The sequence below is a fragment of the Eucalyptus grandis genome, chromosome 8 (genome assembly GCF_016545825.1).
Source record: "Eucalyptus grandis isolate ANBG69807.140 chromosome 8, ASM1654582v1, whole genome shotgun sequence".
Taxonomy (NCBI): domain Eukaryota; kingdom Viridiplantae; phylum Streptophyta; class Magnoliopsida; order Myrtales; family Myrtaceae; genus Eucalyptus; species Eucalyptus grandis.
In genome coordinates, this window is record NC_052619.1 from 12,249,563 (window position 1) to 12,393,741 (window position 144,179).

Sequence of the window (144,179 nt, forward strand, 5' to 3'; positions counted from 1 at the left end):
GGTCTTTGTTTATGTCTCTTGTCTGCCATCTCCTGGATCAGAGTGTCTACATGATTGCTTGTCACTGGATTTAGGATTTGGTTGAATGATATTGACTACTCACGGATTTGCTAATTCTCATTTTAATCTTCGTTTCTTCTTTCGACGAAATGTGTTGATCCAATAATTGGATAGATCGATAGGCTCATTTATGGCAGTAGGAAAATTTTGTTGTTCTCTATTTGGAAAGAGTTATCTCAAGTTGCAATTGCAGCAAGGATTTCTGGTCAAACTGAATGATATCTGCATTGCAGGAGGTTGCGTGTAATCATATTCAGAGTCTTGGATTTTCGACTGATGGATTTGGGATGAGCTCTACGATGCGGAAAATGAATCTCGTATGGGTAACTGCCCGCATGCATATTGAAATATACAAATACCCAGCCTGGTGAGTTTGGCTACTTTTCTATTTCACATCCGACATTGAATGACTTGCACATTGGGTTTAGGATTGTTATTCATGCCCTGATAGTAGTATGTCATTTGTGTCAGGAATGATGTGGTGGAAATAGAAACGTGGTTTCATAAAGAAGACAGGATCGGAACTAGACAAGACTGGATACTCAAGGACTATGCAAATGGTCAAGTTATTGGAAGAGCTACTAGGTAAACTTGTTCATTTCTTGGAAGCGTGAGCTAGTATTAGGGATGCTGCTCTCTCATGTCTGTTGCCCTAAGTTACCTTCCACGTCCAGGAAGAGTTGAACTGGTTTTTCATATTTCGTTTCTTTTTACGAATGGAGTGAATGCCATCAGATGGTGGAGATAATATTATTTCTCCTGCTTGGCAAAGGCATTTTGTAGTGATCAATTAGCTTGTTGTCAATTACCTTGGGGCTGCAGAAGCAACATTGCATCAGTTCTGCATTTTTCTATATCTATGTGTTTAAGACATTCATATTCAGGAAACTTTTGAGATTAGCATGAGAGGAACTGTATCTTTGACAGAAGTAGTGGCGTTCCTCTCTGTCTGATGCTATCTTGGGGTTTTCGTGGGTGAGCCATAGGTCTATAAATTCTTCTCTAAAACTTCAAGCAGAAGAGATAATTTACAGACATGTATATGGGATATGTAAGTGCGAGAATATTTGTTTATAGGCATTATTTTCCCTTTATTAGATGTTGAAGCTCTACCTTATATAAGCTCCTTATGAAATAAATTTCCCCAACAACGAAAGTGAAAAATGCATATTGTTGGTACTTTTTTGGTTTTCATTATATTAACTGTACAGTGCTGACCGGTTCAACCATCTGATTTCTCAGCAAGCGGGTCATGATGAATCAGGAAACTAGAAGACTTCAGAAGGTCAACGATGATATTCTTGATGAGTATCTGATTTTCTGTCAGCGAGAATCAAGGTACATTTGTGTTTCATATCATAGGCATAAACATCATCTTTGTTGAGTATAATCTATCATGCATCTCTTGAATTTGAGTATGATCACACTAGAAACTGCAGCATGCAATTCAATATCAGTATATTTGACGAAAGAGCTTATATCAGAAAGGGGCATTTTGCTTTGCTAAAGTGATGCCCAGATTAGGTGATAATGTAGGTGCAGGAGTGATAAAAACAATGTAAGTATGTGCATGGATGTGTGAAAACTTTGCTAGTTGGTTGGTGTTTTGACTCACCTCATTAGTCAGAAGTTTCTCCGAATTCAATGAACACACCAGAAGTCCTCTACTGTGCTGGTTCTGTGGACGGTGGACCAATCTTGAAAAGTGGCGTTATTAAAAATTTGCAGAACTACGCATTGTGTCTTATGGATGCCTGAGACTATAATAGTGGCATTGCGATACCTAGCCAAGGATCTTCAGAATTTTTCTTAATTCTAAAAGTAATAATTCATTGGGGTTGTGTAAAATATAATTATATGCTCGAGATTCTCGCATGTCTGGAGACATACCTCAGACAGAATGACCAATGATTGACCAGATTCCAAAACCACTTGGCCTTTCTTTCCTCCCAAAATCTGGGAATAAATACAATATGAAAACGAAATGACTCTGCGTAATAAAATGTAAGCCACATGTTTGGCCTATGTAATTATGCCCCTGAGTCACTGCAACTTCGTTTGATGGAGATTTTGTTATTCTATCTAATATACAGCAATAGTGGATGCTTTCCTTCAATTTTTGGGTGGATCGCTAATGAAGAGAGGGAGACACAAACACAGAGCGCTATATTTTCACTCACTCAGCTTACATAGCTTAAATAGCATAGAGAGCTAACTTACTTGACATCATAACCCTGGTTACCTTGTTTAAAGTGCCTAATGCACATTTACTAACTGTAAATATCTCATTTTTACTGTATATTCTTTGACGTGCACATTAAGGCTCCTGTTTATTTGATTTGCAGACTGGTGTTCCCAGAGGAGAACAATGGCAGCTTAAAAAAAATAGATAAGTCGGAAGACCCTGGTCAATATTCGAGGCTGGGGCTTTTAGTAAGTTGATTAACCCATATGAGTTGCTCGGATTTATAAATGTCTTTTCATTAATTATTGTGCTCCCCACAACCGCAGCCTAGACGAGCTGATCTGGACATGAACCATGTCAAGAACACAAGACTGCAGCTTATTCAACAAACGAAAACAAAAGCCAGGAGTATAGATGATGCTGAGAAATGTGCAGAGCAAAGAAGATCTACGGTTAAAAATAAAGAAAGGAAAGAAGAAGGATGATCTACAGATCAAGAGATTGCATGAAGAAAGGCTGCGAAGTCGGCCAAAATCGCTACTCTATTCATTTACTCTGTTTCTTCTTTTACTTTGTATCTTAGCTGTTATGACCGGTATTCGGTTAGTCCGTGCAGTTAAATAGTTGACTTTTTCTTTCAACTGCCCTTGTGTAAAACAGATTCATTGAGAGAAATAGAATAGATATAAGAAGGAGTTCTCTCATACTGTAATCTTTTAAGGAAGTTGAAAATACAGAAGAGATACATTCTCTATCTTTCTCTCTCTCTCTCGATTTCTTCCATCTCTGTTTCTGTTCGTAAAGTTCTTCATGGTATCAGAGCCATCATCCTGAAGAAATCATCTCAAGTCTGTATAAAAGTGGCTGAATCTACAGCAGATTGGATTCAGGAATCGAAGCCTCATTGATCTGTGAGTCGATATTCTTCATCTTTCTTCAAATCTATATCATCATAAACCGATTTACTGCATCATACTGCAAAAACCAGTAAAGGTTGTATTCGAAACAAGCTGTGTTCAAAGATCTGGAAAGTAGAATGGCAGCAAAAAGCTCGAGATATCCATTTCCTATTCATGTCAACATCTCGAACTTTGTTACAATCGATTAACCGAGAATAACTTCCTCCTATGGCAAGCTCGCCATAGATTTTTAAGAAGTCAAGATCTATTTGGATTTGTGAATGGAGAAACTCCACCGCCTGCTAAAACATTACAGGTAGAAGAAGGAGATCAAACACTCGATATCCCTAATCCTGACTATATTGACTGGATTAAAACGGATCAACTCATTTCCTCTTGGATTAGTGGTGCTGTTTCCGAAGACATACTTAGCCTAATAATCGGCTTAAACACAGCCTATGAACTTTGGCGGACTACGCTTAATCGGTTCACCCAAAAATCTGTGGCAAAGGAGTTTGAACTAAGAGGAAAATTGCAGACTTGTCAGAAACGAGATAGAACTCTATCAACATATCTCAGAGAGTACAAGACAATATGTGATCAATTAAATGCCATAGGTAAACCAGTAGATGACATAACAAAACTGTTTGGCATTTTGGAAGGCTTGGGGTCCAGTATGAGAGCTTTAAAACAACAATTTATTGTTTAAAGCCTCAACCGAATATGATGAAGTCATCTCTCATCTAGAGAGGTTTGAATCAAGGCTGCAAAACTATTCCTCAAGTCAGTTCAGTCCAAATCTAGCCTATTTTGGTCAAAGGAAGACTGAAGCTATACACAAAGATGAGTTTAATAGAAACTTTTTACAGCAAAATAACAATCTTGGAAATTCAAGGGGTTATAGTCGTGGAGGAAGAAGTATTGGAAGAGGAAGACCATTCAAAGAGCGAGATACAGAAATTTTGGAAGTCTTGGAAGAAATATGAATTACAGAACTAATAATTCGAGCTATGAACAGGGAAGTCAACATCTTAACCAGGCTAATATTCCCTCTACCTTGAGTTCTGGTCAGGGGTTCAGACCATATAATGGTTCAGCTCAGAGGTATACAGAAGCCAAGATTTATCCACCATCAAATTTAACTTTTCATAAAGATGTGCAGATGGAAAAAGCAACAACAAACACTCGACTGGAATGCCAGATCTGCAGAAAACCAGGTCACGATGCATTGCACTGTTGGTATAGATTTGATAATTCTTACCAAGCTGAAGAAATACCAACAACTCTATCAGCACTCCACATTGAGGAAGCTAATGGAAATGAATGGTATCCTGATACTAGAGCAACTGCTCACATTTCGGCAAATGCTGGTATTCTCCAAAACTTCTCTAAGAATGCTGGTACTGATACAGTAATGATTGGCAACGGTTCATGTTTACCTATGAAATATATTGGGAATACAGCGTTAACTACTGCTACTTCTACCTTGCCTCTAAAGGATGTGTTAATTGTTCCAGCATTTAAGAAAAATCTTCTTTCAATCTCTAGACTAACCGATGATTATCCCTGTTCCTTTGTCTTTGATAAAATTGGGGTGTACATAAAGGACAGCACCACCAACATAACCAAAATGCTAGGGAAGAAGGAGAAAGGACTATACAGAATTGATCCTTGTCTTTGCAGAGGTGTTCTTTACTCAAAGACAAAAGATCACAGGAGAAAACATATGGCATCAAAGGCTAGCTCATACAAATCGAATGTCTCAAAGCATCTGAAGAATCAAAAGTTAATCCAGTGTCATACAGAATCACAATCTATATGTAGAAGTTGTCAGCTCGCTAAGAACACAGCTCTACCCTTTCCTATGTCAAGATCTGTAGCGAATAAACCTCTAGAACAAGTCCATTGTGACATCTGGGGACCTTCTCCAGTCAACTCTTATCAGAATTTCAAGTATTATGTGATCTTTGTTGATAACTTTTCTCGGTTCAGCTGGATATATCCATTGAAACTAAAATCAGACTTCTATGATATCTTTCTTATGTTTCAGAAGTTAGTAGAAAACCAGCACAATTGTAAAATCAAGAGGTTTCAATGCGATGGTGGGGAGAGTTTGTCACTCACAAGTTTAAAACTCACCTACAGAGTTGTGGCATCCAACAGCTTATCTCCTGTCCATATACACCCGAACAGAATGGAATACCTGAGAGAAAACATCGACATATAGTTGAGCTTGGTCTGGCTATGCTATATCATGCAAAAATCCCATTAAAATTTTGGGTTGATGCATTTATGACAGCAAACTATACTGTCAATATACTTCCTACTCCACAGTTAAGGATGCAATCTCCCTTTCTCAAGCTATATAAGTATAAGCCAAGATATGATCATCTCAGAGTATTCGGGTGTGCCTGCTATCCCTGCCTTCGACCTTATGCACAACACAAGCTGGATCCACGATCACTTACCTGTGTGTTTCTCGGATACAAGTACTCATCATAAAGGATACCGATGTTTGGTACCTATTACTGGTCATGTGTACATCAGTCGACATGTAATTTTTGATGAGAAGTTCTTCCCTTTCTCTAAAAAGCTGGCAACACAGTCCTTAACATATACACAACTGTATAAACTATGGACAAAAGAAGAGAAATTCTTACAAGCTCCAAGTATAGAGCCTATCAATACTTCATCATCTCATCAAACAAAGTATGTTCCAGCTGAGCAAGTTTTTGCAGAACATGGAGATCCTATCTCTACAACTGTATCATCAGATGATCAAGCTCCATCTCCTATTCAAAGTATTTCTCCACAAGAGAACATATCTGGAACCACCACAGTGATAGTAACAAAACCAACTATCGAACAAACACAGTCTATCCATCCTGTGCAAGGTACACAACCTACTCATCACATGCAAACCAGAGCTAAATCTGGTATAATTAAAGCCAACCCTCGATATGCATGTCTTGCTCAATACCAAGTTCCTTCAGAACCAAAATCATTAAAATCTGCTCTAGCAGATCCAGGATGGTATAAGGCAATGCAAGAAGAAATGAATGCCTTACACCAGAATCAAACTTGGTTATTGGTTCCTCGTACTAATAACATGAATGTTATTGGTTGCAAATGGGTGTTCAAGACTAAACTTACTTCTACTGGTAGTCTCGATCGATTGAAGGCTCGTCTAGTAGCCAAAGGATTTCATCAGGAAGAAGGAATCGACTTCACAGAAACCTTTAGTCCTGTGATAAAACATGCAACTGTTAGACTTGTTCTCTCTGTAGCAATGGTACAACACTGGTCTATACACCAACTTGATGTCAAGAATGCCTTCTTACATGGCATCTTGAATGAAACTGTGTACATGGAACAACCTTCTGGTTTTGTTCATCCACAGTATTCTCAATATGTTTGTCTGCTTCAAAAGTCACTCTATGGACTGCGTCAAGCACCACGTGCCTGGTATGATAAATTCAGCAATTTATTACTTGAGATTGGATTTTTCTGCAGTTCAACTGACCCATCTCTGTTCATACTTCATCAAGAACAAGAGACAATATTGCTACTTCTATATGTAGACGATATAATCCTCACCGGGTAGCTCATTCACTCAAGATCATTGCTACGAAAGACTCTTATTCATTCACTCAGTGTTCAATTCCATATGAAAGATCTTGGTCAGCTTCATTACTTTCTTGGAATTGAAGCCACACGAACGTCTACCGAGCTGTTCTTATGTCAAACCAAGTATGCCCTTGACTTATTTAGTCTTTTACATAAAATATTTTTTAAAATTTTTAACTAAAAATTTTAAAATTAAATTTTTATTAAATTTTAGTTAAAATATTAAAAAATAATAAATTTTAAATTAAAAATTTTAAATTTTTTTTTAAAATAATAATTTTAAAATTAGATTTAGTTAAAATATTAAAAAAATAATTTTAAAATTAGTCGTGCAAATTAGATATTAAAATATTAAAATAATAATTTTAAAATGATTGACTTTAGTAAACCTATTGCTACACCTCTCTCTCTTAAACCAGTTATACTTGAAAGAGATGATGTTCTTCTTCCAAATCCCATGAACTATCGAAGTCTCGTAGGAGGACTACAATATCTCACTATTACCAGGCCTGATCTTGCCTTTGCAACAAATATCCTATGTCAGAAACTACAACATCCTACTATTGGAGATCTTCTTCAACTAAAACGAGTTCTTCGATATGTAAAAGGCACAATTCACCTCGGTATGTCCTTACATTCTCACAGCTCTCTCCAATTATATGGCTTCTCGATGCGAGATTGGGCTGGCTGTCTTCAAACTAGACGTTCTACCACAGGCTTCTGTACTTACCTCGGTTCTAATCTCATCTCATGGACCGCTAAGAAACAATCAACTGTTTCCCGTTCCTCCACTGAAGCTGAATATAGAGCTCTTGCCTCAGCAACAGCTGATCTTACCTAGATTTCTTTTGTTCTCAGAGATATTAGAGTTCTTCTTCACTCACCAACCATACTATTCTGTGACAATCAATCTGCCATATCTCTCACAGCGAATCCTATACTTCATGCTCGAACAAAACATATTGAGATTGATTTCCACTTTGTCTGAGAAAAAGTTGCATCTGGATCTTTGTGTGTTAAATATGTTCCCAGCTAGAACCAAGTTGCTGATATCTTTACAAAGCCACTATCTAAACTAACACACTCCTCTCTTCGTCTCAAATTGGGCATTGGTTCTTCACCCTTGCCCAATTTGCGGGGATGTCAAGAACACAAGACTGCAGCTTATTCAACAAACGAAAACAAAAGCCAGGAGTATAGATGATGCTGAGAAATGTGCAGAACAAAGAAGATCTACGGTTAAAAATAAAGAAAGGAAAGAAGAAGGATGATCTACAGATCAAGAGATTGCATGAAGAAAGGCTGCGAAGTCGGCCAAAATCGCTACTCTGTTCATTTACTCTGTTTCTTCTTTTACTTTGTATCTTAGCTGTTATGACCGGTATTCGGTTAGTCCGTGCAGTTAAATAGTTGACTTTTTCTTTCAACTGCCCTTGTGTAAAACAGATTCATTGAGAGAAATAGAATAGATATAAGAAGGAGTTCTCTCATACTGTAATCTTTTAAGGAAGTTGAAAATACAGAAGAGATACATTCTCTATCTTTCTCTCTCTCTCTCGATTTCTTCCATCTCTGTTTCTGTTCGTAAAGTTCTTCAAACCAACATGTCAACAACGTCACCTACATTGGATGGGTTCTAGAGGTAAGGCTTGCAGGCCTTCCTCCGTATCCATTACGCTGGACATGGCTTATACTTCTAATATGTCTGAGTCAAGTTTCTTCTTCTAATTGCATTTGTTTTGCTGTACCGATCTGGCTTTCAAGAGGAGTTGTGTTGAGAATTAATTCGTCTTGATCTGCATCTTGGTCGGGTTCCTCATCGTCATATCTGTCGCTTTGGGAAGTTGAAGTGATAGGCTCACAGTTTTACTAAGGCTTGCCTTTCCTGTGAGAATAGCTTTTTCTTTGTTCCTGGTGTCACCATGTGGGCCACAAAATTTTTGTCAGAAACATTCTGTTTTTGTGCTGCTTTCCTTTAATTTGCCAAAAGGTGTCATGGAAGAAGAACAAGGATAGAGGCTTTGGCTTATCTAGGTCCGAGCGTGTATTTGGGTCGTACTTCGTGTTCGGCCTCCCATAGCAAAAACCATTACTGACTCTGTCTTCAGAAGTTTTTCTTGTCCCACTAACTTGTAGAGATGAAGAAATCAGCAGTTTTTGTTGAAATCTTCCTCAATCCGTCTCTCATGTTCTGTAAATCCTGCAATCAGCCTTCCTTTGAAATGCTTTCTATGTTGTCATTATGACAGAGCATGCCTCGAGAAATTATTGACTCCTACGAACTGCAAACGATCACGCTGGATTACAGGCGTGAGTGTCAGCATGACAATGTTGTCGATTCGCTCAGCAGTCATGAGCCAGATGAGAACTTGGAGGCCATCTCGCAGCTCAATGGAACCAACGGATCGGCTAAGTCTCCAGCCACAGTAGATTATCGCCAGTTTCTCCACTTACTCAGGTTCTCTGGTGACGGCCTAGAAATAAACCGTGGCCGCACCCAGTGGAGAAAGAAGCCTGTGAGGTAACTCGTTTTTGATTGCACGTAAAAAAGACCATTTGTATTTTGTATTTGTCATTCCTCATGAGGATTTACTGCGCCGCCAAATCTCGCTATTGCTTGCTTGTAGTTTTCCTTCTGCATAGAGACTGTGATTGTTGTGCCAAGAAAAAAACGAGAGAAAGATATGTGTACTCTGCTAGTGTACTCTGCTATGCTTATCCGAGTTTGTAACCTATCTTGCTGTGAGCATAAGGTTTGTTCTTTTTTATTTAAGAGGAGAATTATTAGAGGTAGCTCTTGGTGTTCTGTTTTCACACGGTAAAGAAACGCATGCTGAAGTATTGAGTTTTTTTATTTGAAATGTCACTGCTTGTGGAAAGCGTTCGACTGAATTGAGGACATGGTCGTCTTAAAGATAAAAATAATGTATCTTAATCATGTTCATGTTCATATCATGTGTGGTCTTGTTTTGGATGACTTACGGAGTTACAATGGAGGTGTTGGGTGTAGTACCAGTCGAACAGTGCCTAAGGAGATAATACTTCTCGGTTTTAACTAGAGAAAATAAAATGCTGAATTCTAGACGAAACTATGTTGTTGGTTGGACGACATTTTGAGGATAGAAAGCGTCCTATTTTCGACTTCACATATGAGGAATGTGTTATTACGCAAAAAGAGGAGAAACATAACTATACTTGGGTAAAGAATGATTCAAATTGCGAAATAGTTGCTATGTTTTTCTTCTAATTGTAAGATGAATGTATATAATAATACATCACGCCTCTAGACAAACTTGATCAAGTTGGTGCATGTCGTAGCATATTTTTTATATTTTATTATGAGAAGGCATGTCCATATAAAAAATAAAAATTCCCATCTCTCAATATAGAAAAACCTTGCACATAACCCTGTGCACAAGAATGACATACCTGGTCGATATTATGTGGCGAGATAAAGATACCTTCATATGCATCATTATTCGAGAACACCGCTGCTTGCACTGGGGCGGCATGGTTTGGTGGGGGAGCTCCGGCGTTGCAATGTTCACAGAAGCGAGTGCGGTGGTTGTTAGAATGTCCAAACAAAATGAGAAGCTTATAGGCAGAGGGAGAGGACATGTACACAAAGGTTGCATATGAGAGTCTAGATTTGAGACCCGATAGGATAACAAAATATCATGTCCAGTGTTTGACGGTATCTTTTGGACTGGATAAATCCGGATATATAAGGATAAAATGTTAGATAAATCCAGACTAGGGAGTAGGATGGATTCGGTTTGCATAAAAAAAGTTTTAAAAATAACAATAATTTACTTTCAACGATTCGTCTTTGCTAGCCACCATGCAAGGACCACCACCACAATAGCCTATTACTCCTGACCACCATGTAGGGCCACCACTGCGACAGCCTATCACTCCCGACTATCGTGCAGTGGTCATTGTCTCCAACCAACGCCGATCGCCATCGCTGTCTTGCCAATTATCCTACGATGATTGTCGAATTGAATCAACTATCACTGATGAATGACCGAAATCAATGGATTGACCCAAAGAGTCGTCTTTGAATTTTTGGGCATTTCGTATGTTGGTCCCGAACGGTGTAAAAATTGTAAAGGAAGCTTTGAATTTTTTATTTTCCTTGATGCTTCTATTGATGTACATAATGAGTTCAATAGATACACAGTTATATGATGAGATCAAAATTGATTTCTTATATCAAGGAAATAATCCTCAAATTAAGGAAAAAAATTTAAATTCAAAATTTGAACTTGAATTCAAAATTTTGAGAGAAGTAGAAGATATCAAGTTGCTTGATTTTATGACGATATGTTATCATCCCCCAACAAGCTAAGCATGGTCGGCTGAATTTGAACCTTGATCTACAAAAATCCGATGCGATTATAACTCAGACTTTTGTGAATATATCTGCAATTTGATCTTCGCTTGAGATGAACTGAATAGAGAGAATCTTATGCCCAACTAGTTCCTAAACAGAATGAAAATCAACAGCGACATGCTTCGTTCTTGAATGGAAAACAGGATTGTAGGCGAGAGAGATTGCGGAAATGTTATCACACCAAATGGTGGGTGATGCAAAGAGTGGGCAATGCAATTCACGTAACAAGCAGCATAGCCAAATTCATTCAATTGCAGTGTGAGCTAGACATCTTTAGATGAAGAATGAAGAATGTGCCACGGTGGCTTGTTTCTTAGCACTCCAAGAAATGGGGTTAAAATCGAAGAAAACACAGAACTCACCAGTAGAGCGTCGATCAATGGGGCAGCCTGCCCAGTCAACATCGTAGTAAGTAGTGAGTTGGTGTTGGCCTAGATGAAAATAAAGATTATGAGTGATTGTGCTTTTCAAATAACACAAAATGCGTTTGACTACCACAAGATGATCTTCAGTGGGAGACTTTAGAAATTGACAAACTTAATTGCCAGCAAAAGAAATGTCAAGACACATCAAAATAATGTATTGCAACGCTCCAACAAAACTCCTATACAAAGTGGGATCCAACAATGGAGGGCCATCACCTTGGCCAAGATTTTGAGATATAGCAGTCGTTGGGACTTGTTTACATCCGTCCATATTTGCACACTTCAAAATATCCATAATTGTATTCGGAATTACATGTTATTTGAATGCCAAGAAAATAAGAAAGAGTTCCAAGGTCCTTCAAGCAAAAATGATGCTCAAGATATGAGATTAAATGCTGTGATGCTGAAGTATCATTGCGAGTGAATATAATATTATCAACGTACAAGAGGAGATATATTGGTATATGCCCTTGGTGGAAGATGAATAGTGATGGATCGGAGTTGAAGATAGTGAATCCAAAATCATGGAATTTTGAATTAAAATTTTTGCACCAAGCTCAAGGGGCTTGACGAATACCATAAATGGATTTCTTCATGTGACAGACATGTGACACAGCCCACGAATGAGCATGATCCAAGACCATCCAAAGTAAGGCCGTGTCCCGTACAAGGGCCAGCCCCCGAGCTGCCCATGAATGACCCGCGATCAATGCACGAGTTGACCCATGAGTAATACGAGTAAGGCCCATACACAACACAAAACAAGCCCGCGACAATCCAGCTCCCTCGTGTCAAGGGGCCCTGCTATTTCTTCTGACACATGCCCCTTGGGCCTTCCCCAGTTCTAAAGCCAATGAGTAGCCTAGACTTGTAATAATGGTATAAATTCAAATACCATCATTGGATGGGAGAGGGGATCAACGGCTGAGGACTCATCCATGTATAAATAAGGGATCCTCACTCTTCAATTATACACACACTAGTTCACAAACAATACATCCGTGCTTCACTCCATACTTCATTCTTGTGAGCTGAGTGCGTGCAAGGCTGACTTGGAATTGCAATTCTAAGGCCGCATGAGTGTGTTATCGTTCGGAATCGATCAACCAGTGACACATGGCTAGTTTTGCCCGGATCAACATAGCCTGGTGGTTAGGAAATGAACACGTTTCCTGCAAATCACCATGTAAAAATGCAAATTCGACATCCAATTGTTGAAGTGGCCAATGGTGAGAGACCGCAAAAGATAAAATAATTAGAATGGTGGTAGTTTTCACCATATGATTAAAGGTCTCAATAAAATCCACACCCGGCTACTGATGGAAACCCTTAGCAACAAGACGAGCCTTGTTACTAGGACTAATTAGTTCCTGATCCAGTCCGATTCCGAGGTGGAACCGAGAACCGGATTGGGAGGACCGATTCCCAAAATTTTAGGACTGGGAATCGAACCAACCGATCCTAGAACAGGGAACCGGACCAATCGACCGGTCTGGTCCGATGGAACCGGTAATATGTTGTTTGAGGACCCAAAAAAGGGTTCCTCACTCTTCAATTGGATCGGAGAGGGGATCAACGGCTGAGATTAGACTCATCCATGTATAAATAAGGGACCCTCACTCTTCAATTGTACAACACTAGTTCACAAACAATACATCCGTGCTTCACTCCATACTTCACTCTTGTGAGCTGAATGTGTACAAGGCTGACTTGGGATCGTAATCCTAAGACCACACGGGTGTGTGATCGTTCGGAATCGATCGACCAGTGACACATGGCTAGTTTTGCTCGGATCAACATAGCCTGGTGGTTGGGAAATGAACACCGTTTCCTGCAAATCACCATGTAAAAATGCAAATTCGACATCTGATTGTTGAAGTGGCCAATGGTGAGAGATCGCAAAAGATCAAATAATTCGAATGGTGGTAGTTTTCACCATAGGATTGAAGGTCTCAATAAAATCCGCACTCGGCTGCTGATGGAAACCCTTAGCAACAAGACGAGCCTTATTGCTAAGACTGATCGGTTCCTAATCCAGTCCGATTCCAAGGTGGAACCGGGAACCAGATTGGGAGGCCGGTTCCCAAATTCTAAGACCAGGAACTGGACCAACTGATCCTAGAACAGGGAACCGGACTGACCGACCGACCGGTCCAATCCGGTGGAACCGGTAATATGTTGTTTGAGGACCCAAAAAAGGGTTCTTCACTTCTTCTCAACTTGTGTTCATCGGAAAAGGAAGGTAAATCATAAAGAGAAAACTAAAAAGGGAAGGTAAAGCAAAAGGAGGGGAAAGCAAAACCTAAAAAGTAAAAAGGGCAAAGGGTTTTGTCTCAATCTTTATATATATATATATATATATATATATATATATATATATATATATATATATTAGTCGTTCGGTCCCGTTTTTCCGATAGGTCTGATTCCTACCTTGGAACCGAGAACCGGACCGACTAGCCAGGAATCAAACTGTCCTCTTCGGGAATCACCCAAAATCGACCGGTCCGGTCCAATCCGAATGGTTCTCGATTCGGGCGATTCCCATTGCACACCCCTACTTGTAGCGATTAATAGAGCCATCCAAATTTTATTTAACTCAAAATACCCATTTACAACCCACTATGTTCATGGTAGGATCATAAGAGACCAAACACCATATTTGTTGTTGTTGAAGAGAGGTAAACTCCTTATCCATAGCATGACACCATCAAGGGTCCTTAACAGCTTAGGAGTAACATGTTGGTTCAGAGATATAATTGGCGATAAGTGCAAATGAAAATGGGTGAAGGGTATGGGAAAAGGCCTTTCATTTAGTAATACTAGATTTCGACCTTGTTTGCATTAGGTGAGTGGAGGAATGAGAGACAAGTTGATTATCAATAGGTGGAGGAAGTGTTTGGCCAGAGGTTTGGAAGGTAGGTTCGGTAATTGATGAAGAATGCACCGGGGAGGTGTTGTTGGATGTGAGAACAACCTATGAATTAGTGGAAGGACCACATGAACATACTCGGTTTAAATTACTCCAAAGAAATCAAGACTATGAGGCAGAATGTGAAGAATGAGTGGGAGTGATGTAGGAGTGAGGAAACTTAGTTTCATCAAAGACGATATGATGAGAAATAGATACTCGATCGAATGAGGATCCATACAACCATACCCTTTATGACAAGAGCTATAGCCTATAAAACAATAGGGAGCAGATCGAAGTTACAATTTATTAGCATTGTAAGGTCAGAGCCATGGGAAGTAAAGAGAAACAAAGGTTCGCAAATGTGAATAATCAGGAAAAATGTGAAATAAAGATTGATATGGAGAACAAGTATGATGTTGAGGTATGGGCATACGGTTAATCAAGTAACGGCTATGATGAAAGCTTCTAGCCAAAATTTAGAAGGTATATTAGCATGGGTCATCATAGCTAAACCAATTTCGATAAAGTGATAGTGCTTGCGCTTCACCATACCATATTGTTCTAGTGTGTGGGGGCAAGAATATTCATATGTAATACCATGTGATTAAAGAAAATTGTTGAAGGCATTATTTGTAAATTGGGAAAAGTGCCAAAAAAGACCTAAACCTTTTTGTCTTTGTACCAATTTAGACCTAAACCTTTTTTAGTGTTGATTTAGTTCTAAACTTTTTTAGGTTGTGCCAATTAAGTCCTTTTCGGCCAATTTTTGCAAAATTTTGCTAACTGGAAGTCGGTCGGCTGATGTGGCCTGATCGGCGCTGACATGGACAACTTTTAATAATATTTTAATATTCTTGATTTTTTTCTTTGTTTTTTCTTTTTCTTTTTTTCTTCTCCTCTTCTTCCTTTAGTCGGTCGCCGGACCTCGGTGACCGGCCAAAGGCGACGGCCGGCAAGGTCGAGGTCGACCTTGCTGGCCACCTCGCCGGGGTCACGAGGCGGCCTCGCCCGCCCGACGCTTGCGAGACAAGCCCCGCTAGCTCGCTGGATATGGCGGCGAGGTGGCGAAGCGGCGGCGCGCGGTGGACGGCATCGAGCGACAGCATTACGGTGGTGGTCTCGCGTGGCCGGGGTTTCCTCGACTTGGCCAAGAGAGGATTCTCTCTCTCTCTCTCTCTCTCTCTCGGGTCCTGCCTAGATCAAACGCCCTCAGATCTCGAACGGAATCCTTGAAGAACAATCCAAGACATGCACAACAAACAAAGGAAGGTTGGGGACGGAGCTTGTGCAACGAATGACTGCGAGCTTCGGCTTGGTCCGACCAACACAATGCACAAAAAAGGACCGGGGCCTACCGGAGCTTCGACGCTTGAAACTAGGTGTGGCCGTAGGCCGACGGCCTCGACTCAAGTGCAGTGGCCGGCGGTTTACCCCTCCGACTCTCTCCCCCTACTCGAACTTGATATTGCTAGTATGAGTACCTAGAGAGGGGTGAATAGGTATATAAAGAATTTTTTCTCAAGCAATTGCACAATACTAGACAGTTGGATGAAACGATAATCAAAGTAAGACTAAGAGAAGAGAAAATTGAACACGCGGTTTATAGTGGTTCGGCTTATATCAAGCCTACGTCCACTCTTCTTCACTAATAGCCTATTGGCTGGATTCCACTATGAACAAGAGAGAGGTTACAGCACAGCTTTGCCTTGATTTCACAGTGTAGATGTTCTACCACACCTCCTCAAGATTTCTCACAAATATAGACTCTCTTTTTCGTATACAAGTATTCGCTCAAAGGGTTTGTCTAAACAAAAAGGAGCTTCGAGACTTTGGAATTCTTCTATCGCGCACACCTCGAACAACTAAGATAGTCTTCCTTATATACTCATTTATGCCATCATACCCGTTGGCACTTACCAAAGGAATTCCTCCAATCTACCCGTTGGACGGAATCAATTAGGAAGATTGTCCAAGCTATAAATGGAACGTGTTGATTTCCCATCAATCCTGTTCGCCCATACAATCGGGATCTCGGTTTCCATAAGCGAGAACCTTCCAATAATATTTAGGCAATCACCGGATCTTCAATTATCGAATCAATCTTCAATCAATCAAAGGACTCCGTTTATGTCTTCTCCAGCCATGAGATCTTCTCCGATTGATAAGGTTAAATCCTCAACGAAACATCCAGTTCTGGATAACCTTTCTTCAACGGATTAGAGATTGTCAATGAAGATAGACTTTGAGTCTTGAGTCTTTGTCCCAAGGTCTTCGGACTTTAAATAGCGAGTACGCAAGCCTTCGAGACTAGGGCGATAGAAACGATTTGTCAACTTCAAAACACTTCAAGAAGATTTCTCCAACAATCTCCCCCTTTTTGATGGTGACAAAACTTTCCCCGTAGATTTGGATATCTTTGACCCGCAAAACATTTCTTAAACACATATGCATATCTTATAGAGGTAAATGTCTTAACAGAATAACACTAGAATCTGCAACCACAGAAAATAGGTTAGTCCGATATATGATGAAGCCATCCATAAGATATCAATATTAGTTAATAGAAGCAGTCAAGTCCAAGTCTAGTTCGGTTCTCATCCGGACACAAACCAAAGTCAAACAGATTCAAACCACAAAACAATCCAACAAAAACAATTAAAAGTTGAATGAAAGGTTTTTTTGATCAAATCTTGCATCTCTCCCCCTTTTTGTCATCATTAAAAGGATGAGATGAAGTTAAGATTGCTTGGGAACGCGGACAAGCTGGAAATCTTCCATAGACTCGAACGATGCATTCCACCTTTTAAAGTCTTCCTTTAGCTGTGCAATCTCCTCACTCTTGGCATTGGCCTGATTACGAACAGAGAGGGCTTGCATTTTATCATTCAATGAACAGGAAGAAGCTTGACCTTCATTCTTCAAGCTTTGAACTTCACATCCCAAGGCATAAATCTGACCTCGCATCTCCAAAAGAATATCCATGATTCTGCGAAAATCTGCTCCATTATCAGTTTGAGTACTTGCTTCGGCTCGATCTGATGGAGTAAATGCAGATGATGGTAGATCAGCATAATCTTGCAGGTTTGGTGATGAAACTTCATGACCTTCTTCTGGAAATTGAGATGCATAAACATCCTCTAGGTCTGCTGGTGAGCGACTGATTCCTTCACTTGCATCAGGACATGAAGACTTCACTCCTTTCTCCCGATCTCCCCTTGTTTCCATGCCTACGGTGAAGAAGAGTGTTCTTCGGGTTCTCCTTCTTCTCTTCTTTCTTCTTCAGTCTTTCCTCCTCTGTTTCTTTTTCAGCTTCTATTTCTTCTTCTTCCTTCTCCTCTGCTTCTTTCGTCATTTGCTCCGATTCTTTCGTGGAACAGGGACGACTTAAATTCTTCAAAGCCAATGCGAGAGATGGTGATGTCTTCCTCATCATCTTCATCCTCAACAAGGAGAGCTCTTCTTCTCTTGGATGGAGCAACCATGGGCTCCTTCCCTTTTCTTTTTTAGCTGCGAAGATATTTGATGAGATTTTGCAGAGTCTTCTCCTTGAATTTCTCCAACTCCTTGCTCGGTTCCTTCGGACGCATTTTGGTCACCATTTTCAGACCTACCACCATATGATCGCATGGTCGAACACAAAAGATTTGTGGAGGCTGAATATTCGATGTCCGAATAACTTCGTAACAAGGCTTGGGTAAGGGAGTTGACCTCTGTCCTTCATCATTGCTCTATACATGTGAAACATCACAAAGTGAGGGAGAGAAAACCTTTTTCCAAAGAGAATGGCATACATCAACTTGGCTTCGAACTTGAAACATCAGTCTTGGAAATCGATTTCGGTCGGAGACAATTAATCACAATCTTGTGAAGCAAGATGTTAAATGCACCCATCCTTAAGTAGGTGATCTTTTCATCTGTTCTCCTGTCCTTCACCAGTTCAAGAGTGGCCCGAGCAATGGAAACTTTGATTGGCTGATATCTTCCTCTTTAGACTTCTAACACATCTGCCAAAGCATATTCATATCCACAACATAATATTGGTCTTTAACGCTGAACGAGAATCTATTCGCATCCAAAAAGCTTAGATTTGAATAGAAATATGCAGTTAATTCAGCATAGGCCTCTGTAGAGTCAGAGCAGAATTTTTCAAGTTGAAGATAACTGAACTTTTCCCTCAAGTTCATATTCACAGCATCCAAAAAATCAAAATCTACACTCCTAGGGTTTATCACCCCACGCTTCAGCAATTTCGAGTACAGATCGTTTTGCTCCTTTGATCCGAACAAATCTCCCTTTTCCTTGGTTATCAACCGCAACACCCATTTTCGGTTGGAATTGACTGTACAATTTATCATCATCATTCCCATCTACGAGGATTCGGCCCCCATCACGAGGATCACTTGGGATATTTGCAAGGGTTTCCTCGGCCACTCCTTTTCGAGCAATTCCCAAACTTTCCATTTTTTCAGAAAGATATATTCGTTCCCATGTCCTTTGTCTTTAAGAAAATCATCAATGTAGTTCAAAGGAGTATGAATTCCTTTTAGGGCACGATATAACCGATAAATATAAGCGGGCTTTTGAACTCTTACGAGTGCATCCTCGATGATTTCTTCCTGTTGTTGATGATCAACGCCTTGAGGACTAGATGGAGGAGAATGACGCTGTTGAGAATGTTGTGGGCTCGCTTGCTGATCTGAGTCACTTCATCTTCGCAAAGATCGAAGTGCGTAGGCCCCTCACTCATCCGCCGTGGTCCCCGCTTGCAATTCTCGAAGACTTTCTTGAAGATGACATCTTTCTCGGTTTTGGAAGATTCCTTGCTTGACTTTCCCGGAAAGATGACAACTTTTGAGGATTAAACGAAGAAGACAAACGGGAATGGAGGATCGATGTTTTCTAGGGTTTTTGAGAGAAAAGTGAAGAGGAATCAACAGTTCAAGATCGGTTAATTGAGGGATAAACGAACCGTCATAAAGGAAATAAAAATATGCATTTTCAAAATAACTGTCTTTTTCCGCAAAAATAGCCATTTCAAAAATAACTTCCCTTTTGAAAATGAAACGATGCAATATTTTCGTCAATTAAATATAGCAACAATTTAAACACATCGACAATCGTACCTTTTCAAGATGAGATTCAAGAGAAAAGACTTACGGTCGACGGACGTACCAAGACCGTCTTTCGGATAAAGTCTTGTAAGTCGAGTGCGAAAGTCTTTAGACTTTGATATCCTCATACCTCAAAATGTTGAGTCCGGAGCGTATAGACTCAAATTGATTTTTCTCCAAAGGCTTTGTGAATATATTCGCCGTTGATTCTTTGAGTCAACAAATTGAATTGAAACATCTCCATTTTGAACATGGTCTCTTATAAAATGATGTCGAATCTCTATATGCTTTGCTCTTGAGTGGAGAATTGGATTTTTGGTGAGGTTGATAGCGCTGGTGTTGTCGCAATTAATCTCTCGTGCATGAGTCTTCAATTTCAAAGTCTCTTAGTTGTTGTTTTATCCATAGAATTTGCGAACAGCAGCTTCCCGGCTACATACTCGCTTCGTTGTTGAAAGAGACATAGTGCTTTGTTTCCTTGAAAACCAAGACACTCTCCCGCTTCCAAGCATCTGGCAAGTTCCCGAAGTGCTCTTTCTATCAACTCTGCAACCGGCCAGATCTGCGTCTGAATATCCCAGAAGTTTAAAGTCTCCCTTCTTAGGATACCAAAGACCGATGCTTGATGATGAAGCAACGTATTTAATGATGCGTTTAGCAAGACTTGAGATGGGATTCTCTAGGATCGATTGAAACCTAGCACGAGATGCAAACACTCAACAAGATGTCGGGTCTAGAAGCGGTAAGATAAAGGAGTGAACCAATGATGCTCCTTTACAGCTTTTGATCAACTTTCTTCCCTTCTTCATCTTTGTCTATCTTCAAAGAACTTGACATCGGTATGTCGGTTTTTTTGCAATTTTCCAGTCCAAATCTTTTGACAAGATCATTAACATATTTTCTTGATAAATAAAAGTTCCTTCCTTCAATTGTTTTACTTGAAGACCAAGAAAGAATGTTAACTCTCCCATCATACTCATTTCAAATTCATCCCGCATAGACTTAGAAAATTTCTTGCACATATTTTCATTAGAAGATCCGAAAATAATGTCGTCCACATATATTTGAACAAGTAAGAAACTTTTGTTCTCCTTTTTGATAAATAAAGTAGTATCCACTTTACCTTTGACAAAACCATTTTGTATTAAAAACTTACTTAATCTGTCACACCAAGCTCGAGGTGCTTGCTTTAAACCATACAGAACCTTCTTCAGTCTGAAGACTGAGTCTGGCTTCTTTGGGTCTTCAAACCCTGTGGTTGTTCCACATAAACTTCCTCTTGGATGACTCCATTTAGGAAGGCGCTTTTGACGTCCATTTGGAATAACCTGAAATTCTTATAACAAGCAAACGCAAGTAATAGTCGAATAGCTTCTAACATTGCTCTTTGGAGCATAAGTCTCATCATAGTCTATTCCTTCTTCTTGCGTATATCCCTTGGCCACGAGTCTTGCTTTGTTTCGTATGACTTTTCCTTTCTCATTCATCTTGTTTCTGAACACCCATTTAGCTCCAATAACAGTTTTACCTTTTGGTTTGGATGTCAATTTCCAGACATCATTAATGCTAAACTATCTGAGCTCTTCTTGCATAGCTTCAATCCAGCTTTCATCAGATAAAGCTTCTTCTATGCTTTTTGGTTCAATTTCAGAAACGAGAGCCACAGCACTAGACTCTTCTCGCCTTTTGGATCTGGTGCGAATTCCTTCATTCATTTCGCCGGTTATAAGATCTTTGGGATGACTGGACTTATGCTTCCAGTTACTCGTTGATCTGTCTGGTTGATGATCTCTTTCTTTGTTTGGATCTTCACGAACATCTTGAAGCCGGTTTTCCAGAGTCTGAGATGCTTCTTGAGATGTAAGCTTTGGAAGATCTGGAGCAGGTTCAGACTCTTCTTGATGAGTCTGACTTGATTCATCTTGCGTTGAGTCTTGGAATTTGACATTCATTGACTCCTCCATAGACTGGCTCTTCTTGTTATAGACTCTGAAGGCTTTGCTTGATGTAGAATATCCAAGGAAGATACCTTCATCTGCTTTCCCAGAATACATGGAGTGCATGGATCAGTCTTTTGATAAGGTAATTTGGGTAGTCCTCGAACAAGCTGCTTTGATGAGATTTTGGCTAATTGCTTCATGTTGACATGACCAAGCTTTCTGTGCCATAAGCTTGCTTCGTCTTGAATTGAGATAAAACATTGCGATTCATTTAGTTTCACATCCAGGAAGATAAATGTTTCCATGTCTACGACCCATGAAAGACTGAGTAGAGTCTTTGCGATTCCTTAACATATTTCTTCTTGAAAAAAGATCTTGAAACCAGTATCACACAATTGACTAATGCTGAGAAGATTGTAATTGAGTCGTTCCACTAAGGAAACATTACTTATTGTGAGATTTCCAATTTTCACAGTTCCAAATCCCACAATACTCCTTTGTTGTTTCCTCCAAATGAAACTTTTCCACCATTTACTTGAGCAATCTTTATAAAACAATTTGAGTCTCCCCTGTCATATGTCTTGAGCATCCACCGTCAAGATACCACTTTACCTTTTTCTTGACGGTGACCTGCATTTAAAAAGAGTCTCAAGCTTTCTTTGGTACCCAAACTTTCTTGGGTCCTTTTGTGTTAATAACATAAGCAGTATTAGCCCATATTCTCTTAACAGGTTTCCAAACCATAGGACACTCTTTCTCAAAGTGATCCGGACTATTGCATTTTGAACATTTTAGAGCATTTCTTCCTCGAGATTTTACAAAAACTTGCTTGAAGTGATTTTTGTAAACCTCTCTCGAGAGTCTTTTCTTAATTCTTTCTTTTACTTTAGGAAAATCAATAAGGGGAATTGTTTCTTCTGACATTCCTAGACCGGACTTATTGAAGTAAAGTCTTTGTGCTGAAAGAATTTTCTCAAGTTTTTCAGACCCTATTGAAAATTTCTTTGATATATTTGATAAGTCTGTTTTTAAAAAGACATTTTCTTTTGAAAGATTATCTCCATTTTCTTTAAGATTGGAAACAGTCAAGTCTAGACTTTTAACTCTTTCTACTAAAACATTTTCCTTTTATTTTAGAGCTGAGTTTTCCTTTTTCAGTTCGGAAATTCTTTTGAGAGAAGTCTTAAGACTAAAACATAATTCATCAATATATTTAGAAACTTTGACAGAATTTTAATATCACTTGCCTCAAATTCACCGTCCGAGTCCGATCCAGTCGAGTCGATGTGCCATCGGACATAGATTGGCATATTCATTATCACTTTCTTCACACTCTGTGTCACTCCAAGTTTCGGCTTTGAGAGCTTTTCGAAATCTTTCAGCTTTTCCTTTCTTCTTCTTCAGAAGAGGACAGTTGGGTATGATGTGTCCCTTTTTTCTTACATTCAAAGCGAGACTATGTCTTTGTTTGGTTCCTCATCATCAACGACTTGGTCTGCTGTCTTTGAAAGCTTTGTTTCTTTGAGTTGAACCTTCTTCCTTTTCTATTCAGTTTTTCGAATCTTCTTATCATGAGAGCAAGCTCCTCATCGTCCATATCTTCTTCGAGAATCTGTATCATCATAATCATCATTTGATTTTAATGCAATAGATTTCTTACCTTTTGGATCTTCATCTTCATTGATCCGTTCCACTTCATAAGACTGAAGAGTTCCAATTAGCTCGTCGACGATAGTGGCATAATTCTTTGCGTCTCTCTTATCGAAGTCTTTATGTGATTTCAATCCCTGGAGAGTCCACGCAAAGCTTGTTTACCTTCATGGGATCGGAAGTTGGTTGACCTTGATTTTCAAGACCATTCACAATATCTCGTAAAACGACTAAACATGTCGATATAGATTCTCCTGGTTTCATTACTCAAGGCTTCGTATTGACCGAGAAGAATGTTGATTCTAGTTTCCTTCACTCGATCGTTCCTTCATAGGTGATATGCAATCTGTCCCAAACTTCTTTTCTTTGTACCACAAGAAGATATTCTATTATATTCAGTTGGTGATAAAACACAATATAAGGAGTAAATTGCTTTTGCATCGAGTGTTTGTCTCTTGATTATTTCTTCATGAGACATTCCGCTGGTTTCATCGGTTTCTTTTCCTCTTTCGGACTGCGATGCGGTGGTAGGAGTAATTCCTTTTCTACAACGTCCCATTCCGGATGATCCTTTGATCGAAGGAAAGCTTTCATCTTGTTCTTCCAGGATGTTGTAATCCTTTCCATCAAAGTAGGGTGGTCTGGTATTGCTTTGCCCTTCCATCAGCCCTGGTGCTAGCATACTAGCCATGGATCTTTTACTACGAAGTAAAACACTTCAAATAAAGTAAGTACACGAGGCTCGATACCAATTGATATTGCTAGTATGAGTACCTAGAGGGGGTGAATAGGTATATAAAGAATTTTCTCAAGCAATTGCACAATACTAGACAGTTGGATGAAACGATAATCAAAGTAAGACTGAAAGAAGAGAAAATTGAACACGCGGTTTATAGTGGTTCGGCTTATATCAAGCCTACGTCCACTCTTCTTCACTGACAGCCTATTGGCTAGATTCCACTATGAACAAGAGAGAGGTTACAGCATAGCTTTGCCTTGATTTCACAGTGTAGATGTTCTATCACACCTCCTCAAGATTTCTCACAAATATAGACTCTCTCTTTCGTATACAAGTATTCGCTCAAAGAATTTGTCTAAACAAAAAGGAGCTTCAGACTTTGGAATTCTTCTATCGCGCACACCTCGAACAACTAAGATAGTCTTCCTTATATACTCATTTATGCCATCATACCCGTTGGCACTTACCAAAGGAATTCCTCCAATCTACCCGTTGGACGGAATCAATTAGGAAGATTGTCCAAGCTATAAATGGAACGTGTTGATTTCCCATCAATCCTGTTCGCCCATACAATCAGGATCTCGGTTTCCATAAGCAGAACCTTCCAATAATATTTAGGCAATCACCGGATCTTCAATTATCGAATCAATCTTCAATCAATCAAAGGACTCCGTTTATGTCTTCTCCAGCCATGAGATCTTCTCCAGTTGATAAGGTTAAATCCTTAACGAAACATCCAGATTCTGGATAACCTTTCTTCAACGGATTAGAGGCTGTCAATGAAGATAGACTTTGAGTCTTGAGTCCAGCTGTCCCAAGGTCTTCGAGACTTTAAATAGCGAGTCAAGCCTTCGACTAGGCGAAAGAAACGATTTGTCAACTTCAAAACACTTCAAGAAGATTTCTCCAACAGAACCCCCTCACTCACCAGATCCGGCGAGCTGGCGAGGTCGAGCCTCGCCGGTCGTTGCCTCCGGTCGATCGCTCGAGGTCCGACAACCGACTGGAGGAAGAATAGGAGAAGCAAAAAAAAAAATCAAAATCAAAATCAAAATCAAAATCAAAATATTAAAATATTATTAAAAGTTGTCAACGTCAGTGCCGATTAGGCCACGTCAGCTGGCCGGTGTCCAATTAGCAAAATCCGGCCAAAATTGGCCAAAAATGATTGAATTGGCACAACCTAAAAAGGTTTAGGACTAAATCAGCACCAAAAAAATGTTTATGACTAAATAGGCACAAAGACAAAAGGTTTAGAACTTTTTTGGCACTTTTCCCTTTGTAAATTTGCCACCACCATCCAAGTGAAATGTAGTGATGGTGTGCTGCAAAATTTTGTTAACCTGCTTTTTAAAACTAACAAAGATGTCATTAAAGTCATATTTTAATCTCATAGGGAATAACCATGAATATTTGGAAAAATCATCAACAAAGAGAACATAATAGGAATAATGAGAATAAGATAATGTGAGAGTAAGTCCCCATACATCACAATGTAATAATTCTAGAGAACGTCTAAAGGTAGAATTAGGCTTCGAAAAAGGTAGCTTGTGACTTTTCACGTGCTAACATGAAGAGCAAATGCGAGAGCACGATTGATTGGAAACGGAAACGACTGAGGAAATGGCTCGTTGAATGTCATGAGAGGAGTGACCAAAACGAGCATGCCATTGGTCTCGTGGTGATAGAGCGACTGTAATAAGCCTTTGGAGCGGTGGATGATTGTGGAGTACGAAGTGGGTACAAGCCATTCTCAACTGACCCTTGATATTGTTAGAGAAATCCTCTTGAAGTGTTTTGAAGTTGACAAAATGTTTCCATCAGTCTAGTCGAAGGCTTGCGGGCTATTTTTAAAGTCTCGAAGACTTCCGGACAGCCGAGACTCAAGACTCAAAGTCTATCATCATTGACAGTTTCTAATCCGTTGAAGAAAGGCTATCCGAACTTGATGTTTCATTAAGGATGTGACCTTATCGATTGGAGAAGATCTCTTGGCTGGATATGACATGATGGAATCCTTTATTTGATCATAATTAATTTGAAGATTAAGGATCCGATGATTGGCAAAGTATACTTGGAAGGTTCTACTTATGGAAACCGAGATCCTGATTGTATGGGCGAACATGATTGATGGGCTATCGACATGTTCCTTTAATAGCTCGAATGATCTTCCTAATTGATTCTGTCAACGGGTAGATTGGAGGAATTCCTTTGGTAAGTGCCAACGGGTATGATGGCATGAAGGAGTATATAAGGAAGATGTTCCGATTGTTCGAGTGTGTGCACGATAGAAGAATTCCAAAGTCGAAGCTCCTTGTTCTTAGTCAATTCATTTGTTGAGCGAAATCTTGTAAACAAAAAGAGAGTCTATATTTGGGAGAAACCTTGAGGAAGTGTGGTAGAACATCTACACTGTGGAATCAAGGAAAAGCTGTGCTGTAACTTTTCTTTTGTTCATAATGAAATCCAGCCGGTAGGCTGTCAGTGCGGAAGAGTGGACGTAGGCTTGGAATAAGCCGAACCACTATAAACCTTGTGTTCAATTTTCTCTTCCCTATTCTTTACTTTACTTTGATCGTATCAAAAGAGAACTTCCTTTCTATCGTTTGCCTAGAATTGCTTCCGTATCTCGAGAAATTATTTGTCCACCTATTCCCCCCCCCTTTTAAGTGCTTATACTAGCTATCTCAATTGGTATCAGAGCCTGTGTACTCACTTTGTTTGAAATGTTTTACTTTAGAGTTAAAGATCCATGGCTAGTATGTTGGCTCCAGGGCTGGTAGAAGGGCAAAGCAATACCAAACCGCCTTACTTTGATGGAAAGGATTACAACATATGGAAAAACAAGATGAAGGCGTTCCTAAGATCAAAGGATCATCTGGAATGAGACGTTGTAGAAAAAAGAATCATTCCTAAAGCCGCACCTGTCTCAGAAAGAGGAAAAGATACTTGTTGAGTCTAGCGAAATGACTCGGGAAGAGATAATCAAGAGACAAGCTCTTGATGCAAAAGCAATTTATTATTTATATTGTGCTTTATCTCCTACTGAATATAACATAATATATTCTTGTGTTACAGCTAAAGAAGTCTATGATAGATTACATATTACCTATGAAGGAATCGATCGAGTGAAAGAGACTAGAATCAACATTCTCCTCGGTCAATATGAAACCTTCAAAATGAAATCGGAGAATCTATAATCGATATGTTTAGTCGTTTTTACGAAATCGTGAATGGTCTTGAAAATCAAGGTCAACCAATTTTGATCCCATGAAGGTAAACAAGCTACTGCGTGGACTCTCCAAGGATTGGAATCACATAAAGACCTCAATCAGAGAGGCTTAAAGAATCATGCCACTATCTGTTGATGAGTTGGTTGGGACTCTTCAGTCTTATGAAGTGGAACGAATCAATGAAGACGAAGACCCTAAAGGTAAGAAATCCATTGCATTAAAATCTAATGATAATTCTGATGTTACGATTCGAAGACGATATGGATGATGAGGAACTTGCTCTCATGATAAGAAGATTCAAAAAGCTGAACAGAAAAGGAAGAAGATTCAATCCAAAGAAACAAAGTTTTCAAAAGCAACAGACTAAGTTTGTTGAGGATGATGAATCAAACAAAGATTTAGTCTGCTTTGAATGTAGGAAAAATAGACACATCAGACCCAACTGTCCTCTTCTGAGGAAGAAGAAAGGAAAAACTGAAAAGTATCGAAAGGCTCTTAAAGCGAAACACAGTGATACGAGTGTGAAGAAAGTGATGATGATTATGCCAATATATGTCTAATGGCACAATCGGATTCAGATTCAAACTCTGAGACAAATTCAGATTCAGAAAGCGAATTTGAGGTCACTATCAAGAAAAATGTAAAATGGTATTTGGATAGTGGATGCTCAAGACACATGACAGGAGACTCAAATTACTTCATAAAGCTTGTTCTAGTAAATGGTGGAAAAGTTTCTTTTGGAGGAAACAACAAAGGAAAAATTGTGGGATTTAGAACTGTAAAGATTGGAAATCTCACAATCAGCAATGTTTCCTTAGTGGAAGGACTTAATTATAATTTGCTCAGTATTAGTCAACTATGTGATATTGGTTTCAAAATCAACTTTCAAGAGAGAATATGTTTAGGAATTAGTAAAGATTCTACTCAATCATTCATGGGTCGAAGACATGGAAATATCTACCTCTTGGATGTGAAACTAGATGAATCGCAATGTCTAATCTCAATCCAAGACGAAGCAAACTTATGGCACAGAAAGCTTGGGCATATCAATATGAAACGAGATAGCCAAAATTTCAGCAAAGAAGCTTGTTCGTGGTCTACCCAATTTATCATACCAAAAGTTTGATCTATGTACACCATGTATATTGGGAAAACATGTAAGAAATTCCTTTAAACCAATAAATCAAGTTTCCACTAACCGTGTACTGCAGCTTCTGCATATGGATCTTTTTGGACCAACCAGAACACAAAGCATTGGAGGAAACAGCTCAGACTTTGAAGGACCAGCAACAAGTGACTGTTGAAGATTCAAGTGAAGGAAGTGATCATCAATCTGACAAATTAACCAGCAACTGGAAACATAAGTCCAGTCATCCCAAATATCTTATTATTGGCGACATCAATGAAGGAATTCGCACAAGATCCAAAAGGCGCGAAGAGTCTAGTCTTTGTGGCTCTTATTTCTGAAATAGAACCCAAAAGCATAGAAGAAGCTTTATCTGATGAAAGCTAGATTGAAGCTATGCAAGAAGAGCTCAGGCAATTCAGTATTAATGATGTCTGGGAATTGACTCCTAAATCGAAAGGTAAGTCTGTTATTGGAGCTAAATGGGTTTTCAAGAACAAGATGGACGAGAAAAGAAAAGTCATAAGAAACAAGGCAAGACTCGTGGCCAAGGGATACACACAAGAAGAAGGGATAGACTATGACGAGACTTACGCACCAGTAGCAAAGGTTAGAAGCAATTCGATTATTACTTACTTTTGCTTGTTATAAAAATTTCAGGTTATTCCAAATGGATGTCAAAAGTGTCTTCCTAAATGGATTCATCCATGAGGAAGTCTATGTGGAACAACCACCTGGTTTGAAGACCCAAGGAAACCGATCTCGTATTCGAGACTCAAAAAGGCCTTATATGGCTTAAAACAAGCACCTCGAGCTTCGTACGACAAACTGAGTAAGTTTTTAATTGAAAATGGTTTTGTTAAAGGTAAAGCAGACACTACTCTTTTTATTAAAAGAGAAAGCAAGAGTTTTCTACTTGTTCAAATATATGTCGATGATATTATTTTTGGATCCTCTAATGAAAGTCTGTGCAAAAAATTCTTTAAGACTATGCAGGATGAATTTGAAATGAGCATGGCGGGTGAGTTAACCTTCTTTCTTGGACTTCAAGTGAAACAACTGAAGGAAGAAACTTTTATTCATCAAGAAAAATATGCTAATGATATTGTTAAAAAGTTTGGACTGGACAATTGCAAAAAGGCTGATATACCAATGTCAAGTTCCTTGAAGATAGACAAAGATGAAGGAGGAAAGAAAGTCGACCAAAAGTTATACAGGAGTATCATCGGTTCACTTCTTTATCTTACGCTTCTAGACCTCGACATTTTGTTTAGTCTTTGCATTTGTGCCAGATTTCAAAGCGGACCCTAAAGAATCAGATTTAAATGCTGCAAAGCGTATTATCCAATATATTGCATCAACTTCAAGCTTTGGTCTCTGGTATCCTAAAAGGGGAGACTTTACTCTTCTTGGATACTCAGACGCAGACTTAGCCGGATGCAAAGTTGATAGAAAGAGCACCTCGGTACATGTCAACTACTTGGAGCGGGGACGGTGTCTTGGTTTTCAAGGAAGCAAAGTACGTAGCTCTCTCTGACGAAGCCGAATATGTAGCTCTCGGAAGTTGTTGTTCACAAATTATGTGGATAAAACAACAGCTAAGAGACTTTGGAATTGAAGATTCACGCACGGAGATTAAATGTGACAACACCAGCGCAATCAATCTAACCAAAAATCCAATTCTTCACTCAAGAGCAAAGCATATAGAGATTCGACATCACTTCATTAGAGATCATGTTCAAAATGGAGAAATTTCGATTCAGTTTGTTGACTCAAAGAACCAACTGGCGGATATATTTACAAAGCCTTTGGAGAAAAATCAATTTGAAATTATCCGTTCCAAACTCAACATTTTGAGGTTTGAAGAAGTTAAAGTCTAGAGACTCTCAGACTCAGACAAATAAAACTTTGACTGCAAGACTTTGACTGTAAGTTATTCTCTCTCTAAATCTCATCTTGAAAAGGTACGTTCATCAATCGTGTTTGATTATTGTTATCTCAACCGCTATCTTTAATTGACGAGATTATTGCAACGTTTCCTTTTGAAAAAGGAGTTATTTTGAAATGACCATTTTTCGAAAAAGGCAGTTATTTTTTTTAAAATGCATCTTTTCACTCTCCATTACGACGTTTGTTATTCCCTCCTTTTGACTGTTTTATATACAGTCGGTTTCTCTTCGCTTAACTCCAAAACCCTAAAAAGCACCAATCTTCCATTCATGTTTTCCTCTCTTATTTAATCTTCGAAAAAGTTGTCATCTTTCTTAGGAAAGTCAAGCAAGGAATCTTTCAAAGACTAAGAAAGATGTCGTCTTCAAGAAAGTCTTCGAGAATCGCAAGCAGGGGACCACGGCGAATGAGTGAGGGGCCTACACACTTCGATCTCACTGAAGAAGAAGTGTCTCCAAATCAGCAGTAGAGTCCACACCATTCTCAGCAGCGTTATTCTCCTCTATCTAGTCCTCAAGGTGTTGATCATCAACAAAAGGAAGAAATCATTGAAGATGCAGATCCTGTAAGAGTTCAAAGGCCCTCTTTTATTTATAAGTTGTATCGTGCTTTAAAAGGGACTGGTACTCCATTGAACTATGTTGACGATTTTCTTAAGGACAAAGGATATGGAAATGAATATATCTTTTTGCGAAAAATGGAAAGTTTGGGAATTGCTCGTAAAGGGGTGGCAGAAGAAACCCTTGCGAATATTCCAAGTGATCCTCGTGATTGGGGATTTAATCCGATAGATGGGAATGATGATGACAAATTGTACAGCCAATTTCAACCGAGAATGGGTGTTGCGGTGGAAAATCGGGGGAAAAGGGGAGAGTTGTTTAGATCGAAGGAACAAAAGGATCTATACTCAAAATTGCTGAAGCGTGGGGTAATAAACCCTAGGAGTGTGGATTTTGATTTTCTGGATGCTGTGAATATGAACTTGAGGGAAAAGTTCGGTTATCTTCAACTTGAAAAATTCTGCTCTGACACCACAGAGGCCTATCCTCAATTAACTGCATATTTTTATTCAAATCTTAGTTTCTTGGATGCAAATAGATTCTCTTTCAGTGCCAAAGATCAAGACTTTGTAGTGGATATGGATATGCTAGCAGATGTGTTAGGAGTTGAGAGAGGAAGATATCAACGGATCAAAGTTTCTATTGCTCGTGCTACATTGGAACTTGTTAAGGACATGAGAACAGAGGAAAAGATTTCCTTCTCAAGGATGAGTGCGTTCAACATCTTGCTTCACAAGATTGTGATCAATTGCCTCAGACCGAAATCAACTTCCAAGACTGATGTTTCAAGTTCAGAGGCAAAGCGAATGTATGCCATCATCGCTGGGAAAAGGTTTTCTCTTCCTCACACTGTTATGTTCCACATGTATAAAGCAGTGATGAAGGACGAGGTCAACTTCCTTATCCAAGTCTTGTGACGAAGTTATTCGGACATCGAACATTCAGCCTTCACAAATTCTTTGTGCTCGATCGTGCGATCATATGGTGGTAGGACTGAAAATGGTGACTAAAATGCGTTTGAAGGAACTAAGCAAGGCGTTGGAGAAATTCAAGGAGAAGACTCCAGTCAAAACTCATCAAATCTCTTCTGCAGCAAAAAGAAAAGGGAAGGAGCCCATGGATGCTCCATCCAAGAGAAGAAGAGCTCTCATCGTTGAGGATGAAGATGATGAGGAAAACATCACTATTTCTGCAATGGCATTGAAGAATCTGAGTCGTTCTATTCTAGAGAAAGACTCAGAACAGCGGACCAAAGAAAGAGAAGAGAAAGAAGCCGAGGAAAAAGAAGAAGAAGAAGAAAGAGATCTTTGAGAAAGAGAGAGTTGAAAAAGAAGATGAGGAGAAAAGAGATCAAGAAGAAGGAGAACATGAGGAGCACTCTTCTCCACCTGAAGGCATGGAAACAGGGGGAGATCAAGAGAAAAGAGGAATGTCCTCATATCCTGCTACCAGTGAGGGAGTCAGTCGCTCTCCAGCAGATCCAGAGGACATCTATGCCTCTCAATTTCCTGAGGAAGGTCATGATGTTTCATCACCAAATCTGCATGATTATGCTGATCTGCTATTGTCTGCATTTACTCCATCGAGATCGTGCCGACGCCGCATGCAGACCGATAATTCAGCAGATTTTCGCAGAGTTATGGATATTCTCTTGGAGATGCGAGGTCAGATATATGCATTGGGATGCGAAGTTCAGAACTTGCAGAATGCCGGTCAAGCTTCTTCGGGTTCATTGAATGATCATATCCAAGCCCTTTCTCTTCAGATTCAGGCTAATGCTAAGGGTGAGGATGTTGCTCAACTAAAAGAAGACTTGAAAAGGCTGGAAGGCATCGTTCAGTCAATGAGAGATTTCCAACTTGTTCGTGTTCCCAAGCATTCTTGACTCTACTCCATTTTCATCTCAACCTTTTTTTTATGCTAACAAAAGGGGAGAGATGCGAGATGAGAGATTTGAAAACTTTGAACTTAAATTTGTCGAGCTTTTGGCTTGTTTGGTTTGTGGTTTGTTTTGACTTGACTTGTGTGTCTGGATGTGGACTGAATTTGGGATTTGGATTTGACTGCTTATTATTAACTACTATTGATATCTTATGGATGGCTTTATTGCATACTAGACTAACCTATTTTCTGTGGTTGCAAATTCTAGTGTTATTCATTTAGCCATTTATCTCTATAAGATATGTATATGTGTTTGAGAAATGTTTTGCAGGTCAAAGTTTTCCAAATCTGCAGAAAAGTTTTGTCACCATAAAAAATTGGGAGATTGTTGGAGAAATCCTCTTGAAGTGTTTTGAAGTTGACAAAACATTTCCATCGATCTAGTCTGAAGGCTTGCGAGACTCGCTATTTAAAGTCGAAGACTTCCGGACAGCCAGACTCAAGACTCAAAGTCTATCCTCATTGACAGTTTCTAATCCGTTGAAGAAAGGCTATCCAGAACTGGATGTTTCATTAAGGATGTGACCTTATCGACTGGAGAAGATCTCTTGGCTGGATATGACATGATGGAATCCTTTATTTGATCATAATTGATTCGAAGATTAAGGATCCGATGATTGGCAAAATATACTTTGAAGGTTCTACTTATGGAAACCGAGATCCTGATTGTATGGGCAAACAGGATTGATGGGCTATCGACATGTTCCTTTAATAGCTCGAATGATCTTCCTAATTGATTCCGTCCAACGGGTAGATTGGAGGAATTCCTTTGGTAAGTGCCAACGGGTATGATGGCATGAAGGAGTATATAAGGAAGATGTTCCAGTTGTTCGAGTGTGTGCACGATAGAAGAATTCCAAAGTCTGAAGCTCCTTGTTCTTAGTCAATTCATTTGTTGAGCGAAATCTTGTAAACAAAAGAGAGTCTATATTTTTTAGAAACCTTGAGGAAGTGTGGTAGAACATCTACACTGTGGAATCAAGGAAAAGCTGTGCTGTAACTTTTCTTTTGTTCATAGTGAAATCCAGCCGGTGGGCTGTCAGTGCGGAAGAGTAGACGTAGGCTTGGAATAAGCCGAACCACTATAAACCTTGTGTTCAATTTTCTCTTCCCTACTCTTTACTTTACTTTGATCGTATCAAAAGAGAACTTCATTTCTATCGTTTGCCTAGAATCGCTTCCGTATCTCGAGAAATTATTTGTGCACCTATTCCTCCCCCCTCCCCCTTTTAGGTGCTTATACTAGCTATCTCAGATATAAAATCCTCCCCACGACCTTGTCCTTAATTCAAAAATCAGAGGCATTGAAGTTCAAGAGATAATTGTTGTCTTTAGAAAACTGGTAAATAGAGAGTAAATTGTATGAGGCTATGGGACAATAAAATATAGATTTGAGGTGAAGTTGTGAAGAAGAGAATGAGATGGTGGTGGAACTAACATGTGCAATGGGCATACCATGGCCATTACCTATTTCAACAGTGTCATTACCATCATAGACGTTTGAAATTTGGAGATTTTCGAGCTCTGAGGTGAGATGATGAGTGGCTCTGGTGTCGATGTACCAAGTGTTGGGTGGGATAGAGCGACTGGCATCACTGCAAGTTTTTTTAGTGGATGGCGACCTTGATAGGTGTAGTTCATTCGATGGTAACAATCAAAGGCAATATGACCCATACGATTGCAAATCTGACACTATGAACCAACACTCAAATTTTGAGATTTATGTTGACCTTGGGGTGATGGTTGTTGTTTCACCGATCCAGAAGAGGTGGAGGACTGCTGGCTTGGAGGAAATGTACCACAAGATTGAGCATGGCCGCAACCTTGAGATAATTGACGTGGGTTGTCGGGCTTGAAAGGTTTAGAGGCTACCAATGCAATAGATTGAGTTGATCGTGGGCAGTGTACCTTCAGTCAAAGAGAGATCCTCATAGATTAACAATAAATGGAGTTCTTCAATAGATACGGTTGATGTCCTCGTGCATATACGAACCAAGGAACAGAATTGTCGATAAATGGTAGCCCATCGAGTACGTGAATGAGTAGATCATCCTCACTTAGGGGAGAGCCACAGGCTGTCAGCTGGTCAGAAATAACCTTAAATTGCTGGAGATAATCGGCCATAGATTGAGTGCCCTTCTTGAGTCAAGTAAGTAGCCATTTACGGGAGATCACATGGGCAAGTGCTATAAAGGCATATCTACTATTGAACAGATCCCATGCTTGCTTAGCAAAAGTAAGTTTGATGATATACGGAAGAGCGGAATAGCTTAATGTGGCATTGATCCAGGATGACAACAACTCGTCTTTTTTAAACCAAGTTGCATATGTGGGATCATCATATGATGGTGGAGGAATAGAGCCATTAACGTTTTACATTAGGTGATGACATCGCAAAATAGGCGTAAACAATGATTTTTAAAAGAGATAGTTTGAGGCATTCAGTTTGATTGGGATGAGGTTGGAGATGTTTGGAATCACAATGGGTGGGGATTGAACTAGGGTATTGACAGCGCTACTAGCTTCAAAATCGGTGAAGGTAGTCATGAGGAAGAAGAAGTAAGATCACAGATAATGTTACTATGCAAAGCGCTCTCATACCATAAAGATTATAAAAGAAGCTTTTAATTTTTTATTTTCCTCGATGCTTTTATTGACGTACATAATGAGTTCTAATAGATACCTAGAGATCAAAATCGATTCCTTAAATCATGGAAAGAATTCTCAAATTAAGGAAAGAATTTGAAATTCAAAATTTGAATTTGATTTAAAATTTTGAGAGAGGCGCAAGATATCAAGTTGCTTCATTTTAGAAGGACATGTTATCACGGTGATGACCTGATTTTTCTGTGATGCTCCGACGTCCGATCCTGTCCTCTACTCAAATTTGAAATTTCGTGTTGATAATCGAAAGATTTTTCCAAGGGAAGAGGAGGCAGAGGAGCTCCAATGAAACTCGCAATCGCTCAAAATGTTGCTAGTCTCGGACTTGTGAGATTACGTCAACAAGATGCTGCCCTAAATTTGGAATGTATCACCTCTATGAGCAAGCAAGATTTTCAAAAATATTGAAGGATTCTTTTTTTTTAATTCAGATGATATTTGAAGGATTTCTAATCCCACCTTTATTCTTTCCTATTTGAATCCAAATCCAGGCGACTAATCATAGTCAAAAAGCATATTCATACGGCTGTATGGTGATCTGCATTTATAAGTATCTCAATCTAAATCCGGGCCTCATTCCTTGTTAAAGAACTCAGGAAATTATAAGAGACAATGATCTACTTTTTCATGCATGAGTATCGAATACAATGTCATGATAGAGTTATTCGTCTATATGTTGCCCCTTGAATTTGGCACCGCTTTTAGTCTCACGAAAATAAAATGTCGTGAACAAATTGACTATTTAATAAGAAAAAATTAAATAATTTTTCCAGCCATGATAAATCCACTGATTTTAGCAATGATGCTTAGGTGGGACCGTGAGAGTAATTTGTGCATATGAAGTAATTTCAATAATTCGACCAAAAAAAAAAAAAAATTGGATCGGGCCAAGGGATTGTCGATTACGGCTCATGGATGATGGATGCAACGCCACACCAAACCCGACGTTTTCTATTCCGACCCGAAATGAAAGAAAGATTCTCCGGGCGCGCCACTCCGCGAAGAGCTCACTCCAACGGCCGCGGTCGCGCCGTCACCTCGCAGGTTGCCGCCGCAACCGGTGAACAATGTCTGAAGTCGGTATTCCACGTTGATTGGGTCTTCATTTGTGGGTTCGGATCGGAACGGTCTGGGGGATCTTGTGTATGTTCAGGCATTTGACCATCTCTCTCAAAGTTTCAATTTTTTTTTTTTCTTGCGGGATGGACTCGTTTGGTTGACTACGTGCCTGTTTGATTGCTAACTCCTAGCGAAGTGTCAATCAAATGTAGGTGGTCTCTTTCCCATTCCTGCGATGGGTTCTCTCGTTCTGCTTCTTGTGATCTCGCTAGTTGAAGTTCACGAGCCTTGTGTGATCTTTCGATGCTGATGGTGGTGAATTCTTGTGATCTCGCTAGTTGAGGGGGAAACGCACGTATCGAAGGCTTCCCAGGCGATTTGATTGAAGCCTGAGGAGCTCATTGTTGGAGAAATCCTCGTGAAGAGTTTTGAAGTTGACAAAATGTTTCCGTCGCCTAGTCCCAAGGTCAGCAGACTCGTTGGTTAAAGTCCCAAGACTTCCGGACAGCCAGACTCAAGACTCAAAGTCTATCCTCATTGACATCACGATCCGTTGAAGAAAGGTTATCCCGAACTGGATGTTTTGTTCAGGATTTAACCTTATCATCTGGAGAAGATCTCGTGGCTGGAGAAGACGTATTAGAATCCTTTGATTGATCAAGATTGATTCAATGACTGAAGATTCGATGATTGTCTAAATATTATTGGAAGGTTGTACTTATGGAAACCGAGATCCTGATTGTATGGGCGAACAGGATTGATGGGCTATCAACACGTTCCTTTAATAGCTCGAACGATCTTCCTAATTGATTCCGTCCAACGGGTAGATTGGAGGAATTCCTTTGGAAAGTGCCAACGGGTATGATAGCATAAAGGAGTATATAAGGAAGACGTTCTTAGTTGTTTAAAGTGTGTGCGCGATAGAAGAATTCCAAAGTCTGAAGCTCCTATTTGTTTAGATAAATCTCTTGAGCGAATACTTGTATGCAAAAGAGAGTCTATATTTGTGAGAGACCTTGAGGAGGTGTGATAGAACATCTACACTGTGGAATCAAGGCAAAGCTGTGCTGTAACCTCTCTTTTGATCATAGTGAAATCCAGCCGGTGGGCTGTCAGTGCGGAAGAGTGAACGTAGGCTTGGAATAAGCCGAACCACTATAAATCCTGTGTTTGATTTTCTCTTCCTTACTCTCTCTACATCGATCGTATTTCAATCTGTTGCTTCCGTATTTGAGAAAAATTGTTTGTGCGCCTATTCACCCCCCCTCTAGGTGTTTATACTAGCTATATCACTCATATCCGTGCAACACGAAATCATCCATCTTTGTATTCAGTCAATTCTTTCGATGTCTTATTCTTTGCATTCAGAGGATTTCAAAGAGGTTGATGGACATTTTCTTGAATATATTGATCCGTCTTCTGTATTTCTGTCTTCTTTCTGCTGTGAACGGTTTCACGGGGATGATGTCTTGTTCCATTTGTTGACTTAATATACCCTGGAAAATTCGTGAATGACAGTACTGAAGTAGGAAATACTTGCAGTTCCGCGTAGGGGCTTGTACTTGGTCTGTAGAGATGGAATGTTTGGTGTGCTCATTCAAATTTTTGCGGCATTGAACTCATTTCTAGTTCATTCTCTTACTTGCCTCTAGCTATATTGATTCAATGCTGCTAATGCTGCTCGAGAATGTATTGTCAAGTGAAATAGAATCGCAAGGACAACCCAAGTTTTTTGGGTGAAACATATTCGAAGTTGGACACTTGTTGCTCAAATTTTATGGATCGTGTCCTTCATTTTGTTGTTGCTTGGGGTTTGTTTTGCTATTCAGTGATGATTTTGAGTCAGTACAGTGTACTTAACTAGATAATTCAGAAGAAACAACAAAAGCGGTTCTCTCTTTCAGCACACCGCCAGATGATGAGTGGGATATATTGCGCATGGGCTTTGAGTCCCATAAGGATGGATTAATGAAATATCCTCATAATTTGTCCCTGCTGATGGCAAAAATCCGTCAATCTTCTCCAAGTATCTCCCCGGTAGCAACTTTGGAAATATCTCATTGTTTGTGATGGATGATTTTTTTGCACGGAAAATTTGTTTTGTCAAAGTTACATGTATGAGTTTCTCCTTTCGTGAATAAATTCATCTATTTTTAGTTAGTCCATACTTCATTATTTTGTTTCTGGGTCTCTCTTCCCATAATACTGTTTTTTGGTCTTGTACAGAATGGCTGCCTGATCGGATTGGTCAGAGAATATCAAAAACATATTTACCTGCCCTCCCAATATATGTCCTCGACACGTAGTGACCGGCTTGCATTTTCCTTAATCATCAGACGGAGGGGAAATGTGCTTGTCCGTCAATTGGTACATGCCATCGTTTTTCATTTACATGAAGTGCGCTAATTTATCTCTGCATTAGCAACAGCCCGGTGTATATGAATTAGGATTTTAGGAGTTCCTTGATTTTTTTTATTAAGTTAAGATGCCTTCTGATATAGCCTTATCTCATCCTATGGATAACACCTACTAAAGCTTTTTCGCAACCAGTGGTTGCTATTTTTCCTCCTTCAGAGTCAGTTTTGCGATATCCACGGTCAACAATTAAGGTTGGTGATCGAAAACTAGTTTTACTGTTAACTTCATTGGTGTCAAGAATAGACTGTGAGCACTGAGGAGGATGAGATCTATGAGGGCGTCGTGTGGCTCAAATCATGACAACTTTTATGTCCCTTGCTTAAGTTTCAGATCATGTGAGTTTTAATTTGGCATTTAGGATTTCTAAGCGCCACATAGTTGCAATCTTTTTCCCCTCGGAGCTTAGGTTATGAACTATGCCTAGCAGATTGTGTACAAGTAAGAAGCGCCTGATTCCTCTTTGAGCGAGCTGCTAGATGATGATTGGGATATTGCGCATGGGCTTTGAATTCCACTTTGATGGGATATTAAAATAATCTCGCTACCTTATCCCATCCCGTCTGATAGCAAAATTCTATCTTTATACATTTCTTGGCACTGAAATCCTTGCAACAATTTCACAATGATCGCATTGATTCTTGTGGATCGATTGTTTTTCGAGATGACGCGACCGTGAACTTACAACATCGTTTCTGGCTAGAGGTGTCCTCTCACCGCTGATGTTTTCTTAGCTCTCTTGTAATTTGTTGGATTGGAAGAAAAACGGAAAGCCTCGCTTTTTCAGCCTTTCGGCATATTGAGCTTGCCTATGCAGCATGCCTCTCACAATAGCATGTCACTCCGAGTTCAAGAGACATTGAGCTTTCTCCACCACGACCATGAGCATGTCTTCTTTCTCTTCCTAAAGATGGCGACGCTAGTAACTCTCCTGGTTGCTCAGGGATTCGGCGTGATGACACAGCAAACCCTTGACAGTGCTTTCTTTCTAGAAGCGCGACAACGGAAGCTGAGAGTGAGAGAACGAGTTACAACATTGTCTGGCTTGTCTTCCTATGCTTGTTCACTCTCTTTGTACTGTTTGTTGAAATCTACCCTTGTCTCTCAATTTTATACTCTATTTTTTCGCTTTACTGCGTTTCGATGTCTCATAACGTGGAGATCAATAAAATATTCATTTATTGATAATTCAAGCCTAATTTCCTTCTAAATAAAAATGATTTTGTCACATGACTAAGATTTGATAGTCGCGATAGTGGAAAGTAACCTTAAAATGTAACATTATCCCTGGCCATCCTCAAAGATATAGTTGAAACAACAAAAACCGCAAAAGATACGAACTTTATTATCAATGGAATCACTGTGTGGGAAAATTTTTATGAATGCCCACAATATAAAGAAAAAAGAAGATATCCCTAGAATTCTTAATTGTACATATAGTCTCAGAAGTTGTTTCTAAGTCAATCACGTGTCAAGAATAATAAGGAATGTATCAAGTCCAATTAAGAAACACACACGAGTTAGATGCAAATCTAACAATACAATTGTGATTTTATCTCAACTCAAGGTAATAAACTATGAAGCACGGACACGTTGCACGTGCTTCCGTGTCGTGTCCGACACGTGTTGGAGCGTGTCGGACATGTCAACATGCTCAGACACACGGCCAACGCGTGTTGGATTTTCCGACTCGTGGTCAACTTTTCTCAACACGTTGCAACATTTGGAAGATGATGGAGGGTGGAGGCGAGGGCAAGGGAGCAAAGACGAGGCCGTGAGTGATGGCGAGCCCGTGACGGCGAGAGACGGCAAGCCCGCGACGTCGAGAGACAACAAGAGAAAGAACAAAGACTAAGGCGAGGGCCACTATTGTGATGTTGTGATGGATCACCAACGAGGTTGCAGCTACGAGGGAGGAAGGGTCGGAGGCAAGGCCATGAACGATTGTGACAAGAACTGAGAGCAAGTAGAGATTGAAAGGAAGAGGAGAGGAAGGGGGGCGTTCGGCGGGGAGGAGGAGAAGGAGGGCGCTAGTTAGGGTTTTTGAGAAGGAAACTCAAAAGAATATAAAAAAAAAAAAAAAAATGGGGATTCTAGGGTGTGTTTGATTCAGCATTTTGAAAACCCATTGGGAAAATGCAAAGCAATTTAGTCTAAAGGATTTTAGGCAAATGCAAATGCCGTTTGGTAAATTATGCTTTGAAAAGCAATTTTGAGATAAATGCCATTTGGTAAATTATGTTTTGAAAAGCAACTTTGAGAGAAATGTTGTTTGGTAGTAAACATGTTTGAAAAGCCCTTTGCATGATTAATATTAGTTTTTTTTTTTTTTTTCATTTCATTTGTTTAAAATTGAAAAAAATAATTTATGCAACTTTTTAAATATAAATTTTGACAATAATGCTAAATATATATATATATATATATAATTTTTGAAAAAAGACCAAATCCTTCGTCGAAATTTTTAAATTTTTATTTGTTTAAAATTGAAAAAATAATTTATGCAAATTTTTAAATATAAATTTGAAAATAATGCTAAAAAAATCAAATACATATATATAATTAAAAAAAAGGCTGAACTCTTCGTCGAATTTTTTAATTTTTATTTGTTAATATTGAAAAAAATAATGTATGTAACTTTCTAAATATAAATTTTGACAATAATGATAAAAAAATCGAATATATAAATATTTTTTAAAAAAGACCAAAATATATATTTATTTTTTAGTATTTATATAATTTTATTTTTTAAGAATTATTTTGTCATTTAAAAAAATAATAACGATGGAAAATTAGAAATTTGAAGAATAAGTGGTGATAATTTTGGAAAAAAAGTTTCAGCATTTGGCCAAATACTGAAAACTCAAAACTAGTCCTCATTAGCATTGAGCTTTTAGCATTCATAATACTAACTTTCACTTAAAAGCTATTTCAAAATGATTGTCAAATGGTCCAAAGATTTCCCTAAAGGGCTTTGAAGGCTGAAAGCCCTTATAAATACTAAATCAAACGCACTTGGACTTGACGTGATTTTTCATTTTGGAGAGAGGGGGAAGTGACAGCTTGTGTGGTGGGAGAGGGAAAGAAAAGAGAAATAAATTTGGGCATGGCCGTTGGGGGAGGGGGGAGGGTTGCGGGTGATATTTAATTTTGGAGAGAGGGGAAAGTGAAAGTCTGTCAGGTGGTGGGTGGTCGGGGAGGGAAAGAAAAGATAAATAAATTTTAGGTGAGTGAGTGAGTGAGTGAGTGGGTGGGTGGGTGGGTGGGTGAAGAAGGGAGTTGGGGTGGATCCCAGGATGGGACTTTTTTAATTGAAAAAATAAATAAATAAGATTAAAAAGTAATTTCAAAAAAAAAAAATACTAAATGTTGAATGGTGATAAATTTTGGTTATTATAGAAGATCATGAATTTATTAAATAAGTTTATTCTAATTTCTTAGTTTTATCAATAACTTTTGTTAATTTATTAAAATTATTAGTGTAAATTCATTGTAGGCCCTTTTTAATTAATTAATTATTTATAAATTTGAATTAAATTAATTAAGAATAAAAATATTCATTTAATATATAACGTGTCTCAACGTATCATAATTTTTATTTTTGAGAAATGACGTGTCGACATGTACATGTCATCGCGTGACATGTCGCATTAAGGAGAAGAGACGAGGGAAAGAAGGGAGGTTGGGGGTTGAAGGTGGACCCCACGATAGGACTTTTTATAATCTGAAAAATAAATAAATGAGATTAAAAAGTAATTTCAAAAAATAAAAATACTGAATATTGAATAGTGATAAATTTTTGTCATTATAGAAAATCGTGGATTTATTTAAATAAGTTGATTCTAATTTCTTAGTTTCATCAATAACTTTTGTCAATTTATTAATATTATTAGTCTAAATTCATTGTATGCTCTTTTTTAATTAATTAATTATTTATAAATTTGAATTAAATTATTAAAAAATATTCATGAAATATATATGTGCCAATGTGTCGAAATTTTCATTTTTGAGAAATGAAGTATCGACGTGTCTTGTCGTGTTGTTTCGTTTGTCGGTTCTACTTAGGTAATAAATATTGGTAAATTTGAAGAATCATACCGTGTGATTTAACAAACCAATATGACACCAATGACTTAAGACTCTATACGAGATAAGTCTTTACTAAATTATCAGCAATTGCAGCTCATTTATTGGCCTGTCATTAGCCTTTCAAGCATATGAGGTTTCCATCTTCGGTGCCACAATTCTAGGGATGCATAAACAAATCCTGAACCACATAAATTGAACATTGTGAATGGGAGAAGGGGCAAAAATAAAAAATTGCTTCGCTCATTAATTTAAATAAAAAAAATTAGTTACCAGAGATGGACGTACACGTTAGAAAAAAAAAATAATGTTAACGAGTAATCAAGAATTTTGATGAAGTAATAGGTTAGAAAATTTTATAGTCATAATATATCGATTATCTTGAAGTAATGTACAGTGGATCCCTTGAAAATTGAATTGTTTCAAGTAAAAATAGATTGACCAAGCATTGAATTGTTTCAAGTAAAATAGATTGACCAAGCACATTGATGGCATTTGGTAATGGGACGCGAAATGATAAAAAGTCAAGTGTCCAAATCTAGCGACAGGAAATCTGTCTAGAAAGTGTTATTTCTACTCCGCATACTCGGTCCCATCGAAGCATCTCGTGTCGCTGGCCCGTAGGACTCCGATGGAGTCCATGGCCACTCCTCGTCCTCGGTCACATCGACACATCGACACATCGACGTCCTGGCCCGCAAGGCTCCGCCGATCCCACCGTCGCCTCGCATCCACCATCTACATCTCCATGAAACTTGCCGCTTCGGAAACCAACAGAAGCCTCTCCGCATCACCCGCGCACGCTCACGACATGTTGTAGTTCTCCTGGAACGCCACGGACCATGTCAAAGCCCTGACCCCATGCAGATTCCTCCACGCGCCGAAGCCCAGGCTCCTCCCTTCCGGGCGGAGGGCCGCTGCCGCTGCCGTCATCTCTTGCTATCCGGCGAGAAAAGCCTCGACCCTGGCGGTCGTCTCTGACGGGTCGGCCCGGGTCAACCCCAGGTCGGGCAGGTTGGCCGACGGGCTCAGGTTGGGCAGCTTGACGGAAGACGGGCTGTCGTACAAGGAGAGGTTTATGGTGAGGTGCTATGAGGTGGGGATCAACAAGACGGCCACCGTCGAGACCATGGCCAATCTGTTGCAGGTTTTTGTGATCGGGTCTCGAATTGATTTTCTTTCAATGGGTTTTGGGCAAAGATGAGATGTTGAGTGCAATTGGTCTATGTAAGGGTTGTGGATATTCACTTGGATAATCATTCTATTTTTGGAAAATATCTAAACTAGCTTGTGAACTTTCACAACCGCATAAAATTCTATTTTTGAAATAAAAATCTATTTAATATGAGCCTCAACTCTCAAATTCTTTCGTAACTTAGTCCTTTTTAATTTTTAAAGAATAAAAAGTTTTTTTTTGGTCAGATTATTCTTCTTCTTTTACGCAGCCACCGATGTCGGCGATAGCCTGGGCGAACAAGAGCACTTGGCTTCTTTGGAGTCTTGTCAGCTAACGAGACTCGCCCAATCATCAACGAGGCTTGATCAACGAGCTGGCAAAATCGTAGGCTCTCATCTAGTTGGTCACCAACCATCGCCGGCCATTGACCGACTAAAAGAAGAAAACAAAAATGAAAAGAAAAGAAAATATTTTTAAAAAAAAAAAAAGAAAAAGAAATGCTTGATTTTAGAGCTATTCTCAACAATAAAAAAATAATTTCATTTATACTTCTTTATTCTCGAGAATAAAAAAGTTATGACATGGATTTCTGATTCTTTTTTTTTATAATTTCGGAAAAATTAAATAATAGAATTGAGTACTATTTAGCTAATTACCAAATAGGACCTAAACATTTGTATAATTTGAAACTAAAATTTTCGAAACCTGTGAATCCAACAGTCTTTTGTGTGGGAGTGGGGGAGCAAGAGAGTAATATTAAGAGTACCAAAATTTTCATAAGTCGTTCACTTGAATGCCAAAAAAATTTTTTTTACTAACTTTAGTGTCATGAATTTGAAAAACCGCTCATTTGAGTACCAATTCCGATTTACCTCATTGAAAAATCCAACGTGAATGTTGGTCAATCCACCTGGCTTTACCGTTGTAACGTTGACAATTTTTTAATACTATTTTAATATTATATATTTTATTACTATATTTTTGAATTTTTTATTTTTATTTCTTTGGCTTTTTTTCTTTAAGGCCAATGAGGGTCATAGATGACCTTTGTTGGATGTGAAACCCTCACCCAGATTGGGCAAGGGCCGCCTCGACCTCAGCCACAAAGGCCCTAAGCAAGGCCGTCAGGGTCTCATCAATCGCGGATGACACGGCCTAGAGCTGGCAACGGCATCATGACATTGCCGACTACAAGCAAGGCCTCAATGGTCTCACTCAGGGCCTTCGCAGCCGAGGGCAAGGTGGCCCTCACCCAATCTAGGCGAGGGTTTCACGACCGGCGAAGGTTGCCAGTGACCTTCGTCATCCCTAAAGAAAAAAAGCCAAAATAAAAAGGCAAATAAATAAAAATAAAAATTTTCCACATAGGACTTTTGGCCAGAAGTGGCATTTAAATGAGCAATTTTATTTCAATATGGCAAGTGAGTGAAAAAAAAAAAAAATTGCGCTAAAGTAACCATAGTACAAAAGTTTTGACGTTCCTAATATTCTTCTCCCCACACAAACAAGCATGTATCTTGGTTTAACTGCATCAAATCTTTACTTACTGCTGCGAATTGCTTACAAATTTTGGATTTTGAGAAATACAGTGATAGAGCAGTTGGTCTTTGTTTATGTCTCTTGTCTGCCATCTCCTGGATCAGAGTGTCTACATGATTGCTTGTCACTGGATTTAGGATTTGGTTGAATGATTTTGACTACTCCTCATGGATTTGCTAATTCTCATTTTAATCTTCGTTTCTTCTTTCAACGAAATGTGTTGATCCCATATTTGGATAGATCGATAGGCTCATTTATGGCAGTAGGAAAATTTTGTTTGGAAAGAGTTATCTCAAGTTGCAATTGCAGCAAGGATTTCTGGTCAAACTGAATGACATCTGCATTGCAGGAGGTTGCGTGTAATCATATTCAGAGTCTTGGATTTTCGACTGATGGATTTGGGACGAGCTCTACGATGCGGAAAATGAATCTCGTATGGGTAACTGCCCGCATGCATATTGAAATATACAAATACCCAGCCTGGTGAGTTTGGCTACTTTTCTATTTCACATCCGACATTGAATGACTTGCACATTGGGTTTAGGATTGTTATTCATGCCCTGATAGTAGTATGTCATTTGTGTCAGGAATGATGTGGTGGAAATAGAAACGTGGTTTCATAAAGAAGACAGGATCGGAACTAGACAAGACTGGATACTCAAGGACTATGCAAATGGTCAAGTTATTGGAAGAGCTACTAGGTAAACTTGTTCATTTCTTGGAAGCGTGAGCTAGTATTAGGGATGCTGCTCTCTCATGTCTGTTGCCCTAAGTTACCTTCCACGTCCAGGAAGAGTTGAACTGGTTTTTCATATTTCGTTTCTTTTTACAAATGGAGTGAATGCCATCAGATGGTGGAGATAATATTATTTCTCCTGCTTGGCAAAGGCATTTTGTAGTGATCAATTAGCTTGTTGTCAATTACCTTGGGGCTGCAGAAGCAACATTGCATCAGTTCTGCATTGTTCTATATCTATGTGTTTAAGACATTCATATTCAGGAAACTTTTGAGATTAGCATGAGAGGAACTGTATCTTTGACAGAAGTAGTGGCGTTCCTCTCTGTCTGATGCTATCTTGGGGTTTTCATGGGTGAGCCATAGGTCTATAAATTCTTCTCTAAAACTTCAAGCAGAAGAGATAAATTACAGACATGTATATGGGATATGTAAGTGAGAGAATATTTGTTTATAGGCATATTTTCCCTTTATTAGATGTTGAAGCTCTACCTTATATAAGCTCCTTATGAAATAAATTTCCCCAACAACAAAAGTTAAAAATGCATACTGTTGGTACTTTTTTGGTTTTGATTATATGAACTGTACAGTGCTGACCGGTTCAACCATCTGATTTCTCAGCAAGCGGGTCATGATGAATCAGGAAACTAGAAGACTTCAGAAGGTCAACGATGATATTCTTGATGAGTATCTGATTTTCTGTCAGCGAGAATCAAGGTACATTTGTGTCCATATCATGGGCATAAACATCATCTTTGTTGAGTATAATCTATCATGCATTTCTTGAATTTGAGTATGATCACACTAGAAACTGCAGCATGCAATTCAATCAGTATATTTGACGAAGGAGCTTGTATCAGAAAGCGCCATTTTGCTTTGCTAAAGTGATACCCAGATTAGGTAATAATGTAGGTGCAGGAGTGATAAAAACAATGTAAGTATGTGCATGGATGTGTGAAAACTTTGCTAGTTGGTTGGTGTTTTGACTCACCTCATTAGTCAGAAGTTTCTCCGAATTCAATGAACACACCAGAAGTCCTCTACTGTGCTGGTTCTGTGGACGGTGGACCAATCTCGAAAAGTGGCGTTATTAAAAATTTGCAGAACCACGCATTGTCTTATGGATGCCTGAGACTATAATAGTGGCATTGCGATACCTAGCCAAGGATCTTTAGAATTTTCTTAATTCTAAAAGTAATAATTCATTGGGGTTGTGTAAAATATAATTATATGCTCGAGATTCTCGCATGTCTGGAGACATACCTCAGACAGAATGACCAATGATTGACCAGATTCCATAACCACTTGGCCTTTCTTTCCTCCCAAAATCTGGGAATAAATACAATATGAAAACGAAATGACTCTGCATAATAAAATGTAAGCCACATGTTTGGCCCATGTATTTATGCCCCTGAGTCACTGCAACTTCGTTTGATGGAGATTTTGTTATTCTATCTAATATACAGCAATAGTGGATGCTTTCCTTCAATTTTTGGGGGATCGCTAATGAAGAGAGGGAGACACAAACACAGAGCGCTATATTTTCACTCACTCAGATTACATAGCTTAAATAGCATAGAGAGCTAACTTACTTGACATCCTAACCCTGGTTACCTTGTTTAAAGTGCCTAATGCACATTTACTAACTGTACATATCTCAGCTTTACTGTATATTCTTTGACGTGCACATTAAGGCTCCTGTTTATTTGATTTGCAGAGTAGCGTTCCCAGAGAAGAACAATGGCAGCTTAAAAAAAATAGATAAGTTGGAAGACCCTGGTCAATATTCGAGGCTGGGGCTTTTAGTAAGTTGATTAACCCATCTGAGTTGCCCGGATTTATAAATGTCTTTTCATTAATTATTGTGCTCCCCACAACCGCAGCCTAGACGAGCTGATCTGGACATGAACCAACATGTCAACAACGTCACCTACATTGGATGGGTTCTAGAGGTAAGGCTTGCAGGCCTTCCTCCGTATCCATTACGCTGGACATGGCTTATACTTCTAATATGTCTGAGTCAAGTTTCTTCTTCTAATTGCATTTGTTTTGCTGTACCGATCTGGCTTTCAAGAGGAGTTGTGTTGAGAATTAAATCATTTTGATCTGCATCTTGGTCGGGTTCCTCATCGTCATATCTGTCGCTTTGGGAAGTTGAAGTGATAGGCCCACAGTTTTACTAAGGCTTGCCTTTCCTGTGAGAATAGCTTTTTCTTTGTTCCTGGTGTCACCATGTGGGCCACAAAATTTTTGTCAGAAACATTCTGTTTTTGTGCTGCTTTCCTTTAATTTGCCAAAAGGTGTCAGGGAAGAAGAACAAGGATAGAGGCTTTGGCTTATCTAGGTCCGAGTGTGTATTTGGGTCGTACTTCGTGTTCGACCTCACATCGCAAAAACCGTTACTGACTCTGTCTTCAGAAGTTTTTCTTGTCCCACTAACTTGTAGGGATGAAGAAATCAGCAGTTTTTATTGAAATCTTCCTCAATCCGTCTCTCATGTTCTGTAAATCCTGCAATCAGCCTTTTTCTGAAATGCTTTCTATGTTGTCATTACGACAGAGCATGCCTCGAGAAATTATTGACTCCTACGAACTGCAAACGATCACGCTGGATTACTGGCGTGAGTGTCAGCATGACAATGTTGTCGATTCTCTCAGCAGTCATGAGCCAGATGAGAACTTGGAGGCCATCGCGCAGCTCAATGGAACCAACGGATCGGCTGCGTCTCCGGCCACAGTAGATTATCGCCAGTTTCTCCGCTTACTCAGGTTCTCTGGTGACGGCCTAGAAATAAACCGGGGCCGCACCCAGTGGAGAAAGAAGCCTGTGAGGTAACTCGTTTTTTATTGCACGTAAAAAGACCACTTGTATTTTGTATCTGTCATTCCTCATGAGGATTTACTGCGCCGCCAAATCTCGCTATTGCTTGCTTGTAGTTTTCCTTCTGCATAGAGAACTGTGATTGTTGTGCCAAGAAAAAACGAGAGAAAGATATGTGTACACTGCTAGCGTACTCTGCTAGTGTACTCTGCTATGCTTATCCGAGTTTGTAACCTATCTTGCTGTGAGCATAAGGTTTGTTCTTTTTTATTTAAGAGGAGAATTATTAGAGGTAGCTCTTGGTGTTCTGTTTTCACACGGTAAAGAAACGCATGCTGAAATATTGAGTTTTTTTATTTGAAATGTCACTGCCTGTGGAAAGCGTTCGACTGAATTGAGGACATGGTCGTCTTAAAGATATAAAAAATGTATCTTAATCATGTTCATGTTCATATCTTGTGTGGCCTTGTTTTGGATGACTTACGGAGTTACAATGGAGGCGTTGGGCCTGGTACCAGTCGAACAGTGCCTGAGGAGATAATACTTCTCGGTTTTAACTAGTGAAAATAAAATGCTGAATTCTAGACGAAACTATGTTGTTGGTTGTACAACATTTTGAGGATAGAAAGTGTCCTATTTTCGACTTCTAAGATGAGGAATGTGTTATTACGCAAAAGGAGAAGATACATAACTATACTTGGGTAAAAATTGATTCAAATTGCGAAATAGTTGCCTTGTTTTTCTTCTGATTGTAAGATGAATGTATATAATAATACATTGTGCCTCTAGACAAACTTGATCAAGTTGGTGCATGCGTAGCATATTTTTTATATTTTATTATGAGAAGGCATGTCCGCAGAAAAAATAAAAATTCTCATCTCTCAATATAGAAAAACCTTGCACATAACCCCGTTTACAAGAATGACATACTTGGTCGATATTATGTGGCGAGATAAAGATACCTTCATATGCATCATTGTTCGAGAACACCGCTGCTTGCGCTGGGGTGGCGTGGTTTGGTGGGGGAGCTCTGGCGTTGCAATGTTCACATAAGCGAGTGCGGTGGTTGTTAGAATGTCCAGACAAAATGAGAAGCTTATAGGCAGAGGGAGAGGACATGTACACAAAGGTTGCGTATGAGAGTCCAGATTTGAGACCGGATAAGATAACAAAATATCATGTCCAGTGTTTGACGCCATCTTTTGGACCGGATATATAAGGATAAAACGTTAGATAAATCCGGGCGAGGGAGTTGGATGGATTCGGATTGCATAAAAAAGTTTCAAAAATAACAATAATTTACTTTCAACGATTCGGCTTCGCCAGCCACCATGCAAGGACCACCGCCACAATAGCCTATTACTCTTAACCACCGTGTAGGGCCACCAATGCAACAGCCTATCACTCCCGACTATCGTGCAGTTGTCATTGTCTCCAACCAACGCCGATCGCCATCGCTGTCTTGCCAATTATCCTACAATGATTGTTGAATTGAATCGGCTATCACTGATGAATGACCGAAATCAATGGATTGACCCAAAGAGTCGTCATTGAAAAAGAAGAATAAGAAAAAAAAAATCAAAAAGCTTGAAGTTTTGGGCATTTCGTATGTTGGTCCCGAACGGTGTAAATATTGTAAAGGAAGCTTCGAATTTTTTTATTTTCCTTGATGCTTCTATTGATGTACATAATGAGTTTAAATAGATACATAGTTATATGATGAGATCAAAATTGATTTCTTATATCAAGGAAAGAATCCTCAAATTAAGGAAAAAGTTTTAAATTCAAAATTTGAACTTGAATTTAAAATTTTGAGAGAGGTAGAAGATATCAAGTTGCTTGATTTTATGATGATATGTTATCATCCCCCCGCAAGCTAAGCACGGTCGGCTGAAATTGAACCTTGTTCTGCAAAAATTCAATGCGATTAGAACTCAGACTTTTGTGAATATATCTGCAATTTGATTTTTGCTTGAGATGAACTAAATAGTGAGAATCTTATGCCCAACTAGTTCCTAAACAAAATGAAAATCAACAGCGACATGCTTCGTTCTTGAATGGAAAACGGGATTGTAGGCGAGAGAGATTGCGAAAATGTTATCACACCAAATGGTGGGTGATGCAAAGAGTGGGCAATGCAATTCACATAACAAGCAGCATAGCCAAATTCATTCAGTTGCAGTGTGAGCTAGACAACTTTAGATGAAGAATGAAGAATGTGCCACGGTGGCTTGTTTCTTAGCACTCCAAGAAATGGGGTTAAAATCGAAGAAAACACAGAACTCACCAGTAGAGCGTCGATCAATGGGGCAGCCTGCCCAGTCAACATCGTAGTAAGTAGTGAGTTAGTGTTTGCCTAGATGAAAATGAAGATTATGAGTGATTGTGCCTTTCAAATAACACAAAATGCGTTTGACTACCACAAGATGATCTTCGGTGGGAAACTTTAGAAATTGGCAAACTTAATTGACAGCAAAAGAAATGTCAAAACACATCAAAATAATGTATTGCAACACTCCAACAAGACTCCTATACAAAGTGGGATCCGACAATGGAGGGCCATCACCTTGGCCAAGATTTTGAGATATAGTAGGTGTTGGGACTTGTTTACATCCGTCCATATTTGCACACTTCAAAATATCCATAATTGCATTCGGAATTACATGTTATTTGAATGCCAAGAAAATAAGAATGAGTTCCGAGGTCCTTCAAGCGAAAATGATGCTCAAGATATGAGATTAAATGCTGTGATGCTGAAGTACCATTGCGAGTGAATATAATATTATCAACGTACAAGAGGAGTTATATTGGTATATGCCCTTGGTGGAAGATGAATAGTGATGGATCGGAGTTGAAGATAGTGAACCCAAAATCGTGGAATTTTGAATTAAACTTTTTGCGCCAAGCTCGAGGGGCTTGACCAATACCATAAATGGATTTCTTCATGTGACAGACATGTGACATAGTGTCACGCCCTGAACCTCGAGCGCGCCAACATCCCACCATGGTCATTCAAATATGCGACGTTCCCAGGCATTCGTCGCCAACCCATTCATTTTAAATGCATATGCGGAAGCGTATTTTAAAATCCCTAACAATGAAATACGGGATAGAAAAGCAGGAAGCAATTTCACAACATAACACTTTCATAAATCAATGGAGTTACAAATGAAGGCCTACAGCCAAAAGCCTACAAAAGACCGGCTCTTGAAAAGGAATTGTCTTACAACCTACAAGTCGGACACGTTCTCCAATCCTCATGACTTCACCTCTACAATTCCTCAAGGCCAACCAAAGCTATATGGCCGCTCCGTCCACCAGGGACTTGAAATTGTAATCCCACAACCGGGATGAGACATTGTCTCAGCAAGTTCAACCCCCTAAACCCCTATCAGAAAGAAAATACGTCACAGAATGACCTAGCCACACCACACAGAGGACTTACCTCACCTCAGTTCCTTCCTGTAGGTTAGCACAGTTCTTATCACTCAATCACGTTCATATCACTCTAGCATATACGGTAATAGAATTCAAACAATTCAATTACTTGAATCAACTCAACGATCAATTGACTCAGTCGATTACATGTCATTGAGGTCATCACACGGTCATTCTGACTATTCATTCTCAACCCTCAAACGCGGCCCCACAAGCGAATCTAAATTTAGTGGTAATCACGGCTACACTCGGCAACTTTCAATATTTAGTGGCTTTATGGTCCCACTCGACACCTTCCATTGGATTAGAGAGGGGATCAACGGCTGAGATTAGACTCATCCATGTATAAATAAGGGACCCTCACTCTTCATATGTACACACACTAGTTCACAAACAATACATCAGTGCTTCACTCCATACTTCATTCTGTGAGCTGAGTGCGTACAAGGCTGACTTAGTATTGCAATCCTAAGGCCGCACGGGTGTGTGATCGTTCGGAATCGATCGACCAGTGACACATGGCTAGTTTTGCTCGGATCAACATAGCTTGGTGGTTGGGAAATGAACACCGTTTCCTGCAAATCACCATGTAAAAAGCAAATTCGACATCCGATTGTTGAAGTGGCCAATGGTGAGAGATCGCAAAAGATCAAATAATTCGAATGGTGGTAGTTTTCACCATAGGATTGAAGGTCTCAATAAAATCCACACTCAGCTGCTAATGGAAACCCTTAGCAACAAGACGAGCCTTGTTGCTAAGACTGATCGGTTCCCGATCCAGTCCGATTCCAAGGTGGAACCGGGAACTAGATCGGGAGGCCTGGTTCCCAAATTCTAAGACCAGGAACTGGATCAACCGATCCTAGAATAGGGAACCGAACCGATCGACCAGTCCGGTCCGGTGGAACCGGTAATATGTTGTTTGAGGACCCAAAAAAGGGTTCTTCACTTCTTCTCAACTTGTGTTCATCGGAAAAGGAAGGTAAATCATAAAGCGAAAACTAAAAAGGGAAGGTAAAGCAAAAGGAGGGGAAAGCAAAACCTAAAAAGTAAAAAGGGCAAAGGGCAAAGGGTTTTCTCTCAATCATTTTTTTTTAATATTAGCCGGTTCGGTCCGGTTGGTCTGATAGGTCTGATTCCTACCTTGGAACTGGGAACGAACCGACCAGCTAGGAATTAGACTGTCCTCTTTGGGAATCACCCAAAATCGACCATTCCGGTCCAATCTGGGTGGTTCTCAATTCAGGTGATTCCCGTTGCACACCCCTACTTGTAGCAATTAATAGAGCCATCCAAATTTTTTTTAACTCAAAATACCCATTCACAACCCACTATGTTCATAGTAGGATCATAAGAGACCAAACACCATATTTGTTGTTGTTGAAGAGAGGTAAACTCCTAATCCATAGCATGACACCATCAAGGGTCCTTAACAGCTTAGGAGTAACATGTTGGTTCAGAGATATAATTGGCGGTAAGTGCAAATGAAAATGGATGAAGGGTATGGGAAAAGACCTTTTGTTTAGTAATACTAGATTTCGACCTTGTTTGCATTAGGTGAGTGGAGGAATGAGGGACAAGTTGATTATCAATAGGTGGAGGAAGTGTTTGGCCAAAGGTTTGGAAGGTAGGTTCGGTAATTGATGAAGAATGCACCGGGGAGATGTTGTTGGATGTGAGAACAACCTATGAATTAGTGGAAGGACCACATGAACATACTTGGTTTAAATTACTCCAAAGAAATCAAGACTATGAGGCAGAAGATGTGAAGAATGAGTGGGAGTGATGTAGGAGTGAGGAAACTTAGTTTCGTCAAAGACGATATGATGAGAAATAAATACTAGATCGGATGAGGATCCATACAACGATACCCTTTATGACTAGAGCTATAGCCTATAAAACAATAGGGAGCAGATCGAAGTTACAATTTATTAGCATTGTAAGGTCAGAGCCATGGGAAGTAAAGAGAAACAAAGGTTTGCAAATGTGAATAATCAGGAAAAATGTGAAATAAAGATTGATATAGAGAACAGGTATCATGTTGAAGTATGGGCATACGGTTAATCAAGTAAACGGCTATGATGAAGGCTTCTAGCCAAAATTTAGAAGGTATATTAGCATGGGTCATCATAGCTAAACTAGTTTCGATAAAGTGGTAGTGCTTGCGCTTCACCATACCATTTTGTTCTAGTGTGTGGGGGCAAGAATATTCATATGTAATGCCATGTGATTAAAGAAAATTGTTGAAGGTATTATCTGTAAACTTGCCACCACCATCCAAGTGAAATGTAGTGATGGTGTGCCGCAAAAAATTTTCAACCTGCTTTTTAAAACTAACAAATATGTCATTAAAGTCATATTTTAATCTCATAGGAAATAACTATGAATATTTGGAAAAATCATCAACAAAGAGATAATAAGATAATGTGAGAGTAAGTCCCCATACATCACAATGTAATAAGCTTGGAAAAAGGTAGCTTGTGACTCTTCACTTGCTAACATGAAGAGCAAATGCAAGAGCCCGACTGATTGGAAAGGGAAACGACTGAGGAAATGGCTCGTTGAATGTCATGAGAGGAGTGACCAAAATGAGCATGCCATTGGTTCGTGGTGATGGAGGAACTGTAATAAGCCTTTGGAGCATTGGATGATTGTGGAGAAGGAAGTGGATACAAGCATTCTCAACTAACCCTTGATATAAAATCCTCCCCACGGCCTTGTCCTTAATACAAAAATCAGAGGCATCGAAGTTAAAGAGATAATTGTTGTCTAAATCTGACATTGTGAACGAACACTCAAATTTTGAGATTTATGTTGACCTTGGGGTGATGGTTGTTTCACCGATCCAGAAGAGGTGGAGGACTGCTGGCTTGGAGGAAATGTACGACAAGATTGAGCATGGCCGCAACCTTGAGATAATTGACGTGGGTTGTCGGGCTTGAAAGGTTTAGAGGCTACCAATGCAGTAGATTGAGGTGATCGCGGGCAGTGTACCTTCAGTCAAAGAGAGATCCTCATAGATTAACAATAAATGGAGTTCTTCAATAGATACGATTGATGTCCTCGCGCAAATATGAACCAAGGAACATAATTGTCGATATGATGGTGGCAGCCCATCGAGTATGCGAATGAGTAGATCATCCTCACTTAGGGGAGAGCCACAGGCTGCTAGCTGGTAAGAAATAACCTTAAATTGCTGGAGATAATCAGCTATAGATTGAGTGCCCTTCTTGAGTCGAGTCAGTAGCCATTCGAGGGAGATCACATGGGCAAGTGCTATAAAGGCATATCTACTATTGAACAGATCCCATGCTTGCTTAGCAAAAGTAAGTATGATGATATACGGAAGAGCGGAATCGCTTAATGTGGCATTGATCCAGGATAACAACAAGTGGTCTTTTTCAAACCAAGTTGCATAAGTGGGATTATCATATGATGGTGGAGGAATAGAGCCATTAACGCTTTACATTAGGCGATGACAACGCAAAATAGGCATGAACAATGATTTTTAAAGGAGATAGTTTGAGGCATTCAGTTTGATTGGAATGAGGTTGGAGATGTTCGGAATCACAATGGGTGGGGATTGAACTAGGGTACTGACAGCGCTACTAGCTTCAAAATCGGTGAAGGTAGTCATGAGGAAGAAGAAGTAAGATCACAGATAATGTTACTATGCAAAGCGCTCTTATACCATAAAGATTGTAAAAGAAGATTTTTTAATTTTTATTTTCCTCGATGCTTTTATTGATGTACATAATGAGTTTTAATAGATACCTAGAGATCAAAATGGATTCCTTAAATCAAGGAAAGAATTCTCAAATTAAGGAAAGAATTTTAAATTCAAAATTTGAATTTGAAATTAAAATTTTGAGAGAGGTGCAAGATATCAAGTTGCTTGATTTTAGAACGACATGTTATCACGGTGATCACCTGATTTTGCTGTGATGCTCCGATGTCCGATCCTGTCCTCTACTCAAATTTGAAATTTTGTGTTGACAATCGAAAGATTTGCAAGGAAAGAGGAGGCAGAGGAGCTCCAATGAAACTCGCGATCGCTCAAAATGTTGCTAGTCTCGGACTTGTTGCGAGATTACGTCAACAGATGCTGCCCTAAATTTGGAAAGTATCTCCTCAATGAGCAAGCGAGATTTTCAAAAATATTGAAGGATTTTTTTTTTTTTTAAATTCGGATGATATTTGAAGGATTTCTAATCCCACCTTTATTCTTTCCTATTTCAATCCAAATCCGGGTGACTAAACATAGTCAAAAAGCACATTCGTACAGTCGTATGGTGATCCACATGTATAGGTATCTCAATCCATATCCGGGCCTCATTCCTTCTTAAAGAACTCAGGAAATTATAAGAGACAACGATCTACTTCCTCATGCATGAGTATTGAATACAATGTCATGATAGAGTTATTCGTCTATATGTTGCCCCTTGAATTTGGCACTGCTTTTAGTCTCAGGAAAATAAAATGTCGTGAACAAATTGACTATTTAATAAGAAAAATTTAAATAATTTTTCCAGCCATGATAAATCCACTAATTTAGCAATGATGCTTAGGTGGGACCGTGAGAGTAATTTGTGCATATGAAGTAATTTCAATAATTCGACCAAAAAAAAAAAATTTGGATCGGGCCAAGGGATTGTCGATTACGGCTCATGGATGATGGATGCAACGCCACACCAAACCCGACGTTTTCTATTCCGACCCGAAATGAAAGGAAGATTCTCCGGGCGCCGCCACTCCGCGAAGAGCTCGCTCCAACGGCCGCGGTCGCGCCGTCACCTCACAGGTTGCCGCCGCAACCGATGAACAATGTCTGAAGTCGGTATTCCACGTTGATTGGGTCTTCATTTGTGGGTTCGGATCGGAACGGTCTGGGGAATCTTGTGTATGTTCAGGCATTTGACCATCTCTCTCAAAGTTTCAAAAAAAAAAAAAAAATTTCTTGCGGGATGGACTCGTTTGGTTGACTACGTGCCTGTTTGATTGCTAACTCCTAGCGAAGTGTCAATCAAATGTAGGTGGTCTCTTTCCCATTCCTGCGATGGGTTCTCTCGTTCTGCTTCTTGTGATCTCGCTAGTTGAAGTTCACGAGCCTTGTGTGATCTTTCTGATGCTGATGGTGGTGAATTCTTGTGATCTCGCTAGTTGAAGGGGAAACGCACGTATCGAAGGCTTCCCAGGCGATTTGATTGAAGCCTGAGGAGCTCATATCCGTGCAACACGAAATCATCCATCTTTGTATTCAGTCAATTCTTTCGATGTCTTATTCTTTGCATTCAGAGGATTTCAAAGAGGTTGATGGATAATTTCTTGAATATATTGATCCGTCTTCTGTATTTCTGTCTTCTTTCTGCTGTGAACGGTTTCACGGGGATGATGTCTTGTTCCATTTGTTGACTTAATATACCCTGGAAAATTCGTGAATGACAGTACTGAAGTAGGAAATACTTGAAGTTCCGCGTAGGGGCTTGTACTTGGTCTGTAGAGATGGAATGTTTGGTGTGCTCATTCAAATTTTTGCGGCATTGAACTCATTTCTAGTTCATTCTCTTACTTGCCTCTAGCTATATTGATTCAATGCTGCTAATGCTGCTCGAGAATGTATTGTCAAGTGAAATAGAATCGCAAGGACAACCCAAGTTTTTTGGGTGAAACATATTCGAAGTTGGACACTTGTTGCTCAAATTTTATGGATCGTGTCCTTAATTTGTTGTTGCTTGGGGTTTGTTTTGCTATTCAGTGATGATTTTGAGTCAGTACAGTGTACTTAACTAGATAATTCAGAAGAAACAACAAAAGCGGTTCTCTCTTTCAGCACACCGCCAGATGATGAGTGGGATATATTGCGCATGGGCTTTGAGTCCCATAAGGATGGATTAATGAAATATCCTCATAATTTGTCCCTGCTGATGGCAAAAATCCGTCAATCTTCTCCAAGTATCTCCCCGGTAGCAACTTTGGAAATATCTCATTGTTTGTGATGGATGATTTTTTTTTGCACGGAAAATTTGTTTTGTCAAAGTTACATGTATGAGTTTCTCCTTTCGTGAATAAATTCATCTATTTTTAGTTAGTCCATACTTCATTCTTTTGTTTCTGGGTCTCTCTTCCCATAATACTGTTTTTGGGTCTTGTACAGAATGGCTGCCTGATCGGATTGGTCAGAGAATATCAAAAACATATTTACCTGCTTCTCCCAATATATGTCCTCGACACGTAGTGACCGGCTTGCGTTTTCCTTAATCATCAGACGGAGGGGAATGTGCTTGTCCTTCAATTGGTACATGCCATCGTTTTTCATTTACATGAAGTGCGCTAATTTATCTCTGCATTAGCAACAGCCCGGTGTATATGAATTAGGATTTTAGGAGTTCCTTGATTTTTTTTTTATTAAGTTAAGATGCCTTCTGATATAGCCTTATCTCATCCTATGGATAACACCTACAACGCTTGGTTTACTAAAGCTTTTTCGCAACCAGTGGTTGCTAGTTTTCCTCCTTCAGAGTCAGTTTTGCGATATCCATGGTCAACAATTAAGGTTGGTGATCCAAAACTAGTTTTACTGTTAACTTCATCGGTGCCAAGAATAGACTGTGAGCACTGAGGACGATGAGATCTATGAGGGCGTCGTGTGGCTCAGATCATCACAACTTTTATGTCCCTTGCTTAAGTTTCAGATCATGTGAGTTTTGATTTGGCATTTAGGATTTCTAAGCGCCACATAGTTGCAATCTTTTTCCCCTCGGAGCTTAGGTTATGAACTATGCCTAGCAGATTGTGTACAAGTAAGAAGCGCCCGATTCCTCTTTGAGCGAGCTGCTAAATGATGATTGGGATATTGCGCATGGGCTTTGAATTCCACTTTGATGGGATATTGAAATAATCTCGCTACTTTATCCCATCCCGTCTGATAGCAAAATTCTATCTTTATACATTTCTTGGCACTGAAATCCTTGCCACAATTTCACAATGATCGCATTGACTCTTGTGGATCGATTGTTTTTCGAGATGACGCGACCGTGAACTTACAACATCGTTTCTGGCTAGAGGTGTCCTCTCACCACTGATGTTTTCTTAGCTCTCTTGCAATTTGTTGGATTAGAAGAAAAACGGAAAGCCTCGCTTTTCAGCCTTTCGGCATATTGAGCTTGCCTATGCAGCATGCCTCTCACAATAGCACGTCACTCCGAGTTCAAGAGACATTCAGCTTTCTCCACCACGTCCATGAGCATGTCTTCTTTCTCTTCCTGAAGATGGCGACGCTAGTAACTCTCCTGGGTGCTCAGGGATTCGGCGTGATGACGCAGCAAACCCTTGACAGTGCTTTCTTTCTAGAAGCGCGACAACGGAAGCTGAGAGTGAGAGAACCAGTTATAACATTGTCTGGCTTGTCTTCCTATGCTTGTTCACTCTTTTGTACTGTTTGTTGAAATCTACCCTTGTCTCTCAATTTTATACTCTATTTTTTCGCTTTACTGCGTTTGATGTCTCATAACGTGGAGATCAATAAAATATTCGTTTATTGATAATTCAAGCCTAATTTCCTTCTAAATAAAAATGATTTTGTTGCATGAGTAAGATTTGATAGTCGTGATAGTGGAAAGTAACCTTAAAATGTAACATTATCCCTGGCCATCCTCAAAGATACAGTTGAAACAACAAAAACCGCAAAAGATACGAACTTTGTTATCAATAGAATCACTGTGTGGGAAAATTTTTATGAATGCCCACGATAGAAAGAAAAAAGAAGATATTCCTAGAATTCTCAATTGTATATATAGTCTCAGAAGTCGTTTCTAAGTCAATCACGTGTCAAGAATAATAAGGAATGTATCAAGTCCAATTAAGAAACACACATGAGTTAGATGCAAATCTAACAATACAATTGTGATTTTATCTCGACTCGAGGTAATAAACTATGAAGCACAAACGCGTTGCACGGGCGTGCAGCGGGGAGGAGGAGGAGAAGGAGGGCGCTGGCTAGGGTTTTTGAGAAGGAAACTCAGAAAGAATATAAAAAAGGGGGGGGATTTTGAGGCGCGTTTGGTTCAAAGATTTTGAAAACCCACTGGGAAATGTAAAGTAGTTTAGCCTAAAGGATTTTAGGCAAATGCAAATGCCGTTTGGTAAAAAACACATTTGAAAAACCCTTTGCATAATTAATATATGTTTTTTTTAATTTCATTTGTTTAAAATTGAAAAAATAATTTGTACAACTTTTTAAATATAAATTTTTGCAATAATACTAAAAAAATCAAATACATATAATTTTTTTTAAAAAACCAAACCCTTCATCGGAATTTTTTAATTTTTATTTGTTTAAAATTAACAAAAATAATGTATGCAACTTTTAAATATAAATTTTGACAATAATGCTAAAAAGAATCAAAAACTTATATATATATTAAAAGAAAGACCAAATCTTTCGTCGAAATTTTTTAATTTTTATTTGTTTAAAATTGAAAAATAATGCATGCAACTTTTTAAATATAGATTTGAAAATAATGCTAAAAATCAAATACATATATATATTAAAAACAGACCGAACTCTTCGTCGGAATTTTTTAATTTGTATTTGTTAAAATTGAAAAAAATAATGTATGTTACTTTTTAAATATAAATTTCGACAATAATGCTAAAAAATCAAATATATAAATATTTAAAAAAAGACCAAAATATATATTTACTTTTTAGTTTTTATATAATTTTTAATTTTTTAGCATTATTTTGGCATTTAAAAAATAATAACGAGGGAAAAATTAGAAATTTAAAGAATAAGTGATGATAGTTTTGGGGAAAAAAATCAAGATTTGGTCAAATGTTGAAAGCTCAAACCTAGTCTCTACTAGTATTGAGCTTTCAGCCTTTCTTAATACCGACTTTCACTGAAAGCTACTTCAATAGTTGTCAAACGGTCTGATTTCCCCAAAGGGCTTTGAAGGTTGAAAGCCCTTTGAAATGTTGAACCAAATGCACCTGGACTTGGCGTGATTTCTCATTTTGGAGAGAGGGGAAGTGACAACTTGTCAGGTGGTGGGGAAGGAAAGAAAAGAGAAATAAATTTGAGGGTGGGGTGGGGGAAGGAAAGAAAAGAGAAATAAATTTGAGGGTGGGGTGGGGTGGGGGTGGGGTGGGGGGTGGTGGTGGTGGTTGGGGGTTGGGGTGATTTTTAATTTTGGAGAAAGGGGGAATTGAAAGCCTGTCAGGTGGTGGGGGAGGGAAAGAAAAGATAAATAAATTTTGGTTGGATGGGTGGGTAGTTGGGTGGGCGAAGAAGGGAGTTGGGGGTGGATCCCACGATTGGACTTGTTTTTAATTGGAAAAATAAATAAATAAGATTAAAATTAATTTCAAAAAATAAAAATATTGAATGTTGAATGATGATAAATTTTGGTCATTATAAAAGATCATGGATTTATTTAAGAGATAAGTGCTACGTGTCCTAAACTTGTCACGAAATTGCAATTGAGTCCTAAAACTTGCAAGAAGTGCAATCAAGTCCTAAAAATTGTAAAATTATTTCAATCAAGTACTAAAATTAACGCCGTTGACTTTTTTAACAGAAAATGCAAACATGTTATTTAAAATTAAATTTTATTTTCCATGTGGCTTTTTTTAATTTTATTAAATTAGAAAAGAAAAGTTAAAATTTATTTAAAAAACAAAACCTGTTCAAAAAAAAAAATGGCAGCCACCGCCCATCACTGGCCCTGGCCAAGGGTGGCCGGCCCTCACCTGACCAAGGCGAGGCCTCGACGACCCCAAGCAAGGGCCAGCAACCCTCGCCAAGCTCGGGTGAGGGTGCCCAAATCTGGGCACGCTAGCCCTCGCGAGGGGCCGTCGCCCGGCTTGGGCGAGGCGTTGCCGACCTCGAGATGGGCGAGCCTTGTCGGCCTCAGCGAGGGCCAACAAGGAGTCGCCTAAGGCGGGTGACAACTCGCCTGCTAAGCGACGGCCGCTGGCCCCCCACGAGGGCCGGTGTGCCCGATTTGGGCACCCTCACCCGAGCTTGGCAGGGTTGCCGGCCCACACCTCGGGTCGGGCAAGCGCTTGCCACCATCGCCCAAGGCCGGCGATCGTCGCCAGCGCCTCTGGTGGCAGTGGTGAGGAAGGAGCTACCTTTTTTTTAACAATTTTTAAAAATAATTTTTAACTTTTCTTTTTAGTTTTTAAATATAATTTTAAAAAATTGAATAAAAAATAATTAAAAAGCCACTTGGAAAATGAAAATTATTTAAAATTCCATGTCCACACCACGTCAGCATTTTCCATTAAAAATGTCGACAACGTTAACTTTAGGACTCGATTCAAACAATTTGACAAGTTTTAGGACTTGATTGCACTTTTTGTAAATTTTAGTACTCAATTATATTTTCGTAACAAGTTTTAGGACTTCTATAGCACTTATCCCTTTATTTAAATTTTAACTTTTATTTTTTAGTTTTTAAATCTAATTTAAAAAATTGATTAAAAAATAATTTTAAAAAAGCCATGTGGAAAATGAAGAATTATTTAAAATTCCACAACCGCGCCATGTCGGCATTTTCTGTTAAAAAAGTCGACCGCATTAATTTTAGGACTCGATTGAAATAATTTGACAAGATAATTAAATAAGTCAATGGGGTTGGGGCGATTTTTAATTTTGGAGAGAGGGGGAAGTGAAAGCCTATTAGGTGGTGGGGGAGGGAAAGAAAAGATAAATAAATTTTGGTTGGGTGGGCGGTGGGTAGGTGGGCGAGGAAGGGAGTTGGGGGTGGAGCCCACGATGGGACTTTTTTTAATTGGAAAAATAAATAAATAAGATTAAAATTAATTTCAAAAATAAAAATATTGAATGTTGAATAGTGATAAATTTTGGTCATTATAGAATATCATGAATTTATTTAAGGGATAAGTGCTATGTAAGTCCTAAAACTTGTCACGAAATTGCAATTGAGTCCTAAAACTTGCAAGAAGTGCAATCAAGTCCTAAAAATTGTAAAATTATTTCAATCAAGTACTAAAATTAACGCCGTTGACTTTTTTAACAGAAAATGCAAACATGGCATTTAAAATTAAATTTTATTTTCCATGTGGCTTTTTTTAATTTTTTATTTTATTAAATTAGAAAAGAAAAGTTAAAATTTATTTAAAAAACAAAACTGTTCAAAAAAAAAAAAAATGGCAGCCACCGCCCATCGCCGGCCCCCGGCCAAGGGTGGCCGGCCCTCACCGACCAAGGCGAGGCCTCGACGACCCCAAGCAGGGCCAGCAACCCGCCAAGCTCGGGTGAGGGTGCCCAAATCTGGGCACGCTAGCCCTCGAGGGGCCGAGGGGCCGTCGCCCGGCTTGGGCGAGGCGTTGCCGACCCCTCGAGATCTGGCGAGCCTTGTCGGCCTCAAGCGAGGGCCAACAAGGAGTCGCCTAAGGCGGGTGACAACTCGCCCCAAGCGACGGCCGTTGGCCCCCACGAGGGCCGGTGTGCCCAGATTTGGGCACCCTCACCCGAGCTTGGCAAGGGTTGCCGGCCCTCACCTGGGGTCGGGCAAGCGCTTGCCACCATCGCCCAAGGCCAGCGATCGTCGCCAGCGCCTCTGGTGGCAGTGGTGAGGAAGGAGCTACCTTTTTTTAACAATTTTTAAAAATAATTTTTAACTTTTCTTTTTAGTTTTTAAATATAATTTTAAAAATTGAATAAAAAATAATTAAAAAGCCACTTGGAAAATGAAAAATTATTTAAAATTCCATGTCCACACCACGTCAGCATTTTCCATTAAAAATGTCGACAACGTTAACTTTAGGACTCGATTCAAACAATTTGACAAGTTTTAGGACTTGATTGCACTTTTTGTAAATTTTAGTACTCAATTATATTTTCGTAACAAGTTTTAGGACTTCTATAGCACTTATCCCTTTATTTAAATTTTAACTTTTATTTTTTTTAGTTTTTAAATCTAATTTAAAAAAATTGATTAAAAAATAATTTTAAAAAAAGCCATGTGGAAAATGAAGAATTATTTAAAATTCCACAACCGCGCCATGTCGGCATTTTCTGTTAAAAAAGTCGACCGCATTAATTTTAGGACTCGATTGAAATAATTTGACAAGATAATTAAATAAGTCAATGGGGTTGGCGGCGATTTTTAATTTTGGAGAGAGGGGGAAGTGAAAGCCTATTAGGTGGTGGGGAGGGAAAGAAAAGATAAATAAATTTTGGTTGGGTGGGCGGGTGGGTAGGTGGGCGAGGAAGGGAGTTGGGGGTGGAGCCCACGATGGGACTTTTTTTAATTGGAAAAATAAATAAATAAGATTAAAAAGTAATTTCAACAAATAAAAATATTGAATGTTGAATAGTGATAAATTTTGGTCATTATAGAATATCATGAATTTATTTAAGGGATAAGTGCTACAGAAATCCTATAACTTGTCACGAAAATACAATTGAGTCCTAAAACTTGCAAAAAATACAATCAAGTCTTAAAACTTGTCAAATTATTTCAATCGAGTCATAAAGTTAACGCCATTGACTTTTTTTAATGAAAAATGAAAACGTGGCATTTAAAATTAAATTTTATTTTTCATGTGACTTTTTTTAATTTTTTTCTATTTAAATTAGATTTAAAATTCAGAAAAGAAAAGTTAAAATTTATTTAAAAAAGAAAGCAGTTCAAAAAAAAAAAAAAAAGAAAAAAAATGAGAGCTCCCACCCATCGCCGGAGGGGTCGGCGACCGTCACCGGAGGGGCCGCCGACGATTGCCAGCCCCGGGTGGGGGTGGCCGACTCTCATCCGGCAAGGGCGAGGCCTCGCCAGCCCCAAGTGAGGGTCGACAACCGTCGCCAAGCTCGGGCGAGGTGCCCAGATCTAGGCACGCCGCCCTCGCAGGGGCCGACGCTGGGCGAGGCGTCACCCGACCTCGGCGAGGCATTGCCGACCCCTCGAGATTTGGCGAGCCTTGTCAGCCTCGAGCGAGGGCCGAGGAGGTGTCGCCTAAGGCAGGCGACGGTTGCCAGCCCCCCACGAGGGTCGGTGACGACTCACCCAGGCCGAGCGATGACGGCTGGTTCCCCGCAAGGGCCAACGTGCCCGATCCGGGGCACCCTTGCCCGAGCTTAGCGAGGGTTGCCGGGGCCGACGAGAGCCATGCTCGGCTATTCCTACCTAGGATTGGCGACCATCACCGACCCCTCTGGTAGCGGCAACGAGGGAGAAGCTGCCTTTTTTTTGCAATTTTTAAAAATAAATTTTAACTTTTCTTTTTAGTTTTTAAATCTATTTTAAAAATAATTAAAAAAATCCACGTGGAAAATGAAAAATTAATTAAAATTCCACGTTTGTACCACGTCAGCATTTTCCATTAAAAAGTCGACGGCGTTAACATTAGGACTCAATTGAAACAATTTGACGAGTTTTAGGACTTAATTGCACTTTTTGCAAATTTTAAGACTCAATTGCATTTTCGTTATAAGTTTTAGGACTTCTGTAACACTTATCTCTTTATTTAAATAAGTTGATTCTAATTTCTTATTTTCATCAATAAATTTTGTCAATTTATTAATATTATTAGTGTAAATTCATTGTAGGCTCTTTTTTTTTAATTAATTAATTGTTTATAAATTTGAATTAGATTAATTTAAAAAAATCAATTAATAGACAACGTGTCCCAACGTGTTGAAATTTTCTATTTTGAGAAATGACGTGTCGACGCCGTCATTTAATGCCATGTCCGTGTCGTGTTGGTAGGGAAGAGACGAGGGAAAGAAGGGAAGTTGGGGGAGGGGGTTGGGGGTCGACCCCACGATGGGAGTTTTTTTAATCAAAAAAACAAATAAATGAGATTAAAAAGTAATTTCAAAAAATAAAAATATTGAATGTTGAATGGTGATAAATTTTGGTCATTATAGAAGATTGTGGATTTATTTAAATAAGTTGATTCTAATTTCTTAATTTCATCAATAACTTTTGTCAATTTATTAATATTATTCGTGTAAATTCATTATAGGCTCTTTTTTAATTAATTATTTATTTATAACTTTGAATTAAATTAACTAAAAATAAAAATATTCATTTAATACACAACGTGTCCCAACATATAGAAATTTTCTATTTTTGAAAAATGTTGTGCCATGTGTCCGTGTCGCATGTCATGTCGTGTTGGGGAGAAGAGACAAGCGAAACAAAGAGGGGGGGTGGACCCCACGATGGGACTTTTTTATAATCAGAAAAATAATTTAATGAGATTAAAAAGTAATTTCAAAAATAAAAATACTGAATATTGAATGGTGATAAATTTTGGTCATTATAGGAAATCATTGATTTATTTAAATAAGTTGATTCTAATTTCTTAGTTTCATCAATAACTTTTGTCAATTTATTAATATTATTAGTGTAAATTCATTGTAGGCTCTTTTTAATTATTTATTTATTTATAAATTTATATTAAATTAATTAAAAATAAAAATATTCATGAAATATACATGTGACAATGTGTCGGAATTTTCTATTTTTGATAAATGACGTGTCGACATGTCTTGTCGTGTTGTTTCGTGTGTCCGTGTCGCGTGTGTCGGTGCTATTTAAGTAATAAATATTTATAAATTTGAAAAATCATACCACGTGATTTAACAAACCAATATGACACCAATGACTTAAGACTCTATACGAGATAAGTCTTGACTAAGTTATCAGCAGTTGCAGCTCATTTATTGGCCCTGTCATTAGCCTTTCAAGCATATGAGGTTTCATCTTCTGTGCCACAATTCTAGGGATGCGTAAATAAACCCTAAACCACATAAATTGAACATTGTGAATGGGAGAAGGGGCAAAAATAAAAAATTGCTTCGCTCATTAATTTAAATAAAAAATTAGTTACCAGAGATGGACGTATGCGTTAGAAAAAAATAATAATGCTAATGAGTAATCAAGAATTTTGATGAAGTAATAGGTTAGAAAATTTTATAGTCATAATATATCAATTATCTTGAAGTAATGTACAATGGATCCCTTGAAAATTGAATTGTTTCAAGTAAAATAGATTTACCAAGCACTTTGACGGCATTTGGTAATGGGACGCGAAATGATGAAAAGTCAAGTGTCCAAATCTAGCGATAGGAAATCTGTCTAGAAAGTGTTATTTATACTCCGCATACTCGGTCCCATCGAAGCATCAGGTGTCGCTGGCCCGTAGGACTCCGATGGAGTCCATTTCCACTCCTCTTCCTCGGTCACATCGACGTCCTGGCCCGTAAGGCTCCGCCGATCCCACCGTCGCCTCGCATCCACCGTCTACATCTCCATGAAACTTGCCGCTTCGGAAACCAACAGAAGCCTCTCCACATCACCCGCGCACGCTCACGACATGTTGAAGTTCTCCTGGAACACCACGGACCATGTCAAAGCCCTGGCCCCATGCAGATTCCTCCACGCGCCGAAGCCCAGGCTCCTCCCTTCCGGGCGGAGGGCCGTCGCTGCCGCTGTCATCTCTTGCTATCCGGCAAGCAAAGCCCCGACCCTGGCGGTCGTCTCGGACGGGTCGGCCCGGGTTGAGCCCGGGTCGGGCAGCTTGGCCAACCGGCTTAGGTTGGGCAGCTTGACGGAGGACGGGCTGTCGTACAAGGAGAGGTTTATGGTGAGGTGCTATGAGGTGGGAATCAACAAGACGGCCACCGTCGAGACCATGGCCAATCTGTTGCAGGTTTTTGTGATCGGGTCTCGAATTGATTTTCTTTCAATGGGTTTTGGGCAAAGATGAGATTTTGAGTGTAATTGGTCTATGTAAGGGTTGTGGATATTCACTTGGATAATCATTCTATTTTTGGAAATATCTAAATTAGTTTGTGAACTTTCACAACCGCATAATCTATTTTTAATCTATTTTTGAAATAAAAATGCATTTAGTATGAACCTCAACTCTCAAATTCTTTCGTAACTTAGTCCTTTTTAATTTTTAAAAATATAAAAAAATTCCTTTTTTCTTCTTATTTTAGGCAGTCATCAACATTTGCGATGCCTATAACTGGGCAAACAAGAGCATGTGGCCTCACTGGAGTCTTGTCAGCTAACGAGCCTCACCCAGCCATCGATGAGGCTTGATCAACAAGCTGGCAAGGTCGTAGGCTCTCATCTAGCCGATCACCAACCATCACCGGGCTATTGACCGACTAAAAGAAGAAAACAAAAATGAAAAGAAAAAGAAAAGATTAAAAAAAAAAAGAAATGCTAGGTTTTAGAGTTATTCTCAAGAATAAAAAAATAATTTCATTTTTACTTCTTTATTCTCGAGAATAAAAAATTTATCACATTGATTTCTGATCTTTTTTTTCGGAAAAATTAAATATTTAGCCGATTACCAAATAAGACCTAAATATTTGTATAATTTGAAACTAAACTTTTAGAAACCTGTGAATCCAACAGTCTTTTGTGTGGGAGTGAGGGAGTAGGAGAGTAATATTAAGAGTACCAAAATTTTCATAAGACATTCACTCGAATGCCAAAACTTTTTTTTGTTCACTTTAGTGTCATGAATTTGAAAAATCGCTCACTTGAGTACCAATTCCGATTTATCTCATTGAAAAATCCAACGTGAATGATGGTCATTCGACATGACTTTATCGTCGTAACGTTGACAATTTTTTAATATTATATTTTTATTACTATTTTTTTGAATTTTTTTTATTTCTTTGGCTTTTTTTCTTTATACCAATGAGGGTCACAGGTGACCCTTGTTGGACACGAAACCCTCACCCAAATTGGGCAAGGGCCGCCTCGACCTCAGCCACGAAGGCCCTAAGCAAGGCCGTCGGGGTCTCATTAGCCACAGACGACGCCGCCTAGAGCTGGCGATGGCATCATGACATTGCCGACTACAGGCAAGGCCTCAACGGTCTCACTTAGGGCCTTCGCAGTTGAGGGCAAGGCAGCCCTCGCCCAATCTAGGCAAGGGTTTCACGACCGCGAAGGTTGCCAGTGACCTTCGTAGGCCCTAAAGAAAAAAAGCCAAAATAAAAAAGGCAAATCCAAAATAAAAACAAAAAAATCAAAAATAAAAATAAAAATTTCCACGTAGGACTTTTGGCTGCAAGTGGCACTTAAATGAGCAATTTTATTTCAATATGGCAAGTGAATGAAAAAAAGTTTTTGCACTAAAGTAACCATGGTACAAAAGTTTTGGTGCTCCTAATATTCTTCTCCCCACACAAACAAGCATGTATCTTGGTTTAACTGCATCAAATCTTTAATTACTGCTGCGAATTGCTTACAAATTTTGGATTTTGAGAAATACAGTGATAGAGCAGTTGGTCTTTGTTTATGTCTCTTGTCTGCCATCTCCTGGATCAGAGTGTCTACATGATTGCTTGTCACTGGATTTAGGATTTGGTTGAATGATATTGACTACTCCTCATGGATTTGCTAATTCTCATTTTAATCTTCGTTTCTTCTTTCGACGAAATGTGTTGATCCAATATTTGGATAGATCGATAGGCTCATTTATGGCAGTAGGAAAATTTTGTTTTTCTCCATTTGGAAAGAGTTGTCTCAAGTTGCAATGTCAGCAAGGATATTTCTGGTCAAACTGAATGATATCTGCATTGCAGGAGGTTGCGTGTAATCATGTTCAGAGTCTTGGATTTTCGACCGATGGATTTGGGACGAGCTCTACGATGCGGAAAATGAATCTCGTATGGGTAACTGCCCGCATGCATATTGAAATATACAAATACCCAGCCTGGTGAGTTTTGCTACTTTTCTATTTCACATCCGACATTGAATGACTTGCACAGTGGGGTTAGGATTGTTCTTCATGCCCTGATAGTAGTATGTCATTTGTGTCAGGAATGATGTGGTGGAAATAGAAACGTGGTTTCATAAAGACGGGATCGGAACTAGACAAGACTGGATACTCAAGGACTATGCAAATGGTCAAGTTATTGGAAGAGCTACTAGGTGAACTTGTTCATTTCTTTAAAGTGTGAGCTAGTATTAGGGATGCTGCTCTCTCATGTCTGTTGCCCGAAGTTACCTTCCACGTCCAGGAAGAGTTGAACTGGTTTTTCATATTTCGTTTCTTTTTACGAATGGAGTGAATGCCATCAGATGGTGGAGATAATATTATTTCTCCTGCTTGGCAAAGGCTTTTTGTAGTGATCAATTAGCTTGTTGTCAATTACCTTGGGGCTGCAGAAACAACATTGCATCAGTTCTGCGTTGTTCTATATCTATGTGTTTTTAAGACATTCATATTCAGGATACTTTTGAGATTAGCATGAGAGGAACTGTATCTTTGACAGAAGTAATGGCGTTCCTCTCTGTCTGATGCTATCTTGGGGATTTCGTGGGTGAGCCATAGGTCTATAAATTCTTCTCTAAAACTTCAAGCAGAAGAGATAATTTACAGACATGTATATGGGATATGTAAGTGCGAGAATATTTGTTTATAGGCATATTTTCCCTTTATTAGATGTTGAAGCTCTACCTTATATAAGCTTTTTATGAAATAAATTTCCCCAACAACGAAAGTTAAAAATGCATACTGTTGGTACTTTTTTGGTTTTGATTATATTAACTGTACAGTGCTGACCGGTTCAACCATCTGATTTCTCAGCAAGCGGGTCATGATGAATCAGGCAACTAGAAGACTTGAGAAGGTCAACGATGCTATTCGTGATGAGTATCTGATTTTCTGTCAGCGAGAATCAAGGTACATTTGTGTTCATATCATAGGCATAAACATCATCTTTGTTGAGTATAATCTATCATGCATTTCTTGAATTTGAGTATGATCACACTAGAAACTGCAGCATGCAATTCAATATCAGTATATTTGACAAAGGAGCTTATATCAGAAAGGGGCATTTTGCTTTGCTAAGGTGATACCCAGATTAGGTGATAATGTAGGTGCAGGAGTGATAAAAACAATGTAAGTATGTGCGTGGATGTGTGAAAACTTTGCTAGTTGGTTGGTGTTTTGACTCACCTCATTAGTCAGAAGTTTCTCCGAATTCAATGAACATACCAGAAGTCGTCTGCTGTGCTGGTTCTGTGGACGGTGGACCAATCTCGAAAAGTGGTGTTATTACAAATTTGCAGAAGCACGGCATTGTGTCTTATGGATGCCTGGGACTATAATAGTGGCATTGCGATACCTAGCCAAGGATCTTTAGAATTTTTCTTAATTCTAAAAGTAATAATTCATTGGGGTTGTGTAAAATATAATTATATGCTCGAGATTCTCGCATGTCTGGAGACATACCTCAGACAGAATGACCAATGATTGACCAGATTCCAAAACCACTTGGCCTTTCTTTCCTCCCAAAATCTGGGAATAAAAGCAATATGAAAACGAAATGACTCTGCATAATAAAATGTAAGCCACATGTTTGGCCCATGTAATTATGCCCCTGAGTCACTGCAACTTCGTTTGATGGAGATTTTGTTATTCTATCTAATATACAGCAATAGTGGATGCTTTCCTTCAATTTTTGGGTGGATCGCTAATGAAGAGAGGGAGACACAAACACAGAGCGCTATATTTTCACTCACTCAGATTACATAGCTTAAATAGCATAGAGAGCTAACTTACTTGACATCCTAACCCTGGTTACCTTGTTTAAAGTGCCTAATGCACATTTACTAACTGTACATATCTCATCTTTACTGTATATTCTTTGACGTGCACATTAAGGCTCCTGTTTATTTGATTTGCAGACTAGTGTTCCCAGAGAAGAACAATGGCAGCTTAAAAAAAATAGATAAGTTGGAAGACCCTGCTCAATATTCGAGGCTGGGACTTGTTGTAAGTTGATTAACCCATCTGAGTTTCCCGGATTTATAAATGTCTTTTCATTAATTATTGTGCTCCCCACAATCGCAGCCTAGACGAGCTGATCTGGACATGAACCAACATGTCAACAACGTCACCTACATTGGATGGGTTCTAGAGGTAAGGCTTGCAGGCCTTCCTTCATATCCATTACGCTGGACATGGCTTATACTTCTAATATGTCTGAGTCAAGTTTCTTCTTCTAATTGCATTTGTTTTGCTGTACCGATCTGGCTTTCAAGAGGAGTTGTGTTGAGAATTAAATCGTTTCGATCTGCATCTTGGTCGGGGTCCTCATCGTCATATCTGCCGCTTTGGGAAGTTGAAGTGATAGCCGCACAGTTTTACTAAGGCTTGCCTTTCCTGTGAGAATAGCTTTTTCTTTGTTCCTGGTGTCACCATGTGGGCCACAAAATTTTTGTCAGAAACATTCTGTTCATGGAAGAAGAACAAGGATAGAGGCTTTGGCTTATCTAGGTCCGAGCGTGTATTTGGGTCGTACTTCGTGTTCGGCCTCACATAGCAAGAACCGTTACTGACTCTGTCTTCAGAAGTTTTGCTTGTCCCACTAACTTGTAGAGATGAAGAAATCAGCAGTTTTTGTTGAAATCTTCCTCAATCCGTCTCTCATGTTCTGTAAATCCTGCTATCAGCCTTCCTTTGAAATGCTTTCTATGTTGTCATTATGACAGAGCGTGCCTCAAGAAATTATTGACTCCTACGAACTGCAAACGATCACGCTGGATTACAGGCGTGAGTGTCGGCATGACAATGTTGTCGATTCGCTCAGCAGTCATGAGCCAGATGAGAACTTGGAGGCCATCTCGCAGCTCAATGGAACCAACGGATCGGCAGCGTCTCCGGCCACAGTAGATTATCGCCAGTTTCTCCACTTACTCAGGTTGTCTGGTGACGGCCTAGAAATAAACCGTGGCCGCACCCAGTGGAGAAAGAAGCCTATGAGGTAACTCGTTTTTGATTGCACGTAAAAAGACTATTTGTATTTTGTATTTGCCATTCCTCACGAGGATTTACCGTGTCGCCAAATCTCGCTATTGCTTGCTTGTAGTTTTCCTTCTACATAGAGAACTGTGATTGTTGTGCCAAGAAAAAAACGAGAGAAAAATGTGTACTCTGCTAGTGTACTATGCTATTCTTATCCGAGTTTGTAACCTATCTTGCCGTGAGCATAAGGTTTGTAGTTCTTTATTTAAGAGGAGAATTATTAGAGGTAGCTCTTGGTGTTCTGTTTCCACGCGGTAAAGAAACGCGTGCTGAAATATTGAGTTTATTTATTTGAAATGTCACTAATTGTGGAAAGCGTTCGAGTGAATTGAGGACGTGGTCGTCTTAAAGATAAAAATAGTGTATCTTAATCATGTTCATGTTCAAATCTTGTGTGGTCTTGTTTTGGATGACTTATGGAGTTACAATGGAGGTGTTGGGCCTAGTACCAGTCGAACAGTGCCTGAGGAGATAATACTTCTCGGTTTTAACTAGTAAAAATAAAATGTCGAATTCTAGACGAAACTATGTTGTTGATTGTACGACATTTTTCGACTTCACAAATGAGGAATGTGTTATCACGTGAAAGGAGAAGATACATAACTATACTTGGTAAAGAATGATTCAAATTGCAAAATAGTTGCCATGTTTTTCTTCTGATTGTAAGATGAATGCATATAATAATACATCGTGCCTCTAGACAACTTTGATCGAGTTGGTGCATGTCGTAGCATATTTTTTATATTTTATTATGAGAAGGCATGTCCACTGAAAAAATAAAAATTCCCATCTCTTGATATAGAAAAACCTTGCACAAAACCCTGTGTACAAGAATGACATACTGGTCGATATTATGTGTCGAGATAAAGATACCTTGCCATGCATCATTGCCCGAGAATACCGCTGCTTGCGCTGTCGCCGCATGGTTTAGTGGGGGAGCTCCAGCATTGCACTGTTCGTAGAAGCGAGTGTGGTGGTTGTTAGAATGTCTAAACAAAATATTAAGCTTATAGGCAGAGGGAGACAACATGTACACAAAAGTTGCGTCTAAAAGTCCACATTTGAGACCGGATAAGATAACAAAATATCATGTCTAGTGTTTGACAACGTCTTCTAGACTGGATAAACCCAGATATATAAGAATAAAATGTCAGATTTATCCAGGCTAGGGAGTAGGATAGACTCGGATTGGATATTGGATAAAAAAAAGTTTTAAAAATAACAATAATGTACTTTCAACAATGGAGTGATGGAGTCCGACTTCGCCAGCCACCATGCAAGGACCACCGCCACAATTGCCTATTACTCTCGATCACCATGTAGGGCCACCACCGCAATAGCCTATCACTCCCGACTACCGTGCAGTTGTCATTGTCTCCAACTAACGCCGATCGCCATATCTATCTTGCCAATTATCCTACGATGATTGTCGAATTGAATCGCCTATCACTATGAATGACCAAAATCAATGATTGACCCAAAGAGTCGTCTTTGAAAAAGAAGAACAAAAAAAATCAAAAAGCATGAATTTTTCGGCATTTCGTATGTTGTAAATATTGTAAAGAAAGCTTTGAATTTTTTATTTTCCTTGTTGCTTCTATTGATGTACAGAATGAGTTTAAATAGATACACAATTTTATGATGAGATCGAAATTGATTCCTTATATCAAGAAAAAAATCCTCAAATTAAGAAAAGAATTTTAAATTCAAAATTTGAATTTGAATTTAAAATTTTGAGAGAGGTATCAAGTTGCTTGATTTTATGACAATATGTTATCATTACCCCACAAGCTAAGCATGGTCAGCTGAAATTGAACCTTGTTCTGAAAAATTTGATGCGATTAGAACTCAAACTTTTTGTGAATATATCTACAATTTGATCTTTGCTTGAGATTAACTAAATAGTGAGAATCTTATGTCCAACTAGTTCCCGAACAGAGTGAAAATCAACAACGACGTGTTTTGCTCTTGAATGGAAAACAGGATTGTAGGCAAGAGAGATTGCAGAAATGATATCACACCAAATGGTGGGGGGTGCAAAGAGTAGGCAATGTATTTCACATAACAAGCAGCATAGCCAAATTCATTTAGTTGCAGCGTGAGCTAGACACCAAAACTCAGCTACAGATTAAGAATGAAGAATGTGCCACGGTGGCTTGTTTCTTAGCACTCCAAGAAATGGGGTTGAAATCGAAGAAAACACAGAACTCACCAATAGAGCGTCGATCAATGGGGTAGCTTGCTTAGTCAGCATCACGGTAAGCAGTGAGTTAGTGTTGGCTTGGATGAAAGTGAAGATTATGAGCGATTGTGCCTTTCAAATAACGCAAAATGCATTTGACCACCACAAGATGATCCTCGATGGGAGACTTTAGAAATTGGCAAACTTAATTGACGACTAAAGAAATGTCAAGACACATCAAAATAACGTATCGCAACGCTCCAACAAGACTCCTATATAGAGTGGGATTCGACAATGGAGGGCCATCGCTTGTGATTTAGTTTTTGATGCAGCAAGTAGGGGAAAACAGTTTTTAATTGTTGGTACCAAGAATAAAGCAGCTGATTCAGTAGCACGGGCTGCAATAAGGGCTCGATGTCATTATGTTAATAAAAAGTGGCTCGGTGGTATGTTAACGAATTGGTCCACTACAGAAACGAGACTTCATAAGTTCAGGGACTTGAGAACGGAACAAAAGGCGGGGAGACTCAATCGTCTTCCGAAAAGAGACGCATGCCAAGCTTTTGAGATATAGCGGGCATTGGGATTGGTTTACATCCATCCATATTTGCACACTTCAAGATATCCATAATTGCCTTCGGAATTACATGTTATTTGAACACCAAGAAAATAAGAATAAGGTCCTAGGTCCTTCATGCGGAAATGATGCCCAAGATATGAGATTAAATGCTGCGACACTGAAGTATCATTACCAATGAATACAATATTATCAACGTACAAGAGGAGACATATGGTTATATGCCCTTGGTGGAAAATGAATAGTGATGGATCAGAGTTGAAGATAGTGAATCCAAAATCATGGAATTTTAAATTAAAATTTTTGCACCAAGGGGCTTGACGAATACCATAAACGGATTTCTTCATGTGACAGACATGGCTAGTTTTGCTCGGATCAACATAGCTTGGTGATTGGGAAATGAACACCATTTCCTGCAAATTACCATGTAAAAATGCACATTCGACATCCAATTGTTGAAGTGGCCAATTGTGAGAGACCATAAAAGATAAAATAATTCTCATGGTGGTAGGCTTCATCATAGGATTGAAGGTCTCAATAAAAATCCACACCCGGCTGCTGATGGAAACCCTTAGCAACAAGACAAGTCTTGTAGTGATTAATAGAGCCATCTGAATTTTGTTTAACTTGAAATACCCATTTGCAACCTACTATGTTCATAGAAGGATCATAAGAGACCAAACACCGTGTTTGTTGCTATTGAAGAGAGGTAATTTCCCGATCCATAGCATGATGTCATCAAGGGTCCTTAACAGCTTGGGAGTAACATGTTGGTTCAAAGATATAATTGGTAATAAGTGCAAGTGGAAATGGGTGAAGGGTATGGGAGAAGGCCTTTAGTTTAGTAATACCATATTTCGACCTTGTTTACATTGGGTGAGTGGAGAAATGAGGAACAAGTTGATTGTCAATAGGTGGAGGAAGGGGTTGGCCAGAAGTTTGGAAGGTAGGTTCGGTAATTGATGAAGAAGGCACTGGGGAGGTGTTGTTGGATGTGAAAATGACCTATGAATTAGTGGAAGGATCATAATGAACATACTTGGTTTGAATTACTCCAAAGAAAATAAGACTATGAGGCAGAAGAAGTGAAGAATGAGTGGGAGTGATGTGGGAGTGAGGAAACTTAGTTTCATTAAAGACGAAATGACAAGAAATAGATACTCAATCGGATGAGGATCCACACAACGATACCCTTTATGACTAGAGCTATAGCCAATAAAACAACAAGGAGCCAATCGAAGTTACAATTTATTAGCATTGTAAGGTTAGAGCCATGGGAAGTAAAGAGAAACAAAGGTTCACATATTCAGGAGAGATCTAAAATAAAGATTGATATGGAGAGCAAGTATGATGTTGAAGGATATGGGCACACGGTTAATCAAGTAAATGGCTATGATGAAGGCTTCTAGCCAAAATTTAAAAGGCATATTAGCATGGGTCATCATAGCTAAACCAGTTTTGATAAAGTGGCGGTGCTTGTGCTCCACAATACCATTTTGTTTTGGTGTGTGGGGGCAAGAATATTCATGTGTAATACCAAGCGATTAAAGAAAATTGTTGAAAATATTATTTGTAAATTTGCCACCACCATCCAAGTGAAATGTAGTGATGGTGTGCCACAAAAAAATTTCAACCCGCTTTTTGAAACTAACAAAAATGTCATAAAAGTTATATTTTAATCTCATAGGAAATAACCATGAATATTTGGAAAAATCATCAACAAAGAGAACATAATAGGAATAATTAGAACAAGATAATGTGAGAGCAAATCCCCATACATTACAATGTAATAATTCTAGAGAACAACTAGAGGTAGAATTAGACTTGGAAAAGGGTAGCTTGTGACTTTTCACTTGACATGAAGAGCAAATGTGAGAGCCCGATTTATTAGAAATGGAAACAACTGAAGAAATGACTCGTTGAATGTCATGAGAGGGGTGACCGAGAGGAGCATGCCATTGGTCCATGGTAATGGAGGAACAGTAATAAGCCTTTGGAGCGGTGGATGATTGTGGAGTACGAAAAGGGTACAAGCCATTCTCAACTAACCCTTGATATAAAATCCTCCCCGTGGCCTTGTCCTTAATACAAAAACCAGAGGCATCAAAGTTAAAGAGATAATTGTTATCTTGGAAAAGTAGTAAATAGAGACTAAATGGTATGAGACTATGGGACAATTGTCGCGACCAATTTTTTTGGGTGTGGACCACCTAGAGTTTGGCTAATGGATTGTTAAGCCTAGACTTAACACGGGCTCTCCCAAGCCCATACCAATTCGCGACTTAGATTCGAGTTCTTAACATGCAATTAATTTTTAATTAGGAGTCGCCACTAATCTATTTTTGGTGGGTCGATTAGAAACCCAAGTAAAGTAATTGGAGTTTTACTTTACTCCTACGAACCAAAGATTTGTGAGTTCGGGGACTTTGTTACGTTAGATTTCTCTAACGCCCTTTCGGTACCTTTATCTTTTATTTTGAAAAAATTGTTTGGCAAGCAACTTGAATTGATTTTAATTCCTTAACATTGAAGGTAACCATGCAGGTACGCAAACCACCAATTTAACACTCAAGAAAGCAAATGAATAAATTGCAGGACTTATCTTATAGCAACGAAAGCATCTGCGTTGTTAGTTTAGAATTCACATCAGCAGTCCTAAATATGATTTCTAATTAACATGCAATTTCTCTTTTTGTTTTCACTTATTTAATGATAATCATGCAATGCATGCTACTAATCTAAGATGATATGACATGGCAATATGACCTAAGTTGTATGACATGAGTAAAATAATTTCTAAAGAAATGCAATGATTAAATGTGCAATCTAAATTAACCTAATGACTTAATTCTAATGACAGGCAATTTCTAATTAAATGAACCTAGCAACAATCACTAAATGACGTGCATTTCGTGACCCTAACGCTATATGACGTGCATATGATTTTTTATTTTCTTAATAAGCATGTAATCTATCCTAATATAAAACTAACATCTTAAATGAATGCATCTTTTTTGGATTTTTATTTAAGGAATTCGAAATAAATAAATTTCCTATTCTAAACATGCAAAATAATCCTAAAATAAGTAATTCTAACATGAACCTAATCTAACTCAAATGTTTTTTTTAACTTTTTTTCTTTTTTACGGGAGCGAACAAATAAAGGCATCAAAAACAGCACGGCACAAAATCAAGCAAGATATCATCCATGTCCATTTAATTTTGGGAAATAAATTGACGTATCGTATCTCGTGCATGAGATCGGATTGGACAATTTTAAATAAAACCGCGAATTGAATCTCGAACGTGAGATCGGATTGGCAATTTTTCCGTGCGATTGCGAGTCATATTTCGAGCGTGAAATCGGACCGTCAATCGTATGCACGTTGTGAAATTAGGAAGATTTCCCAATTCATGAGGGATCAAGAGATCTTTTAGATATAGCAATATCGATCAAACATTCAAAGAAAGATTGCGATATTACGAATTAGGCAGCGAGATATATGAAAATCAAATTGATCAAGAGTCTTACCTAATTCAATTATATTCTTTCCAAATTTGGACCAAGCGCAATTGGACTGGGATCGCAACCAGCTCCTTGACAGTGAATGGCAGCAAGCGTTATGTGCATGGTGACGATAGGTGGTATGGTTGATGGCGACGACGGACGGCTCACGGACTAGGACAGCAAGGCATGGCTGGACTTTCGCTGCTGCTCATGGCATGGCTTATAATGACGTTGCGAGGATGGCGGACAAAGATAGTGTGGCTATTTTTCTTCACTGAGATTTGCACATCGCCACGCACCCAAGCTGCTCACGCTCATCTGGCCAAAGAAGATTCTTTTGCATGCATGAAGTAAAATCACAAAGAATCACACGTGTTATTGTCCCAATCCGGACAACATGCAAAAGAAGATAAATTCACCACTTGGAATTATTCAATCGAGATTCTAGTAATTCTTTTGATCGTGAACTTTAGGCTCGCCAAACGGGTCATTGAATTCGGCACAGCAAGGGGCTGACCAATTACCTACAAAACAAAACAAAAACTCATTCGTCCGGCTTGATCTGGGGACGAGCTCAATAGTGGTGCAAGAATCAGCAGGTGCTCGACGGTTCCGTGGCTGCTCGTCGAGGACAGCAAATTAGTCATGAAAGAGCAACGGCAACGTCACAGCATCAGGCCTGAACCACTACAGAATTGTCGCAGGGGACTCCACCGATGTTGGACAACGACTAACTTTGACTGTGGACTGGATTTTGCTGGACCGTGGCAAGATCGTTTGAAAACTTGCAAGATTTGGTCAAAGAAAATTTGTTTGGACTGCCTTCAACAGATCATGCACGAGAGAAACCACATCTTGTGCTTTTTATCATAAACTCGTGTTCAGCCTATAAGGGCTCCCTTTTGTGCACGTCCACTCTTCTCCTTCTAGGTGAAAGTGCTTGACTTTGTGGACAAAAATTGCAGAGATTGAAAAAATTCCCCCTTTTAATCTATGACCGTCTCATGGCTTAACAGCGAAGCTCCATGGCTTCGGATGAAGCTCGCCACGAAATCTTGATCTTGTCGAGTAGTGATTGGGCTTTGCTGAGGATTGCTTAATTGGACGAAGACCTCGATGGAATTGCTGGAACTTAAGAGTATAGGGCTCGTGGCGCGTCTGGGCAGCAGCGACGGCAGTAGTTGGGGTAGCGGTAGGTGGTGGTCAATCGCGAGACCGACCTTCACGCTTGAAGACCCCCACTTCTCCCCTTTTCGTGAATGAACGGGCTCCTTCGTTTGGCCGAGAGAAGTCCCTCTCTTTTCTCTCTATTCACGTGTATTCTCTTGGCCGTATGTTCAATGTGTGGCCTCCTCCTCAAACCCTACGCATTTAATCTATTTATAGTCCGCGAATTAGGGTTTTAATTTTTCCAAATCCATATCCACGAAAATTCCTTTTTCCAAATGTAATATCACTTTTTATTTTCCACACCTCTTCTAGATTTCCTTTGCAAAAAATGAATATTCTCTATTGATTTTTTCAAAAATTGCAAAAATTGCAATAGGATTTTTTTCAAATACGGGCTTAGGCTAAATTGCTCTCTTCGTGGGCTTAGTCCGACTTGTCAGCTTAAAGTTCAAAACCACCAAATCAAACCAATTTGTCACCGACCCAAGGTAAATGCAAATTAAAACATAAATGCACCTAAAACTATATGTTATGCAATTGACTATTTTTTTCAAGGATAAAATTAACCCTTAATTTTTTAATGCAATAAATGACTAAATGGGTCGCCAAAATTTAGGTGTCAACAACAATAAAAGATAGTTTGAGCTGAAGAAGAGAATGAAATGGTGGTGGAACCAACATGTGCAATGGGCATACCGTGGCCATTACCTATATCAACAATGTCGTTACCATCATAGACGGTTGAAATTTGGAGATTTTCGAGCTCTAGGGTGAGATGATGAGTGGCTCTAGTGTTGGTGTACCAAGTGTTGGGTGGGATAGAGTGACTGTCATCGCTGCAAGTTTTTTTAGTGGATGGCAACCTTGATAGGTGTAGTTCATTCGATGATAACAATTGATGGCAATATGACCCATATGATTGCAAATCTAACATTGTGAATGAACACCCAAATTTTGAGATTTATGTTGACCTTGGGGTGATGGTTGTTGTTTCACCGATCTAGAAGAGGTGGAGGATTGTTGGCATGAAGGAAATGTACCACAAGATGGAGCATGACCACGAACCTGAGATAATTGACATGGGTTGTCGGGCTTGAAAGGTTTAGGGGCCACCAATGCAGTAAATTAAGTTGATCGCGAGCGGTGTATCTGCCGTCAAAGAGAGATCCTCAGTTTATGAAGTTGTTCAATAGATAGGGTCGATGCCCTCGTGCGAATACGAAGCAAGGAACAGAATTGTCGATATGACAGTTGCAGCCCATCGAGTATGTGAATAAGCAGATCATCCTCGCTTAGGGGTGAGCCATAGGTTGCTAGTTGGTCAAAAATAACCTTAAATCGCTAGAGATAATCAGTCATAGATTGAGTGCCCTTCTTGAGTCGAGTAAGTAGCCATTTGAGGGACATCACATGGGCAGGTGTTGTAAAGGCATATCTACTATTGAACAGATCCTATGCTTGCTTAGCAAAAGTAAGTCTAATGATATACGAAAGAGCGAAATCGCTTAATGTGGCATTGATCCAGGATAACAACAACTGGTCTTTTTCAAATCAAGTTGCATATGTGGAATCATCATATGATGGTGGAGGAATAGAGCCATCACCGTTTTACATTTAGCAATGACAACGCAAAATAGGTGTGAACAAGGATTTTTAAAAGAGATAGTTTGAGGCATTCAGTTTGATTGGGATGAGGTTGCAGATGTTCGAATTTACAATGGGTGGGGATTGAACTAGGGTATTGACAGTGCTACTAGCTTCAAAATCGGTGAAGGTAGTCATGAGGAAGAAGAAGTGGATCACAGATAATGTTATTACGCACTCTTATACCATAATGATTGTAAAGGAAGCTTTTAATTTTTTATTTTCCTCAATGCTTTTATTGATGTACAAAATGAGTTTAAATAGATACATAGAGATCAAAATTGATTCCTTAGATCAAGGAAAGAATTCTCAAATTAAGGAAAGAATTTTAAATTCAGAATTTGAATTTGAAATTAAAATTTTGAGAGAGGCGCAAGATATCAAGTTGCTTGATTTTAGAACAGACGTCTTATTATGGTGATCACCTGATTTTGCTGTGATGCTCCGACGTCCAATCTCGTCCTCTACTCAAATTTGAGATTTTATGTTGACAATCGAAAGATTTCCAAGGCGAAGAGGAGGCGGAGGAGCTCCGAGGAAATTGGTGATCGCTCAAAATGTTGCTAGTCTCGGACCTGCGAGATTACGTCAACAGGATGCTGCCCTAGATTTGGAAAGTATCACCTCTATGAGGAAGCGAGATTTTCAAAAAATTTGAAGGATTTTTTTTATAATTCAGAAGATATGATTTCTAATCCCACATTTATTATTTCCTATTTCAATCCAAATCCGGGCAACTAAACATAGTCAAAAAGCATATTCGTACGGCCGCATGGTGATCCACATGTATAAGTATCTCAATCCAAAACCGGGCCTCATTCCTTGTTAAAGAACTCAGGAAATTATAAGAGACAACGATCTACTTCCTCATGCATGAGTATCGAATACAATGTCATGATAGAGTTATTCGTCTATATGTGGCCCCATGAATTTGGCACTACTTTTAGTCCCACGAGAATAAAATGTCGTGAACAAATTGACTTTAATAAGAAAAAAATTAAATAATTTTTCCAGCCATGATAAATCCACTGATTTTAACAATGATGCTTAGGTCAGACTGTGCATATGAAGTCATTTCAATAATTCGACCCAAAAAGAAAAATGGATCGGGCCAAGGGATTGTCGATTATGGCCCATGGATGATGGATGCAACACCATACCAAACCCGACGTTTTCTATTCCGACCCGAAATGAATGAGAAGAAGCGAGTTTCGGCTCAGGTTCTCCGGGTGCCGCACGTCCGCGAAGAGCTCGCTCCGATGGCCACGGTCGCGCCGTCGCCTCGCAGTGTGCCGCCACGACCGGTGAACAATGGTCTGAAGTTGGTATTCCACATTGTTTGGGTCTTCATTTGTGGGTTCGGGTCGGAACGGTCAGGGGGATCTTGTGAATGTTCAGGCATTTGACCATCTCTCTCGAAGTTTCAATTTTCCTTTTTCTTGCGGGACGGAATTGTTTGGTTGACTACGTGCCTGTTTGATTGATAACTCCTAGCGAAGTGTCAATCAAATGTAGGTGGTCTCTTTCCGATTCCTGCGATGGGTTCTCTCGTTCTGCTTCTTGTGATCTCGCTAGTTGAAGTTCACGAGCCTTGTGTGGTCTTTCTGATGCTGATGGTGGTGAATTCTTGTGATCTCGCTAGTTGAAGGGGAAGCGCACGTATCGAAGGCTTCCCAGGCGATTTGATCGAAGCCTGAGGAGCTCATATCCGTGCAACACGAAATCATCCATCTTTGTATGCAGTCAATCCTTTTGATGTCTTATTCTTTGCATTCAGAGGATTTCAAAGAGGTTGCACATTTTCTTGAATATATTGATCCGTCTTCTGTATTTCTGTCTTCTTTCTGCTGTGAACGGTTTCACGGGGATGATGTCTTGTTCCATTTGTTGACTTAATATACCTTGGTGTTGGTTTGAGATTCAGGAAATAGATCCCCAGAACAGTAATTCAACACAGAATCGAACACAAGCGAACCCAATAAATTCATGAATCACCGATCCTAAGGCACATCACATAAACGAACGTACCTCTGTTTCCACGGACTAAACCCCGGTGTTGCGAATCAAAGAGGAATAATCAATGCCGTTCTTCAGAGGATTCTTCTGTATTGTTCTTCAGGAGAAAGCGGGGTGAGAAGACGTGACTTCTGAGAGACGACGTGCGTCTAAGAGAGAGAGAGCGTAATCTCTCTTTTCCCTTTTTTTTAGAAATACGTAACCCTTCAGTCTCAGATTAACCGCCTCTCTTAATTTTTCCTTTATCTTTAATAATTTCCTCCATGGGCCCTCAACTCACGGGTGGGGCTTTTGGACCCAACATGGGCGGACGGGCCAATGCAAGCCCATCAAAAGGAAAAATCCATCATCTCTCACTCGCACATGGTGGTCCAAAACCAACATCGGCGAACAGGCCCTACTTAGGCCCATCAGAGAAAATTCCATCATAGACTATCATAGACTCCCACTTGACATGGTGGGCCAAACAGAATCCTCTTTTCCTCACTGCAACATTCATACTGGTGAATAGTCCGTGCTACCAGCATACTTTGAGAGCTCGTTGCCATATATTTATTAGAAATATATAGCAGCTCATAATGGGTATCACATCCTGAATAGATTTAGTATGCAGTACCATAGATCGATTGATCACATTTATATCTTTCTCTTGATCTCTTTTTAATCATTGATATATATATATATATATATATATATATATATATATATATATATATATCGTATTCACAATTATGATTATCCCAAAGACAGTCATAATTGGTTAACCAGTGAATACAAAACTACAATGTGATTCTCCAAATTCGATCTTCCTCTTTCCTTCAAACTCTCAATTTCAGTTCAGCTTGCTTTTATAGAAATGTCCCATTAAATCGAATCAACTCATGACCATTGGCAATATCCTAAGATAGCAAACACTAAACAGAAATCTTGATAATAAGAAAAAGTCATGAGGGCACTAAAATTGAGAAACTCTTTTCCTCAAGAGTCTCACACGATATTAAAGTTGAAATCAAACTTTTGCCACTCTTATTGGTCGTCTCATGCACACATAGCGTGAAATACATATTACGGTATTAACTCATTTCTCATGGAACGTATGTCTACACCTTCAATACCGTACATATGATAGTTCAGACATATCCAATGTCTAACTTGAGTTCACGTATCTACTCATTCACAAAATTCATCAGAACTCACATCCGGCATCATAGACAGATAAAGTAAAATATGTTTAGTATTTTACTTTCGGACATAGTAAATATTATGTCATCATCTTAACACTTAGTTAAGATGATATATATATATATATATATATATATATATATATATTTTAAGTTTGAGCTCTCGATTATCACTTAGATAATAAGCTTAAAAACCGTCTCATTTCTATTTATCACACGGTAAATAGAGGCGATTACCCGTGTGAATGAGCTAATCTTTTATCTGTCTGACATACTTTTTCAACTTAATATAATGCAGTAAGCATTAAGATGCATAAACGTCAAACAAAGATTCATAAGCATTAATGATGAAAAAACACAAATTCATTAAATATGAACACTTCAGGGAAATTACAATATTCAGTACATCAGCCTCTACGCAGTCCTAGAGATTTTACATAACCACAAAACACATCTCTGGGTATTGGTTTTGTCATAGGATCTGCTACCATTCTATGCGTAGATATGTACTGTAAGTTCACATCTTTTCGTGCAACCATATCCTTAACAAAATTATACTCGGTATCTATGTGTTTGGTCTTACCATGATATTTTGGATCTTTGGTGCACGCTATAGCTGCTTGGCTATCATAGTTAACCAATAATAGATTTGCAGCATACCCAATAACACCTAAATGATTCAAAAAATCTCTTAAGCCAAACACCTTCTTATACTGCTGCTGATGATGCCACGAACTCAGCTTCCATCATGGACAAGGCTATACACATTTGTTTCTTACTGCTCCAACATATGGCGCCATTATTTAGTAAGAAAAACAAAGCCAAATGTAAATTTCCTTTCATTTAAATCTCCTCCATAATCAACATCAAAATAGCTTTAGAGTCGCAGATCATTTCCTTGATAACTCAGCGTATAATCAGTAGTTCCCTTTAGATACCTCAGTATTCTCTTAACGGCTTTCCAATGTGCTTGACCAGGATTGGATTGGTATCTACTCACCATTCCAACTACAAAACATATGTCAAGTCTTATACACATCATAGCGTACATCAAGCTCCCAATATCACTAGCATAAGGAACATGTTTCATTTGTTCCTTCTCTTGTGGAGTCCTTGGACACAATATGTGGCTCAATCCTTCACCTTTTGTAATAGGAATATCTATGAGTTTACAATTTTGCATACAAAATCGTTTAAGAACCCTATTTTGTATGTTTCTTGCAAAAGAGATAATGATCTCTTCAAACGATTTCTTGAAATCTTAACTCCAAGAATGTATGCAACTTCACCCATATCTTTCATCTCAAAGTTGGAAGATAACCAACTCTTCACAGTATTTACAAACTCCATATTGCTTCAGGTAATTAGTATATCATCAACATATAATGATATGATCACAAATTGATCTTTGGATCTTATGATATATACACAATGATCCTCATCTATCATTGTAAAATCATATGCCATTATGGTATTATGAAAATGTATATACCATTGTCTTAACGACTGCTTAAGGCCATTTATCGATCTCAAAAGTCGACATATCATTTCTTCTTGGCCTTTCATTATGAAACCAGCAGGTTGTTCCATATATATTTTTTCCTCTAATTATCCATTGAAGAAAGCAATATTTACATCCATTTGATGTAACTCAAGATCCATACTAGCCACTATTGCCAGAATAATGCGAATCGAGGTAAATTTCACTACAAGAGAAAATGTTTATTCATAATCAATTCCTTCCTGTTGATTATACCCCTTCGCCACAAGGCGAGTCTTATGCCTTTCTATCGAGCCATCAGCTTTTCGCTTTATTTTGAGAACCCACTTGTTCCCAATAACTTTGCATTCTTTTGGAAGATCAACCAATTCCCAAACTTTGTTTGACTTCATTGACTCAATCTCATCTTCCATTGCATGAATCTATTTTTCCTTACTAGGGCGACTCATCCTCATCTTGTGGAGCAACCATAAAAGTTTCTCCTTCAATGTCAAAACGTCAACGGGGAATACTTTTGCGACTTGTTCGCCGTATGAGAGATTGTACACTTTGCACATCATTTCCTATCATGCTCCCACTCGGATTAGATAATGACAATGTAATCTCATCATGTGGTTGTAATTGAGAGTGAGTTGAATTAAATTAATCAATTCTCATGTTACTCCCACTTGAACGAACTCCACTAATATCATTATCTTGATCCAATGTTTCAAATAGGGAGTAATCTTCACCTATTTCGCCCTCTTAGGAAATTCATCCTCTAAGAATGTGACATCCCGTGATTCAAATTCAGTTATACTCCCACTTTCCTGCTCACCTATTAACGCATACCATTTTGAGTGTTCGGAGTATCTTATGAAAATACTCTTTTTTCCTCTGGGACCCAATTTCCCAAACTTGTGATATGACTCCTGAGTATAGGCAGCACAACCCCATAGATTAAGAAAACTTAAGTCCGGTTTTTTACCTGTCCATAACTTATATGGAGTGGAAATAACTGATTGGAAGGCACCCGGTTAAGTATATATGCAGCAGTTAATAACGTATCACTCCAAAAAATGATAAGTAAGTTAGCATGTGCCATCATGGACCTAACTATTTCCAGTAGGGTTTTGTTTCTTCTTTCCGCAACACCATTTTGTTGAGGAGTATATGGAATAGACAACTGTCTTTCTATTCTTTTTTCATCACATAATTTTCTAAACTCATCAGATAAATATTCTCGACATCGATTGAATCTTAATACTTTTATTTTCTTGTCTAATTGATTTTCTACCAAGTTCATAAACCTTTTGAAACAACTCAATGCTTCAGATTTATGAGAAATCAAATAGACATATTCGAATCGAGTATAATCATCTATAAAAGTGATAAAATAAACAACTCATTGCCTTCCTTTCACATTCATTGGACCACAGACGTCATAATGGATTAATTGTAAAGGAAATTCAGCTCTTTTCCCTTTTCCAAATGGTTTCTTTATCATTTTTCCCTACTAAGCAATGCTCACATATGGGCAAATCGACTTTTTCAATATTGCCTAACAAACCCTCTTTGACTAGTATATTCATATATTATTGGCCAATGTGACTAAGTCTAACATGCCACACACTCACATCATTATCATATGAAGTAGAAGACATGAAAAGGGAATAACAAACATTGACATCACCACAATCAACATATAGTACAATAAAAACATCCAGAAAATAACCACCACCATAGTAGTTTGTATCCAAATACAAATCTACATCTCTATTATGGAAGTTCATATTAAAACCAAGCTTGACCAACACCAAAACAGACACTAAATTTCGACAAATCCCCGGAGCATATGAAACATCATGTAGGAATAAGGTGCATCCACCACGCATGTTCAATTGGCAGATGCCAATCCCTTTAACTTCAGCTCTGGAGTTATTTCCCACATAGATCCACTTAGTTCCAGTTGGTACTCGTCGGAATTCCACGAAGGATTCTCTATCCTTCGCTACATGATCTGTCACTCCTGAATTTACAGTCCACAAAAGATTGGATTTAGTCAATAATACAGAACTCGACACATAAGTAAAGTACTCAAATGCACAAAAGGTGTTTACCTTTTTCGGCTCACAACAGTTGCGAGCATAGTGACCTTTCTTGTCACAATTGTAACACCTCACCCTTGACATTTTCTCACTTGAGGACGTTTTCCTCTCTTGTGTTGGTTAACTCTTGATTTCTTGCAATAAGGACTTGATCATTTGCATTCCCACATATTGAACGAATCAATATGCTTGCGCTTAGAGCTCAAAGCCCTTTCTGAGCTAGAACCAACATTGCAAATATCTATTTTCGGCTCAAATGCCGATAGGCAATCCTCTACTAACTCAAGGTGGTGCACAGCATTCTCAAGATCTTCCATAACATGGTCAAGAGCTTCTAATGCTTCTTGTTTTCCAGCACATATTGAATCTTCATATTTAATATTTCATAATTGTTGCCGTTCATATCAGCAATTACGTTCTTAGTTGCTGAAACCATCGATCTGAACACATCAAACATATATGCACGAATAATTAATGCCTATCATTTATGCATCCACTTTGCACAGACCCATCATATCAATGAACAATTTCAAGTAAGGTTTCAGAATCAAAATGTCACTATGTTTCCAATCATCCTCCAAAATCCTAACTTAAAACTATTTTTAATATAATTGTCTTATGCAAAATAAATTCTATGAAGTTACAAAAACTTCTATGAACTATCCACAGCAGTCAACAATTAACAGAAAGCAAATAATATTTGACATCCAATTGAATAATAATGCTTTCACATAATACAACTATCCACTACACTAAGTAATATATACAGAGGCAAATATCAACATAGAAAGAGATATTTACACCCAAAACATCTCAAACTAATCTAGGAAATAAATAGGGAAAGTCCTTGCTAATCTATCAGTCAAAATATCTAAGAAATTTGAAGGCACGTTTGCCAACCATGGAAAACTTTTGGAGAGCTTTCATGTCACCTCCAAGGCGCATTTACTCTGCGCCATGTGGCGCTCAATCTAAGGGTTGAAGTTTTGGTTAACTCAATCATATAATACTCTCTTACAAAATCTACTACTAGTCTCCTATAACCCGGGACCACGTTGACCTCCCAAAAGCGATCTAACACTGCTTGCCATTCAGGTGGAAGAGTGTTCATCGAGGCCGGCACCTTCTCAAAATCCGGTATAAGATAACCATTCTAGATGATTTTCTGTATCATCCGATTGACCCTGACCACATGTGATACTAAATCACCGTCATGCCACCAATAATTAGCTAACTCTATCATCAGCCTTTTAAGTCTTACACTTCATTCGTCCGTTCTCGGGAATGCAGGTATCCGTGCATAACACATCATAATTCCTACAACAAATGCAGAATCAAAAAATGGATCACTTATAATCCATAATGAACATAAGGGAAAATACATAATTTTTCATGATTCATGCAACAAATGCAAAATAAAAAATGGATTACTTATAACCCACATAGACATAATTGAAAAAGAAACAAATTCTTTTTCCCTTTTTTTTTTGGTCAACGGTCAAAGTCAACGCCAATCAACGGTAGTCAACGCAGGTCAACGGTCAACGAATGACCGGGTCAAGTCAACGGGTCGGTCAACGGGTCCTCCGGGACTAACGGGTCGGATCGGGTCGGGCTGGTCAGACCGGTGAGGCTAATCAGACCTGTCAGACCAATCAAGCCGGACGGGCCGGTCGGGCCGGCACGTGCCCACGCAACCGGCGGCCGACGTCACGATGACGTCAGTTGGCGCGTGCCTTGCACGCGCAGGTGGTTGCCGCACACGCCTACGGTTTAAATCGCTCGCGCGTGCGTCGCACGCGCCTGGGAACCGTCTCGGCCGCCGACGAAGCCGAACTCTTCGATCGCGCGTGGCGGCGCGTCCGATGGCGTCTGGCGACGAGCGACTACTCGAAATTCTCGTATTGCTGAGCACTTCAACCCTAAGCAATTAGAATCGCAATTCGATCTACGGAAAAACCAAAAATATGGGAAACAGTACAGCATCGGGATTATCCGTCTCTAAAACGATTAACAGTGACGTTTAACAAAAAACAATCTATCAAAAATTGTTTACAAACGTAAACAGTAATCGGGAAACACGATTAAGAGGCTCTGATACCAATGTTGGTTTGAGGTTCGGGAAACAAATCCCCAGAACAGTAATTCGACACAGAATCGAACACAAACGTAGCGGAAGCGAACCCAATAAATTCATGAATCACCGATCCTAAGGCACATCACATAAACGAATGTACCTCTGTTTCCACTGACTAAACCCCGGTATTGCGAATCAAAGAGGAATAATCAATGCCGTTCTTCAGAAGATTCTTCTGTATTGTTCTTCGGGAGAAAGCGGGGTGAGAAGACGTGACTTCTGAGAGAAGACGTGCGTCTAAGAGAGAGAGAGAGCGTAATCTCTCTTTTCTTTTTAGAATACGTAACCCTTCGGTCTCAGATTAACCGCCTCTCTTAATTTTTCCTTTATCTTTAATAATTTCCTTCATGGGCCCTCAACTCACAGGCGGGGCCTTTTTGGACCCAACATGGGCGGACGGGCCAACTCAAGCCCATCAAAACGAAAAATCCATCACCTGGAAAATTCGTGAATGACAGTACTGAAGTAGGAAATACTTGAAGTTCCGCGTAGGGGCTTGTACTTGGTCTGTAGAAATGGGATGTTTGGTGTGCTCATTCAAATTTGTGCGGCATTGAACTCATTTCTAGTTCATTCTCTTACTTGCCTCTAGCTATATTGATTCAATGCTGCTAATGCTGCTTGAGAATGTATTGTCAAATGAAATAGAATCGCAAGGACAACCCAAGTTTTTTGGGTGAAACGTATTCGAAGTTGGACAGTTGTTGCTCAAATTTTATGGATCATGTGATTAATTTGTTGTTGCTTGGGGTTTGTTTTGCTATTCAGTGATGATTTTGAGTCAGTACAGTGCACTTAACTAAATAATTCAGAAAAAAACAACAAAAACGGTTCTCTCTTTCAGCACACCGCCAGATGATGATTGGGATATATGGTGCATGGGTTTTGAGTTCCATAAGGATTGATTAATGAAATATCCTCATAACTTGTCCCTGCCAATGGCAAAAAACCGTCAATCTCCTCACAGTATCTCCCCGGTAGCAACTTTTGAAATATCTCATTGTTTGTGATGGATGATTTTTTGCACGGAAAATTTGTTTTGTCAAAGTTACATGTATGAGTTTCTCCTTTCGTGAATAAATTCCTCTATTTTTAGTTAGTCCATACTTCATTCTTTTGTTTCTGGGTCTCTCTTCCCATAATACTGTTTTTTGGTCTTGTACAGAATATCTGCCTGATCGGATTGGTCAGAGAATATCAAAAACATATTTACCTGCTCTCCCAATATATGTCCTCGACACTCGTAGTCACCAGCTTGCATTTTCCTTAATCATCAGACGGAGGGGAAATGTGCTTGTCCTTCAATTGGTACATGCCATCGCTTTTCATTTACATGAAGTGCGCTAATTTATCTCTGCATTAGCAACAGCCCGGTGTACATGAATTAGGATTTTAGGAGTTCTTTGATTTTTTTTATCAAGTTAAGATGCCTTCTGATTTAGCCTTATCTCATCCTATGGATAACACGTACAGCGCTTGGTTTACTAAAGCTTTTTCGCAACCAGTGGTTGCTAGTTTTCCTCCTTCAGAGTCAGTTTTGCGATATCCATAGTCAACAATTAAGGTTGGTGATCGAAAACTAGTTTTACTGTTAACTTCATTGGTGCCGAGAATAGACTGTGAGCATTGAGGAGGATGAGCTCTATGAGGGCGTCGTGTGGCTCAGATCACGACAACTTTGATGTCCCTTGCTTAAGTTTCTGATCATGTGAGTTTTAATTTGGCATTTAGGCTTTCTAAGCGCCACATAGTTGCAATATTTTTCCCCTTGGAAGGATAGGTTATAAACTATGCCTAGCGGATTGTGTACAAGTAAGAAGCGCCTGATTCCTCTTTGAGCGAGCTGCTAGATGATGATTGGGATATTGCGCATGGGCTTTGAATTCCACTTTGATGGGATATTGAAATAATCTCGCTTTATTATCCTGTCTAATAGCAAAATTCTATCTTTATACATTTCTTGGCACTGAAATCCTTGCAACAATTTCACAATGATCGCATTGATTCTTGTGGATTGATTGTTTTTCGAGATGACATGATTGAACTTACAACATCGTTTCTGGCTAGAAGTGTCCTCTCACCACAGATGTTTTCTTAGCTCTCTTGTAATTTGTTGGATCGAAAGAAAAATGGAAAGCCTCGCTTTTTCAGCCTTTCGGCATATTGAGCTTGCCTATGCAGCATGCCTCTCGCAATAGCACGTCACTTCGAGTTCAAGAGACATTCAGCTTTCTCCGCCACGACCATGAGCATGTCTTCTTTCTCTTCCTGAAGACAACGACGCTAGTAACTCTCCTGGGTGCTCAAGGATTCGGCATGATGACACAGCAAACCCTTGACAATGCTCTCTTTCTAGAAGTGCGACAACAGAAGCTGAGAGTGAGAGAACCAGTTACAACATTGTCTGGCTTGTCTTCCTATGCTTGTTCACTCTCTTTGAACTGTTTGTTGAAATCTACCCTTGTCTCTCAATTTTATACTCTCTTTTTTCGCTTTACTGCGTTTTGATGTGTCATAACGTAGAGATCAATAAAATATTCGTTTATTGATAATTCAAGCCTAATTTCCTTCTAAATAAAAATAATTTTGTCACATGACTAAGATTTGATAGTCTCGATAGTGGAAAGTAACCTTAAAATGTAACATTATCTTTGGCCATCCTCAAACATACAGTTGAAACAACAAAAACCGCAAAAGATACAAACTTTATTATCAATAGAATCACTGTGTGGGAAAATTTTTATGAATGCCCACAATATAAACAAAAAAAGAAGATATTCCTAGAATTCTTGATTGTAGGTATAGTCTCAAAAGTCATTTCTAAGTCAATCATGTACATATAGTCTTAGAAGTCATTTCTAAGTCAATCACGTGTCAAGAATAATATGGAATGTATCAAGTCCAATTAAGAAACACACACGAGTTTGACGCATATCTAACAATACAATTGTGATTTTATCTCAACTCGAGATAATAAACTATGAAGCACGGACACGTTGCACGTGCTTCCATGTCATGTCCGACATGTGTCAAAGCGTGTCGGACATGCATGTCAGATTTTTCGACACATGGTAACTTTTCTCGACACGTTTCGACACACGTGTACGATGGAAGGGGTCGTGTGGCCAGGAGAAGGAGGAGAAGGAGGGCACTAGCTAGGGTTTTTGAGAAGGAAACTCAAAAAGAAAAAAAGGGGGGATTCTATGGACTTGGCGTGATTTTTAATTTTGGAGAGAGAGGGAAATGACGGCCTATCAGGTGGTGGGGAGGGAAAGAAAAGAGAAATAAATTTGAGGGTGGGGGGAGGGACTAGGGAAAGAAGGGAGCTGGGGGTAGGGGTGGGTTGGGGGCGATTTTTAATTTTGGAGAGAGGGGGAAGCGACAGTTTGTGAGGTGGTGGGGGAGGAAAAGAAAAGAGAAATAAATTTTTGGGGGAGGGGAACTAGGGACTTTTTTTAACCGAAAAATAAATAAATAAGATTAAAAAGTAATTTCAAAAAATAAAAATACTAAATGTTGAATAGTGATAAATTTTGATCATTATAGAAGATCATGGATTTATTTAAATAAGTTTATTCTAATTTTTTAATTTCATTAATAACTTTTGTCAATTTATTAATATTATTAGGTGTAAATTCATTATATGCTCTTTTTTAATTATTTATTTGTTTATAAATTTGAAGAGAGAGGGAAGTGATAGCCTGTCAAGTGGTGGGGAAGAGAAAAAAATAAATAAATAAATAAATTTGGGGTTGGGGGTTTTGGGGGAGGGGGAGAGAGACGAGGGAAAGAAGGGAGGTGGGTGGGTGGTTGGAGGTGGACCCCATGATGGGACTTTTTTAATCAGAAAATAAATAAATAAGATTAAAAAGTAATTTCAAGAAACAACAATATTGGATGTTGAATGGTGATAAATTTTGATCATTATAGAATATCATAGATTTATTTAAATAAGTTGATTCTAATTTCTTAGTTTCATTAATAATTTTTGTCAATTTATTAATATTATTAGTGTAAATTCATTGTAGATTCTTTATTTTAATTAATTAATTTTTTATAAATTTGAAGATGGGGAAGTTACAGCTTGCCAGGTGGTGGGGAATGGAAAGAAAAGAGAAATAAATTTGGGGGTTGGGGGAGAGAGACGAGGGAAGGAAGGGAGGGGGTTGGGGGTGGACCCCATGATGGGATTTTTTTAATCGAAAAAATAAATAAATAAGATTAAAAAGTAATTTCAAAAAATAAAAATATTGGATGTTGAATGGTAATAAATTTTGATCATTATTGAAGATCATGAATTTATTTAAATAAGTTGATTCTAATTTCTTAGTTTCATCAATAACTTTTGTCAATTTATTAATATTATTAGTGTAAATTCATTGTAGGCTCTTTTTTAATTAATTAATTATTTATAAATTTGAATTAAATTAATTTAAAAATATTTATTTAATATATAATGTGTCCCAACGTGTTGGAATTTTTTATTTTTGATAATTGACGTGTCTACATATCGTATCGTGTGTTGATACTACTTAGATAATAAATATTGATAAATTTGAAGAATCGTACTATGTGATTTAACAAACCAATATGACACTAATGACTTAAGACTCGATACGAGATAAGTCTTTACTAAATTATCAGCAATTGCATCTCATTTATTGGCCCTGTCATTGGCCCTATCAATAGCCTTTCAAGCACTATTAGTGAAGCTTGAAAGCCATTGTGCACTACTAGCACGCATCCTTCAGCTGGCTTCAAAGTGCTAATTGTAGCGCGTTAACGCCTCTATAGAGTAAGGCTCTTCTGTGGAGTCATAGTCCACGAGCCTTGTCTTCTCTCCAACGACTAGCTTCCCTTTCTTGTTTCAGTCTGACAACGAGGACGCTGCCCTGCCCTTCTCCTGCCATGGAATGACTTCAACCTGTGGTGTGGTCCAACCCATGGGTGGAGTCGCCCTCATCTCCCCCATTACTTAGTGCTCCCTGTTGCTGCTTCGCTGGGCTTTACCCATCCCCGGCGTGGACGCAGGCTTCTATAAGAGAATGAAAGGCTCTCAACACAAGAAAACACGAACCACACGGATCCCACTCGAGTTCGTTTTTTGCCACCACTGGTCAGCCGTTGTGGAAAGATAGCGCGGCCCCCTCTCAGGAAAGGGGAGTGAGGGTCAAACAAGCTCTTGCTACAAAGGGGGCCCACAAGCACTCGCCCCCCTTCTTCTTCAATAAAGCCAACTCTTTTCTTTTGCTAGTGCTGATGCAGTGCGCACATAGATAAGGAAAGCAAAATCCCAGTGGGGGGATGGGGGCCAATGCCTTTCTTTTACAGCCTCAACTCCGATTTGTCAGCCGTGGAGAATTATTGCTTGGTCAAGGAGAGGGGAAAGGCTTGGGCCTACCGATCCCAATAGGACCTCATAAAAGAACGGGAGTAGTTGAGAGGTTCCATATTGCCGAGCCAGGGCAGCACTTCTGTACGTGATCATAGTATGTCACGTCATCTCGTCCCAGCTGCATTGAGCGATCAAGGCCTTACCCTCTTCCTGCATATGAGGTATCCATCTTTTGTGTCACAATTGAATGGGAGAAGGGGCAAAAATAAAAAAATCTCTTTGCTCATTAATTTAAATAAAAAATTAGTTACCAGAGATGGATGTATGCGTTAGAAAAAAATAATGATGCTAATGAATAATCAAGAATTTTGATGAAGTAATAGGTTAGAAATTTTTATAGTCATAATATCGATTATCTTGAAGTAATGTACAATGGATCCCTTGAAAATTGAATTGTTTCACATAAAATAGATTTACCAAGCACTTTGACGGCATTTGGTAATGGGACGCGAAATGATAAAAAGTCAAATGTCCAAATCTAGCGGCACGACAGGAAATCTATCTAGAAAGTGCTATTTCTAGTCCGCATCCTCCGTCCCATCGAAGCATCAAGTCGTCGGCGTCAGACACGAAAGCTTCGGCAGTTCAGGTGTCGCGTCGCGAAACACGTCGGAATCCAAGGTCAGAATGCCGGGCCTCTCCGCGATGGATTCTTTTTCCACTCCACGTCCTTGGTCGCATCGACACATCGATGTCCAGGCCCGTAAGGCTCCGCCGATCCCACCGTCGCCTCGCATCCACCATCTCCATCTCCAAGAAACTTGCCGCTTCGGAAACCAACAGAAGCCTCTCTGCATCACCCGCGCACGCTCACGACATGTTGAAGTTCTCCTGGAACGCCACGGACCATGTCAAAGCCCTGGCCCCATGAAGATTCTCGACACGCCAAAGCCCGGGCTCCTCCCTTCGGGGCGGAGGGCCGCGGCCACCGCCATCATCTCTTGCTATCCGGCGAGCAAAGCCCTGACCTTGGCGGTCGTCTGCAACGGGTCGGCCCGGGTCGAGCCCAGGTCGAGCAGCTTGGCCAACCGGCTCAGGTTGGGCAGCTTGACGGAGGACGGGCTGTCGTACAAGGAGAGTTTCATGGTGAGGTGCTATGAGGTGGGGATCAACAAGACGGCCACCGTCGAGACCATGGCCAATCTGTTGCAGGTTTTTGTGATCGGGTCTCGAATTGATTTTCTTTTAATGGGTTTTGGGCAAAGATGAGATTTTGAGTGTGATTGGTCTATGTAAGGGTTGTGAATATTAATAGGCGTGTATGATAAAAATTTTGGAACGGATTCACAAACAAGTTTCCAAAAGTAAAGAAACGCGTTTGATAACGATTCAAAATTTATATTTCTGAAATAAAAATTCGTTTGATAAAAGAATAAAATTTATATTTCTTGAAGCAGCGACGACCGGTTTTCGGTAACCGGAGTCCGACGTCTAGCGTCCGGCATCCGGCGATTGGCAAGGTGAGGCCGAAATTCGAAAGCCGGCGACCATTGCCTAGCGGCCAGAGTCCGAAGTCCGATGTCTAGTGGCCGACATCCAGCATCCGACGTTTGTAATTCGACGTTCGGCGGCTGATGGCCGACATCCAATGTGCAGAGTCCGATGTCCAACGTCCAACGTACGGAGTCCAACGGCCGACAGCAAGCAGCCAACATCCAACGGTCGGTGGTGAGCTGCGAGCAATCGGCGACCAATGTCTATTAGTCGATAGTGGGCCTCCGGCGTCTAGCGATTGGCAATGAGCAGCAACAATCAATGGGCATCCAGCGGCTGGTTGGCGACTAGCAGCCAAAGTTTGGTGGCCGATAGCCAAGGCTGACGGCCGATGGCAAGTGTCCAATGTCCCAAGGGTGGCGGGTGAGCGATAGCTGATGACGAGAGTGAACGATGAGGAAATTTTTAATTTCTCATTGCTATTCCAGAAATAATAAAGTTAAAAATTTTAGGTTTTGATTTATACTCCAAATCTATTTCTGAAATATAAATTTGTTCCAAAAATAGAAAAATGAAATTGTATTATCAAACGGATTTCTATTTTAAACATGTTTCGAAGAATAGGAAAAGAGACAGATAGAGAAATCATGCGCGTCCTAAGGGCGCGCATTGTAAAATTTCTACTTCTCTATTTATCTGTTCTCCGAAACAGGTTTAGAACAAAAATCCGTTTGGTTACGCAGTTTAATTTTTTTATTTCTAGAACAAATTTCTATTTTAGAAATAGATTTGAAGGATAAATCAGAAACTAAAATTTTTAACTTCTCAATTTTTGAAATAGAGGTTTTGTCATGCACACTAGAGTCCCTTGGATAATCATTCTATTTTTGGAAATGTCTAGGCTAGTTTCTGAACTTTCATAATTACATAAAATTCTATTCTTGAAATAAAAATGCATTTAGTATGATCCTTAAATTCTTTCATGAATTAATTATTTTTAATATTTAAATAATTTTTTTCTTTTTTTCTTTTTTTCCTTCTTCTTTTACCCGGTTGCCGACCTCAACGATGATCGGTGACCGACCAAAAGAGAGCATGTGGCCTCACAGAGTCTTGTCGCCTAACAAGCCTCACTTAGCCGCTAGCAAGGCTTGACCGAAAAGCCAACAAGGTCATAGGCTCTCGTCTACTTGATCGTCGACCATTGCCAAGGCTGTTGACCAGCTAGAAGAATAAAAAGAAAAGAAAAAGAAAAGAAAAAGAAAAAAAAGATAAGATTTTAAAAAAATCTTGATTTTAGAGTTATTCTCGAGGATAAAAAATAATAATTTCATTTTTACTTCTTTATTCTCGAAAGAAAAAAAAAAAGCTACCAAACAAATTTCTATTCTTCTTTTTTTCTTTCATTCCGGGAATTAAAGAATAGAATTAAACACTATTTAACCAATTACCAAATAGGACTTGAATATTTGCATAATTTGAAACTGAACTTTTCAAACCCTATGAATCCAATACTCTTTTATGTGGGAGTGGGGAGTGGAAGAATAATAGTAAGAGTGCCAAAATTTTCATAAGGCGTTCACTTGAATGTCAAAAAAAAATTTCACTCACTTAAGTGTCACAAATTTGAAAAATCGCTCACTTGATCACCAATTCCGATTTGCCTTATCAAAAAATCCAACATGAACGCTAGTCATCTAACATGATTTTATTGTCATAACGTTGACAATTTTTTAATATTATTTTAATATTATGTATATATATTTTTGGTTTTTTTCTTTATGGCCGATGAGGGTCACCGGCGACCCTTGCAAGAGGCGAAACCCTTGCCCAAACTAGGCAAGGGCTGCCTTGCACTCAGCCACGAAGGTCCTAAGGAGCGCTATTGGGGCCCATCGGCCATAGACAATGCTGCCTAAAGCTGGCGAGGGCATCGTGACCTCGCCAACTACAAGCGAGGCCTCAACAGCCTCACTCAAGGCATTCGTGGCCGAGGGCAAGGCGGCCCTTGCCCAATCTAGGCGAGGGTTTGCTGGCAACCCTCGCCAGCCCCATATAAAAAAAGCCAAAAAAAGGCAAATTAAAAATAAAAACAAAAAACTCAAAATAAAAAATAAAAAATTTCCACATAAGACAGGAAGTGGCATTTAAATGAGCAATTTTATTCCAATATGATAAGTGAGCGAAAAAAATGTTTTTACACTAAAGTAACCATGGTATGAAAGTTTTGGCACTCCTAGTATTCTTCTCCCCAAACAAACAAGCATGTATCTCGGTTTAAATGTAACAAATTATTAATTACTGCTGCGAATTGCTTATAACTCTTGGATTTTGAGAAATATAGTAATAGAGCAGTTGGTCTTTGTTTATGTCTCTTGTCTGCCATCTCCTGGATTAGAGTTTCTAAATGATTGCTTGTCACTGGGTTTAGGATTTGGTTGAATGATATTGACTACCCCTCATGGACTTGCTAATTCTCATTTTAATCTTCGTTTCTTCTTTCGACGAAACGTGTTGATCCAATATTTGGTTAGATCGATAGGCTCATTAATGGCAGTAGGAAAATTTTGTTTTTCTCTATTTGGAAAGATTGGTCTCAAGTTGCAATTGCAGTAAGGATTTCTGGTGACAAACAGAATGATATCTGCATTGCAGGAGGCTGCGTGTAATCATATTCAGAGTCTTGGATTTTCGACTGATGGATTTGCAACGACCTCTACAATGCGGAAAATGAATCTCATATGGGTGACTGCCCGCATGCACATTGAAATATACAAATACCCAGCTGGGTGAGTTTGTCTACTTTTATATTTCACATCCGACATTGAATGACTTGCACATGGGTTTAGGATTGTCATTCATGCCCTGATAGTAGTACGTCATTTGTGTCAGGAGTGATGTGGTGGAAATAGAGACATGGCTTCATGGAGAAGGCAGGATCGGAACTAGACGAGACTGGATACTCAAGGACTATGCAAATGGTCAAGTTATTGGAAGAGCTACTAGGTAAACTTGTTCATTTCTTTGAAGTGCGAGTTTGTACTGGGGATGCTGCTTTCTCTTGTCTGTTGCCCTAAGTTACCTACCACGTCCAGGAAGAGTGGTTTTTCATATTTCGTTTCTTTTTACCAATGGAGTGAATGCCATCAGATGGTGGAGAAAATAATATTTCCCCTGCTTGGCAAAGGCTTTTTGTAGCGACCAATTAGCTTTTTGTCAATTACCTTGGGGCCGCAGGGCAACATTGCATCAGTTCTGCATTGTTCTATATCTATGTTTTTAAGACATTCATATTCAGGATACTTTTGAGATTAGCATGAAGGAACTGTATCTTTGACAGAAGTATTGGCGTTCCTCTCTGTCTGATGCTATCTTGGGGTTTCTTGGGTGAGCCATAGGTTATTAAATTCTTCTCTAAAACTTCAAGCAGAACTTTGTGTTTTCTTGGGTGAGCCATAGGTTTATAAATTCTTCTCTAAAACTTCAAGCAGAAGAGATAATTTACAGACATGTCTATGGGATATGTAAGTGCGAGAATATTTGTTTATAGGTATATTTTCCCTTTATTAGATGTTGAAGCTCTACCTTATATAAGCTCCTTATGTAATAAATTTCCCCTGCAACGATAGTTAAAAATGCATACTGTTGGTACTCTTTTGGTTTTGATTATATGAACTGTACATTGTTGACCGGTTCAACCATCTGATTTCTCAGCAAGTGGGTCATGATGAATCAAGAAACTAGAAGACTTCAGAAGGTCAACGATGATGTTCGTGATGAGTATCTGATTTTTAGTCCACGAGAATCAAGGTGCATTCGTGTTCATATCATAGGCATAAACATCATCTTTGTTGAGTATAATCTATCATGCATTTCTTGAATTTGAGTATGATCACACTTGAAAATGCAGCATGCAATTCAACATCAGTATATTTGACGAAGGAGCTTATAAGGGGCCTTTTGCCTTGCTAAAGTGATACCCAGATTAGGTGATAATGTAGGTGCAAGAGGGATAAAAACAATATAAGTATGTGCATGGATGTGTGAAACTTTGCTAGTTGGTTGGTGTTTTGACTCACCTCATTAGTCAGAAGTTTCTCCGAATTCAATGAACATGCCAGAAGTCGTCTACTGTGCTAGTTCTGTGGACTGTGGACCAATCTCAAAGAGTGGTATTATTACGAATTTGCAGAAGCACGGCATCGCGCCTTATGGATGCCTGGGACTATAATAGTGGCATTGCGATACCTAGCCAAGGATCTTCAGAATTTTTCTTAATTCTAAAAGTAATAATTCATTGGGGTTGTGTAATATATAATTATATGCTCGAGATTCTCACATGTCTGGAGACATACGATCAGACAGAATTACCAATGATTGACCAGATTCCAAAACCACTTGGCCTTTCTTTCCTCTTAATATCTGGGAATAAATACAATATGAAAACGAAATGACTCTGCATAATAAATTGTAAGCCACATGTTTGGCCATGTAATTATGCCCCTGAGTCACTGCAACTTTGTTTGATGGAGATTTTGTTATTGTATCTAATATACAGCAATAGTGGATGCTTTCCTTCAATTTTGGGGTGGATCGCACGCTAATGAAGAGAGGGAGACACAAACAGAAAGTGCTATATTTTCACTCAGATTATGTAACGACCCGGGCCCAATGTGTGATATTGTCCGCTTTGGACACTAGTCCTCACGGCTTTAAAACGCGTCACACAAATTAAGGGGCGCAAGCCATTATAAACTCGCCCTATACTCTCTCCCTAAGCGATGTGGGACAAGAGGGAGAGGACCCCTTCCTTGCGCACGTCCGGGGACCGAGGCGCGAACGCACCGCCATCCCTCCTCCCCGTGCACCGCCGCTTGGGCCGTCACAAAAAGAAGAGCTGTCTTTGAGATGCAAGCTTCCGGGACTATTAGCATAAGGGATCTTTATTAGAAACGCCATACCAGTCGAACACTGCCCGTGGAGATAATACTTCTCGGTTTTAACTCCTCGTGAAAATAAAATACCAAATTCTGGACGAAACCATGTTGTTGGTTTTACAATATCCTGAGAACAGAAAGCATCATATGTTGGACTTCTCAAACGAGGAATGCGTTATTACGTGAATGGAGAAGATACATAATTGTAGTTGGGTAAAGACTATTCAAACTGCAAAATAGTTGCCTTGTATTTCTTCTGATCATCAAGACAGTGGTCATCCTGGACGAAAAACCACGGAAGCAGCTTCCTTAAAATCAGTACCAGTCATGGACAAACAAGTAAAACAAGTGAAACCAGACCACGGGAGCGATCGCACAGTAATGACTTGGCTGAAGGTGAATACAAACGGTACCTCCTCTTGGTTGACAAATTACCTTTCACTGATTTTAAAGACCAGATATGGATACACGCTGCTCTGACTCCGCTTGTCCTGTGATCTATTCTGATTGAAATAGCTAGTACGAGTACCTAGGGGGGTGAATAGGTATACAAAAATTTCTCGAAGCTTGCACGATATTTAAACAATTAGAGAATTTGCAACAGTTAAAAATTCAATCGCAAGACTGAGTAAGGAAAAGAGAGAATTGAACACTCGGTTTATAGTGGTTCGGCTTGATTCAAGCCTACGTCCACTCTTTTCGCACCGACAGCCGATTGGCTGGATTCCACTATGATCAAAGAGTTGTTACAGTGTTGATCTTCCTTGATTTCTAGGTGTAGATGATCTACCACACTCACTCAAGGCGTCACCAAGTATAAACACTCTCAGTATACAATTTCGCTCAGTCTCAACTAACAATCAAGGATCTTCAGACTCTGGAATTTTTCTATCGATCACACACTTAAGACAACTAGAACGTCTTCCTTTTATACTCCTTCATGCCATCATAGCCGTTGGCACTTACCAAAGGAATTCCTCCAATCTACCCGTTGGACGGAATCAATCAAGAAGATCATCCGAGCTATTTAAGGAATCGATGATAGCCCATCAATCCCGTTCGCCCATACAATCGGGATCTCGGTTTCCAAGAATAGAATAATCCAAGATTATTTCGTCGACCATCGGATCTTCAATCGATCTTAGATAAGAATTAAAGAATCCGAAATGATTATCCAACCAAAGAATCTATTCCGAGGATAGGATCAAATCCTCAACCATAAACCTCGGCTTTGGATTTCCTTCAACACTTTGGATTAGAAAGACTGTCGGTGAGAATGTTTTTGAGTCTTGAGTCTTGAGTCTTGAGATTACAAAGTCTTGAGACTATAAAGTCTTGAGACTTTAACTATCGATATCCGGACTTAGATCGATAGAAATGTTTTGTCGCTTCAAAATATTCGGAAAGATTTCTCCAACAATCTCCCCCTTTTTGATGGTGACAAAACTTTCTTGAAGATTTGAACAACTTTGACCTGCAAAAACATTTCTCAAGCAATATGGCTAACTCATAAAGATTAATAAACAACCAGACTCTGCATCCACAGCAAATTGGTTAGTCTTTCATGAGTAATACCATGTAACAATACTTGATATAAATGCAACCAGTCAAGCATCAAAATCCACAGCCAATTCAGTCTAACACTCAAGTTCAAGTTCTCAAGTCATACTCAAACATAAACACAAAAGTCAAATAAAGTTTTAAAATAATGTTTGTTCAAATTGGTTCTCCCCCTTTTTGTCATCATTAAAAAGAGGGTGAGAAAGGAGTCATGTCTGCTTGGGAATGCGCACGATCTGGAAATCCCCAATGGACTGGACTACTCCTTCGAGCTTCTTCGATCTTCTCGCGAGATGAGCTACCTCTTCTCTCTTGGCATTGGCTTGAAGTTGCGGAGCGAGGTCTTTGAATTTATCTTCCATAGAGACGAAGATGCTTGTCCAGCATGCTTCAAAGCTTGGATTTCACAAATCCAGAATATATATCTCGGTTACGCATTTTCGAAGAATATTCATGATACTACGAAGATCTGCAGAATCATCCGTCGTGTACCGGCATTGGCTTTCTCGGATGGTGTGTATGCGGGCGATGGCGCTTCTGAACGGTCTGGCAGATTTGGAATCGACGTATCACCTTCTTCAGGCAATTGAGAGACCTGAACTTCTTCTGGGTCTTCTGGAGATTGTCTTGGATCTTCAGCAGCATGAGGTGGAGACCTCTCTTGCTCGCTAACTCCCCGTCTCTAAGACATCGAAAGGGAAGAGTGATGATCATGCTCTTGATTTCCCTTCTCTCATTTATCAGCGGACTGTTCTTTTTCTTCTTCTCCTTCTTCCTCAACTTCTTTCTCCTTCTCTCTCTGTTCTTCTTCTTCTCTCGCCTGCTGAAGTTCTCGGATAAGACACGAACATCTTGTTCTTGTCAGTGCTGGAATAGTGGGATCTTCATCATCTTCATCCTCATCCTCATCCTCCAGGATAAAAGTTCTTTTCCTCTTTTTCGATGAAGCACCAATGGCCTTCTTTCCTTTCCTTTTTGAAGCAGACTGGACTGGAGATTTCACTTTGAATTTCTCCATTGCCTTAGAGAGTTCTTGCGACGCATCTTCATTAACATTTTCAACCCTACCACCATCTTATCACACGTTCGAACACAAAAAGTATGTGGCAGTTCAATATTCAGATGTCTCAAGATCTTGGTCACTGACTCCAGATAAGGCAATTGTCCTTTGTCTTTTGACACCGCTCTGTACATATGGAAAAGAATAGTGTGCGGGAGAGAAAACTTTCGTCCCGAGTTGATCGCATACATCAATTTTGCTTGAAAGAGACACGAAGTCTTTGAAGTAGACTTAGGTCCGAGACAATTGATCACAATCTTGTGAAGCACAATGTTGATGGCATTCATCCTGGAATAGATAATTTTCTTATCCACATCCCTATCTTTGACAAGATCCGAGTAGTTCGAGCGGTGAGACTTTGATTGGGAGATAGCGTCCCCGTTCAACTCCAACTATGTCCGCCAACATATTCACATCTACCACATAGACTTTGTCTCGAACACTTGAATGAAATTCTATTCGCATCCAAAAAGCTAAGATTTGAATAGAAATAAGCGGTCGATGATCATACCCGTCTCAGAGTCGAGCGGAAAGTCTCAAGTTGAAGCAAATTCAACTTCTCTCTTAGGTTCAAGTTGATGGAATCCGAAGTCAAAATCGACACTTCTAGGGTTGATTACCCCTCTTTTCAACAGACCGAAATACACTTTTTCCTGATCCTTGGATTTAAACAAATCCATCCGATTTCCTTTCACCTTTGCTGCCACACCCATTTTAGGTTTAAATTCAAGGAACATTTTGTCATCATCGTTCCCGTCAATCAGATTTTGTCCTGGCATACGAGGATCTCTTGGAATGTTCGCAAGTGCTTCCTCTCTTTTTTCCTTTCGGGGCAATTCCCCATTCCTCCATTTTCTTCAAAAAGATACTCATTCCCATAATTTTTGTCCTTAAGGAAGTCATCTATATAGTTCAATGGAGTACTTGCTTTTCAATGCACGATAAAGTTTATACAAAAAGAGGGCTTTTGAACTCTTCTTGGTCGGCATCCTCGATTATCTCTTCTTCCAGATTATGACTTGCACTTTGTGGGGCGGGAGATGCTGAATGACGTGGAGGAGAGCGAATCGGACTCATCGCCGACTTGGTAAGTCTTCTTCTTCATGAGATCGAAATGAGTCGGTCCCTTCTTCATTCTTTGTGGTCCCTTGTTTGCGATTCTTGATGATTTCCTCGAAGACGACATCTTTCTTTGTCTATTGGAGGATTCCTTCACTTGCTTTCCCAAGAAAAATGACCACTTTCTCGATGATGAACAAAGAGTAGAAACAGTATCGAGAGGAGAGTGCCTTTTAGGGTTTTGAAGATTGGGGAAAGGAAAAACTATATATATATATAACTCAGTTTTGAAAAAGGAAGTTCAATCGGTGCAAGGAAAGTGAACGATCACTTCTTTTCAAAATCAATAACTGCCAAAATTATTAAACAAAAGATCATACCTTTTCGAGTTAATATAACTAAATGACAATTAGTACCTTTTATATGAAATACAACTTACAGTCTATAGCCATGGATGATTGAGTCTCAGGATTTAGAGTCTAAGAGATCAAAGTCTTAGAGTTGGTGAGTCTCTAGACTTTAATTTCTTCAAGCTTCAAAATGTTGAGTCTCGAGCGGATAAAGTCGAACTGATTCTTCTCCAAAGGCTTTGTGAATATGTCCGCTAGTTGACTTTTTGAATCAACAAATTGAATCGAGATTTCTCCATTTTGAATATGATCTCTAATAAAGTGATGTCGAATCTCAATATGCTTTGCTCTTGAATGAAGGATTGGATTTTGGTGAGATTTATCGCACCGGTGTTGTCACATCTGATTTCGTGCATGAGTCTTCAATGCCAAAGTCTTGTAGCTGTTGTTTTATCCATAGAATTTGCGAACAGCGCTTCCAAGAGCTACATACTCGCTTCGTTGTTGAGAGAGCTACGGTGCTTTGCTTCCTTGAAAACCAAGACACCGTTCTGTTTCCAAGTAGTTGACAAGTTCCAGAGGTGCTTTTTCTATCGATTCTGCAACCGGCCAGATCTGCATCTGAGTATCCTAGAAGATTAAAGTCTCCCCTCTTTGGATACCAAAGACCGATGCTTGAAGATGAAGCAACGTATTTGATAATTCGTTTCACGGCAATGAGATGTGATTCTCTAGGATCTGATTGAAACCTAGCACAAATACAAACACTAAACAAAATATCAGTCTAGAAACGGTAAGATAAAGAAGTGAACCGATCATGCTCTGTACAGCTTTTGATCTACTTTCTTCCCTTCTTCATCCTTGTTTATCTTCTCGAGAACATGACATTGGTATGTCGATCTTTTTGCACTTTTCCAATCCAAACCTTTTGACAAGATCATTCGCATATTTTTCTTGATGGATGAAAGTTCCTTCCTTCATTTGTTTCACTTGGAGTCCAAGAAAGAATGTTAACTCTCCCATCATACTCATTTCAAATTCATCCCGCATAGACTTAGAAAATTTCTTGCAAAGACTTTCATTAGAGGATCCAAAAATAATGTCATCAACATATATTTGAACAAGTAAAAAGTTTTTGTTTTCCTTTTTGATAAACAAAGTAGTATCTACTTTACCTTTGACAAAACCAATCTGTAATAAAAACTTACTTAGTCTGTCGTACCAAGCTCGAGGTGCTTGCTTTAGACCATACAGAGCCTTTTTCAGCCTGAAGACTGAGTCTGGCTTCTTTGGGTCTTCAAATCCGGGCGGTTGTTCCACATAAACTTCCTCATGGATAAATCCATTTAGGAAAGCACTTTTGACGTCCATTTGGAATAACCTGAAATTTTTGTAACAAGCAAACGCAAGTAATAGACGAATAGCTTCTAACCTTGCAACGGGTGCGTAAGTCTCGTCATAGTCTATTCCTTCTTCTTGCGTATACCCTTTGGCCACGAGTCTTGCTTTGTTTCGTACGACTTTTCCTTTTTCGTTCATTTTGTTCCTGAATACCCATTTGGTTCCAATAACAGTTTTACCTTTTGGTTTAGATGTCACTTCCCAGACATCATTGATGTTGAACCTATCTCGAGCTCTTCTTGCATAGCTTCGATCCAGCTTTCATCGATAAAGCTTCTTCTATGCTTTTTGGTTCAATTTCAGATATGAGAGCCACAAGACTAGATTCTTCATGCCTTTTTGATCTGGTGCGGATTCCTTCATTAAGTTCGCCAATAATAAGATCTTTGGGATGACTGGATTTGTGCTTCCGGTTACCGGGTTGATGATCTTTTTCTTTATTTGATTCTCCATGAGCGTCTTGATGATGGACTTCCGAATCGAGATGCTTCTTGAGATGTAGACATTTGAAGATCTAGAGCGGATTCGGTCTCTTCGTGCGAGTCCGGGCCGGATTCATCTTGCACCGAGTCTTGGAATTTGACATTCATTGATTCTTCCACAAACTGGCTTTTTTGTTGTAGACTCGTAGGCTTTGCTTGATGTAGAATATCCAAGGAAGATGCCTTCATCGATCTTTCTTCAAACTTACCAACTCGATCATTTGCATTTTTCAAAATAAAGCATTTGCAACCGAACACATGAAAGTATGAAACAATAGGCTTCTTACCTTTGAACAATTCATATGGGGTTTTATCAAGAATAGGTCTTAGAAAGACTCTATTTATAATATAGCAAGCAGTTGAAACAGCTTCAGCCCAAAATCGTGAAGAAATTTTACTTTCAATTAAAAGTGTTCTAGCCATTTCTTGAAGAGATCTATTCTTTCTTTCCATAACTCCATTTTGCTCTGGAGTATACGGAGAGGAAAACATGTGATTAACACCAGATTTATCACGAACCTCGTAAAATCTTTATTTTCAAATTCACTTCCATGATCTGTTCTTATACTAGAAATAGCACATCCTTTTTCATTTTGAACCTTTTTAGCAAACTTTTCAAAGTACGAAAAGGTTTCTGATTTATTTGCAAGAAAATATACCCGTGTAAAACGAGAGTAATCATCTACAATTACTAGACAATATTTCTTACCTCCAATGCTCGGGTTCTTGTTGGTCCGAAGAGATCCATATGAAGCAACGTAGTACATGATTAGTAGATACATGATTTATTTGCTTAAATGAATTTCTTACACCTTTCCCAGAATGCATGGAGTGCATAAGTCGACTTTTGGTATGGCGGTTTAGGTAGACCTCGAACAAGCTGCTTTGAAGAGATTTTGGCTAATTGCTTCTTGTTGATATGGCCAAGTTTTCTGTGCCATAGAATTGCTTCATCTTGAATTGAGATTAAGCATTGTTCTTCATTTGGCTTTACATCAAGGAGGTAGATGTTTCCATGCCTTCGACCCATGAAAGACTGAGTCGAATCTTTGTTAATTCCAGAACATATGCCTTCTTGAAAGAAGATCTTGTAACCAGTATCACACAATTGGCTAATGCTTTGAGTAGATTGTAGTTGAGTCCTTCCACTAGAGAGACATTGCTTATTGTGAGATTTCCAATTTTCGCAGTTCCGAATCCCACAATACTTCCTTTGCTATTTCCTCCGAATGAAACTTTTCCACCATTTACTTTAATAAGCTTTATGAAACATTTTGAGTCTCCTGTCATGTGTCTTGAGCATCCATTGTCAAGATACCACTTTACCTTCTTTTTGACAGAGACCCGCATTCAAAAAGAGTCTCAAGCTTTCTTTGGTACCCAAATTTTCTTGGGTCCTTTGGTGTTAGTAGGATGAGCATTATTAGGCCATACTCTCTTAACAGGCTTCCAAAACATAGGACACTCTTTTTCAAAATGATCCTGACTGTTACACTTAGAACACCTTAAAGCATTTCGACCTACGAGGCTTTACAAAAACTCTTTTGAAATGATTTTTATAAGCCTCTCTCGATGGTCTTTTCTTAATTCTTTCTTTTACTTTCGGAAATTCAATCAAAGGGATTGTTTCAGCTGTCATACCTAGACCCGACTTATTGAAGTAAGGTCTTTGGATTGAAAGGACTTTTTCAAGTTTTTCGAACCCTATTGAAAATTTCTTTGAAATATTTGATAAATCAGTTTTTAAGAAAGCATTTTCTTTTGAAAGATTGTCTTCACTCTCTTTAAGAGTAGAAACATTCAAGTCTAAATTTTTTACCTTTTCTTCTAAAATGTTTTCCTTTTGTTTTAAAATTGAGTTTTCCTTTTTGAGTTCGGAAATCTTTTTAAGAGAAGTCTTAAGACTAAAACATAACTCATCAATATATTTAGAGACTTTGACAGGATTTTATAGTCACTTACCTCAAATTCACCGGCTCCGAGTCGATCCAGTAGTCTGTGTCCGATTGCGCCATTAGACACGGGTTGGCATATTCCTCATCACTCTCTTCACACTCGTATCGCTCCGGGTTTCGGCTTTAAGAGCTTTTCGAGATTTCTCAGCTTTTCCTCTTTTCTTTTCGAAGAGGACAGTTGGGTCCGATGTGTCCCTTCTTTTTACATTCGAAGCAAACTACATCTTTGTTTGGTTCCTCATCATCAACGGACTTGGTCTGCTGTCTCTGAAAACTTTGTTTCTTTGGGATGAACCTTCTGCCTTTTCTATTCAGTTTTCTGAATCTTCTTATCATGAGGGCGAGCTCCTCATCATCCATATCATCTTCGAGTCTGCATCATCGAATCATCATTTGATTTTAGTGTAATAGATTTCTTACCTCTTGGATCTTCGTCTTCATTAATTCGTTCCACTTCGTAAGATCGAAGAGTTCCAATCGGTTCGTCTACGAGATAATGGCATGATTCTTTGCGTCTCTTTATTGAAGTCTTTATATGATTCCAATCCTTGGAGAGTCCACGTAGAAGCTTGTTCACCTTCATGGGATCAGAAATTTTTTGTCCTTGGTTCTCAAGACCATTGACAATATCGTAAAACGACTAAACATGTCGGTTATAGATTCTCCTGGTTTCATTTTGAAGGATTCATATTGACCAAGAAGAATGTTAATTCTGGTCTCCTTCACTCGTCCGTCCTTCATAAGTGATATGTAACCTGTCCTAGACTTCTTTTGCTGTAACACAAGAAGATATTCTGTTATATTCAGTTGGTGACAAAGCACAATATAAAGAATAAATTGCTTTAGCATCGAGTGCTTGTCTCTTGTTTATTTCTTCTTGAGACATTCCGCTGGTTTCAACAGTTTCTTTCCCTCTTTCGGAGATTGATGCAGCAGGGAATGATTCCTTTTTCCACAACGTCCCATTCCGAGGATCCTTTGATCGTAGGAAAGCTTTCATCTTGTTCTTCCAGATGTTGTAATCCTTTCCATCGAAGTAGGGAGGTCTGGTATTGCTTTGCCCCTCCATCAGCCCCGGTGCTAGCATACTAGCCATGGATCTTTTACTCTGAAGTAAAACACTTCAAACAAAGTAAGAACACGAGCTCTGATACCAATTGAAATAGCTAGTACGAGTACCTAGAGGGGGGGTGAATAGGTATTCAAAAATTTCTCGAAGCTTGCACAATATTTAAACAATTAGAGAATTTGCAACAGTTAAAAATTCAATCGCAAGACTGAGTAAGGAAAAGAGAGAATTGAACACTCGGTTTATAGTGGTTCGGCTTGATTCAAGCCTACGTCCACTCTTCTGCACTAACAGCCGATTGGCTGGATTCCACTATGATCAAAGAGTTGTTACGGTGTTGATCTTCCTTGATTTCTAGGTGTAGATGATCTACCACACTCACTCAAGGCGTCACCAAGTATAAACACTCTCTCGTATACAATTTCGCTCGCCTCAACTAACAATCAAGGATCTTCGACTCTGGAATTTTTCTATCGATCACACACTTAAGACAACTAGAACGTCTTCCTTTTATACTCCTTCATGCCATCATAGCCGTTGGCACTTACCAAAGGAATTCCTCCAATCTACCCGTTGGACGGAATCAATCAAGAAGATCATCCGAGCTATTTAAGGAATCGATGATAGCCCATCAATCCCGTTCGCCCATACAATCGGGATCTCGGTTTCCAAGAATAGAATAATCCAAGATTATTTCGTCGACCATCGGATCTTCAATCGATCTTAGATAAGAATTAAAGAATCCGAAATGATTATCCAACCAAAGAATCTATTCCGAGAGGATAGGATCAAATCCTCAACCATAAACCTCGGCTTTGGATTTCCTTCAACACTTTGGATTAGAAAGACTGTCAGTGAGAATGTTTTTGAGTCTTGAGTCTTGAGTCTTGAGATTACAAAGTCTTGAGACTATAAAGTCTTGAGACTTTAACTATCGATATCCAGACTTAGACTGATAGAAATGTTTTGTCAGCTTCAAAATATTCTGGAAAGATTTCTCCAACACTGATTCATTGCCCTCTCGATACCACCTTCCCTTCACTTGAGCGTCCATTGGAGTCTGCCCTGTGCTTGGCTCGAAGTGAAGCCAACTCTTGCTTCTTTAAAGAACGGTGGACAAGTCGAAACTGAGTGAAATAACTCATGGAGCTAAAGGAAGAGCTATGTCATCCTGGCAAGAAAATCTGCTCATTTCGACATATCGCTTTGCATTGCATGTATGACAGTTGATCGTTAGAGAAATTGCTTCTTTTGTGGCGACTTGTCACGTTGGAAGAATTCAACGATGTCAAGACCAACGCTCTTTTGCTCACAAGAACGAGGACCTGATAAGCCTTTTACGCTGCAAAAACAGCTATTAGACTCATTGGACAAGTCCCTACAAACTAATAGACTGACTTTTACGAGCAGCATCATCGGCGTACTCCTTTCATCGGCAAGAACTTATATAATCTCCAGATTCCCACAAATATGTATTCCAGACCGTAGCTCACAAACACGTGAATAAGAAAGTAACAATTATCCGCCAAAAAAGAAAGACCAGCTTATGGAGATCCTGAGTTTGGCTGGGTAGCAAATCTGTGTTTACTAGGAAAAATCCGTTTGAAATGGAAATACCATATATATTGGAAATTTATGTCAACGAACTCTCTTTACCATCCGTGCGGTTTTACAGTAATGGCGGAAGAGAAATGACAGTTATCGTAATTCATTGCTTGTGTCTCGAACTTGTCCAAACATCTCAGTGGACCTTTTCATCCCTTTTGGTTTGCTCTTTCTTGAACCCTTAAGCCATGCAAAGGCATGAGCCAAATTTGAAGGCCATGCAAATTAGGGGTGAGCAAATCTAGGTTCCATACCAATTTCACTTGAAACCTAGAAGCTACCCGTTAAAATAGATTCATTATTTATTGAAACCTAAAACCTAGAATCTATCATGCATACCTTGAAACTTGGAATCAACCATGTTATGAGTTTCAAAATCAATTTTAAGTTCTACTCAAAGTCAACCCATATTATTAATTAAATGATTGCAATAAGTTACCACCTTTAACGACCACCGTTTGCTACTACAAGCCACTAAACTCAACTTATATTTAGACACACAAAATTTATGAAACATAAGATTTCAATTTAAAATGGAAACTCAGATTAATGATTTTAAATTATACACTCATCATTGAAGATCATGAAATAGCACATGATTGCACGAAGACAGTGACCAAGAAAAATACAAAAGCAGGTTCCAGATTCTAAGTTTCAAGTTTCATTTACTTAGAACCTTGAACCTATCTATTGAAATAGGTTCCTCAATTTTTGGAACATAAAACCTACCTTACATACCTTGGAATTGGGAATCAAACAAGTTCCCATCAGTCTGGTTCTTTGGTTCCAGTAATCATGCTCACCCCTAATGCAAATCTTTCTCCAGTGGGAGTTGCGTGGAGATACCACTCGAAAGTTTGCCTACAAACACCAGATGGAAGAGATCACTTGCATACCTTAAAATTAGGAATCGGGCAGGTTCTCATCATCAGTTTGGTTCTTTGGTTCTACTAATCATGCTCACCCCTAATGCAAATCTTTCTCTAATGGGAGTTTTATGGAGATATCACTCGAAAGTTTGCCTACAAACACCATAAGGAAGAGATCATTGCTCCCACTGATGAGAATAGCATGTCAAATGATGAGGAAAGAAGAGAACATTGCTGCACAATTTTCTCTTTATAATTATTGAGAGAGTGAATAACAAGTACAAAGAATAATAATAGAGAAATGATTATGCAACCGTGGAACAATGTCACAGTTGAATGCTGACCATAAGTGTTATGAATAGCAAAACAAATATAGAAATAATTGTGGGACCCACCTTTAGCCTTGTGGCCAACATTCAACCATGACACTGACACAGTTATGTTAGAGGTGCTCATGATAATAACTACTTGTTTGTGATTTTTGTTAGAGAAAATTAGGAATTTCTATAGAATTTTCTTATATTAGAAATAATTATTGATATTTACATTGATTATCCGTATTTCTCAAGATTGCATATATATATATATTGCACGTACATAGCACATATATTGCACATATATGACATGCATATTACAAGTATATCCCCTTTGATTGTGCATATCTTCATTGAGATAATATCTTAAAATAATTATTTAATAAAGCCTGTAAATTCTTAAAAAACTCCACAATTCTTTCTTCTGCTTTATTATATCATAAGTTTGAGTAGGGTAATAGGGACGCCAAGGAGGTTTTCTCTTATGGCAACGCCCACATTCCCGGCGTGTTGTCCAGCGGTGGAATAAAGTGTTATTATTGAAAAAAAAAAAAAAAAATAATAATAATAATAATAAGTTGCAAATAATTTCGACTCATTCTCCGTTATTATTATTGGACATGATGACTCAGCACTGTCTCTGTCCCAAGAAATCAGCTCTGTCTCGACATAATCATGAATCCCCAACCCCCAACGGTCAAGCGGTGGAACAAGGTGTTCTTCATCTCGTACTCGGTGGCTGTCTTTTGGACCCACGAGCGTTCTTCTTCTCCTCTGCTCACATGGCGCGGCTCTGTTTCTTACATTTCTGCTGACTTGCTAGTATTCTCAAGTTCAAATGGCTTGAAAAAAAATTGTTGATTAGTATTGGAGTCCATACAGTTCTTATTGTCATATTAATTCAGATATTACATACTTCTCCATCCTTGAATGCAGGAAGATATTTGCATTGTGCTAAACTGGCCCATGACAACGACAATCCTTGTTCTAAGAAGCGTGACTGACTTCATACACCTCCCGCACATACTTGTTTAGATAGGTCGCTCTTCACCAACTTATTTTAAATATTCCTTACATATCCATCCTCGTTTTTCTTATGTGTGAAAAAGTGAATTGTTATTTCACTTTATGCTTGACTTCCATTGTGCCTTACTCTCAAGGGAGAAAAAAAAAATGTGCAATGTTGTCATATTAGGAGCTTTTTTGCTGCCTTTCAGTCCTTAACAACTGCTTTCTTTGTCAAATTTTTACAGTTTAATATTATAGTTGTTGGTGCTGCTAGAGACTTGGTTGATCCAAAAAGTATCGCTTTCCGTCATTTGCAAGGATACTTCTTTATAAATCTTTTTTGTTGTGGTTCCACTTTCACAAGTAAGTCCTTATTGCTCTTATGCATCACCCTTGATTATTCACCCTTGATTATTACTAATGTGACTTCCAATCATCAATTTCTTGCTGAACTAGTTGCGGATATTGATATTGATAGTTCTACCAAAATTCGAGAGTTCGTCTACATCATATGATGCAGAGAATCTTTTACGCACAAGTCTTCTTGTCCAATACATTCCAAGATTGTATCGAGTTTTGCCATTACTCATGGGTCAGTCTCCTACATGCTTCATTTTTTAGTCGGCGTGGGCAAATTTTGTCATCGACCTTCTCATGTTTGTATTGGCTGGCCATGTCGTTGAAATATATTGGTACCTTCTTGGGCTAAGGGGGGTGGCCTCACTTGTTTTCTCAGCCTGATTTGTTCTTGTATGTTAAAATCCCAAACGAGTCAGGATAGCATGTTGAATCCTTGCTACAAGCCTCATCACCATCTAGATTCCTCAGTTCTGTCTCCCCATATTTCTTCTATCTTCTTCGCATTTGGGCAAGGAGGTTCTTCCAGGCGTTATTATGAATACTCAAGCTCGAGGGGTCTAGCGGTGGAACAATGTGATGACTCGACATAAGGGGAGACGTAGTTATGCAAGAAAAGAATTTGAAACCAAGAGACAAAGCCCTCAGCTCTTTCTCAAGAAATCAGCTCTGTCTCCTCCTTCATATTGCATTTGGGCAAAGAGGTTCTTCCCGGCTCTCTCTTCATTCATATTGCATTTGGGCAAGGAGGTTCTTCCCAGCTTAATCAAGAATCCTCAACCTTCCTCAACCTCCAGTGGTGGAACAAGGTGTTCGTCATCTCGTGCTTGGTGGCCGCCTTATAGAATCACTAGTGTTCTTCTTCTCCTCTGTTCACAAGGTGCGGCTCTGTTTCTTCAGTTCTGCTGACTTGCTAGTATTCTCAAGTTCAAATGGCTTAAAAAAAATTATTGATTGGTATTAGAGTCCATACAGTTCTTATTGTCATATTAATTCAGATATTACTTACTTATCCATCCTTGAATGTAGAAAGATATGTGCGTAGTGTTAAACTAGCCTATAATAACGACAATCATTCTTTTAAGAAGTGCGATCAGCTAAATACACCTCCTGCACATAATTCTTTAGGTAGGCCGCTTTTCACCAACTTATTTCAAATATTCCTCACTTACCATCCTCGTTTTTCTTGTGTGTGAAAAAGTGGGTTGGTATTTCACTTTATGCTTGACTTCCATAGTGTCTCACTTCTTCAGGAAAAAACAAAACAAAGGTGCAATGTTGTCATATTAGGAGCTTTTACCGCTGCCTTTCAGTCCTTGACGACTGCTTCCTTTGTCAAATTTTTACAGTTAGGTAAGTAGCTCCTAATACTATGGTTGTTGGTGCTGCTGGAGACTTGGTTGATCCAAAAAGTATTGCTTTCCGTTATCTACAAGGATACTTCTTTATAAATCTGTTTTGTTGTGATTCCACTTCCACAAGTAGGTCCTTATTTCTCTTATGCATCACCCCTGATTTGTTACTGATATGACTTCCGATCATCAATTACTTGCTCGACTAGTTGCAGATATTGATATTGCTAGTTCTACCAAAATTCAAGATCTTGTCCGCATCATATCATGCAGAGAATCTTCTACACACAAGCCTTCTTGTCCAATACATTCCAAGATTGTATCGAGTTTTGCCATTACTCATGGGGTCAGTCTCCTACATGCTTCATTTTTTGAGTCGGCATGGGCAAATTTTGTCATCGACCTTCTCATGTTTGTATTAGCTGGCCATGTCATGGGATATACTAGTACCTTCTTGGGCTACAAGTGGGGTAGCTGCCTGATTTGTTCTTTTATGTCACAACCCTAGAAGAATCAGGATAGTATGTTGAACCCTGCCTCAGCTCTATCTTTCCATTCATATTTCTTCTATCTTCTTCGCATTTGGACGAGGAGGTTCTTCCTAGCGTTATCATGAATCCTCAAGCTCAAGTAGCCCGATGGTGGAACTAGTGTTCATCATTTCGTGGCTGGTGGCCGTCTTTATTGACCCATTAGTGTTCTTCTCATCTATTCATGAGGTGCAGCTCTGTTGCTTAATTCCTACTAGCTTGCTAGCATTCTCAAGTTCAAATGGCTTGAAAAAATCTGTTGATTAGTAGTGGAGTCCATACAGTCCTTTCTGTCATGTTAATTTTCATATTCTTCACTTTATATATATATGTACCTATATGTGCAATTTTAAGAGATATGGATAACTAACAAAATTATCAAAATATCTCTAACATGAGAAATTATGTTAAAGAAATTCCTAATTATCTTTAACATTAACCATGTCCTTTCTTTATGTAAAATCCCCGGTCATCATACCTGTTTAGGTTGGCATTCCTTTTGCATTAGTAAAGGTAATGTGATACACTTGAGCCAATTCTAACTGCTTTTGAGATAGTCCTGATTAAATATATTATCCATACCGTGACTAGTTGCAGATAAATGTCATTTGATCGTACATCCCCTAAAATTTCTTGTGCATTTGCATTTTGGCTTTTGTCCTCATACTTTATTGCTGTCGTATATTCATTTGCAAATTCAAATAACCATGTAAGCTTTCTAGTTGGCATGCAATTACTTTCCTTGTCCACGCTTGGGCGAGGTTTGCCAAGCCTCACTATCGTCCAAGCGGGCTCGCCGGGCCTTGCCCTCGCCCAGGTGAGGCCCCGCAAGACCACCCTAGCCTAGGCGAGGGTTAGCCTCCCTAGATCTAGGAGAGCCTCACCTGGCCATGCCTAAATGATCGATGCCCGCCTTCGCCTAAGCACAACCCAACAAGGTCAACCATCACGTATGACACTAGCAAGGGCAACTTCGAACAAGCAGGCCAGCCACCGACAAAAAGAAAAGGGAAAACTAAAAAATGGGAAAAATTATCTACAAAATTTGATAAATTCAAATGATATTAAAAAATTATTAAAATTGTCCACATCTGCATTGATTGGCTGATCGGTGTTCACTAATTTCGAGCCTAAATTGGCCAAATGAACTAAATTGATACTAATGTGAAATGGTCTAAAATTGAATACAAATGCAATAAGTATAGGGCTTTTTGATACTTCTCCCTCGTATAATGTTAAATAGGCCCATGACAACAACAATTATTGCTTTTAGAGGTATGACAAACTTAGTATACCTATTGCATATACTGTTATGATGTACGTATAAGTGAGTTATGTTGGAGAAATCTCATATCGAATAATTGATGTAGTGTAGAGCAACTAATATATCATTATTGACTCATAACTCATTAGCTTAAACTTTTGAGTGGAGGTGGATCCAACAAAATATATTGACATGCTCGAATTAGAACTCCCTCTTGATGATTTTCCCAAGTAGAGGTATTAGACTTTTACCACGCACTCCTAACAAATTGGTAACATAGCCCATGGTTGCGATTTTTGTGCAAGTGGGCGTTGTGATGTAGCAATGTGAACCCATAGGAAGTTGATGCAGAAGAATGCCTGAATTAAGGGGGAGGAGACCTAAACTAAGTTCACACGTGAGGGAGAGATTATTAGGATGCACGTAGGAGAGATTATTAGAAAAATCCCACATTGAATTGGTTTAAGCTTTTAAGTAAACGTGAAAAGATTGTTAGGATACATGTGTGAGTAATTTGTATTATATAAATCCCACGTCGTAGAATTAATGTAATGTTAAATAAGTAATATATCATAGTTGGCTCATAAGTCATTGATTTAAATTTTTGAATTAAGCTTGTTATGGCTTAGGTCATATTTGGTAATGTGTTTGATTTTATATTTTCATTCCCCAAAATAAAAATAAAAGAACAAATTTTCATTTGGTAACATTTTCGAGAATAAATTTGTTCTTAAGATTAAATTTGGAACACAATTAAGAAGTAGAAAAAAGAGTTATTTATTTATTTTTGGAAACAACTCCAAAATCATATTCAAACATTTTTCTCTTTTTATTTTCTTTCTTTTTATCTTCCTCTTCTTCTTAGGGGTGATAGCTAGTGATCAGCCAAATGAGGTTAAGTGAGGCTCACCTCACTAGATCTCACAAGACCGAGCCTCACCTAATCATAGCAAGGCTCGACCTCACCAGCTCTCATCTAGTTGGTCAACAGGCCCTCGGTTACAAAAAAAAAAAAAAAAGAAGGAAAAGGAAAAAAGTTATAATTATAATAAAATTATATAAATATTAAAATAAAATCTGAGTAATAAAAAAAAAATTGAAAATTGTGTCAAAAATCTTTAAATGCGCAGAAACTCATTCAAGGGAATAAAATTTAAAAGAAAAAAACTAATTGAATAAAAATTATTCTCATAAAAAAGAATGGTTGCCTTGCCAAACACCAATACGTTTGCAGGAATCATCTAAATGTCCATTCGGGACTCTATCTTTTGGACCCGAAGTCAGCCCTAGTAATTGAAAACCAAATAACCGATCGAAGATGAACTTCGAGCATTTCGTGCGATCACATGGTTTGGGCCAACCATACCCGACCGCCGAGAATTTTATCGGATGTCACTGCAATAGATGCTGGGTCCCCTCCGCATCCTCGATCGCATCGATAACATCGACGTCCAGACGTCCAGGCCCGTAAAAGCCTCCGCCGATCCCACCGACGCCTCCCATCCACCACCTCCATCTCCAGGAAAATTTGCCGCTCCGGAAGCCACGAAAGCCTCTCTCCGCATCCCCCGCGCCCGCTCCCCACCGCCCCCCATTCTCGAGATGTTGAAGCTCTCGTGGAATGCCACCACCGACCATGTCAAAGCCCTGGCCCAATGCAGATTCCTCGACGCGCCGAGGCCCGGGCTCCTCCCTTCCAGGCGGAGAGCCGTCGTCTCTTGCTACCCGGCGAGCAAAGCCCCGAGCTTGGCGGTCGTCTCCGACGGGTTGGCCTGGGTCGAGCCCGGGTCGGGCAGCTTGGCCGACCGGCTCAGGTTGGGCAGCTTGACCGAGGACGGGCTGTCGTATAAGGAGAGGTTCATAGTGAGGTGCTACGAGGTGGGGATCAACAAGACGGCCACCGTCGAGACCATCGCCAATCTGTTGCAGGTTTCTGTGCTCGTGCCTCGACTTGATTTTCTTTTGATGGGTTTTGGGCAAGATGAGATTTTGAGTGTGATTGGGGAGAATTTGAGGGACTTTCTAGCTCTTGAGGTCCTTGTGAGGGTTGTGGATGTTGCGTGTTTGAGTAATTTGAAACTGAACTTATAAAAGCCTGTGAAGAAAAGTGTCTTTTGTGTTGGAGTGGGGAATTGGGTCTATGTCCTACATGCAAACAAGCATGCATCTTGGTTTTTGCTGTAGCAAATCTTTTATTACTGCTGCGAATTGCTTATAACATCTGGATTTTGAGAAATATAGTGATAGAGCAGGTGGTCTTTGTTTAAGTCTCTTCTCTACCTACTCTTGGTTCAGAGTTTTCACACAATTGCTTGTCACTGGGTTTAGGATTTGGTTGAATGATATTGACTCCCCCTCATGGTTTCGCTAATCCTCATTTTGATCTTCGTAACTTCTTTCAATGAAATGTGTTGATCCAATATCTGGATAGATCGATAAGCTCATTTATGGCAGTAAGAAAATTTTGTTTCTCTCTATTTGGAAAGAGTTGTCTCAAGTTGCATTTTGCAGCAGGGATTTCTGGCCAAACTGAACGATATCTGCATTGCAGGAGGTTGGGTGTAATCATGCTCAGAGTGTTGGATTTTCGACTGATGGATTTGCGACGACCACTACAATGCGGAAAATGAATCTCATATGGGTAACTGCCCGCATGCATATTGAAATATACAAATACCCAGCTTGGTGAGTTTGGCTACTTTCATATGTCACATCAGACATCGAACGACAACTTCCGCATTGAGTTTAGGATCATTCATACCCTGATAGTAGTATGTCATTTGAGTCAGGAGTGATGTGGTGGAAATAGAGACGTGGTGTCAAGGAGAAGGCAGGATCGGAACTAGACGAGACTGGATACTCAAGGACTATGCAAATGGTCAAGTTATTGGAAGAGCTACCAGGTAAACTTGTTCATTTCTTTGAAGTGCGAGCTGGTGTTAGGGATACTGCTCTCTCATGTCTGTTGCCCTAAGTTACCTTCCACGTCCAGGAAAAGTTAAACTGGTTTTTCCATATTTCGTTTCTTTATATGAATAGGATGAATACCATCAGATGGTGGAGATAATATTATTTCTCCTGCTTGGCAAAGGCTTTTGTTACTGACTAATTAGCTTGTTGTCAATTACCTTGGGGTTGCAGAAGCAACATTGCATCAGTTCTGCGGTGTTCTATATCTATGTGTTTAAGACGTTCATATTCAGAATACTTTTGAGATTAGCACGAAGGAACTTTATCTCTGACAGAAGTAGTGGCATTCCTCTCTGTCTGATGCTATCTTGGGGTTTTCCTGGTTGAGCCATAGGTTTATAAATTCTTCTCTAAAACTTCAAGCAGAAGAGATAATGTATAGACATGTACATGGGATATGTATGTGCGAGAATATATGTATAAAGGCATATATTCCCTATATTAGATATTGGAGTTGTATCTTATATGAGCTCCTCATGAAAGAAAATTTCCTTTGCAACGAAAGTTGAAACCACATACTGTTGATACTTTTTTTGTTTTGATTATATAAGCTGCACAATGCTTACCAGTTCAACTATCTGATTTTTCAGCAAGTGGGTCATGATGAATCAAGAAACTAGAAGACTTCAGAAGGTCGACGATGATGTTCGTGATGAGTATCTGATTTTCTGTCCACGAGAATCAAGGTACATTTTTGTTCGTATTTTAGGCATAAACGTCATCTTTGTCAAGTATAATCTTTCATGCATTTCTTGAATTTGAGTATGATCACACTAGAAACTGCAGCATGCAATTCAATATCAGTATATTTGACGAAGGAGCTTATATCAGAAAGGGGCCTTTTGCCTTGCTAAAGTGATTCCCAGATTAGGTGATAATGTTGGTGCAGAAATGACAAAAACAATTTAAATATGTGCATGAACGTGTGAAAAATTTGCTAGTTGGTTGGTGTTTCAACTCCTCTCATTGGTCAGAACTTTCTCCAGATTCTGTGAACATGCCAGTAAGTCATCTACTGTGCTAGTTCTGTGGACTATGGACCAATCTCGAAAAGTGGTATTATTACAAATTTGCAGAAGCATGGCATTGCCCCTTTTGGATGCCTGAAACTATAATAGTGACAATGCAATACCTAGCCATAGAATTCTTCTTAATTCTAAAAGTAATAATTCATTGGGATATTGTGCATGTTGTGCAAAATATAATTATATGTTGTGGATTCCCACATATCTGGAGACATACTTTTAGACAGAATTTCCAATGATTGACCAGATTCCAAAGCCACTTGGCCTTTCTTTTCCTCCCAGAATCTGGGAATGAATACAATGGAAAATGAAATGACTCTGCATAACAAAATGTAAGCCATGTCATTGGCCGATGTAGATTGTGCCCGAGTCATTGCTACTTTGTTTGATTGAGATTTTGTTATTTGTATCTAATGCACAGCAATGGTGGATGGATGCCGTGGAAAGTTCTTAAAACCTAATTCTTCTACAATGTTGATTGTGGAAGATTTCCCTTTTGTACTGTTCAGATTTTGGGGTGGATCGCTAATGGAGAGAGGGAGACACAAACACAAAGCGCTATATTTTCACTCACTCAGATTACATAGCTTAAATACTATAGAGAGATAACCTTTTTAATGCCCTAACCCCTGGTTACCTTGTTTAAAGTACCTAAGCACATTTACTGACCATAAATATCTTATTTTTACTGAATATTCTTTGACGTACAAATTAAGGCTCCCGTTTATTTGATTTGCAGATTAGCATTCCCGGAGGAGAACAATGGAAGCTTGAAAAAAATAGCTAAGCTGGAAGACACTGCTCAGTATTCGAGGCTGGGGCTTATTGTAAGTTGATTAACCCATCTGAGTTGCCTGAATTTGTTCATGTCTTTTCATTAATTATTGTGCTCCCCACAACCACAGCCTAGACGAGCTGATCTGGACATGAACCAACATGTCAACAACGTCACCTACATTGGATGGGTTCTAGAGGTAAGGGTTGCACTTTGTATCCCTTACACTGTCTATGGCTCATACTTCTGATATGGCTGAATCAAGTTTCTTCTTCTAATTGCCTTTGTTTTTCTGTACCAATCTGGCTTTCATGAGAAGTTGTGTTGAGAATTATGTCCTTTCAATCAGCATTAGGAAGTTGAAGTGATATGCTTACAGTTTGACTAAGGCTTGCCTTTCCTGTGGGAATAGCTTTTTCTTTGTTCCTGGTGTCACCAAGTAGGCCACAAAATTTTGTCAGAAACATTCTGTCTTTGTGCCGCTTTCCTTTAATTTGCCAAAAGGTGTCATGGAAGAAGAGTAAGGATGGAGGCTTTGGCCTATCTAGGTCAAGCATGTATTTGTGTTGTACTTCATGTTCGGCCTCACATAGCAAGAACTGTTACTCTGTCTTCTGGAGTTTTTCTTGTCCCACTGACTTGTAGAGATGAAGGCATCAGCAGTTTTTGATGAAATGTTCCTCAATCTGTCTCTCATATTCTGGAAATCCTGCAATAAACCTTCCTTTGAAATGCGTTCTACGTTGTCATTATGACAGAGCATGCCTCAAGAAATTATCGACTCCTACGAACTGCAAACAATCACACTGGATTACAGGCGTGAGTGTCAGCGCAATGATGTTGTCGATTCGCTCAGCAGCCATGAACCGGACGAGAACTTGGAGGCCATCTTGCAGCTCAATGGAACCAACGGATCAGCTGCCTCTCCGGCAACAGAAGATTATCGCCAGTTTCTCCACTTACTCAGGTTGTCTGGTGATGGCCTAGAAATAAACCGTGGCCGCACCCAGTGGAGAAAGAAGCCTATGAGGTAACTCGTTTTCGTTTGCACGTAGAGAGACCATTTGTATTTTGTATTTGTCATTCTTCACAAGGATTTTCTGCGCCACCGAATCTCGCCATTGCTTGCTTGTAGTTTTCCTTCTGCATAGAGAACTGTGACTCTCATGTCGGAAAAAAAGAAGAAAAAAAAACGAGAGAAAGATATGTGTACTCAGTATGCTTATCCGAGGCACCACAAGGCCACCTTGTACTCCCGAGACTTGAGTTTGTAACCTATCATGCTGTTAGCATAAGCTTTGTAGTTCATTATTTAAGAGGAGAATTATTAGAGGTAGTTCTTGGTGTTCTGTTTTCACACGGTAAAGGGAATGCATGCTAAAATATTGAGTTTTTCATTTGAGACGTCACTGCTTGGGGAAGGCATTCGAGTGACACGTTGAAGAGTTGGGGATCTTCACTTAGGAAGTGAATTGAGGACATGGTCATCTTAAGATAATCTAATGCATCTCAATCATGTTCATGTTCATGTTCACGTTCATCTCTTATAACTCTTGCGGGGTCTTGTTTGGGCTGACTTGTGGAGTTACAATGGAGGCATTGGGCCTGATGGCTTTCAGGATGCGATGAATCGGTCCCAGCCGAATCTGAGGAGTCGGAGGAAAAGAAAAGCGTCTTCAAGACACAAACTTCTGGGACTATTAAGATAATAGATCTTTATTAGAAACGCATCAGCTTTAGAAAAATTAGTTTCACAGGGATTGTTTGGTTGGTGACCAAGGGACCTTTGCAAAAAAATCTGGGTCGTTTTCCATTTCACCACCATGCCAGTCGAACAGTGTCCGTGGAGACGATACTTCTCAGTTTTAACTCGCGAAAATAAAATGCTGAATTCTTGGCAAAACCACATTGTTGGTTTAACGACGTCCTATGCAGGACTTCACAAACGAGGAACGCATTATTACGTGAAAGGAGAAAATACATAATGGAGGATTCAAATTGCAATACGGTTGCCATGTTTTTCTTCCGATCATCAAGACAGCGGTCACCCTGGACAAAAGACCATCTAACGCAGCTTCCTTAAAATCAGTTCTGGTCATGAACAAACAAGTAAAACAAGTGTAATCAGACCGCGTGAATGATCTCACTATAATGACGTGACTGAAGGTGAATACAAGGTTACCTGCTATTGGTTGAGAACTTACCTTTTACTGATTATAAGACCTGATACTGATGCACACTGCCCTCTCGATACCGCCTTTCTTGCTCTGGAGGCATCCGTTGGAATCTGCCCCGCTGAAGTGAAGCAAACTCGTGGTTCTTTGAAAAACGGGGGATAAGTCGAAACGAGTGAAATAACTCATGGAACTAAAGGAAGACCTATGTTGTCCTGGCAAGAAAGTCTGCTCATTCCGACATATCACTGTGTATTGTGTCATGGCCAAGAGGTTTCCAAAGATGAAGGACCGTGCCGTGACGCAATGGACCTCCTGCACTCGCTTGGATTCCCAACTAATCTCCTTCCGGAACTCTTCAAGGACGGGCGAAACCGTCATTAAGTCATATTCTAGAAGTCTCTAGGTTTATTTATGTTGGTAGATGGTAATTGACATTCATGTCGGTAGTTGAGGCTAAGATTATTTAATACTTTTTTATTCTTCTTTTTCTTTATCAAAAAAAAAAAATCATTTGTATTCTCAAAACTCAAGTTGAGTAACTCGGAAATATGAAATAGCTCAAAAGAAAACCCTTATGTATTTGATTTTTGAGTGGTCTCTAACCCCTTTTCTTTGTCTCATTTAGAATATATTTGGACTCCTTGTTCTTGATCTAGTTGTCGAGACAATTAAAAAAAAAAGATATTTCCTTGTTCCAAAATATTTTATCTTTGCCTTGAATCATTGGGTTTAGACATTACTTCGGTGATTTTTAATCGTTTCAAAATAGCAGCAACACGGCCCTTTTTCTGATTTATTTCTATCAAAGAATCATAAACGGTTGATTCTCGCAAGATACACTTTTGATCAAAAGAGTTTCACTAATTCCAACCGGATAAATTCTAGATCAACAGATATAATCCGAGGACCTCGAGTATAAAAAGGGGTGCCCTCCCCCTCATTTGGATCCATCCAACCATTTCAGTAATATCAAAGCTTCTTTCTTTTTAGAGATCCTCTCTCTAAACTTTCTCTCTTTATGATCCGGGTGTGCGAGCGAATGAGCGTTCAATCGAGCAAGCTTGGCTTGGGTGATCCAAAATAGCCCAAGTCGCCACGCAGTCACGATCCCAATCAATCGGCCTGTGACAATTGCATGCATTGCGTGACAGTTGATTGTTAGGGAAATTGTATCTTTTGTGGCGACTTGTCACGTTGGAACTATTCAAATATGTGAATACTAGTGCTCTTTTGCTCAATAGAGCGACGACCTGATAGGCCTTCTAAACTGCAAAACAACTATTAGACTCATTGGACATGTCTCGACAAAATTTTACTGGCAAAATTGTTGGCGTACTCCTATCAGCAAGAATTTTCATAATATCTTGATTCTCCACCAATATCTCTTCAAGACCGCAGCTCTCAAACATGTGAAGAAGAAAATAAGGATCATCCATCAAAAAAGAAAGACCAGCTTATGGAGATCCTGGGTTGGTTGTGGTATCAAATCTATCTTTATAAGGAAAAATCCGTTCAAAATGGGGCAAACTCAGGAGAAATACACCCCATGCATCCTAGAACAGTAATGGTGTTAGCCCTAAAAATACTCCAAGAAGGGCCCGGAGTTTCAGATAGAAAAAAGTCTAGGGTAGGCCTCATTAAGGAATGTGATATCGCTCCGTTGTAGCCCTCTCGTTGATGAGACGTTGCATGTGTCTATGTAGTTCTTTCAAATTCGAGGTCTCTAGATCAGCAACGGAGGATTTCATGAACATCTTTAGCAATTCCAAATGATTGGTCTTCACACATCAAAGAAATAAATACAACTCAATTTTTTTATTAAGTGCCCAAACCGTCACACCCTAAACCCCGAGTACATATACATCCCTCAACAGTCGATTAAATTGTGACATTCCCAAAACTCATTGCCGACCATTTTCATTTTATACACATGCGGAAGCGAACTCATAATTATCCAACCAACAAACAAACACATGGGATAGTAAAAGCAGGACAGCAATTTTCACGAACCACGCTTCATAAACAAACCAAGTTAACCTTATAGGTTCATATGCAAAGGTCTGTCTCCCAAAAAAAGTCCTAACTGACCTATACCCGGATTCCTTCGACTTCGGCTCCAGATTCTCTATCCTAGGGACATGAAAAAGAGGTAATCACGATGGGGTGAGACAAGGTCTCAGCGAGTCAACACCTTAAACCCTGATTAAGATGAGAATTCAAAGGCAGCCTAACATGCACCATATAAGACTTACTTTGCCTCAACACCTCCCTGCACATTAGTATATCTCATATGCATATATAAAGGCAGCAAGCGTAAATCAATAATTGGAACACCTCACATCATTCATCAAATATTTATAGGGGTCTCGATTATATGGTCAAACTGTTATGACGTGTTCCATTCCGTGCCACAAAATTTTGTCCCATAATCAAGCACAGTTATCCCAATCACTCAAGCGTGTTCCAATTACTTATGACCCAACGGTCATAGCCAACTCATCAGTCAGCGATCATCTGGCATAACCGAGTGTCGTCTTGCTTTGTCAGGCACGGCAACATCTACATCTAGATGGCATTCCACACAGGAGCATCAGTCCAACTTCCACTGCGACCGGCATCCGTTGTTAAAGGCATCTGAACTCAATCAAGCATCGCCTCCCCGATTCCCGCCGGATGATGGGTTCCGATAGTAACCACACACACATCCATACTTGGCCAAAAATATCGTGCTTTGTACTCAAATACTTCCATTTCAAATAATGGACTTGACCAATTTTTTTCGTATTAAAAATTCTCGGTAAAATAATTGTGCATGGCCACACCTTTAAACTGAACCATAAAACGTGATACTCAGCCATTTCAAAATTCCACGATTTTAAATAATACATAAAAAAAATTTGTATCAAAAATCAACATTTGGTATTTTTCTATTTAAATACCATAAAATCCAATTTTTGCAATAATAGTCCATAACAACAACCAAGCACCTAATTGCACAATTAAGCAATCAATCTCACATATTATCAAGCATAAGCTCTAAGCATGCCAAAAGTCAATCACATCACCAAATATACATTATCTATCAAGCTAGATATCAAGAACAATCACAAAACTACAATAGGCCCTAACCGACAGAAATCGGGACCACTTACACATCTCCAAGTTTAATTCCAAGAACCTAATCAAACGAGTTTGGAAAATTCTCAAATTTGAATATGTTATAAATAACACATAAAAAAACACTTTCATGAAGATATATTAGCCTAGATCTTTCTAGATTAAGAGCAGTAAATCGTTCAATCCGTTACCAAAACTGTGTCCGTTTCCAAAAATCACGTTTTCCAAAACCAGCTTGGTTCGAGATCCAAAATTTGTTCATTTGATATGAAATTTGATTATGTTAAACTATAAAATGTGATAAACAACTTTTGTAAAGAAACCATTTCAAAAATCGAATCCTAAGAGTTGATAAAAATCCATTAAACACTTAAAGGTCATTGGTTTCAGCACAATCCGAAATTCTGTTTTGCAAATAACGAAACTGATATATCATTCTTTTAAATTCCTAAAATCTTGAGTAAAATATATGTCATAGCTGAAGATGTTTAGAAAATTTTTAAGAAGGAAGTAACCTCAAAATCGTAGTACATTTTTCCCCACAAAAACAGCAAATGGCAAGGGTCTAATAACCAAATCCGAGGGAATCCACTAAATTAGACTAAATCACCCTCATTAGTACTAATCCAACAAATTAGATTAACATTAACCCATCTTAAGGCTAATCTAATCAAAATAGATTAACATTAATCTATCTTAAGGTTAATATCACTTAGTACTAATTTAAATAAGTTAATTAGCACTAATTTAACCCCTAAGTGTAATTAACACATTAATCAAGGATTAGAGAGTTAACTCACCGGATTAGCGAGGTAACGGGTTCATGGTGACGGCGGCATGACGGCAGTGAGATCTTGTGACTACGACATCTCCAACAAAGGGTTGGACGAGGCTGAAAAAGCCAGATAGAGCTCACGGCTAAGCTGGAGGTTCTGATTCTGCTTCTATGGTTGCTGGTCGGGTGAGCTGGAGGCATGCAAGGCTGCTGTTGGTTGGTAGTGGCAATGTTCGATGGAGGAGTTGGGTGAACGAAGCGATGGTGGCAATTTGGTGGTGTTGGCCGGTGAGGGTGAGGTGCTGAACAATGATGTTAGCGGTTGAGAGGAGGTGTGGAGCTAAAGATGATGAGGGATGGTGTAGATGGAGCTGCTGCTGGTGTGGGCGTGTCTGCTAGAGGGTGATCAAAGTTGACTGCTGACTTGAGAGGAAGAAGAAGCTGGTGGCAGCAACAATGGAAGAGCATAAGCTAAAAACAAGATGAGAGGAAACGTGAGGAAGGAGGGGGAAAATGGAGCTGGTCAGCTGAACAAGGGGGGAAAGGGGATGAGCGTGAGAGAAGGGGCTGCGTTTGGTTTAGCATTTGCAATAGGTTTTGAGTCTAATGCAAATGCTAAAACCCCAAATCTGCTCGAGGAAATGCAATAGTGTTTGATAAAAAAAATTTGTAAATGGATTTTGAGTTGCATGTGCGTTTGGTAAAGAAAACTTTCGTAATGGGCTTTGATGGGTATAATATATATACATACATACATACATACATATATATATATATATATATATATATTTTTTTCTTTTTCTTTTTCTTTTTCTTTTTCTTTTTCTTTTTTTCTTTTTTCTTTTCTTTTTTTTGAAAATTGAACTAAACACTTCGTTGAACCGGCGAAGGGTTACCGCCGCCGGCAAGCCGGATCTGGCTCGCTGGAGGCCGTAGCCCTTCGTCGGACCGGCAAAGGGCTGCCTCCTTTTTCAATTAAAAAATAAATAAACTGGGACAAAATCAAAAATATGAAAAACTAGTGAAGGTAGTTTTGGAAGAGAAAAAATAATTTCAGCATTCCGGAATGCTAAAAGTCCTACTAGCTTTGGGCTTTCAGCATTTTGAAGGCAAGTTGAAAGCTGAAAGCTAGCAAAAAAATTGAACCAAACGGTCCAGCATTTCCCCAAAGGGCTTTTAAGACTAGAAGCCTCTTGGAAATGCTGAACCAAACGCAGCCTGAAAGTCTTACATGCAACCAATCACCTTGCATGTAAAATATCAAGCACTTGAGTACTTTGTCATATAAGTCTTCAGTTCAAGGAAGTCAAGGCACCACCGAATTACTGAATTTCCACCATTTCTTCACAAAACAATCCAATTTGGTGACCAAATATGCCTCCAAGGCTGCCCATACGAATTTCCATATATTTTCTTTCAATTCCTCATAAAATCAATTCAAATTGGTGGTCAATTTATCTCTTTGAAGCTGTCATACAAATTTCCCTTTTATTCTCCACAATTTAAACCAATTTGGCGACCCAAAAATCTTTTAATTCAACCCATCCAAATTTCTTCCATTTGAATTTGTCGGATTTTATTTTTTCCACAAATTTCCGAGCTCAACGGAAATTTCCCAAAAAATAAGATGATGTCCTAAACATAAATCGTAACATGCTCGAACGTTCTATTTCCGAAACCAAGTTTAATTTCGTAATTAAAATCAACTGAACACGATTTTAGCACGATCCAAGTTACCGGATAGCTTTTATGGATTTTATCGCATTTGACCCGTTGCATCTCCGACTCATCGGCAACTGTCGATTGTCATAAAAATCTCAAGGTTTCAATTACGGGTATTGGATACAGAATTGACAAAAAATCGGGTTATGTCATTCGACGCGAATTTTGCAATCCAATTTAATTACGTCATTCCATCGAATCGACCTATATCCGATCACTAATCGATTATAACGGTGCTATATTGACCCTTGTTAATTATCATGGTCAAGCAATCGATTTCTAATCAAATTCTCAACTCTATCATGTTTATATCTCTTAACGGCTTCACCCGATAAATCAATTCACTCGTGAGTAATCAGCTCAAAGAAAAATGACCATAGACGTGTTGAAAAAAAGCCAAGTTCATATTATCGAAACAAGGTCAAATTTTCAGGATGTTACACAAACAACTAAAAAACAAGAAGCAACATATGCAAAAAGACCCACAAATTTCAAGAACCTCACATGTGTATGCATGTGTCACGGCCCGAAAGAATGACAATCCGAGAGGTTCCTACATGACGGTCGTGACACATTTATAGACCCAACGGCCCTCAACTTGTATCACCGACACTTAGGGTTTTCTTGAGTTTTCTAGAATACTCCTGGAGGCGGGCGATACAGTAATTGTATTCTTATGTAATAAATGCGGGTAGTTGGTGGTTAGGGAAATATAATCTTCACCGTTAGATCAAGGAGAGATCTACGGATACGGTTTATCTTGTATTTGTATAAATAGGAGTCTCATTCCTCTCATTTGTATCATCTCCTTTTCACAAGTAAATATAATCCAAAACTTCTCTCTCTAGAGTTTCTCTCTATGGTCCTTGTGAGTGAGTGTGAGAAAGGCTGACTTGGAAGAAATTCCTAAGGCCGCATGGGCAAGGGAACGCTAGATCCCGTGACACGAATTCTACATCAAAAAATTTCCAATACATACCTTCTGGGACGTCACCCCACAACGAGTGCTCATTGTACCAGATAATGAGGTCCTTAAGCGGTGGCAGTTCTAGGGCAACTAGGAGTCGCTCAGGCTCCAAAGCCGGCATAAGAGTCGCCACCGTCTTCATCCTCTTCTTTTTCAACCCCTAGAAAATTGGACTAATTAGAAATTTCAAGAACCCCACATCCAAAACTTAAACAACTCAAATTAAGCAATTGAAATTTTCCGAATAAATACCTTGGATAACACCGACTGCGTTGGCAGCTCTTGGTCCTGTGCTCGAGTCACGGTTTCCATGTCTTCTGCTTGCTCCTAGTAGGGGTGAGCGAGTTCAGGGTGGGTAGGGTCTAGACCTGGACCCTGTTCAATACCCTGTTATAACCGGTTCTCCTTTTTTGGACCATGTTCCCTACTCTATTTTCATTGGATCCTGTTCCCAGCCCACCATGTTTTTCCGGTCCGGGAACAAGGTTGACCCTATTTATATTGGAACCTGTTTTGTATAAAAATTAACCTTAGAAAAGCAAGTCTAGATGAGTTATCTGCTGAAACAAAAAGGTCGGACCAAGCACATCCTTCGACCAAACTCATTGGGAACATGTATAAAATTTGGACTCCCCTTGAAGAAAACAACCAAGTATATAATTCGACCATCTCGCATCCCTATATCCCACAAGATACATCGAGTTTCTCATATTCCAGTAATATACAAGCTAGCAATTTAGCCAATTAACTAGTTGTAATACAATTTTTGGCTAATCATATATCAACATTGTCCTTCATGTGCTCGATCTTCTTCTCCTTCTTCGGCTTTGCGTTCCACGTGGTACAAAATCTCTGACAAAAACCTAAAATTCATATATAAAGAAAAATCAACAAGAATCCATACTCTATGATTTAATAAAGTCTATTTACTTACCACAAAATTGGAGTTTCCACAAAATGAAGTTTATTTTCCAATGATAATGTCCTTGGTAAGACAATCCAAATCTATAAAAAAAAAAAAAAAAAAAAAAAAAAAAGAGATTAAATAAGGCATGCACTTAATGAATTACAAAATACAAAGAAATATATATAACTTACCCGCCTCAAACTGTTCCGCATTCTTGATGCACTCTTTAACATTAATTGGCACACGAACAGCTCTCAACCAATCTTGAGTACAAATTAATCCTTCCACCACTCTAAGAGTCAAAGAACTTCGAAAGCCATCAAGTACATGTCCCGATGTACTAAAAGCCGACTCTGAAGCAACAGTAGTCACGGGAATAGACAAAACATCTCGAGCCATCAAAGATACGATTTCATACTTTGACCCAGTAGTCTTCCACCACATCAAAAAATCAATATTAAGGATATCTTCACTTTCAGCTTTAAGATACCGATCAAGCTCAGATTTATTTTCATCCAACACTTTTTTATTCGCATGGAGAAAGCTTTTGTGCCAAGCATCGAATTCACAATCATTGTCATCAATATCAACATTTGAAGCACTACTACTATTACTCACACTTGAATCACCAAATTTTCCTTTACTAGAAGAGCCAACAAAAGATCGCTCATAAGATTTATACAAATTCTCCAAGGCGACCTTCACCTTATCATGCATCTCATCAATTTTTGCTTCATCATCATAGATTTGTTCAAAATAGAACTTTACATAGTTCAACTTCTTTGTAGGATCCAATGCAACCGCAATCAATGCCATCATATTAACTTTATCCAAACTCCCATAATACTTGTCAAACTTCTCTTTCATTTTTAAACCCATAACTTGAAGCTTTAAGTCTAAAGAATTCGCCGCATTATTCAAATACTAGTACAACTTAGCTATCTCCTCAAAATAATGATTTGAAGTAACATATGAACTACCTGACATCCTTTTGGTTGCATCATAAAACCGTCTCAGAAATAGAATGATGGCATTTTCCCAATCTTCATCTTCAGGAGGATCATTGTCAATTTCCCTTAAGAAATATAAATTTTCTTCTTCCATTCTTTTAAAAACTTTCTTGAACTTTAAGGTGGTGTCTAACATCATGTAAGTGAAGTTCCATCTAGTGGCAACATCAATACAGACCGAACCATTATATGCAATCCTCTCACTCTCAATGTAACCTTTGAATGTCTTAGCTCTAGCCGAAGAACTCCTCACATACCTAATCATGTTTTAGATGCATGCAATAGAATCATGCACTTCATTCAATCCGTCTCTTACTATCAAGTTAAGTATATGAGCAGTGCATCTCATATGTAAAGCATCACCATTCAAAATCAAAAATCCTTCTTCTGAAAAATTTTCTTTCAAATAACTAACGGCCACATCATTTGAACTTGCATTATCCACTGTTATTGTGGACACATTCCTTTCTATTCCCCAATCATAAATGCATTTCCCCACCATTTTACCAATCTCCTTACCCTTGTGATTATGCATCATCACAAAATTGATTATTCTTTTTTGCAACTGCCAATTTTCATCAATATAATGTGCAGTAAGACACAATTAGTTCAAGTTTTGAATGGAACTCCACATATCCGTTGTGAGTGCAATCCTAGATTTAAGCTTACCAAAGTAAGCTTTCAAACAAGTCATTTCACTCAGATATAACTTCATACAATCTCTTGCCATTGTAAATCGTGAAAGATGATGAAAAAGAGGTTGCAATTCAGTAACAAAATCCCGAAAACCAACACGCTCAACCATGGAAAATGGCTGCTCATCAATAATAATCATTCAAGCAAGCATATGCCTACAACGTTCTTGATCAAACTTCCATGTTATTAAGACACAATCACTAGTAGTATTTTCCCCAACCTCGCCAACTACACTTTTGTCACGTGACGCAAACAACATTTGCTTTTTATCTGTGCAGGGGATACTTTTTGCACTTTCTCAAGTGCTTCCACATATTAGAGGTTCCATAATCAACATTATACACATATTCCATCCCGCAATGAATGCATTTCACCTTAACTGTTTTCTGTGTTTACTCATCTATAATTCTCGAAAAATGATCCCAACAATTTGATTGATTAGCTCGTTCTTTACCCGAAGCAGTATGAGAGTTAGGTACCCTCACCTTGTTTGTCGCGCCCATGGTTGTAGATTCCACTTCATCAGCTCCATGGAATGGCAATTCCATGAGTGGACTCATTTCATCATGTCCCTCTACTTCCATTGATATGTCTTTGTCTTGATCCATTGACTGAAAACTGAAAAAAAAAAAATATATATATATATATATATAACATTAGGATTTCACAAAAACATATTAGTTTTCATAGTAAATCAAATCTCTCAACATAACTTTGGAGATAGAAAGTAATTCATTCATCCCAAGAAGTCATTCGCAGATGGATTTATAATGTATTTCACACTTTTATGTCTAAAAGTTATCACGAACAATGCATCAACGACATCGAACAAACACAACGATATCCAAATAAACTCTAAAAAGCACCTCATATATGTCAAGTTATAAAGTACAAATGGGCTGAAGAAGAAGCATCACATTGGGCTCATGAACAAGCATCCTCATCAAGATTGCACCAAATCCTCTCACCAGAAGACCTTGAAGCCCTTGAACAGAAGTACGAGGCACATCTCCTAGAAGACAATTCGGATGACTCAGTGTGTAGCTACAATGCTCGTGATGGACGAGACCGTTAAGTCCGTACAGTTTCACTGTAGCAAAACATTGTTCACTTTTACTGTAGCACTAGGCTAGGGAATGTACTGTTCACAGTACAGTTACTGTTCATAGTGTGCGAATAATTCCCTTTCGGTGCCCCTGTTGTTCCCGGACCCGTGAGCTAGGTCCCTGTGTGTCTTTGTGACCTCTTATTGCCTATATAAGGCAAGGAGGGTGTAATGTTTTGGGCAGAGTCCCCAAAGTAAAATGTGTGCTTTGTGAAAATCTCTCCATGGCTTTCTAAACTCCCTCTTCTTCTCCAGCCTGGTAGGATCCTTCAAGAAATGCAGCTTGGGTAGGTTAGAAACGTTTCCATCCTGGCATCTCTGAGTGTCTCTAGGCTCTGAACTAAAGGGCTGAGTGGTTTGCTGCTAAAAGGTTGTCCCTTTCTGCTAAAAGGCTGTCCCTAAAAAGGCTTGAACGGGTTGTTCGCCCATTGAGGGATGCATACCTGCAGTAAATTTACTCTTCCTCCCTGGTTCTAAGTCTAGGTCCATTCATGGTATCAGAGCCATGGTTTCGTTTTTAATGTTATTCATTCCATGCGCTTGACTGGTGAATCCAATGCTAAGAAGATCTCTTCTCATCATGTCTACAGAACCCGAAATCCTCGAAGCACCAGTGTCCCTAGCACCTTCATCTTCATCCTCAACACCTTCTGAGTTTCGTGTTTCTAACGCTTCAAAGATAGATTATCTTTACGAAGTCTCTCTTACTGATGAGACTAAGATTTCCGAAACCCAGCTCCCCCTCATGAACCCCTACTCCGCTTTTGCCCAGCCAACCATATCATTTTCGCCAATACGCTCCATTCGTCAACTCATTCATCAAACTCCAAAGCAAGTAAAGGAGTACGTCCAGTCCTCAAAGTTTGACCAGCATCCTATTCTTGCTACCGAGAAGGAATACTTTGTTACTCTCCAGATCCCTCCAGAGTTTCCCAGACAATGGATTCAACAGGGATACACTCATGTCCATTATGGAGCTGTACGTCTTGCTCTAACTTTCCACGGTCGAAAAGGTCTGCTAGTTGTGGCAAGAATTGCATTACTAGACACCAGGTTTTTGCAATACCAGCATGCTTGCATCGGTACTGTTCAAACTACTTTGAATGCAGGAACAGTCTTTGTCACACTATATCCCAATTTCAACATCGCTCTTTCGGATCCCCAGTTACTTTCTTTTATGAAAGTCCAAGTCCAACTTACTGGAGCCCCTCAAACTGCTGACTCTGTAGCTGCAACACTACATTACCAGATGGTTTATCGAGTGCAGAACCATGCACTTGACCTCAACTTCAACAATGGTAATGAAGACGCCTTGTTCATCTCCATGCAGAATGATCAGGCATCTTGTATCCATGTTCCTAGACAGATTCCAAAGGATACGTTGGCCAAGCTCCTTCCAGAGACTTGGATTACCAACTACGAAAAGCTACATCAGCATAACAAACCTTTCCAGTCTACGGACTCAGAGTTCGTAAGAAAAAAAGATGGAACTGTTTCCATCAAATTTGGCAAGGAAAGAGAAGAAAGTCCTTCTATCTTCCAAACCCTCTTTATGATTGAACCATGTGTCCCTCAGTCTATTTCCGAGCCAGATCCAAAAAAGCATGTCAAGCATTTTGATGGTAATGGACATCCTGTTCATTACTATAAAGACAATTATGGTCATTGTTTTTGGGACCCTTTTTGTCGGTGCTCTTCTGCATAAAATCCCCGACGAGGTAGATCCTTTTGCAAGACCCCCACCTCAACGGAAAAGGCCAAAAGATAAAATTTTCCAAAGGTACTTGGACGGAGATTCCTCCGTTGATACTCTTGGTGAATGTGATAAATACCAATTCATGGTTTCTTATGCACCATCTCCATCACCAGAGCCCAGTACTATATCTCAATCCTTACCAGATCCACCAAAAACACCACCTCCATCTCCTCCTCGGAAAAAGCAAGTTCTCTCTCCATTCTATAAGCCAATTCTTAAGTGGGCTAAGAAACATTCCTACCCGCTTGAAGTTCCATCAGAAGCACCATTCACTTCTTCAATAGCCATGTTCCAAGAAACCGATTTTCCTCCCTTGTCAAGGAAGGATCAAAACTCTCGTTCCTGCTACGGAAGAGTTTATTGATCCTCATGGCGAGATACCGCCATGTTCCTAAAGTTCCTACTCCCCGATGTGGATGAACATGGGAGACAGAAAAAAACCTCTGCTGCTGAGGCCGTCCTAAATTGGCAATCAGAGACTCTGTTAGCACAGAACAATGCCTTCAAGGCTATTGATTCCAAAATCGGAAACGTGCAACAAGACCTCCGACGATATGATGAGAGTACCAAGAAGATACTTTCGAGTTCCGAAAAGGCTTCATGCCTTGGAATCGGGACAACATCTTGGGTACCACTATCTTGAAAGTCCAAAACCGAGAGATAGAGAAGCTCAAGAAGCAAATTCAGATTCTTGAAGAAGGAAGATTTAGACCTTTTGATCCACTAGCACCTCTGTTCGAACCGGGTACGTACCCCCAAAGACCGCAAATATCTGTTTTTGCCAATATTTCGGAAGATACCTCCGAAGAGAACCAGATATGGCGAAATACGAAATCGTCTCAAAGCCCTGCGAAGGAAAAAGGAAACAGAAGACGAGAATCAAGCTCAATTGTCATAAGAGACAAACCGGACCAGATGATGTTATCAAATCCACTAGAATCCTTTTTGAAGGATTTGGGTAAGCAAGAAGCTGATCCTAATACCCAACAGCCTGAGCCTAATCCTGTTATCCCAGAAAAACAGATTATGCTAGCCGAGCAAACTTCTTCTACTACATCAGACTCATCATCCCTTTCCTCTTTTCCATCCTTCTCGGATCATACTCTTGACTCTCCCCTATTGTTCCACCAACCTCACAAATATTTATGGCGACACTCCTCCGACTATGACTATGAAATGGAATCAAACTATGCTGATCCAGAATTTGGACAGACAAGTAATCCCACCAGAAACGATTCCACCAGACATGTGTCTATGGCATCAAAACAGTTTTTCTCCATTGATGATATTCCTTACCTAAAATGGCCAGAAAGACTTGAAGAGTTTCATACTTGGTTGAGTACACAATTCATTACCAACCATGATATGAATGATGTCCTTTACAACTTTGTTACAAGATTCACGAGAGTCTTAAATTCTGGTGGCGAGTCACTCACGGAACAAGACCAAATCACGTTCCTAATGTCACCAAATTTCAGCCATGCCCTTACTTATTTATATCATGTCTTTGTGGGAACCCCAGGAGATCTCAAAGAGCTGAAAAGAAGAGAATTTTTCGAAAGAAGATGCTGCTCCCTTCGAAAAAAGCATCTTGATAAGCATTATCAACTAATGCTTCAGCTCTTTTACCAAATTGGAGCAGATCCAAATTTAAAGCATGTCTTCCTTACTTCTATCCCCAAAGAGCTATCACAGATGGTTGAAAAATCTTTCTTCGGGAAGCAAAGAAGAATACAAGACGTTCCTCTGGAAGAAATTCAGCAAGAAGTCCATCTATGTCTTGAAGAATTATGCTTAAAACGTTGGATGGTCCGAACATACATCACAGATGACAGACGTCTTGAAGGAGCTTGTTCCTCTCAGAAGTTAAAGATCAAATGCTCCAAACAAGATTGTGATGGTACTTGTGGCCAGTATTCCCAGAAGAAAAAGCACTACAAGAAATATTCAATTAAGAAATCCAAGCATGGCTCCAAGCATTTCCGGAAAAAGAAGAAATGGAGATACCTACGCAAAAGGAAGGAGCGCACAGGCCATAAAAAGTCAAGTCGTTACTATATTTGCAACAAAAAGGACATTTTGCCAAAAATTGTCCTCGGGCGAAAAAAGGTCGATTCATCTAATAGAGAATGAAACAGGTTTTTCACTTGAAAATGATGATATTGAATCCTTATTCTCTACTGATGATGAACCAACTGAACAAGCTCTTTGTGCCATTCCTTTTTACCAAACTTCTAGTGACACTGAGTCTGACTCAGGATCTGAAGATATTTTTCACATATCTCCCACATCTTCAGAGCCAAATCCTGACATATTCTCAAGCCATACTCACTTTGTCCCCATTTCCCGTTAAAATCCTCACCTCAAAGTTTGCCAAACCTATCAACGTCATTGCTCTTATTGACACAGGAGCAAGTTGTTCCATTCTAGACACAAAAGTTCTACCTGAAGAATTCTGGACTCCTTACATACGATACTTCAATTCTGCGTCAGGAGATACTTTCTCCACAAATGTCAGAACCACTCTGCATCCTTTGTCCAGTTCTTCCCGCAGTGTTCCATAACTGCAAAAATTTTGGATCCAATCTTCCCAATAAAGATCTGATAATTGGGTGGGACATCATGACTCAAATCTCTCAACTTCGTATCATTCCTGGAAAAGGTCTTAGATATAAAGATCAATTCTCTGAGTTTGTTAATATTCAGAGGCTGTTTTCCATTGAAATGAGCCTACTAGATCCGATTATGCAAAAGTTGTTAGAATCTTGTTCAGAATCCCATGCAGAATTTGCCCAAAAGTGCTCTCATCCTTTATGGAAAAACCTCGAGTTCTTTGTTCGTCTTCCTTCCTTTCAAAAAAAATGAAGACATAAATCCAACCAAGGCGAGCCACATGGGAATGAAACCAGAACATTTGGTTTTAGCTCAAAAGGAATGCTCGGAACTTTTGCAACAAGGCCTTATTGAAGTTTCCGACTCACAATGGGCTTGTGAAGCCTTTTATGTCAATAAGCGAGCCGAGCAAAACAAAGGGAAAATGAGATTAGTGATCAACTATCAACCTCTCAATCTTTTCCTCCAAGATGATAAGTTCCCTTTACCATCTAGAGACTCACTCTTTAGTGGTCTAACCAAGGCCCACATCTATTCCAAATTCGATCTCAAAGCCGGATTTTGGCAATTGGGTATCCACCAAGACAGATCCAAAACAGGATTACGTATTCCAAACCAGCACTTCCAATGGAAAGTTCTTCCTTTCGGTCTAAAGGTAGTACCATCCCTTTTCCAAAAGGCCACGTGCCGCATCTTCCAACCAATTCTAACAAGTGCAGCTGTATACATTGACGATATTCTGCTCTACAGTCCTGATGAATAGTCCCGCCAACTCCTTGAGCGGTTTGCGAAATCGTAAGAAAGCATGGCATTATGCTTTCGCAAAGAAAGATGAATATTGCCCAGACGGAAATTGAATTTCTTGGTATGCACCTTAACAAAGGAACATACTACCCAGGGTCACATATCGCCCAAGAATTACTGAAGTTTCCTCATGATAACTTCACAACAAAGCAAGTCCAGCAATTCCTTGGGATAATTAACTATCTCAGGGTGTTTGTCCCAAATATCGCAAAGCTTCGATTCCTTTGCAATCCATGCTAAAGAAAAATTCCCCACCACTGGGAAAAGCTCGAGACTAAAGCGATTCTGAACTCAAAGAGATTATGCAGAATCTCCCACCATTACAAATACCATCAACAGGAAAGAGAATTCTCCAAACTGACGCCAGTGATGAATACTGGGCGGCTGTTCTTTTTGAAGAAATTGATGGTAAGAGACTCCTATGTGCCCATAAAAGTGGGAAGTTTTCTCAAGCTGAAATGCATTACCACTCCACTTTCAAAGAAATCCTAGCAGTCAAAAATGGAATCAAAAATTTGAATTTCATCTCATCGGCCACCACTTCCGGTGGAATTAGACATGGCATCTTTCCCTCGGATGACCAAGTTTAAACAAAAACAGATTCCAAATTCCCAACTTGCTTAGATGGGCTGAATGGTTTTCAAAATACTCCTTTGAAACAAAGCATATTCCCCGGAAAGAAGAATGTACTTGCCGACTTCTTATCAAGGCCAAAGGCACCAGCCGAGATCAACATGTATATCAAAAGGCCTGCTTTCCACATGCTCAACCATGGAGTAAAATACAAAATCGAGAACATCAAAGATTCACAGAGCTGGAAATATCCCCAGGAGATTATTCAGCAGATCCAGAACGACAGCTTAGCTGAGAACCTGGAGAACCTCATGTGGCAAAGCCACACAGACCTATTCAGATTCAATGGAGGTTCGATTCTTTATCCTTTTGGGTTAAATATGAATTATCCATTCATTCATCCTCTTATCTGGAAGGAAGATGATTTTCCTGAGCAGCTCAAAACGTTATTATGGTACTTAACCAATAAGTATCTAATAGCTTTTGAAATCCCAACCAGAAGATTCATTGCTAACCTCACAAGGATATTCTTGCTCGGAAAAAACATTGAAAAAGAATGTGATAGAAATCTTTTAGAATTTCTAAATTGGTTCTATCCCCCTACATGTTGGAAACAAGACTTAGAAAAAGAACTGAGATCGATGACGCCAAACCCTGAAGTCCATACCATCCTGTTTTTCGACGTCCTGGAATTTTTGCAAAATAAATTCTCAATGCACCACTGGAAATAGGAACCACAACCTATAAACCTAACTTGAACAGTCGAGAAGCTCGGATTTACAAATCTTATCCTAGATCTGTTCGACTCTACGAAAACGAATATCGAGAACTCCAAAGAATCCTGTGTCAGGAAAACAAGACCATTCCCGAAGATATTTGGAATAATGCACCCACTACGTGGGATCATTATGACCTAGCACCGAAGCTAAGGAAGCACTCGGACAATACGAGACAAGCCTCATCGTCCCAAGAGCCTAAAATGACAAGCGAAGATGACATTGTCCAATCCACCCAGGACCCCTATGCACGCTTTGGAGGACCACTGTCCCAGGATCCCTACGAACAGATTGCATCCATTTCAATTGAAATGAAGCCTCCAATCTCAAGATGATCCAAACATTTTTGGAACCCATACTTACAACAGTTAAAACTAGTGCATGATTCCAAGCCTTAGGTTTCTCCTTCTACTTATTTTTAGATTTATAATATATTTCACACTTTTATCTTAGTAATTTTTTTCTTGGAAGGTCTCACTTTGTCTTGGAGTTTATAATGTATTTCACACTTTTATCTTATAATCGCCCAACTTTGGACGATTGCACGGCTACAACTCTCGAGGCTTACCACCAAGAGGTTTGTCATCTAAAGGTTATGAACAAATAAAACACTGCATCAAAACCTTACTTTCATTTTCACGAAAAGCAAGCTAAACAAATAGTTAAATGAACAATGTTCCTGGTCTAGAACAGTACATATCACAAAGAAAAGTCATCTCAAGAAGAGATATTTAAGAGCTCTCCAATGCCAAATGGAAGTAAGACTCGGCTGCAACAAAGACAATAAAAAAAACCCACCACTAAAATGGAAACCCATCAAACCCAAGGTCTTTTCTTAAAGTTTCCATCCACATATTTTTACCCATTATAACATGCACTACATCATACAGTCACGACTTC

General features: G+C 39.2%; 5 protein-coding genes across 5 annotated transcripts; all 5 read left to right on the forward strand.

The window, feature by feature from the left end:
- Positions 1 to 253: 253 nt before the first annotated feature.
- On the forward strand, positions 254 to 9,564 carry LOC120287775 (oleoyl-acyl carrier protein thioesterase 2, chloroplastic-like). Its single transcript, XM_039301136.1, has 7 exons — positions 254 to 427; positions 532 to 645; positions 1,303 to 1,398; positions 2,406 to 2,493; positions 2,572 to 2,595; positions 8,369 to 8,413; positions 9,021 to 9,564. Exons 1-7 carry the CDS (start codon positions 276 to 278, stop codon positions 9,294 to 9,296), a joined length of 795 nt encoding a protein of 264 aa, XP_039157070.1. The 5' UTR covers positions 254 to 275; the 3' UTR covers positions 9,297 to 9,564.
- Positions 9,565 to 14,834: 5,270 nt separating this feature from the next.
- Positions 14,835 to 49,541, forward strand: LOC104456524 (oleoyl-acyl carrier protein thioesterase 1, chloroplastic). The gene is made up of 8 exons (XM_039299591.1): positions 14,835 to 14,927; positions 43,801 to 44,127; positions 46,046 to 46,179; positions 46,284 to 46,397; positions 47,054 to 47,149; positions 48,150 to 48,237; positions 48,316 to 48,384; positions 48,992 to 49,541. Exons 1-8 carry the CDS (start codon positions 14,835 to 14,837, stop codon positions 49,265 to 49,267), a joined length of 1,197 nt encoding a protein of 398 aa, XP_039155525.1. The 3' UTR covers positions 49,268 to 49,541.
- An 18,291-nt stretch (positions 49,542 to 67,832) lies between these two features.
- On the forward strand, positions 67,833 to 73,736 carry LOC104456525 (oleoyl-acyl carrier protein thioesterase 1, chloroplastic). The gene is made up of 7 exons (XM_010071329.3): positions 67,833 to 68,377; positions 70,278 to 70,411; positions 70,516 to 70,626; positions 71,285 to 71,380; positions 72,388 to 72,475; positions 72,554 to 72,622; positions 73,195 to 73,736. Exons 1-7 carry the CDS (start codon positions 67,979 to 67,981, stop codon positions 73,468 to 73,470), a joined length of 1,173 nt encoding a protein of 390 aa, XP_010069631.1. The 5' UTR covers positions 67,833 to 67,978; the 3' UTR covers positions 73,471 to 73,736.
- Positions 73,737 to 96,721: 22,985 nt separating this feature from the next.
- On the forward strand, positions 96,722 to 102,316 carry LOC104416312 (oleoyl-acyl carrier protein thioesterase, chloroplastic-like). Its single transcript, XM_039299592.1, has 5 exons — positions 96,722 to 98,057; positions 100,995 to 101,128; positions 101,232 to 101,345; positions 102,054 to 102,149; positions 102,250 to 102,316. The coding sequence occupies exons 1-5, from the start codon at positions 97,533 to 97,535 to the stop codon at positions 102,314 to 102,316; spliced, it is 936 nt and encodes a 311-aa protein (XP_039155526.1). The 5' UTR covers positions 96,722 to 97,532.
- Positions 102,317 to 120,880: 18,564 nt separating this feature from the next.
- Positions 120,881 to 125,638, forward strand: LOC104456526 (oleoyl-acyl carrier protein thioesterase 1, chloroplastic). Its single transcript, XM_010071331.3, has 7 exons — positions 120,881 to 121,440; positions 122,063 to 122,196; positions 122,301 to 122,414; positions 123,072 to 123,167; positions 124,246 to 124,333; positions 124,412 to 124,480; positions 125,040 to 125,638. The coding sequence occupies exons 1-7, from the start codon at positions 120,916 to 120,918 to the stop codon at positions 125,313 to 125,315; spliced, it is 1,302 nt and encodes a 433-aa protein (XP_010069633.1). The 5' UTR covers positions 120,881 to 120,915; the 3' UTR covers positions 125,316 to 125,638.
- Positions 125,639 to 144,179: the final 18,541 nt, after the last annotated feature.

Coding starts and splice junctions, on each gene's coding strand:
- LOC120287775 (XM_039301136.1), top strand. CDS start 276: ATGATATCTGCATTGCAGGAGGTTGCGTGTAATCATATTCAGAGTCTT. Junction 1,399..2,405: donor TTCTGTCAGCGAGAATCAAG/GTACATTTGTGT, acceptor TTTGATTTGCAG/ACTGGTGTTCCCAGAGGAGA. Junction 8,414..9,020: donor ACATTGGATGGGTTCTAGAG/GTAAGGCTTGCA, acceptor TCATTATGACAG/AGCATGCCTCGAGAAATTAT.
- LOC104456524 (XM_039299591.1), top strand. CDS start 14,835: ATGGGAAGTAAAGAGAAACAAAGGTTCGCAAATGTGAATAATCAGGAA. Junction 14,928..43,800: donor AGAACAAGTATGATGTTGAG/GTATGGGCATAC, acceptor GACATGTTGTAG/TTCTCCTGGAACGCCACGGA. Junction 48,238..48,315: donor ATTCGAGGCTGGGGCTTTTA/GTAAGTTGATTA, acceptor CCACAACCGCAG/CCTAGACGAGCTGATCTGGA.
- LOC104456525 (XM_010071329.3), top strand. CDS start 67,979: ATGAAACTTGCCGCTTCGGAAACCAACAGAAGCCTCTCCACATCACCC. Junction 70,412..70,515: donor ATATACAAATACCCAGCCTG/GTGAGTTTTGCT, acceptor CATTTGTGTCAG/GAATGATGTGGTGGAAATAG. Junction 72,476..72,553: donor ATTCGAGGCTGGGACTTGTT/GTAAGTTGATTA, acceptor CCACAATCGCAG/CCTAGACGAGCTGATCTGGA.
- LOC104416312 (XM_039299592.1), top strand. CDS start 97,533: ATGCCGGGCCTCTCCGCGATGGATTCTTTTTCCACTCCACGTCCTTGG. Junction 98,058..100,994: donor CCATGGCCAATCTGTTGCAG/GTTTTTGTGATC, acceptor TCTGCATTGCAG/GAGGCTGCGTGTAATCATAT. Junction 102,150..102,249: donor TTTAGTCCACGAGAATCAAG/GTGCATTCGTGT, acceptor TTGAAAATGCAG/CATGCAATTCAACATCAGTA.
- LOC104456526 (XM_010071331.3), top strand. CDS start 120,916: ATGCTGGGTCCCCTCCGCATCCTCGATCGCATCGATAACATCGACGTC. Junction 121,441..122,062: donor CCATCGCCAATCTGTTGCAG/GTTTCTGTGCTC, acceptor TCTGCATTGCAG/GAGGTTGGGTGTAATCATGC. Junction 123,168..124,245: donor TTCTGTCCACGAGAATCAAG/GTACATTTTTGT, acceptor TTTGATTTGCAG/ATTAGCATTCCCGGAGGAGA.